A 144,179-nucleotide genomic window follows, 5' to 3' on the forward strand; every position below is an offset into this window, starting at 1 on the left:
CGAATATGTATGTTTGTAAATCATTTGCATTTCTGGTGTCCTCAGTGGCCAGAAGAGGGTGCCAAATCACCTAGAATAGGAATTACAAATTTTGTGAGCTGCCATGTGGGTGCTAAGAATCCAACCTGGGTCCTCTAGAAGAGCAGGCAGTTCTCTGAACTGCTGAACCACTTCTCCAGACCTAAGGATTATTTTTATGTTTGTCATATTGCTGAAGTGTAGCTGAAGTGTAGTCACAACATGGGTGCTGGGAACCTAACTCAGGGCCTCTGGAAAAACAGCAAGTACTTTTTTTTTTTTTTTTTTTTAACTTCTAAGCCATCTTTCCAGCCTTTATTTTATTGTGTGCAGAGGTCAGACGGTGTCCATTCTCACCTACTATGTAGGCCCTATGGATTGAGTTCACGTTATCAGGCTAGCCCTCTTTGTTGCAATTTTTTAAAATTATTTTATTTTTATATATTTTTGTCTGCATTTAAGTCTTGGGGCTCGGTGCTCACGGAGGCCAGAAGAGGAACTGGAATTATTCCTGGAACTGGAATTACAGACGGTTTGAGGCCTCATGTGGGTGTTGGGAGTTGAACCCAGGACTTTCACAAGAACAGTTAGTGCTCTTCACACCAGCCCCATTTTGCTTTTTTCGCCCTGGAGACAAGGTCTTGTGTAACTTAAGCTGGCCTTAAATTTAAGCTCCTCAGTGTCAAGATTACAGATTTCTGGCACCCTGCACCTGGCCTGAATTGTTTCTTAGTTTATCAAGAAGCTCCATGTGGCCTGTCCCCTGACCTCCTGTAACAGAGTGGCAGAATAAATGAATGGACTTGGTAGGAGTGGTGGATGAACTGACCAATTGCGACAGAATGACGGTAGTTATCCCCCCCTTCTCAGTTGCCACGAGAGACACTTTGATTCTAAGGCCCAGTTTTCAGAACAAGTCTCTTCCAATCCCACCCCCAACCCCGCCCTGCCTTCTCCAGCCCCAGGGTGCTTTCTTCAGAAACTCCCCAACCTCAACTTTAGTATTCCTTCATGCAGAACGGCAGGGCGATGTTCTGCTGACCCCTGGTGGCCATGTGGAACAAGGCAGTGCATTCTCTCTGCAGGTGTTGGATTGATGCAATCCGGCATGTCTAGCACTGGTTCACACAGGTGCATGCAACATTCAAATGACTGTTGTCTGGACTTCTAAGCTGTGCAACACCCCCCTCTTCCCATGTTTACATTCCCACAGTGTGCTAACCCAACTGACTTTCAGCTCAGCACCCAGAGTGGAATTCACTCAAATCTTTTCTGGCTTTGACTGACCTCCCCGCCCCCCTGATGTTTTTAGTGATTTTGAGATGAGGTCTCAAAGTGTCTGTCCCTTAAACTCATAATTCTCCTGCCTCAGCTTTTTCTTTATTTCTTTCCTTCTTTCTCTCTCTCTCTCTCTCTCTCTCTCTTCCTTCCTTCCTTCCTTTTTCCGGAGCTGGGGACCAAACCCAGGGCCTTGCGCTTGCTAGGCAAGCGCTCTACCACTGAGCTAAACCCCCAACCCTGCTGCCTCAGCTTTTAAAGAATGTTATGTGTGCTCATTTTATGGCATTGGTGTTTTGCCTGCATGCATGCTTCTGTGTGATGGTGTCAGATCTTGGGCGTTAACAGTTTTGAGCTGCCGTATGTGTGGTTGCTGGGATTTGAACTCAGGACCTCTGGAAGAACAGTCAGTGCTCTTAACTGCCGAGCCATCTCTCCACCCTGGTTTTGATTGTGGGGACTATAGGCATGAGCTTCCATACTTGGCTATTTTGCCACTTCTTGCCCTGGCTGAGGATTGAACCCATAGCTCTGCCTTGTGTACGCTAGGCAAACTCTACCACTGATCCACACCCACCTACTTTTACTTTTTGTGAGATAAGTCTTGTTAAGCCTTTAGTTCCTCTGTCGCCCAAGCAGGTCTGAAAAGGGCAATTCTCCTGCCTTAGCCTGAGTAACTACTAGGATAGGCCTGTAACACCAGGTTTGGCTGCTTTTTATGGACTTAATATTGGGTGTGTGTACATGCAACTACAGGGGTTGATAGAGGACAGTAGAGCTATGATCAGTAGTTAGTTTGTGTAGGTGCTGGTAACTGAACTCAGATCCTCTGCAAGAGCAGTCAATTCGGGGTTGGGGATTTAGCTCAGTGGTAGAACTGGGTTTGGTCCCCAGCTCCGAAAAAAAAAAAAAAAAAAAAAAAAAAGAAAAAGAAAGAGCAATCAATGCTCTTAACTGAGTCATCTCTCTAGCCTGTGATTTTGTGTGTGCTCTTCTGGTCACTTCCTCAGGGAGGCCTTAATGAGCGACCACTGGTCACAGTAGACACACACACAACTATAGCTGTAAATGACATGAAGGCATCTCTGATGAGCCCACTGAGAAGAGGGTTCTGGGCAGGCAAAGCTGTGGCTGTGCTCCCTGGGCCCTGGCACAGAGCACATGCTCTGGGATTCTGAATTAAATGAGTGGAGACAATTAATACCAAGTCAAGTACATTTAGAGACGCTCCCAGTCAGGGGTGATGGGAGTAGCCTATCTGCAATCCTATTACTCAGGAAGTTGGAGGCAAGAGAATCAGTTCAAGGGTAGCCTCAGCTACATATTGAGGGCTCTACCAGACTAAACAATAAAAATGAAAGGACAACTGTGAAGGTCCCAAGGATGAAGTCCTCAGTACTTGGTGCTAAGTGCTTTTACCCAACGTGCCACCATACCAGCCTAGAATCAAGTGATGACATTCTGGCTGGGCATAGGAGAGCCACAGATGTGCCCACCGTAATTCTAGACTTAGGTGAGTGGCAGTTTACAGCTGTAATCTCAGCACTCAGGAGGCTGATTCAGGATTGCACTGAATACAGGAAGTCTGAGCTACATATTAATATCTTGGGGCTGGAGATCGCTTGGTGTTTATAGAGGCCCAGAATCCTCTTCCCAGCTCACAACTAGTAACTCCAATTCCAGGAGTTCCTATGCCCTCTTCTGGCATCTACAGGAACTGCACTTACCCACAAAAACACATTCATAGAAAACTTTTCATACTGTTTCCAAACAAACAAACAAACAAACAAACAAACAAACAAACACCAAAAAAAAAAAAACCCCAAAAAACCGGGGTTGGGGATTTGGCTCAGTGGTAAAGCACTTGCCTAGCAAGCGCAAGGCCCTGGGTTTGGTCCCCAGCTCCGGGGGGAAAAAAAACCCCCAAAAAACTGAAAATAGGGGATGGAGAGATGACTCAGAGGTTGAGAGAGCTTGCTGCTATTGCAGAGGGCCCAAGTTTGGTTCATTGGGTGGCTCACAACTGCCTGTAACTCACATGTAGGTAGCCCAGCAGTGGTAGTGCACACCCTTAATCCCAACACTCAAGAGGCAGAGGCAGGTGATCTCTAAGTTCAACTCTACAGAGTGAGTTCCAGGACAGCCAGGGTTATATGGAGAAACCTTCTGAAACAAACAAACAAACAAACAAACAAACAAACAAACAAACAAAAACAAAAAACTTGAGGAGGAAGAGGAGGAGGAGGAGGAGGAGGAGGAGGAAGATGGGCTTGTTTTAAGTTTGAGGCTGCCTGGAGTTTTTTTCCCCATCCATTTAGTGGTGCTGTGGAAGACATCTTGTATGAAGAACTTCTAAGCCCCTGTCGTAGGGAAGGGTCAAGGGAGGTCAGGTAAAAGGTGCACGTGGGTTCTATCAGAGTCCCAGCAAGCGTGAGCACTAGAATAGAGGTAGAGGGACCCACAGGGTGGTAGGAGCCTTGCCACCATCTGGGACCCAGATGATGGGATCCTACTTCACCAAGGTGTTCTCTGATGGGCCTCCATGATGGCCCATGTGCCCCCACATACATCCACTCAAACTTCCTCACACAGAGATGTCTAAAACCAACTGCCTCAGTACACCCGGTCCTAAGACTTCAGGTGCGCACCACGCGTAATTCCTTCAACATTTCCAGGGATGGTAGGAATGTTTTTGGTAGTGGCTGCTTCGGGAGGCTGGCCTTCTCACTGAGGACTTTCCCAAAGCTTGGGCCATCTGTGGCTCCCAGACTTCTGTCCTGTGGAACACCGCCGTGGGGGAAGAGGGAGTAGGGTCACCCCCACTCGGCCCCAGGCTGCTTTGGAGACTGCAGCCCTTCATTTCTCTCAGGCCTGTTTTTATTTATGTTTTTTACAAGATTGATTTATTAACTATGGTACATATCACATAAGGCCTTTTCTTTTCTTTTTTTTTATACCATTCCCATTGAGACAAGTACAATACTTTGTAGCAAATACATGATCTTAAAAACCAAAACCAAACAAAAACACCTCACTCAGAGATGCTTGGCTGCCGTGATGGCTGCATGCACTAAACAGGCTGGAGCCTCAGAAACCCATGATGTGTTTTTTAAAAAAGCCTGGAAACGAAGCAGACATTGCTAACAGCAACTAGAGAGGCCCTGGTTTGAGCCACGATACAGGAAATCATTACACTCGCTGTACAGACAGGTTTCCACTTTTGCTGCAAAACAGAAGTTTGGGCACACGGCCAGACTACTAACACACTTCAATACCATTAATGTTTCTGTTTGTTCTCAGAAAACTCAAAATACTTGTTAATCCAACACATATAAAGATCATTTAACATGTGAAAATACAAGTACCAGAAAAATAAGCCGACAACAGCACTATTCCAAATTTTCAAACAAGTTTTATTCCCATACAATCCCAAGACTTTTCTTTGCTTAAAATGTACACAGGGAACATGATTCTTTAATGTGAACAATAACTTATGTCCTGGCTCCACTACTTGGGTGGCTTCATGGCTGGGTAATAGGGCTAGAGCCTTAGCCTCTCTAGTGTCCCTGGATTGACCTAGTTCATCCCCATTCCCTCCCCATGCACACTGGTAGTGGGTGTGGAATGGAGAACCTCCCTCTTCCACCTGCCATCTGTAGATGACTTTGGGGGATGAGGATCGTTGTTGGCCCAATGTTAAGTCAGGGTCTGGGAGCAGAGCATAAGGTACCCTGTAGGGTCCTCACTTAGGTGATGCAGGTCTTCAAGGATTCCTCCCGCTAGACCAGGGGTGGAGGTACAGACCACAGGAGGGCTCACCCCACCCCTCTGGCCTACAAGTTGCTCTTTTGTCACCCTATGTAGTGGTAGATACAGTGTGAAGGTTCTAAGAAGTCTGTTACTGCTGCTGCCTGCATTGGCTGGAGAAAATGGAGAGCGTGGGGGAAGACAGAGCACCAGACCTTTCCATATCCCTTAAAAGGTTGAGGTGAGAAGGATGGGACAGTGCAGAAGGAATGCATACTACCCAGTGTGAAACTCGAAACCCAGCCCTGGGCCCCGTGGTAATGTTGGGTGGTGCCAGGTTGTGGTCACCTCCAGGGCTACTTTCTGGGTAGGGCAGCAGCTGACCTGCCATCTACTGAAGCCCTGAGTGCTCTGTCGTCTGTAGTTCCCCAGTTGGCTTGTCATGAGTGGGAAGGTCACTTAGAGTGCCTGAAGCAGAAGTGAGCTCCAAGCAGGGCTCTACTAGCCATGTGCCTACCTCTGTCTGCCACCCACTGCCCTGTCGACATAATAGGCAGCAGCCTCATAGATGGGTTCATAACTCTGTTCACAGCAGGATGGCTCCAATTCCATCTCTGCAAAGACCCAACACAGAAGCTACTGAATGGAAGCCATTTCAATAGCTGAGGCTTGGGGCATGAAGTCAGGGCAGAGGACGGACTGCAACCTTAGTGGGCACTACACACATTATGCTCCTATTGATTCCAGGCCACAGCACCCGACACAGACCCCCAGGAAGGGAGACACTTACGTATAACACATTTGTACCTTGCGTTTGGTTTTGTCTTGGAGATTACTTTGCAGGGGGCAGCCTTAGTGTTTGCAAGCACCTTATGTTGCCAAGTACTAGAGATAGGGAGACAGCCAGCTTCTCTAGGGCAGGACCCTAGGCCAGAGGCCAGGCATCCTTCTCTTGTCCTACAGAGGTAAAGGCAGGGTGGCAGGCCACCTGAGGCCCTTGGGAACACTCCCACATGCTATTTCTAAAGTGCAATGGTGCGACCCATGCCCCTCCTATGCTCAGGGTACCTTAGTGTCAGATTTCATGGCCCAGTGCTTAGATTAAAGTGGGGGCAAAGGCAAGAGCCCACAAGGGCTGCCATATCAGGAGGAGTATGGGGAGGCTGCTGGGGGAAGTGTCAGGGCTGGTCAGTGTGACAACAAGCCAGGCATGGGTACCTGTGCCTAAGAACAGGATCCCTCATTCCATAGCCAGTTCATCATTTCTGGAAGGTGCTATGCCTGCTCATATCCCAGACACCTTTTTCTGGTTCATTCACAGCATGGGATGAAATGACCCCACTTCAAACCAAACACGCCAACCTGGGTGCTGTGTGCACACGCCTGCAGTGTTTCTATAGTAGTGTATGTATGTATGTATGTAGTGTGTTGGTTGGCAGCAGGGGCAGGGGCCGTGCTAATAATCTTTCCAAGGGCTCTGTCTTCTCTGGGGGTAGGGGTTGGGGTCTGTGTTTGTAGTAACTGCCCAGGTGTCCTTACTTTGCTGTCACACATAGACAAAGGGGATTGTTACCCAGTGGCCACCTGGCAGGTGGGAGTGGAAACTTGAGGTCTGTTTTCTTTCCGTGATTTCGGTCTTTCTGTCTCTGTGGAGGAGTCCATCTTTCTTCCAGTGTTCCTTTGCGGCAGGGAATGGATCAGAAGCCTGGGAAGGGGTTGGAGGAAAGCCACACACTGGGTCTAGGCACAAAGCTCTCCTCTTGCTGTGCTGTTGGGCCATGCCAGTGCCCCAGTGTGTCCCATGGGGTAGCAGAGCCATAGCCCACATGTCCCCAAGACCCCGTTGCAGGTATGTGTGTGGATGATGAGAGAGGACAAACTGGGAAACGTCCTCTGTAGAGGGGCCAGCCCTGCTGGGGTTACCTCTGCCCCTGGCAGAGGCTGGGGTGATGTCCTGACGGTGGGGCCTGACGCTGGTGCAGGCAAACGGGTTGGGCCAAGGGGTCCAAGGAGCAGTAAGGGTGATGGGGCCGCCATCTGGTCAGTTCAGTTCTCAGATTGGCCCAGACCAAGGCGGGGCCTAAGAGCTTGCCACAGCCATAGCCAGGGCAGGTAAACGAACAGCAGGGCTCAACTGCCCAGCAGTGGTGGACACTGGCTGGTGCTGCCACTGAAGTCTTAAAAAGGCGCTTGGCTGTGAGCTCCACCCCAGGAGACCTGATTTTGTTCAAGGCCAAATGCCACCCTGTCAAGAAGACAACTGATTTTCCTGCTTCCTGGGCTGTGGTGGCTCACAGCGTGTGTTCGGCTTGGAGCTGAGAGGAGAGCAATGGCTGCATTGGGGACTGAGGGGTTGGAGGAGGTGACTGGGGAGGTGATGGCTGACTGGTAGCAGGTGTAGAGGTGAGGAAGGGGACAGTGGGTGCCATGGCTGAAGGGGAGCCAGGCGCAGCCCCCGGTGGCTCACTGATCGGCCGGTTGTAGAAGAAGAAGGGGCACTGCTGGATGAAGAGCTCGATGATGGTCTGGTAGGATCGAGTGGCTGTGAGTGCGTCCATGCTGCTGAAGTCAGGCCGCATCAACGTGGGCCAGAAGCAGATGGACAGGTTCTCACTGGTCATAAGATTCACCTTGTTGTTGTGGCTGACTCTGCAGATGACAGCAAAGCCAGGTGAAATCTGCACAGGGCCTCAGGGGGGTCCTCCCTACCCGCCCAGCTTCAGCCCGAACCTGCCACCAGCTTCAAGGAGCTGCAGGGCCCAGACCATCAACCAAATTGGTGATGATGCCTGGGATGGGCAGGAAGTTAGTGCATGGCTGCAAAAACCACCCCTCTGGGGCTGGGGATTTAGCTCAGCGGTAGAGCGCTTACCTAGGAAGCGCAAGGCCCTGGGTTCGGTCCCCAGCTCCAAAAAAAAGAACCAAAAAAAAAAAAAAAAAAACCAAAAACCACCCCTCTGCCAACAGGCCCACCATGAGTGGCTAAACCTGAGTATTGGTTAAGTGCTTTGCTCACAGGACAGGCTGCTCTGTCCCAAGGCACCCCTCCTGATGCGTGATCTGCCTCACAGCAGCTCTGAGACAAGGACGAGGAGCAGCTGTGAGAAGCTCTTGGCATTTTCATTCCGTGAAGTTTCGGAAGGCACTAGCTAGCACCTGCCAGAGTCTACTCCGCCACCCCCCACAGGCTTGAAGCCAGAGTCAGAATGGAAAGCAAGGATGCCACAGGCCTAGCTATGCCGCTTGCTGCTGTCCGAGGGTGGGTCCTGCTGGCCTTGTCCTCAGGTAACTAACCTGACATGCCGCTCAGGCAGGAAGAGAAACAGACAGCGTCTACTGAGCCTACCTGTTCAGGTGGGAGATGACATATTTGAAGACTTCATGGTTCTCCTTAGGGAACTTCTTCAGCACTTCCTTCAGAGCATGCAGCTTCTGCTCCCTGTCGTTGATCTCTGAAAGAGAAAACGAAGGGCTTTCAGGGACGAGTTGGTGGGTATTCTGAGGACAGCAGGAGGGTACAGAGCAGCTGGTAGGACAGGTGGCTGGTGGCCAGCCCAGGTGTGCTCTGGAAATCCTCTGGGAGGGCAGCCTCATCCTACTCTCATGCCCAGAGCCTGCACCCATGGCCGCACACCTGGACTGGGGTCCAGACGACGTCTATGTCCCAGGCCCCTGCTGAAGGGCAGTACTGTGTGCCTGGGCTTCCTGCCTCCCCCCAACCCCCAAGACGAACCATCACAGACTCTACCATAAAGAACACCATTCTTTGCTCATTGGTTGCCCCTGGAGACAGGCACCCCAATGTATTAAGACTGTTTGCTTCCTGGCCAGACGGAGGGTGCTGCCACCCACCCACACTGACAGACCATGGAAGGAGGGAGGGGTCTGCCACAAGACCAGGGCTCTGTCCTTCCCTGCACATGGTTCTGTCGGAGGGGCTGATACAGTGGGTGATTCTTATGCAGCTCAAAGGGACCACATGCCCCTGCTCTTACTGTCGCCAACTGTGCCCACTGAGAGTTCTAACGTGCTGTGACAGGAAGCATGTCATCCATGCCATGCCAGGTCAGCCTCTCCACAATGTGCCCTGTTTTGAGTATGGGAAAGAAGGAATCAGACAGAATGGCCATGGAGCAGGGATTTGAACTAACCACCTGCAGAGCTGAGCTGAGTTTGGTTCGTTCTGGCCAGGAGGCAAAAAAAAAAAAAAAAAAAAAAAAAAAAGTTCAAACTCCAAATAGAGCAGCACCAGTCAGCTCTGACTCCTCTGCACAGGGAAAGGCGTTTCTGTGGCCACTGCAGTGTGGGCCTGCAGCATGCTAGTGAAATGGTCCACGGGTCTGACAACCTAAGCTTGATCCTTGGGACACATAGGGTACAAAATACTGCCTCCTGTAAGTTGTCCGCTAACTTCCACATGTGTGCACCCCCCCACCCCCCCACAAAACAAAAACCAAACTGCAGTGGCTTTTGTCTGTCCCCTGAGTTTGTTCTTTGGCTCTTTTCTCCTGTTAGCTTGCTGGTTTTGTCCTATTCTAGCTTGTTTTTATTTTATCTTATTTTTTTTAGATGCCTGTTTGTTTTCTATATAGTGAGACCCTGTCACAAGACAAATCTATTTTTAATAATTAAAAAATAAAAAAAGGTAAGACCACAGCTTCCTAGTTGGGAATCTACAGTAGAGGACATGCTAGAAGGCCACAAACCGGGTGAGCCTGAAGGAGTGTTATGTTATATAAGGGCTGCAATTCAGAGCCCAAACCCAGTCAGGTGCTCTGGTTAACCATCCTGTCTGCAGTGCCCTGAAGCTGTGAACCTGGGCAAGTGACACCCAAGGGTCGCTCAGCCTCCTGTCTGTGAGAGTCTACAGGTTGCACCTCTAGAACTGGAGCGTCAAGGTGAGCTCACAGTTGGGCACATGCTGAGGGCCTGGAGCTGCTCTGACTGGCAGGGAACCTAAACAATGGGAGTTGTCTGCCTGTCAGAAGATGATTGAAGCCACAGGAATTGAGGTGTGGGGGCTGGAGAGATGGCTCAGAGGTTAAGAGCATCGACTGCTCTTCCAGAGGTCCTGAGTTCAATTCCCAGCAACCACATGGTGGCTCACAACCATCTGTAATGGGATCCAATGCCCTCTTCTGGTGTGTCTGAAGAGGGATATAGTGTACTCATATACATAAAAATAAATCTTAAAAAAAAAAAAAGGAATTGAGGTGTGAACTAGTCCAGCTTCAGTTTCTTTTTCTTTTTTTTTTTTAAAAGATTTATTCATTTATTATATATAAGTACACTGTAGCTGTCTTCAGACACACCAGAAGAGGGCATCAGATCTCTTTTCAGATGGTTGTGAGCCACCAGGTGGTTGCTGGGAATTGAACTCAGGACCTCTGGAAGAGTAGTCGGGTGCTCTTAACCACTGAGCCATCTCTCCAGCCCCCCAGCTTCAGTTTCTAACCAGAGTCACTTCAATGGTTCAGTCTTCATGGCTGACCTGTAGCCCAGTAGTCTGTTCTTGTGTTTCAGTAAGAATTCTGTTTAGTGGGGTTGGGGATTTAGCTCAGTGGTAGAGCACTTGCCTAGCAAATGCAAGGCCCTGGGTTCAGTCCCCAGCTCCGAAAAAAAAAAAAGAAAAAAAAAAAAGAATTCTGTTTAGCAGAAGGAAGCCCCAGGAAGGAGGATGCTGATCGATTATACAAGCACACATAAGAGCCATGAGCAGGGCTCACTTTCACTCACTAGAACAAGTGAGCCCCTTTTAGATGCAAGCACGCACAGGTCCCTGTAGGTCCCCAATGATTGGAACGTGGCCATGCCTCTTTTCAGCAGGCACTGTGTGGCAGCATGTCACGGACAGCAGCTTCACTCAGCATCAGACCTGCACTTCCCACCTGAGGAACAGCAGTGATGGGTGCTTTTTCTCTGAGGTGATGCTGCTGTTCTGATACCGGTTCATGCCCTTCGTGGGAAAGCGCACACTCCTCCTGGCGGTCTCTTGGGTCAGAAGCCCAAGAAAGACCTACGTGGTTCCTGTCCTGTACTCCCTCCCTCTCTCTTCCAACCTATTTGATTCCCTGCCAGGTCCCTGTACTCATGAGCACTGAGGAGCACCAAGTGACTGGAGGAAGGACCACCAGGAGAGAGACAGGATCTTCCTTGCAGTTTGGTCCTAGGTCTATAACGCTAAGGCAAGGCTGGTTTCTCTATTTAAGGTGCTGGGGATGGAACCTAGAACCCTCACATACTAGGCACACAGTGTACCAGTAATCCAGGTCCTACTCTACCTCATCATTGCCTTTTTTTACTTTGCCCATGATCTCCTCAGTCATGGGCTATTGAATATATTTACAGTATCTGATACGAAATTTCTCTTGGGGAGAAGGCTCAGACCTAACCATATCCAATCAGGAAGAAGTTGGTTTGAACTGTACCTGTCATGCCACCACTGTAACAATGGACACACCTTGCCAGGTACTGTAATATGCTGGGTTGAGCTCTGGGTAAGACTATTAATGTCTTTTCTCTCACAGCAGCCCACATGGCACCTTCTGGCAATATGTAGGTTAGCCAATAGTGAGTTTTCTGCTCAGTTGAGATAGAAATCTGTATCCTACATACAAAAGTGAGTGACGTCTTCAGCAACAGGATCTTCTCACTGAGCTATGGTGGGCAACCAAGCGTCATGGTAATATCCTATGCTCTGGGTATCTCTCTGACCAACACAGGAGAGAGGCATTCCATTCCTGACACTGAGATTTCACTTGTATCCTCTGTCCTCTAGGAGATAGAAGGGTCTTACATCTTCAGTGTTACAGTACCCTGAGAGACAGTTTCCGGCGGCTCTTGCTATCCAATCCTTAGCAGGCATCCAGGCAGAAAGTGGGGCTGGACTTCAGCTCCGCCCTCTGCTCCAGACCCCCTGCCATGCCTTAGAGCCTGTGAAAGGAATGGAGTCAGGTTGTGGGCAGGACTTCAGGGGCTGGAAGAACCAAGGTGCAGTCTATATACACATGCTGCAGCTGGTAACATCCTTAAGAAGCCCCAAGGAAGAGAAAGTCATGACTAGCAGGGACCTTATGAACATCCTCAGAGTATATAGGACTCTAAAAAGTATAAAGAGCCAGCTGTAGTATATACACCTGAAAATCCAGCACTAGACACACCAGGACGGGAAGATCAACCCAGAGTTTGAGGGCAGCTTGTACTACAGAGTGAGAGCTTGTCTCAAAAAAATCAAAAACAAAAAAATCCAACCAATGAAAAGACCCAAACTAAAAATAAAACAAACAAACAAAAAAGGTTTAAGAACTGGCCCTGGCCAAAACACCTTGTGGCAAGGACCCTGATCCTACTGTCGCCACCCTGACTGTTTACTGTCAGCTGAGTTCCAGGCTGTGAACCATGCATATTTATAGTAAAAGAACAGGAGAGAGCTGGGCAGAGGCTTGAGAAATATAGGCAGGCCCAGGCGTAACCTGGTCTTCCATGTGGCAAACAAGATTATGGCTAAGGCTGGGCAGGGAGTACCCTTTGTTTGGCTCAAAAGAGAAAATTCAGACTATTCTGGAGGCATGGTCATGCAGCAAGTGGGGCAGTGTCTCTTGTCCACCAGACTGCAGTTGGAACCATATATTATCTGTCACAGCCATGACTCTCTGTCCATACAAGCCGTAACACATGTACTTGTAGTGAGGGACACAGGGTCCCTGAACAACTATCTGGACAGATAAGAGAACGCAACACCCTGAGGTAGTATGGGAACAGTAGCCCATAAAGGAGTGAGGGCCCTCCATCTATGCCACAGTCTGGCTGTCAGTCATATAATATCTAGCATAAGCTGTCTCATTTGCCTAGTGGGAAGGGGCGATGATAAGCCTGCATTGAGAATAATTTCTCTTGGACGATCAAGCACCAAGAGACTACAGGTTTAGTGTCCCTAACTGGACCTACCTCTAGGACTTGTCAGCACATAAGCCATAAGGCAGCTTGTTGGGACCAGACAGACTGGAGGGACTCTAGACAAGGAAGGGATTGGTTGTGTTGGTGGTAGACAACCAGAAAGAAAAAGGCCATCAGGTTGGAAGCATGTCCTGGTCGGGATGAGGTGTTAGGGAAGAGAGGGTAACAGAAGGCTCCCACCTGCTGCCTATGACTCTAGCCCTGCTAGAGCTTCCATAGCTCAGGACCCCTCCTCCTCACCTCTCCTTGCCTTTCCCCTCACCACGGAGCTTTGTGCACTTGCAGCTCAGCTTGCTTGAGTCTACAGAGAGCATCGGCTTCCAGCCAGGAAAAGCAGGAATTCAAGTTCCAGCTTGCTAAGTCCCCAGTCTCCAGTCAAGTTGTGTCACTCTCAGAGCCTTGGGCTCCTCTGTACCATGGAGAAACCATCCTCTACCTCACTGGTGATGAAGAACATGCTTCAGTAATCCAGCAGTGCCTGCTGCACAACAGCAAGTAACAATCTGTGAGCTCTGGTGGTGCCTGAGTCTCCATGTCACCTTGGCTAAGCTGGGAAGACAAGCGGCAGATAAGCACACAGATTCCACTTGGTGAGCACCCCTCAGTAGTGTTGAATAATGTGGAATTCTGATGCATACACAACAATCAAATAGTGACCTTGGTATCTGTTGTGATGGGATGTGGAACCAAATGCAAGCCTGAACACACACAGCTACTCTGAGGCAATAAGTGAATAGAGCTGGTCAAGGTGCTATTGCCATGGAAATCTGTGTAACTTTAGGGCACGCAATCTTCCCTTTACACAAACTTTTCACTGCCTGGCTTCTCACTCGGTTAAGTCCACTTTGATCCATAGAGCCCTGTGCTTCATTTGCTGCTTCTGCTTTAGGTACCATGTCAGTGAGATCCCCTCGTCCTTACTCACTCCTGTCAGATAGTCAAGAAAGGGCAGACAAAGATGACTAGCGGGGGTCCAAAAAGTGTGTAATGGAGAGGAAGTTATGAGACTCCAACCTTCCTAGGCTGCTGTGCAGTTCCTTCTGAACCGTAGAAACCTAGAGACTAGGTGTCAGAAGCAACTGGAGGAAGGGAAATGGACCTTCTGTGATGGTTTGTATATGCTTTGTCTAGGGAGTGGCCCTATTAGAAGATGTGGCTTTGTTGGAGTGAGTGTGTCCCTGTGGGTGTGGGTTTTAAGGCCCTCATCCTAGCTGCCTAGAATCCAGTCTTCTCCTAGCAGCCTTCAGATGAAGATGTGGAACTCTTAGCTCCTCCTGTACCATGTCTGCCTGGATACTGCCATGCTCCCACCTTGATGATAATGGACTGAACCTCTGAACTTGTAAGCCAACCCCAATTAAATCCTGTCCTTATAAGAGTTGCCTTGGTCATGGTGTCTGTTCACAGCAGTAAAACCCTAACTAAGACAGAAGTTGGCACCAGGAGTGGGTATTGCTGTAACAGGCCTGACCATGTTTTGGGGAAGATTGTGGAAGGACTTTGGAACTTTGGGCTAGAAAAGCCATTCAGTGTTGAGAACTCAGTGGGAAGTTCTTTAGGAGGTTGGAAGACAAGACTGTTGAGAGCAGTGCAGAAGATGGAGGCTTGGCTTGTGAAGTTTCAGAGGGAAGATTAAAGACTCTATCAGGGCCATTTGCTATTTTCAATTAAGACTTTGTGGTTCTGATTAGATGTAATTAACAAGAGACCAGAACTACTGAAGTGAAATCTTTACATTACTAGGACAACCGATGCTGGTTAGCTGGAGCTAAGAAATTAGCAGTGATTAAGAAGGGGCCAGCATTATTGAGGTGAAATCCTTTCGGAAGTGTTTCTTGAGAGTCAGCACATAGAAACATATGTTTCAGAGGTGACCACAGTTGTACCTCATGTTGGCAGCTGGACTTGGTAGTGTGCAAGAGTCACCCAGGTTTTGAAGGCATGGAGAACAGCTGAGGCTTGGCACTGTGAGAGGCCTGGAGAGGCCATTGGTGAAAGGTTCAGCTTCAGTAGCAGGACTGAAGGGGTCATGCAGAGAAGTTGAGGCTTGGCACCATGAAAAGAGCCTATGAACCAATAGGTGAAAGTGCAGGCCAGTCGCAGCAAGGGACCCCAGCCATTTTTTTTTCTTTTTTTTTTTTTTTCGGAGCTGGGGACCGAACCCAGGGCCTTGCGCTTCCTAGGTAAGCACTCTACCACTGAGCTAAATCCCCAGCCCCGACCCCAGCCATTTTTGAAGATGCCAGTACCATGAAATGACCACCAAGAATAGCAGCAGCAGCGGAGTGGAGCCAGGCAGATCCTAGAAGACAAGCTGTGTGCTGCAGAGGGCAGAGCTGGAGACGTGACTCAACCTCTTCGGGGAAGTCAAAAAGATTGTGAGTGGATCCCAGACCTTGGATCCCAGAGTTTGATTTTGCTTTGATTTGATTGTGACTGTACCTTTGTTTCCCCTCTTGAAGTAAGAAAGTATTTGGTTTTTATTTTTATTGGCACCCATAATTGCAAGATCTTGAATGTTAACAGACTTAATTTTAAAAGAGATTGGATATTTTAAAGGGAATGAAGTTTTAATGTGTTTGGGTTGTAAAGACTGAGGGACTTTTAAAGCTGTTTTTAATGTGAGATCTTGGGGATGAATAAGAAAGGTTATTCATAAGAAAGGGATGAATAAGGTTGTGGTTTAACAGTGATGTTTGTATGTCAAGTTGACAAGGGGTCAGTTGTACTGGCTTGTTTTGTGTGTCAACTTGACACAAGCTAGTCATCAGAGAGAAAAGAGCCTCACTTGAGGAAATGCCTCCATGAGATCCAGCTGTAAGGCACTTTGTCAACTAGTGATCAATGAGGGAGGGTCAAGTTCACTGTGGGTGGAGTCACTAAGACATCAGGCTGAACAAGCCATGAGGAGGAAGCCAGTAAGCAGTACTCTCCATGTCCTCTGAATCAGCTTGTGCTTTAGGTTTCTTTCTGACCTGACTTCCTTTGGTGATGAACAGCGGTATGGAAGTGTAAGGAGAATAAACCCTTCTCTCCCCAACTTGCTTTTTAGTTATGATATCTTTGTTGTAGCAATAGAAACCCTAAGACAGCCTTCTATCAACAACTTCTTTTGCCCCTCCCCAAACAAAAAGGTGCCATGTCAGTTGTTTTAAGAAACAATGGCATTAGGGGTTGGGGATTTAGCTCAGTGGTAGAGCGCTTGCCTAGGAAGCGCAAGGCCCTGGGTTCGGTCCCTAGCTCCGGAAAAAAAAAAAAAAAAAAAAAAAAAAAAGAAACAATGGCATTCTGTTGGGTGCCAGCATTCAACATGCCTCTAGATGGCGCCAGGTCAAGGCAAAGCAAATTCGAGAACTGGTTGTCCAGCAGCTGGGTACTAACCAGTGCAAGGCCTCCTGAACCTCTTTCTAACTTCCCTTAGAGAGACAGCATGAGTCTAAGATGATCCTCCCCCACATAAGTGCTCCCTCCCAGCCTTGACAGGTGGGTAAAAAGGAGAGGCTAGCAAATGTGAAAACAGAGCATGTATAGATAACCTGAGTCCTACACCCTCCCCTCCACAGCTGGGCTGGCTTCATTAGAGGAGAGGGGACTCAGGACTGGAAGCCACTTGACCTATAACATCAGCACAGTCTTGAGAGTAAGCTTGAGCCAGGCAGTGATGAGTTAGCCAGGACCATACATCTTTTCTTGCCTGACCTCTTTCTCGATGCCTGGAAAGGGAATTCTTTTTTTTTTTTTTCTTTTTGAGATGGGATTATACTATGTAGTTCTGTCTGTCTGTCCTGGAACTCACTAGATAGATCAGGCTGTGTGCAAACTCCTTCAGTAGTCGTAGAGGAATTGCTGTTTCTGGGTCTTCCCTTTTTTCCCCTGCAAGAGCCAGGGCTTTCTTTGGCAAAAAAATAGAGTAAGTGCCTTATGGTGGGCAGCCTTAAGAGATTAAGAGATGTCAAGGCATATGACATTCTCCTAAAGGCCAGACAATGGGAAAAAATCCCACACAATGGTCACCCTAAAGCAGTGGGTCTCAACCTTCCTAATACAGTTCCTCATATTGTAGTGACTCTCAACCACAAAATTATTTTCATTGCTACTTCATTACTGTAATTTTGTCACTGTTATGAGTTGTATTGTAAATATCTGATATATAGAATATTTAATATGTGACCCCTTTCAAAGGGGTCACATTCCACAGGTTAAGAATTGCTGTCCTCAATTGCTGTCATTAAAACTAGAGGCTCTAAGTCAGACATGGTGGCACATGCCATAATGCCAACCATGCGAAGTTAGAGGAGAGCAAGATAAGGTGTCTGAGGGCACCCTGGGATATCTGAGACACTACCTCAAATAAACAACAAAAGATCCCAGAGTACTTATGTGCTACAGAGCCTTGAGCCTGTGATCTTCTGGCCAAAGCCACCGGGCATCCTCCTTCCCCACACATGCACACAGGTAATTTTATTCTTTAAGAAACAAACAAAAAAAGTTTTTAGATATATTAATTTTAGTTTGTGTACTCTGCCTGCATTCACGTCTGTACATCACACATGTGGCTGGTACCTTCAGAAGTCAGAAGAGGATATTAGAACCTTTGGAACAGGAGTTTTGGACAGCTATGTCCTCTGCAAAAGCAGTCTTATAACCACTGAGCCATTTCTCCAGTTCCAGAGGTAACTTTCTAATGGTTTGTTTGGCCTCAGGTCACAGTCTTGCTGCCTTAAACGAGGCAGCTGAGAGGTGAAGAAAAGATCCAGGACAATGTGCTTCAGAACTAGAAGTTCCAGCTTCGGGTTGGGGATTTAGCTCAGCGGTAGAGCGCTTGCCTAGGAAGAGCAAGGCCCTGGGTTCAGTCCCCAGCTCCGAAAAAAAAGAACCGGAAAAAAAAAAAAAAAAAAAAAGAAGTTCCAGCTTCACCTCAAGGAGTAAGCTCAGCGGAGATATGGGGAGGCCAGTCATAGAAGAGAGACAGGGATCACCCCTCACCCCCAAGTTAGAGGCTAGACTTAGAGACCTACAAGTTGCCCTGGTGGAACACTCAGAGAAGTGCCTCTGTAAAAAGGGCAGGGCTACCTGGAGCCTCTCTCAGGCTGTCAGTACTTACTGTGAGCTTCCACCAAGTCAATCTGCATGCTGTATGGTACCAGGGGGTCTGGTAGCTCCGAGAAAAAACTCTTCATGGCCCCTGCCACAGTGTTCACAGTGAAGTCTTTCTCTGCCAGGTCCAGATTGTGATCTGAAAGAAAGCCAACAAAGTGAGGCCAGACCCATCTAAGTTAGCAGAAACCACAGAAAGCTCCCAGAAAAGGCTTATAGATGTAGCCCAGGGCGGGGGCTTGGGATTAGCATAGGAGTGCTGAGGAGCTGGTTCACAGACATGGCCTGACAGGTCACTTCTGGCCTGTGGGGAGGAGAAGAGTGACTGGGGACCATGGTCTCCTAGGCCACCTGCCATCCAACTTGGTTCTGACGAGCTTCAGCTTTTTCCTTATTTCCCTTCCTGCCAGCCATACAGTCATACCCTCATCTAGATTCTGATGGAGAGAAGAAGAATCCCTCTTTCTCCCCAGCCCACCGCTCCATTGAGCCTTCTTCCTTCCTCTCTTTTTCTGCCTCTCTCTAGGTCTCACTGCATGATTGATTCTGTAGACTTGTCTACAGATGGGCATGAAGTTTTCCTCTCTGGATTACAGCTGTTTGGATTCTTACAGTTATACACCTCTAAGATAAAACTCCATCGTGGCTTAGCATAAGTGTATTATCTGACATGTGCACAACGAAATGTGTTTTACCAGGACATATTCTTGATGTTGGAACAGTGGTACATGATTACAAGATGTCACTGTCAGTTGGCCCATGACAGCAGATGAGCTGGTTGCTCCAGAAGTTGGCCCCTGTTCCCTCTGCTTCCCTACTCTCTGGTTGCTGATAGCTAAGAGTACTTCACTGTTCTGCCCTGGCACTGATGGCCTGGCTTAGATTTCATTGTGGGCATTTTTCACATTAAGAGCCTTGGAGCCTCTCATAGACTAATGCTCATAGGAGCAGGGCCGCCCACGAGTTCAGCTTGGAAGTGGGAGCTGCAGCTCAGTGCCTCAGGTACCATGAAATGTTCCCCCACTTTCTCTTCTACAGGTTTACTTGAGATGTAGATATTTCTGACCTGCTCATTAATTCAAATGCTACCACCCTGGTCCCAGGCCAGGGAGGCAAGGCCCTTCCAGAGAAGTGAGGCAGGGTCAGGGAAACTTATAGTGGTAGCTGTGGACAGCAATGGGAGCCAATACCTCTGGGCTCAGCTCAGGTTTACAGGGTGAAGGCACTCACGCCCTGCTGATGATCCAGCCACAGTATCTGCTCGGGACCAGTGACATGGCCAGACTGTGCCATACTTACCTTGATCAAACTGTCTTTGCAAACTTTCCATTTCTGACTTGTTTCCGCTGACCCGGTAGATGCCTTCTGTGCTTAGTCCTGTGGAAAAAGAATAAACAGGTCCTATGAACCAGAGCTGGAGAGCAGATAGGGTTTGTGCATGGGGACAGGGACTGTCTGCAGAGTCTACAAGGTCTCACCATGAGGGGAAGAGCAGGACTAACAGTACTTTCTTGTTTGATGCTTCAGCTCTTTCTCTTTTTACTTAAAAATATCACAGGACTGGGCCCAACCTTCCTTTACTCTAAAGATAAGATCTTATGTAGTTCAGTCTGGCCTTGAACACCTGATCTTCCAGTCTCTACTGCATTTGGTTTAGCACTTGCTAGATGTGATATGTGGACCAGGCAGGCCTCAAAGTCGGAGATTGTGTGCTCCCGTTTCTGGAGTGCTAGAATTGGAGGCATGCCTTACTATACCCTGTCAATATTACTCACATGTTAATGTACAGTCTTAAGTATTATAGTAAAAAACATCACGCGATGAGAGTTTTACCTGAGTGTATGTCTGTCCACCACACTTATATGCCTGGTGCCAATGAAGGCCTGACAACAGTGCTGGAAAACTGACCTGGGTCCTCTGGAAAAGCTCTTAACTGCTGAGTCATCTCCCCAGTCTTTACCTTTGTCTATGTGTGTACACCACAGGAGTGCAGTGGCTGCAGTATACAGAAGAAGGCAATAGATGCTTTGAAGCTGAGTTACAGGGAGTTGTGAGCTACCTGATCTCAGGCCCTCTGACCTCTTTCTCCCACCTGAGTGTTTTCCTATTAAAAATAAAAACAAAAAGCCAGTGGTACACACCTGTAATTCTAGAAGGTAGGAAGCAGGTGTCAAAACAAGCCCAGTCCTGGCAACATATGAGTGCCACGTTTTACAAGAGTGACAGAGAGCAACCATGTCTCAGAAGGCCAAAAAAGAGCTTGGTGAGACAGCTCAGCAGACAAAGGCACTGGCAAGGCTGATAGCCTCAGCTTAATCTCTGGAACCCAGGGAAGAAGTGACACCTCTACCAGCAACAAAATAAAAACCAAGCACTCACAAAAAGTAAAAGGAAGATAAAGGGCTAGAAATGTGGTTCAGTGCTAGAGCACTTGCCGGCTACGAGCAGGATCTCCATTCCAGTACCAGAGGCACAGATAGCAGAAAGAAAGGCCCAGTGTGTCCCACCTCAGCTGTTCCCTTGCTGGACATTCAATAAGCTTTTTTTTGACCCCAAATAGATGAAGAATTGACACAGTCTCTTCTTTCACATACGGAGCATCCCATGACACTTTCCTCTATAATTCAGTGTGCTCATGTTTTTATAACACAGCTCTTAGGACTGAACTCTCAGTGCAGTTTCAGTGGTAGGCCACCTGCCTTGGTTTGATCTTTAGCAATATAAAAACCAAAGCACAAATCAAGAACATCACACACCATGTTTCTAAAGATCCCAGCATACACAATGATTCCAGAAACAGTTTTATCCTCGTCTAGGTTCTCCCAATCTTTCACCGGTAGAAAGCTCTAAGTAGCTTTTTGTGTTCCAGCAGTGCTAGGAAGGAATCTGCCCAGCAAGTGCTCCACCACGAAACACCCCAGACCCCAGCTTAGGTCTATTTCTCACTAATGCTGCTGATTTCCCTTGGCGGTGCTTCTCACTTTGTACTTAAAAGGTCTTTGAATATTAAATACTGTTTGTTTTCCTCCCCCCATTACCTTTTTTAAAGAAAATATTTATTTCCCACGTATCTTCCCTTCTTTTGCTCAAGTGTTTGCAGAACGGCTCCCTAGTAGCTCTAACCCTTCACTGGCCTGGGCCATAGGAGCAGCAGACCAGTCCTCAATGGCTGGAACTATTAGACAGGTACAGAGGCCCCTCTACAGCATCAGATCATCGTGCCACCTCTGAGCAGCAATGAGCTGAGGAACCAGTGTGCTCCATTCGCTCTGACAGTTCTCCCTGGTCATAGCTTTTTCAGCTATGTTTGTTTTTCTTTTTTTCTTCAGGATCTCTGCAGAGGGAGAGATCAGGCATGATCTCCCATGGATGCTCATGGGAGATGGTGCCACACATGTGCAGAACTTCCTGGGCTAGCAACATCATCAGATTCACTGAGTGAGCTCCCTTGTTGTTGCATAGAATGGCAATGTCCACACAGCACAGAGGAAAATTTGTGTCACAGAGAGCAATGGCAGGCAGACGGCAGACATCTCAGTAGGGGTTGGTAGTCAGTCCTGGGATCTGTAACTACCAGAAAATGAAGCTTCCTGAAGGCTGCTTAGATCCAGTAAATCAAGGCCCTAGGAGCAAAGAGGCCAGTGCTCTTAGAGATGATGCTGACACCAGAGCTTCTCCCAGGTCCTCTTCAGATTTATGATGCAGATGTCACTACTCTTTGTAGGTGTACTGTTTCACCTGAGAGCCAAGGTTGGTGCCACCTGTTTGGGGTCCAGCTGTAAGGATCATAAGGAAAGGCTCTACTGCCATTTGCAGGACATCAAGGATTCTGAACATGGGGGTTGGGGATTTAGCTCAGTGGTAGAGCGCTTGCCTAGCAACCGCAAGGCCCTGGGTTCGGTCCCCAGCTCCGGGAAAAAAAAAAAAAAAGACCAGAAAAGGATTCTGAACACGGTGTGAGTTTTTTTAAAGTAAAGACGTGAATCAAGAATGGAACACTGAATGGATAGAATGTAAATTACCTTTTTTGGGGTGGGGTGGGATGTTGTCTTGCCTTATTGCCAGGTTGCCCTTGAATTCCTGGGCTCAAGAAATCCAATTGCTGCCAGGAGGTGGTGGCATACGCCTTTAATCCCAGCCCTCAGGATTAGCCATCAGGCATATGCACACCTTTAATTCCAGCACTCACTTGGGAAGCAGAGGCAAGCAGATCTCTTCAGTTTTAAGGCCAGCCTGGTCTACACAGTAAGTTACAGAATAGTCACGGCTACACAGAAATCCTATCTCAAAAAACACAACACAATAAAACAGAATTCTAGTTATCTTAGTACTACACTAGCCCGACTTTTTTTTTTCTTAAAGATTTATTCATTTATTATATATAAGTGCACTGTAGCTGTCTTCAGACAGACAGAAGAGGGCATCTCTTTACAGATGGTTGTGAGCCACCATGTGGTTGCTGGGAATTGAACTCAGGCCCTCTGAAAGAGTAATCGGGTGCTCTTAACTGCTGAACCATCTCTTCAGCCCACTAGCACGACTTCTTATTTTATCAAAATTATTTCTTTGTTTTGAGACAAGGTATTGCTATGTAGTCTTGGTTCGTTTTCAACTCACAGATACTTGCCTTACCTTTGACTCCTGAGTGCTGGGAATAAAGGCATGCACCACAGGCCTGGCTCTTTATTACTTTTTTTAAAAATGGTTTTTTATTTTATGTGCATTGATGTTTTACTTGCATGTGTGTTGATGCAAAGTGCTGAAAAATTGAACTCAGTGGTAATTGCTGAGCCATCCTTCAGCCCCTCTTTATTGCTTTTTCTCAAGCATGCTAATTAAAAATTAAAAAAAAAAATTGCTGGGCACTGTGGATATACCTTTAATCCCAACACTCAAGAAGCAGAAGACAGGTGGATCTCTGTAAGTTTGAGGCCAAGCTGTTCTACACAATGAGTTCCAGGTCAGTTAGGGCTCCACAGTTAAGACCCTGTCTGAGGGGTTGGGGATTTGGCTCAGAGGTAGAGCGCTTGCCTAGCAACCGCAAGGCCCTGGGTTCGGTCCCCAGCTCCGGAAAAAAAAAAAAAAAAAAAAAAAAAAAGACCCTGTCTGAAACCCAAACCCAAACCAAACAACAACAAAATTAACCATAAGCATTTTTTTCAAGACTAATCATTAAAAAAAAAAAAAAATCAAATCACAAAAACATAATGTCATAGCTGGAGCAATGGCTAAGCAGTTAAGAACATTTGCTGCTTTTATATAGGACTCAGGTTTGGCTCCCAGTTTCCACATGGTGACTGTCACTAACTCTGTTCTAGGGGAATCTGATGCCCTCTTCCTTTAGCATTAGGCACGTATACACATGCAGGCCAAAACACTTACACATATAAAAAGTAAATATTAAAACAAAACAAACAAAACCTCAGGATAATTTGTCTTTACATGTGAAAAGGCTTTCCTGGGAGCTCACTCTAGAGTCCATTTTCCAGCTGCCAAGGAAAGAAGTCCACTGCCTCATGAGTACACATCTAATCTAGCACTGCAACCTCACTGTGAAAACTGAGATGGGTTCTGTGGTCAAAGAAACAACGTCCCTTCTGAAAGCCATGGTCTTAAGCAATGCTGGTTAGCAGAAAGGTACTGAGGATGCAGTATGGCTGCGACGGGGAGGGCTTGGGGAGGAGAAACATGCACATCCCAGGCAACGGGCTTCTGAGAGCCAGGCATTTCAACCTGGTCAGCACTGTGACTGCTGCCTCTGGAGAGGCCATCGGGTGAATAAGATCCCTTGACCTATGTGTTCCAGGGTCCTGGACTAGCAGATGGACTCTGACAAACATGTATCAGAAGTCACCAGTTCCCCTTCTAAAAAACTAAATGCCCATAGACCTTTGACCCCACAGAATTAAGTAGCACCAAACTCAACAGCAGCATCTGGTTGTAGAGGAGCCATCATGCCTCTGGCCATGCTATCCTCTGCCTGCTGGGATCCCAGTGTCTATCTACCCCACACCCCATTCACCTGCCAATCAATGGAGCAGGATGGTGTATGTTTAGTCCTCCACATGGACAGTGGGTAGGGTAGTCTGGGTGTTTGGTGGCACAGCTCTTCCCTGGCAGCTACCACATTGGACTTAATGCTGCTCTAAGTTCATGTACAACTTGGGTCCAGGTGTAGTCTCCTCAGAAAAATGGATGGTCTGTTTTGTTTTTCTTTAAATAAAGCAAAACCCCAAACTTAAATTTGCTGGGTGGTAGTGGCGCACACCTTTAATTCCAGTACATACTTGGGAAGCAGAGGCAGGCAGATCTCTCCATTTAAGGCCAGCTCTATCTACAGAGCAAGTTCTAGAGACAGTTAGGGATACACAAAGAAACTCTGTCTTAAAAAAAATAAACCCACCTAGCCATACCCCGCATCCCCTCCCCCCCAAAACAACACCAAAACCTTAATTTAAAATTTAAATGATGTATATGAACCAGGTTGGGGACACATATGTTTAATCCCAACTACTGGATGGCAGAGGCAGGTGGATTTTTGTGAGTTTGAGGCTAGCCTGATCTGTACAGTGAGCCCAGCTGGGGCTACATAGCAACCCTGTCACAAAACAAAAAACTAAATAAAAATTTGCATGTCTGTGTATATGCTGTGCATGTAAGTACGTTGCCCTCACAGGCCAGAGGGACCTGAAGGTAGGAGTTTCAGGTGATTGTGAGCCACAGGATGTGAGTGCTCAGAATCAAACTTCGGTTCAAGGTTTCTCTGTAGCCCTGGCTACTCCTGATACTGTACAAAAGCCAACAGCCAGCTTGAGAGCTAGCCATCACTACCCTCTGCACAAGAGGGCAGAAAAGAAACTACATGTTGGCTATCTGGAAATAAAGTAGGGTGTGGGCTGCAGCCTCACTACAGGGTCATCACGGGAACAGCACATCTGAGAACAAGAGGCCAGCTCCAGAACATCAATTAATCATCAGCTCAGCATTTCCTGTAAGCGGCCTGCCTGTTTGCTTTACCAAACCTCATTTTAAAATAGCAATCCTGTTGCTGTTGTATCCAACACCATGGCATAATTTAGGAAAGGTATCATTAGCCTAGCAAGCACAATTTATTACAACTACCACTTAAAATCAATTAAAAACAAACAGCACCAAGAGCTGACTGTGCCTATCGTGCTGGCTAAAAGTGACCAGTGGCTGGCAAATGGGTGGAGACCAGGATACTCTAAGTATTCTTATTGAAGCACACTTCAACCAGCAAGCCTTCCATTTTGAAAATGGCCCCTTCTGGTTTCAAATATCTTCTCTGGGGGCTGTAGAGAGGTAGATCTTAGGGACTGGCTAAGTAACCAATCTAGCTAAAAGAGCAAGTTCCAGATTCAGTGAAATCTGGTCTTAAAAAGTAAGAACAGCCAATGAGAGAAAGATGCCTGATTATTATTAACCTCTGGTCTCTGCATGTACACACACACACACACACACACACACACACACACACAGAAAAAAGAAAAAAGAAAGTAGTCAACATGACTATTTCAAACATCTGAACAAGTGCTATCTAGAATCATTTTGTTCCAATGGCTCTAGGGAGCAGAGCATGACTGAGACTGGAAATTACAGGATGGCAAATGCTCTCTCAATGTATAAAATAACTATTAATACCCACGGATGTCATTTAAAGAATGGTCCAGAACTTTTCATTCCCTTCTTAGTGGATAACCATCTGTATAGGATGCTGTTTGAGATTAGTATCTGTCCCAGGGAGGTAGCGCCCAACAATAATCACGATAATGAGCCGTGTGCCAAGCGCTCACTCAGAAAGAGGCGCAGGTGCACAGTGCTGGCTGTGCTTCTGTACAGAGGCCTTCACAGTAGCTCCGTAAGGCAGGCTGCCTCCAGTTCCACTGCAGTGATGACAATGCTGGAGTTAACTGACAAAGTAGCACATGCAAGGTGGAGGGAGAGCTTCCAGACACGATCTTCCTTAACCCTGCTAGATTTTACCATTTAAATTGGTTATTTTACTAACAATCTCCAGTTTTTTTTTTTTTTAAATGAAGCCAGCATCAAAGGGCAGGGGAGAGGGCTGGAGAGATGGCTCAGTGGTTAAGAGCACTGACTGCTCTTCCTGAGGTCCTGAGTTCAATTCCCAGCAACTACATGGTGGCTCACAACCATCTGTAAAGAGATCCAATGCCCTCTGCTGGTGTGTCTGAAGACAGCTACAGTGTACTCACATACCTAAAAAAAATAAAATAAAAAAATAAAGCAGGGGATGGAGCTTATACAGAACACAGGCTACAGCATGCTATAGTTTACTTTGGCGAGAAACGATACATTCCCAAAAATGGCTCTAGAAATTGGCCTCTCTACTATCCAAAGTTAGGTCTCTCTTCTACCTAAATTTCATGAGTATTAATAAAACCCATGTAATACACTCAAAACAAAAAGATGCTTTTAGGAAGAAATGTTGTCCAGGAATGTTGTAACTGCTCTAAAATAAAATTAAATTGTGTGCATGCAAATAAGGGTAGATGACCTGAGACCAAGTGTTGGATCTCCTGGAGCTGGAGTTATGAACAGGTCTGAGCCACCAATGTGGGTGCTGGAAACAAACTAGGTCCTTTAGAAAAAGAATGCATACTCCAAACCATCACGTAGGCAATCTCTCTGGTCACCCACAATTGCTTTTTCTATGTAAACAAGCCCTTAGGTACCACTGAATTTTTAATCGCGGTCACATATGATATTGATTAAAAAAAAAGAAAAGAAAAGGAAGGAAGGAGAGAAAAATCGAGCAAACAAACTGGGTATGGTAATCTACATAGTGAGACCTGTCTCAACCACTGCTCACCCTCCAAAACAGACAAAAGCAAGATCCTCCTCTGCTTGGAATTTACTATTGTTTTTTGTCCTTTTGGTTACGGCCAAGTGTGACATCATGAGCTTACTAAGTGTGCATATGGCAGGAAGTTACATTGCAGAGCCTTTACTATTGGTCAAAACTAGTTAGGCTAGGAATGGCCCATTTTTACTCTTCTTCTCATTCATTCATTCATTCATTCATTCATTCATTCATTCTTCCATTTTTACTCTTCAACCAACCAGATCCCAGGAGAGGCTGGGGGCACAATGTCTCACAGGAGCCTGAAAACTGAGCAGGAGAATTGGCTCTTGGACATTTTCCCCACCCCCAGAGACATCTTCTTTTTCTACATAGTCTTGGCTAGCACAGAACTCTCAGGGATCCACATACCTCTGCCTCCTGAGTACTGTAATTAAGGGCGAGTGCCACCAAACCCAGCTTTCTGAGTAAATGTTAATATCCAAATGAGCTTTTCTCCTCACACTGGCAGCCTTCTTGACCAGAAGTCCTTCTGTAAGGCCCGTAGGCTGTACCAATGTTCCTGCATAACCACCTCTCTGTTCTTCTGATTTTCTTTTTAGCATGAATCAATACTTCCTCCAAGGCAAACCTGGAGCTGTTATGCTTTTCTTTCTATATTTAGATATTAAAAAAATCAGCAGTTTAGCTTTTTTTTTTTTTTTTTAAAGTAACTGGTGCTGTTAGCATGTTAAAACACTCTACCCTGGGATGGAGAGATGGCTCAGAGGTTAAGAGCACTGACTGCTTTTCCAGAGAGGTCCTGAATTCAATTCCCAGCACCCACATGGTGGCTAGGAACCATCTGTAATGGGATCTGATGTCCTCTTCTGTGTGTCTGAAGACAGCTACAGTATATTCATATATAATAAATGAATCTTTAAAACCAACCAACCAACCAACCAACCAACCACTCTACCCAGATAGGATGGACAGCAAGCAATTCAGTGGACTTCCCAGAGGCAAAAAAGTGTGGCATAACCCATACACATCCTCTATGATGTATCTGGGCACCACAGCAGCTCTTCCTTCAGGACACATGCTCACAGTCTACCATGGCTGCAACTTTGCAGAGTGTAGCTGTGCAGCTATGCAGTGCCATCACCACCAAACAGGGTTGTGAGGATTGAGCCAAAAGCAAGAGCTACTGTGCTGAATCCCATTCTGTGGGTATGGAAGGTCCAGGCCCTATCCTAGCAGAGTGGTTTGTGTTTGGCCCTGTGTTTAGAGCAGCTATTAACCTAATGTAGCACTGTAGGTGCTCACTGCTGGGAGACTATGCCTTCGTCCAGCTGTTCCCATAGTGTGCATTCTTCTTTGTGTCTGGGATATCCCACAAGTGGCAGAGGCAGTGCTTTTGGAGCTTACCCAAGTTCTTGGCCTCTTGGATACACTCACCCTTCCTCGCTAACCTATGTGGGTCTTAGACATTTTTCTTTTCTTTTCTTTTTTTTTTTTTTTCTATTTTTCGGAGCTGGGGACCGAACCCAGGGCCTTGCGTTTGCTAGGCAAGCGCTCTACCACTGAGCTAAATCCCCAACCCTAGACATTTTTTATAACTAGCTCTAAAGGGTGGACCAGGGCTTGTTGAAGATAAGGTTTCTTGGTTTGGTCAGTGATGCTGAGTGACCTACCGGCCCTCCCAATTGCCCATAGCCTCACCTCAGATCTGTATCTGAAAAGTGGAGAAACCACAGGAACTCCATGTTGGGGCTGTTTTGCCTGTACTGTCTACAAGAACATCAGCATCAAGCCTTGCTTCTAAGAATGGCACACTCAGGAATGTAGGGTGGCAGCACCTGCTAACACCACCCCCCTACTACTACCAGGACTGGCAGGACACCAACCCCTAAGTTTCTGGAAACCTCAAGTGGGAAGTCGGGAGTGTGGTGATCCACTATTGTAAGATGGAGGGGAGAGTGAAGGACAAACAGATACGACCAGGCCTTAGGCTAGAGAAGGGGACAGGCAGCCAGGCCGCTGCTGCCATGATCCTGCTTTTCTTGCATGACCAAAGATCCCTTATCTGCTCACTCAGGACAAGACACGTGTGTCCCCAACACAGAGGGCCAGGGCAGCCAAGACAACTAGGTAGAACAGGCCTGCTTTTGGAACTATGCTGGGGACTTGGGCTGACACCCAGAATATTTCTGTCTCAGACGGGAGGCAGGGTTACTTGGTGAAACATGCCTGACTTCTCTTTGGCTGCTGGGCTCTCTAGGCAGCATGCCAGGGCACGCTGATCTGATCATGCAGGGCACCTGGTCCCAAGGAAGTCCTTTAGCATGGCAAAGTCACGAGCTAAATGAATTCTACTTCTCTGGATCACGAAAGAGCTGGCAAGAAGACCACCTTTTTGGAATGCACGTGACTTGTGCTTGCTTCACTTACAAGGAAGCAGGAGGGTGTTAAGGCACAAAGGTGAACAAAAAAAGCACTTCAGAACTGGAGGTGATTTAAGTCACACAGATCCCTCCAACTACAGCTTATGAAACCACGTACCTTATATTCTAGTATCTTAACAGCAATGGAAAGGGCACAAGGGAGGTGATCACTTGCAGTGGGTCTGTTGGTTGTGTCCAGCCTTGCACTCGCCTACTCTGGCCATAGTACATGGGGAGGCAAGGAGGCCCACGAGAAGCAACTCCACAGCACAAGCCCAAAGGCTTCAAGCAGCTCATGTTGAGGCTCTCCCAAACAGCTGTTACACCCAGTGAAGTATGGAGCCTTCCTGGGTTAGAACGAGCTCTGTCTAGCCCAAGACTGTAAATCACAGCACAGAAGGAAGGTCTCCAATGATGCTGTGAGCAGCTAGTGTCCAAAGAACTCTGGGATTTTTGTTTTCCATTGTAAAAAGGGATTAGTGTGGCTTTGAGGTCCAGCTCATGGGAGATTAGCTAATGTATTATGAAGCCAGTCTTTAAGGAAAAAGCTCTATGAGGAAAAAGGCTATGTTGATGAGGATCAGGTTCCTCTCAGTACACCTTTCAGATGAGGTTATGGCCTCTAGCCTCCTTGTGGGTCCCCTCAGGGGTTGGAAGAAGCCCAACTAATAGGTGGAACTAGGCAGGGTACTCTAACAGGTGCCTGATATACAACTTCTAAAAGCTCTGGAAATTCCCTGCTAACTCTGAGAGGTAGAGTCAGAACTGGAAGTGCATGGTGGATGATGTCATGCTGTTATAGTGGTGCTGACACTTGCAGGAGGCAGGCCCTCAAGCACAGAGGGGCTGGCATGCGGGGAACAAACTTCAATGCTATCTGGCCTAATTCCACTTTCCTGTAAGGCTCCAGGGCTCTATCTGATGTGTCTCTTCTGGCTGAATAATACAAATCATTTGGATGCTAGGAAGATTATCACTCTGGATTTGAGTCCTAGGCCTAGTCTCTTTCTGGATCTGGTTTTCCTACCACAGCAGTGGAAGTCACAGCTCCCAGGGATGGGAGGAAGTCAGAGTGAGAATTAGGAAACCCAGAGCCTGGCAGGTGAGCTCCAAATCAGCACCTGGCTATGTTGTCTCTTGAACACCCACAGGAGCTATTTTTGTCTCATGCAACCCTTAAGGAAATGGGCACCCGAAGAGTGGAGGAACTTGTTCAGAGCAACTCTGGCCATGTTGCCTGCAGACGCTGCACTGGCACTTTGTTCACCAAAGACACTGTTCTGTGTTGTGTGCTAGGTCCAAATAAAGTGCTTTTCACAACTGGATTGGGCAATCTGGGAGTTCACCAACAGCTGGGAGAAGTCAGTTCAGGCATTAGTTGGCCTTTTGTCCTGCTGTCCCCCATCAGGGTGACACTGCAGTTTGCTTGGTTAGTTATAGAGCTGAAAGTATTTGCATGTCCAAACTCTTAGCAGCTATTTTCCATTTAACAGCTTGGTGGAATTTTTTGGAGATTAGTTCCAGGAAAAACTGGGTTGGTCTTTTCAGAATAGTGCATCACATTCTCAAGTGTTCCCTAATACTGGTCAGCTATTTCCCCATGATCATATGAAACCCAGTGCAGAAGTGTGCTACTGAGAGGGAGATAAAATGAAGCTAGCCCAGACTCCAACACTGACAGATGAGAGGTACAGATACTTGTTTTGATTCTTTTATATAGAGATGAGCTGTGGGATGCAAAGCCAAGGGTGGATTTGGTACTCTGCTCAAATAGCTACTGGTCCCCATTACCCATGCTTGTTGTCAGAATACTTGGTCACTGACTATATGTTTAGAAGGATGGAGCTGTAGGGATGGGACTCAGCACCGCCAGAGGCTGGCTGTAGCAACTCAGGGCCCACATCAGGTGATTGGACTCCACTAGGCCTCTCAGAGCTGTGAAGAGCAAACTACAATTCACAGGCTCAGTCACCGTGTGGGGGCCTCTCCTCTGAAGGCTTTCCTGATCTCGTCTATAACACTATGCCCTTTCACCTTTGAAGGAAGGATCTTTGGTGGGTATGTCGGAAACACTTTGGACAGACAGTATGACTGTTCACTTTCTTTGCCAGCTTGACTGGTTTACTATTACCTAGAAGACGGGTCTCAGGGTACATCTGTGAAGATGTTTCCAGACAGGCTTAACTGAGGTTGAGAAGAATCACTGTCAATGTGGATAGCACCATGTCAGAGAAAAATGGAAAAGGCAGGCCAACTGGACACGATGTAAGCAGCCACCTGACATTCTTCACCATGCCTTCAAACTGGGAGCCAAAATAAACCCTCTCCTGCTTAAATTGTTTTTGTTGCAGCAATGAGAAAAGTAACTAATACAGACATGCCCCTGGAAGGGAAACACCCTATAAAGGATATAAACAAGTGGTAAGTGCATACAGCATGACATCTCCACTGTGACTTTCAGGTTCAGATCTCCAGACATTCACCCAACACACATGACTGAAAACATCATCTTCCAAATGAAAGGTGGCAGAGGTCTGAAAGTCTGTCATCCCCTAATCTTGCTCTGCATTGCCCTGGGGCCTCCATACACCAAATGCTTAAGCAAACTCCAAAGAAAGGACCACAGCAGCAACACCTTGTAGCAATCAAAGATGGAACGAGGAACAAAACTTGTATGAAACACAAATGGAACACTGTGTGGGGACAAACCTAACACCAAGGATGAAGGAAGGAGTTTGTGCTGGACAACTCCAGCCAATCAGAGGCCCCCAAGCAGTCAGTGCCCAGGATCTCATCTTGTATTGTATCTGTGAATTGGTTTCCTTGTTCACTTTACTCTTCCTACCCTAAGCTGTTTCTGAAAAGTATTTGGTCACAATAAAAAAAAAAAAATAATAACTAGCATAGACCAAGGCTGTCTTCTTCCCATCCTCCAGGTGCTCCAAGAAGTGAACAACACCTTGAGGAGGCCTCTTCTTTAAGGATTCACCTTAAATCAGAGCAAGTTACTGTGGACTCTGAAAAATTGACCGATCCCAGGGGAAAGTTATCTATTTATCCTCTATTTACTGATATTTTACAACTGTTGATTACCACTCAAGAGTTTTCCTTTCCTCCCCTAGTATAGCTAAAAAAATCAACCATTAATTTTACGACCCTGTGCCAGCCCATAATAAAGAAGCTGTTCCCATGAGCTGACACTCCAAATTCCTGCCTCCTTCACTGCTACCCTATTTCCTGTTGCCTGTTTTGGATATTTGGTGTAAATGGAACATAAATCCTAGTCTTTGTAACTGGTCTACTTCAATGACTGTAGCACCATTCAAGAATTTTAGCTATCCCATCCCCTCTGTGGCTAAGTGACAGGCTAGTGTATAGATGGATGCTACTGTATTTCTGTTGGCAAGGCATGGGTTTGCTATCTGAGTGTCTACCCCTCAGGCTATTATGAATAATAATAAGAGCCCCCACAGTATTTTGTTGCTTTCTTTTTTTCAGTGTGGGTTAGATGTACTGGAATTTCTGTTGTTAGCTTCTACATCAGGACATCAATTTTCCCACCAGTCTTTCTAGGCTGACTCCTGCCTTTCATTCTGCTGGCTACAGCTACAAGTCACATGCACCCATCTCTTAACCCCATACTAAAGACATGGGACATTTGTTCCTACCCAGATACTGAAAGCTTGTTTAGGACCTTAGTATTATATGCATCTCTCCTTTTCTGTGTACCCATTACACATTTCCATGGCTAAATGGAGCTTTTGAGGGATGGGGTCTTTTGAGTGTTTTACACTATTCATTCATTCACCATTTAGTAGAGTCTTGTGCACTTGGCTTGAAAGAAACAATGTGAAGACCCAATGTCTTCTCCTGAGGAACTTAGGGTCTATTGAGGAAGCAAACAATCAGGGGCTAGTGCATAGAGTACTTGTAGAGAAAGGTACAGGGCACACAGACAGATGGTTCAGTTGGGCTCTGGCTTGGAGGACAGGCCAGAGAAGGGTTCCAGGGAAAAAAAAATTTTTTTTCCCCCGAAGCTGGGGACCGAACCCAGGGCCTTGCGCGTGCTAGGCAAGCGCTCTACCGCTGAGCTAAATCCCCAACCCGTCCAGGGAAAATTTTTGAGGAATGGTAGTAGCAGTTCTGATCATGACCTGAAGTTTGGAGTGAATGAAGAAAACATCAAGTGGCAAGGCTAGATGTGGGACAACACCAGATTCTCACAGTTTTCACCTCTGTCCAGGATGATGGAGAGCACTGACAAGGGAAGTTGATATAGGTAGGCTCCACTGACTTCTCAATAGAAATAACGATGAGAAAGTGTGTGTGTGTGTGTGTGTGTGTGTGTGTGTGTGTGTGTTTAGAGAGAGAGAGGGAGGGAGGGAGGGAGAGAGAGACAGAGAAACAATCTCTTTCCCAAGGAAATCTTTTTTTTTTTTTAAGATTTATTCATTTATTATATATAAGTACACTGTAGCTGTCTTCAGATACACCAGAAGAGGGCATTGGATCTCTTTACAGATGGTTTTGAGCCACCATGTGGTTGCTGGGGATTGAACTCAGGACCTCTGGAAGAGTAGTCGGGTGCTCTTAACCGCTGAGCCATCTCTCCAGCCCCCCAAGGAAGTCTTTAATAGACCTTTAAGAGTGCAAATCCCAGAATCCTGGTGCATGACCTTTCTTAGAGTCCAAGCAACCTAAGGAAGAGTCTGCTAAGCCCTGAGCAACCCCAGGTGCTGCAGGCTGACCTTCAAAGGATAAGAGCAGTACATCTCCTGCTTTGTACCAGTCCACCTTGCTCTCCTACATGATGTTCCCACCCTCTGCAGAGAATGGGACTCTCTCAGGCAAGCCTCCACTACCACATGCCTACTTTCTTCCTGACATTCCTACCATGGAAGGTCTGCTGCTGCTTGGACACTGGGTAAAACATGCAACACCAGCTCCTCTCTAATGCTCTCAATAGTCACCTCTTTATTGAGGGCTAGCCTTAGGATATTCTCTGCATTGAAAATGCCTTGTTTAAACTCAATAAGATGTATTTTCCGATGGACTCAACTTGCTGTTAAACTCATTACCTTTACAAAGAAAAGTAAGATAATAACTAAAAACACGTGAGACAAGGAAAATAGCACAAAGACAACAAGAGCACACTGAGAGATGCTAGCGTTTTCCTGTAATCTCAGCACTCAGGGGGCCAAGTTGGGAGACCTTGAGTTTGCAGCCTACCTGGCTGCAGAGCTAAGGCCCTATTAAAAATCAGAAGGAAGAACATACCTTCATGTAATGTTTAAAATACACTAAACAAACCAAGTCCCAGATTGCATAGATGCTTTGTGAAAAAATGGAAAACACACATTAAAGTGCTGCTTGAAGATGTAATAGGAGGTCTGGGGACACTGTTCAGCTGGTACTGAATTCACCTAAGATGCATGAGACCCCAAGGCCAATCCTTGGCTCCATATAAATGGTGGCAGAAGATCATTCTCCAGAGCCTGTCATTCTCAAGGACAGCCTGGGTTATGTGAGAACCCATCTCAAAGGAAGATTCAAGCATACTTTTGACTTAAGGTTTTCCTAGGTGGACTGACTGCCTCAGGGTGTTATGGGTCACCCTATTATTTTTTATCCTCCAGCACCAAATAGAAACTAGTGAACAACAGGTTCTTAGTTGCTATTTAAAACTGTAAGAATGAAACACCATGAAGATACAAAACATTCTGGGGGGTAGCGTGGGGTGGAATAAGAGAATGGAAATTGAGTTGAAAGTAATTTTATAGCACATTTTAAAATAAGAATTTAGGAGCTATGATTTTGAAATAGAAAGAAAGTAAAACCAGTAAGATAAGGCAAATTTTAAAAAATACTTATTTTACTTTATAACCTTTATCAAGTTTGTGCACACATGACACGCATGTACATGGCATGATACATATGTGGTGGAGTTGGCTCTCTCCTTTTACCATGTGGGTCTTGAAGATGGAACTATGGGAGTCAGCCTTGGCAGCAAGTGTCTTTATCTGCCGAGTGATCTCATGGGCTAGAAAAGACTCAATATTAAAGATTTACTACTTGTGCCAAAAGTGGTACATGCCTCTAACTCCATTCAGGAGGTGGACACAGCTGGATCCCTGTGAGTTCCAGACCAACCAGGGGTTTCATGGAGACTCTGTATCAAAACAAACACACACACACACACCCCCCACAACACCACAATAAACAAAATAGAACCAAGTTTTAATATTCAAAGAAGCTGGTGAGATAGCTGAAGGATTGGGTGTGCTGGATGTTTTTAGAGGTCTTAAGATTCAATTCCTAGCACCTTGCAAAGGTCTGTAATTCCAGTTCCAGGTGACCTGATACCCTCTCTGGCAACTGTGGGCACCAGGAATACAAATAGTATACAGATATACATGTATGCAAAACACCCATACACAAATATTAAAAAATAAAAGTAGAGATTTAACATTATATATAGTAATTGTTAAAAAATGTACTGGAAGGCTATCTAGAAGTAATATATGACAGCTAAAAGTATATACGAAGGAGAATGAAGTATATTTGATTTATGTTTTGTATTTTGAGAAGCTACACCAGAACTTGTCACAATGTTCTCTTGGAGTATTGGGATCACAGATGTGTACACTCATGCCTAGCTAAGGTTGTTGTCTCCTCCAAGTCTCTGTGGCTCCGGTTTGTACCCGGTACATGTTGGCACATGTTCATTTCTGTTTTCTGAAGGGACTGTCACACTGGTTGAAACAGAACCAAACACAACTGGGTAGAGCCTCCTTCTCTAACAATGGTTGTTCCATTGAGCACAACTACACTACCACAGAGGGTCAGTGGGAGCTTGAAACCACTGCTGCATACTCAGTTTATTTGGGTTACCTGGGAGTCTCTGCCATAGTCACGGTTCTACAAAACAAACTAAAAATTAAAAACATAATAATCTCCCCTGATGGTGATACAGTAGGATACACAATGTCATTTAATAAGTAGAGTATCAGGACTGATGAAAGTGCTCAGTGCATAAAGGTGCCTGCTATATGAATTGGTAACTTGAGTTTGACCCCTGGGACCCACATAGTACAAGTAGAGACTGGATCCTCAAAAAGTTTCTGTCCTCATCCCTCCACATACACACTGTGGTATATATATGTGTCCATACATACAACTGTTGTGGTTTGCCTTGGAGTTCTCTCTGAATTTGTAAATAAAGGCAAGAGCTCGAGATTTGGGCAGAGGGAGGAGTCGGGAGCGAGAGGGGAGGAGTCAGGAGAGGGGAGGAGTCAGGAGGGGAGGGGCCAGAAAGGGGAGGGGTCAGGGGGAGGAGAAAGGAAAGAAGTGAGGAGAAGGAGAAGCTGGAGACCTGGCAAATAAAAAGTGCAAGGGATGAGGGATTTGGGAGCTAGGAATAGGACAGTGTAGGGTGGGTCTGCCCAATCTAGCCGCTAGATTGTTTTCATATTAATTGAGTTGCGTTTTCTTTGTACGGGCCGATTCGGGTTGGAGAGGAAACTGCAACATACAACTAAATTAATGTAAGTAAAAAAAAAAAAAAAAAACAAACCATATTCTTTCCTCAGGACCCTTCCCACACTTGAGAGTTCTTTCTTTCACTTAGCCTAATGGTTGTCAACCTTTCTAATCCTGCAACTCCTCTTTATACAGTTCCTCATGTTGTGGTGACCCCAAACATAACATTATTTCATTGCTACTTCCTAACTGTAGGAAGTTGCTGCTGTTATGAATTATAATATAAATAATTGATATCTGGGTATCTAATATGTGACCCCTGTGAAAGGGTTGGTCAACTCCAAACACACAGGCTGAGAAGCACTGCCTTAGTCTATGCTGGGTTTTTGTTTTTCCTTTTTTAAAGATTTATTTACTTTATTTATAGATGGTTGTGAGCTACCATGTGGTTGTTGGGAATTGAACTCAAGGACCTCTAGAAGAGCAGTCAGTTCTTTTAAAACCACAGAGCCATCTCTCCAGCCCCCTATGTTGGGCTTTTAAAAATCTATGTATACACATATTTACACATATACATATCAAAACAAAAGTGAGATAGCTCAGTTGATAAAGAAACTTGCCACCAAACCTGATAACTCAAAACCCTTATGGTGGAAGGAGCAAATGGATTCTTGCAAGCTATCCTCTGACTTCCCATGTGAAAGTACACTCACATATACTTAAGTAAATGTAGGGGAAAGTGGGCTGGGGATTTAGCTCAGTGGTAGAGCGCTTACCTAGGAAGCGCAAGGCCCTGGGTTCGGTCCCCAGCTCCGGGGGGAAAAAAAAAATGTAGGGGAAAGTAACTTAATAGGATGCTCTGGCTTACCTAGGAGGCAAAGGAAAGGTGGGAAGGACACCTCATTGAAAGACAAATGATGCAAGCCTGCAGTGTGACCTGTAATAACACGAGACGAACGCACACCTTTCGGCAGCCAGCTGATTAAATAACCTGAGACACGCAAAGGAGGAATATGCAGAGGAAGGGAGGTAGGGGGAAGGATGGCGTGGCTTGTAGAAGATGGGCTCAGAGGAAGAGGCCTACAGTCCTAACACCAGAAGACGGAGAACTTGAGATATTAATGAGACATTGCCTCAAAAACTGCAAAGCACACAAAACTCGTCATAAAATGTATGTCATTTCTATTCTTTCTTTCTTTCTTTTTTTTTTCCGGAGCTGGGGACTGAACCCAGGGCCTTGCACTTGCTAGGCAAGTGCTCTACCACTGAGCTAAATCCCCAACCCAAATGCATGTCATTTCAATTTGTTTCTTTTAAACAATAACAAAAACAAGAATATGTGCATATGCAGAAATTTCCGAAATGGGTGGCTGGAGAGATGGGCCAGCAGTTAAAGAGTGCATATTGCTCTCAGCATTCACAATGGGTGGCTCACAGCCCTTGTCCAGGGTTCCAACACCCTTTTGTGGATTCTAACAGCACTAAGACTAACATATATCACAAGATTAATATATATATATATATGTATATATATATATATATATATATATATATATATAGAGAGAGAGAGAGAGACAGACAGACAGACAGACAGACAGACAGACAGACGGGGGGATCTGCAGTCAGGCTCTAGCAGAGAACCTGGGGTTAGATTCCCAGCACAGGCACAACCCACACCTACCTACCCACACCCACAAATAATAAATTAAGTAATATTTTTTTTAGACAGAACTCCAGTTCTAAAGGATCTGACACCCTCTTCTGACCTCCATGGGCATCAGGCACACATGAGGGGAATAGATATACATGAATGCAGAATGCTCATATAAATAAAATAAATCTTTAAAAAAAAGGTAGGTGTGATGGCAGAAGCATTTATTTATTTATTTATTTATTTATTTATTTATTTATTTAATGTATACGAGTATACTGTGCAGCTGCCTTCAGATACACACCAGAAGAGTACATCAGATCCTATTACAGGTGGCTGTGAACCACCATGTGGTTGCTAGGATTTGAACTCAGGACCTCTGGAAGAGCAGGCAATGCTCTTAACCACTGAGTCATCTATCCAGCCCAGAAGCTTTTAATCTTAAGACCTGGAAAACAGAGGCAGGCAGATCTCTCTGAGTTCAAGGGCAGAGCTCTAGATAATGAGCTCTAGGTCAGTCAGGGCTACACAGTGAGATCCTGCTTTTTAAAATCAAAAAAGCAACCTTGTTTAACAAGGACAACAAAATCTGTGTACTGTTCTCCTTACAATTTAAGGTCATGAAGGCTGGCGAGGTGCCTCAGTCAGTATATTATCTGCCTCACAGAACCATGAGAACCTGAGTTTAAGTCCCCATCACCCAGAAACTGGATGTGGGTTATTCCTGTCAATGGGGGTAAGGAGGGAAGGCAGAGACCAGTGGGTTCCTGGTGCTTATTGGGAGGCCAGCCTAGCTTTTGGTTCAATGAGAGACCCTTTCTCAAAAGATAAAGTCAAGAGTGTTTGAAGGAGATGCCTGGCATCTACCTCTGGCCTTCACAAGTATGTTGCACACTCATTCACATGCCCACTCAGAAACATACACACCCTATACCCTGTTCTCAAAGCATAGGTCACTGTTACTTGTTTTTTTGAGACAAGGTTTCACTGTTTACCCCTGTATGGCCTTGAACTCAGAGATCCACCTGCCTCTGCCTCCCCAGAGCTGGGATCAAAGATATGTGCTCAAACCACAGTCCATAAGTCACCTTTAAGTGAGGACCACTTATTAAATAAATCTTCTAGAAGAAAGAGCCTATCTCCTCACCTGAAGAGGAAGGCTGCTAATGGCCTCTATCTAATTTTGCTTGTTTTTGCTGCTCAGATAAGTGCTGTCATGGAGAGGCATCCACAGCCTCACGCTCAATCTCTGTAAAGGTTTATGTCCACGTCAAAAGTCAGCCTCTCAGGGCTGTTGCAAAGATCAGGATAGCGCTCATATAAGGTCCTAGCCAAGCGGTGGAAGACATGGTCTCAGACAAAAAAAAAGTTGTGAAGTTTTATAACTTACAAAATATCTTTTCAATATCACCTTTCTTGGAGTCTAGGTAGAGAAGACACCTCCAATGCACACACAGGCTAAGGACAAGAAAGACGACCATTAACAGTGCCCTCCCTCACCTCCTCAGGGTTCTGTCTTTATGATAATGGGGATACAACCCAGAGCCTTGAGTACATGCTTTACCACTAGACTCTAGCCCCTTCACAGCCATTTGAACACAGACAATCTCTCCCATTTCTGTTTTCTAATGGCTAGGGACTACCAACTGTGCCCTAGTCACTGTCCTCTTTGATAGAGACTCACTATATCCTCACACAGAAACAAAAGAATGATTGAGAAATCCAGAGCTAAACTTGGATGTACTCGGACACTGGCCATAATCATATTGTCGCCATTCACAATGGTCACAGAGAAAGCCTATTGGAATGAACACATCATATATTCTAAACCATTACTTTAATAATTCAAATCACATCCCCCACCCCCCAAGATAAAAAGGAGTACTATTGGTGTGACAAGTGCCTATAGTTTCAGTTACTTGAGAAAATGAGGTAGGAGGACTTGTTTTGTTTTGTTTTTCCAGACAGGTGTTCTGTGTATGTAACCCTGGCTGTCCTGGAACTCACTCTGCAGACTAGGCTGGCTTCCAACTCAGAGCTCTGCCTGCTTCTGCCTCCCAAGGCAAGAAGCCTTGCTAGTTGCTAGGATTAAAGGCATGTGCCAACACCTACAGCTCTGGTAGGAGGATCCTTAAGTCCACAGGTTTAAGCCTAGTCTTGACACCCTAGTGAAATCATCTTGCCTCAGAAACAAACCAAAAACACCCTCAAGACAATGAATGTTGCATATATTTGAGTTAATGAGATCTCAGCAGATAAAGGTGTTTGCCAAACTTGATGACTCGAATTCCATCCCTGGGACCTACACAACTGAAGAAGAGAACCGACTTCTTCGGAGGTCCTACATGTATGTTGTGGTACTTGTGTAGAGCCTGACCATGTGTGGAATGGATGCCTCCACCTAGCTGCTCCACATTAGCACCTTTCCAGTTATATGACGCTTAAGAGCTGTGTGCCAGGCTTGCTTTTTCCTTCACGTATTTCAGAAGAAAAGGCATGGACTTGGCATGGAGAACTGTGGTATTACAGCTTAGCCAGCACAGGTTTGTGCTTTGTGCCCAGTACCACAAAGGGAGGGAGGGGAGATCGCACAGCATTCATACAGCAATTTAAATTTTGTTTAGAAAAAACCAACAACTTATAGTCCTTTCCTTCAAAGATTACTCTAAAGAATCAGTGCCCCCTGCCCCTAAAACAGGAAGTATAAAACAGTACTGGTCATATTAGGAGATACAGGACTGCCATCAAGAAGTCTGCTGAAATGTAAATGTGAGATAGAAAGATGCTTTTAAAACAGTCAATATTCCAACCATTCTTGTCATTAAAGTATTATCACATTCTTATTTGGCCTATGCCCATTTTAATGTTTTCCAAACAGGGCCAACTAAATGTTAGTGCCTAAGCCCACCACTAAGCGCCCATCCCTATGGAGGGGCAGCTTGGAATCAACTGTGTTCAGGGGCTGGGAAACGGCTTAGCAGGTAAAAGCGCTTGCTGTGCAAGCCTGATGACCGAGTTCAATGCCATGAGACCCATGTAAAACAGCCAGATACTGCAACATGTGTCTCTAAGTCCACAGCTACTTTGAGATGGGATGTGCAGAATGCCTTGGTACCTCCCAGTCTTCCCAGCCTAGAGTACAGAGCACAGCTATAGAAACAGAGTCCCTACTTCAATGCAGTAGGTGAGAGTAGACACGTGAAATCTGTTCTCTAACCGTCATATGGGTGTAACAGTGCATATGCATGCTGTACACAGCATACATAGAAAAATTATGCTGAGGCTGAACACAGTGAGACAAGTCTGTATGTAATCTCAGCACTTAGAAGAGAGTTTGTGGAAGGAGGATTGAAAAGTCTTGCTGCTGTACCCACCCATGGTCAGAAGACAGCCTGCGTTCTATATTAATAGCAAGACCATGTCTGTCAGAATCAATGAATGAAATCCTACTCTGTCGAGTCCAGGGCAGGCATCTCTACTTTGGTTTTTCTTACTCTATTACCACACACCTTGTTCTATCGTGATAGGCTAGCTCCAGGCTGAAAATCATCTCAGAAGACTTGTGGACTTGGGGTCCTGCAGCACCTTCTAGTTAGAACAGAGCAGGAGCCAGAAGTGAGCACCTCTTCATAAACTGTTGTACAACACTGTGTTGCTGTCACAGCCCAAATGTTGGCTCCTGACAACCACAACAGAGAACTCTTTCTTCTGTTGTGGCTTTTGAAACCCACAAAATAGATCACCAAGTATAGAAACCAATTGTAGTTTCACTTATCAGGAGCTCTGGGACACACTCTAGAAAGGTCTCATTTCAACAAAGTGCAGCTGACGTGAAAAGATGAACTGTGTTTTGTTTTGTTTTGTTTTGTTTTGTCTTAAAGCTGTTGGGAGGCCAATGAACTTAAGCAGCTGAAGGATTCCAGCCAAAAGTAAAAGGACCTAAACCAGAGTGAAATCACAAGGTCTTACGCCATCTCTGTTTGTAAAAGTGGGGTTCCATTATCCGATTCTCAAGTCATCTTCTGTTTCAAACCAGTTCAGCAGTTGAGAGCCAGGCACTATACAAAAGAGTACCTTTATCTTTTCTGTCTGAGGTTCTCGAATGTACACCTCACATCTTCACCCGCCTTGTTCTGACTCTGTTCCCGTTCTGTTGACCTAGTTCTTTGTTGTGGCCCTATAGGCCCAAAGGTCTCTGAGGCCCTGAGGAACTAGGGAGCTGGGGCTGAGGAGAGGCTTATAGTGTTCTGAAGCCAGTAGCAATTTTTTGCTTCTGGGTTCACTGACACTCTGACCCTAAAACAATACTCAAGGTGCTGGGAAACAGCACAACATTTATGTCCTGACACTTGTGAAGCTATAAAGTTGAAGATCAAAGTGACAACTTAAGTCTGTGGTGAGTCCCTCCTGACCTGCAGAAGGCCTCCTTCCTGCTGTACCCACCCATGGTCAGAAGACAACAGTTTTTTCATGTGGCTCCTTATGAATGGCAACAGACAAACAGACACATAACCCACCTACAAAGAGAGATGTGCTATAGTAGCCTGCTAGAATGGAAGGAGGGGAAGGGCATGCATGGTCCACCATACAGGAGGCAGTGATGAATAGTAACGTGGAGACAGGGCACTGAAGAGTGCCTAGGTAAAACCAGGGCACACGCGATCCATCTGTGCTGTGTTTTCCCAGTGAGGGCTCCCATTCAGGCCACTTCCAGGTTAAGCTGCAGCACTCCAGCTGGTACTGCAGATCTGGGGGATGTCAGTGAGCAACAAGGGGGACCAGGGCCTGGGTGCCTTCTCTCCTTCCAGAAAAAGAGTAGAGTGAGACTTGTATAAAGGCAGCTACAGCAAGAGCCCGTGAGCCCTCTAAGGCTCAGGTACTCCACACAGTGGCAGAGTTGCTTTTCTAGAAGGAAGCTAAATCTCATCCCTCCTCAAAGCCCTCAACCAATGGTGTTAATCCTCAGAGTAGCCATGGCTCTGTCTGCAACATTCCAGTCTCAGGACATCCCACTTACAGTCTCTCTGTCTGAAGGCGCTTCTCTAGGACACAGAATGGCTCCAGTTCTTACTAACTTTTACCTCCTCAAAAGCAACTGAGCCTAATGTGGTAGCACATATCTGAAATCCCAGCACTTGAAGAAGAGGCAGAGAAAGGAAGATCCTGAGTTTAGGGTCATCCTGGCTTATACAGTGAGTGTCAGACCAAACCGAGCTACATAGCAAGACCCTGTTTCGACAAAACAATCACCCAACAAACCAATCCACCCAAAAGCCTATCTCCCCAAACCTTACTGCAACGAAATATATATGATTAATTCGGAGAGTTCATATTCCAGAGGGAGATACTTCATTTCTTTTCTTTGGAGCATTAATCACTAATATCCTTCATAGTTTGCCCCCCCTTTGCCCAACTGTTCCATAGGCTACATAGGGGCAAGGACTTAGGTACTGTGCAGCAGTAAATGCTTAGCATCCTCAAAAGCACATGGTGAGGACACACAATTTCTACTTTCAGAGCCTCAACAGCACATGGTGAGGACGCACAATTTCTACTTTCAGAGCCTCAACAGCACATGGTGAGGACGCACAATTTCTACTTTCAGAGCCTTCAATGCAATGGGCCAACTACTCTGACTCACTGGAGCAGGCAGAGATGTAAACACGCAAGAATGAAATGAAGTTGAGACATGAGCTCTCTGGGGGAAGCCAATCCTAAGTTGCATGGCAGACTTGGGCAGCAGGAAGTGCTATGAACAGGATACTGGGATCTCAAGTATAATAGAGAGTAATAAGAGGTTAAAAGTGGGGATGGAGAGATGGCTCGGTGGTTAAGAGCACTGGCTGCTCTTCCAGAGGTCCTGAGTTCAATTCCCAGCAATCACATGGTGGCTCACAACCGTCTGTAATGAGATCTGACGCTCCCCTCTGGTGTGTCTGAAGACGGTGAGTGTACTCATATAAATAAAATAAATAAATCTTAAAAAAAAAAAAAAGGTTAAATGTGAACTCTCATTCAACATGAGAGTCCCCTAATCCCTGTTCTGAGGTTGTCTGAGCTAGGTAAGCACCTCACGCCACTCACAGATTTTCTTAGGTTCAGTCCTAAAAAGGTGGGTAAGGTCATTGGTTGTGGAGACAGGAAGCAGTTTAGCCTGCATCAATGGTAAAACTGGGATTTTAAAGCGATTACATGGGTTACAGAGTCCATGCTGATCCACCCTGCTACAGCCTTTAGTAATTCATAAAGGAATGTCCTTCAGGGAAGTTATTCTTTGTGGGGAGTAGCCAGTCTGGACCCTGAGAGCTGACACCTCTGTGTAGGGCAGATAAGGGTGCAATATCCTGGACAACATCAACAGTCGCAGCAGAGGCAATGACAACAGGCATATTAGTTATGGCCACTAGCTACTGTTACAAGGTCTGTAACACATTGAATCATCCCAGTGACTCAAAGTGCTTTTATTAGTCCCATTTTACAGTACAGGGAGTGAAGGCAAAGCGAGGTTAAACATTTGCTAGTGAGCAGCAAAGTCAAGGTTTGGCCTGAGGGTCATCCTGTACAGACTTCACTAGTGAGAAAGAAACACAACCAAAATGCGCTGCATGTACAGCAGGGGTTTATGCTGAAGGCAGCAGACCCACTGCTAACAATGACAGTGGCATTCTGTGACCTGCCCCCACAGGGATGCTCAGTTGGCCCTGAGAATGTTTGCTAAGAGGCCATCTCCCAAAGGCCTTTGATCTAATGGCAGGAGCTGTTCCCTGAAGATGCTCCCATCAATCAGTGGTGAAACCTAAATCTGCCATGCAAAAAGCAGCACCCACATTTACCTGGGCAAACGAAGCGGAATCGTTCTTCTTATGGAGGGTTTCACTTGTGCTGAGGAGCTGGGGGTTGCCTCTGAGTAGAGACATAACACTGAACCACATACACAAGTACAAAAAGAATGACAGAAGTGTGGCTGCAGGCCACTGGGCTTACTTCCTACCTAACCTAATTTGTCTTCTCATATTACCTGAGAGCCGACCCTTGTGTTCTGCAGCTTGGGTGAGACCTATGCACCACCATCAAGTGCGAGGGTGAGTGTTGCGAGGGTGAGCGTTATTCCACCCCCAACATTAAGCAGAGAATAATGGCTAGGCAAGCAGAACTCTGGGATCATCAAGATTGTGTAAACCAATCTGAATTAAAAAACTACAGAGAGCCACAGTAAAGAGAGGAACTGCAGGGCACAGGCAACCAAGTGCCCCCTATAGGTAGAAATATTTGGCTACTACAGGAAATGTGTGTCACTGTGCTCTCCCCATCCTGATCCCTAACCCTAAGAAATACCAAACCACAGAGCCATCGTATCATGTTCAGCACGCTAAACTGAATTACTCAAACCTCCCTCGTAGGCACATGCTTACTACAGGACTGACTGTTCATAACTGCCCCACAGATACAATGCTGAATGAGGGAAGCCAGGTACAAAAGGATTATCTGGTACCACTTCACTGTTAAGACCATTTTACCTTGTCAGAAGTCAGGACATGTTTATGCTTCCTGAGGGAAAGAAAGAACTAGGGCACAGCCTGGAGATTGCTCACCTTCTACTACTCCTCTGTCTTGGCTACAGCAGCATGGATGTGCTCCATCATGCACATCTGTATTGTGCACACGAATGGTGTACTTCTCTTCATGTACAATCAACTTCAGGGACAAGTTTTAAGAGATCTATTATGGGCCTAGTCTAGTGTTACTCAGCCTGCTGCTCTGAGACCGCTATTTTGATATCTAACCCACACAGGTCACTGGTAGGTGCTACTGAAACAATGGCTAACATCAAGCAAGCCATCCCAGGCCTTCTAGAATATAGACAACATCTGGGTTCTTGGAATCTGCTGACTGACAGCCTGGGGACACAGGCAGATCTGGTAAGATGTCTGTCACGGCCAGTGGACTCAATACTGGCCTACGCAGGGAAAGGGCTTCACTGGCAGAGGCGTCTTAGCAGGTTCCCAAACTCTTCTTCACAGCGACTGTTTTGTTGAGTTTGAGGCAGTTGTCTTGGAAATATAACAAATCTGATTTATCTAGTCATTGTCTCCTGATAAAGATTCAGATGAAATATTTGGCAAGGAAGTTTATAAGGTTAGGGTACACTGCTAGTGGGCAGGGTACATTCAATCACTTTGTTAGCTTAGTAAGCTTGGCCCTCTCCAGCACAAGGTACTTCAATTACTAACTCATGTGTTTGGTGATTTTTTTTCCTCTTTCTTTTTGAGGAAACAGATCTCATTGTGTAGCTCTGTCTGGCCTCAACATAGATCCAGCTATCTTTGCTTCCAGAGTGCTAAGATTAAAGAAATGTGCTACCACGAACAGTTATTTATATCTAACCACGTATATTTATATAATTTATTGTTGAAACAGCACCTAAGGAAATGAGAGGCATGAACTATCACAGCAGGCTTAGGCTATAAGATTGTAAAACAAAAAGTTTTCCGAACCATTCAGCCAGCAACTCTTGAGTATCTAAGATCAACTTCACTAAGATGTGATTTACTGCGGTATCCATTTAAAGTGCCAATTAAGAAACGTGTATTATGAGCAAAATTACCACAATCAAGACACTGAATGCTGGTCCCTGCCCCCAAGTTTTTTTGGGTTCCTTTGTAGAAAATCATTCCTGGGTCAGCTATTAGGCTACACTGACCTGCCTGCCACCAGAGAATGGCCTTACTCCCAGAATTCTGCAGTTATTTCTGTGGTTTTGTGACTAGCTTCTGTCACTCTTGGCAGAATGGCAGCTGTAGTCTATCATGTTAGTGGGTGTGGCAGAACTAGCACCTTTAGGTTCCAAGTTATACTCCATGGAGTGGATGCACCATAGTTTGTTCTTTTACCTGTTGAGGGACATCTGGGTTCTTTCCAACTTGGGGATCTTCTGAACAAAGGTATTACAAACTATGGTATAAGTCTGGGTGAACATGTTTTTATTTCTCTTGGGCAAATAAATACCTAGAAGTGGATGGCAAGTGTATATTTAACTTTTTCATAATGTGCCAAAGAGCTCTGCAAAGCCACCCCTCTTTCCTACACCCCTCTGTGGTGTCTTTGAGGACGCTAACTGCTCCACCCCCTCACTAACACGTGATCTTGCTAGTCACTTTATTCCCTATTATGTAAAAACCCTATCATGTTCTATGCTGATTAATTATGGATGTATGATTATGTCTGTCTCTGTAGATATAATCTCCTAATGGTCAATAAGCTGAGGCAGGATTAGAAGGCAGAACTTCCTGTTGGGAAAGAGTAAGGTAGGAGGAGGATTTTTTTCCTGCCACCTGGACTCTGAGGAGATGGACAAATGAAACTGAGGAAAGGTAACCAGACATGTGGTGCACACAGAATAGAATAGTTAGATAAGTTATGAGCTAGTTGGGGAACAAGCCAAAGCTTATGGACTAGGCATTTATTCATAAATAATTAAATCTTAGAGTAGTTATTTAGGGAATTGAGTGTGGGTGGAAAACCCCAAGCTTACTTATCTCTCCCATCCTGGACATCATGAGGGCAACTCAAGTTCAACACAGTGCTTAGCATATAGGAGGTGCTTAACAAATAGATACATCTGCTACCCCTACCAGCAGATGATTTTCAGACCTACTTATGAGGAAGTTCCTGTCTCCCTACAAGCATGTAGTCCTGTGTGTGAGACTTTCCCACTCAGGCAAGCCTGATCAGTAGTGCTGTCTAACAAGGTCCAGTGTCCCAGAAGGGTAGATGGGACAGCACCACTTGCTTCACAGAACCATTAGTTGACCATACACTACATCATAACCAAGGTAAGGTAGTGTAACTTCATTCTAGGACTTCCCACAAAACTTTTTAGTTTTGGGGGTTTTTTTGGAAACAGACTTTCACTATGTAGACCAGGCTGGCCTTAAACTCACAGAGCACATCTGCCTGTCTCCTTGAGTGCTTAAGTGTCACCACCACACCTGGCCCACAAAGAACTTTTACAAATGAATGGGCTTCAGTTACAACACTGCACCCAACTAGCAGCAGCCCCTTAGGGGTGCCAGGCTTTCTCAAGATTTATGCTGTACTGATTCTGAGATTAGTGGATGGGAACACACATCCTGCCATCTTCTTACCAGTGACACTAACCCTGTACTGTAATGCTACCAAGGTCCTCCCAGAAGAAGATTAGGATGTCCCTACTCTGTCCCAGGGGCTTGCTTTCCACTATACCTGTTCTTTTTTTTTTTTTTTTTCAAACAAAACAAGCTATTATGAAAGGCAAACTCACACATACATACCCTAAAACAATGACTGCTTACAACGTCCATGAACATACAGATAGGAGTGAGCTGCTGGGATGACAGCAAGTCATTTTTGGCATTATTTAGCAGCTACCAGGCTTGCTTGACTTTGGGAACTTTCTTAATCCATAAGAACTAAAACTAAAATGTACCAAGAGGAGGCTGGAGAGATGGCTCAGTGGTTAAGTGCAGCAGCCACTCCTCTAGATGTTCAATTCCCAGCACCCACATGGTGGTTTGCAACTGTACAGTTCTAGGATTCTGGCCTCCACAGGCCCTGTACACACACAGTGCAGACATACACACAAGCAAAACAGCCAAATAAAAAAAGTTTTTTTAAAATGTACCATCAGATTTGAGCCCTACCAGTTAGGTATACAGAATGATCTGAATATTATAATTTGGGACATCAAACAGGTATCTTCTGCCCATGAAACCACTTCATTACTTCCCATCGTGGTCACCTGTCATGCTTGCTTGAGGGGCCCTTGAAAGTTCCCTCATAGGTTCCTGTGATATTAGAGCATGGTCATATCTCGAACCATAGGAATCCTTGATTCAAATCTGGTTGGAGACCTAGGCTTTGAAATTTATTTAGTTACCAGGCCAATTCCAAATCAGACCTTATTCTGAACAGGTATTCTTAGAACAGCGAAGTTCTAAAAGTGACCCCTCACCATGTTCCAGGCAAATACTCTGTGCAGAATTGAAGACTTCTACTTCCTGCCATGAAGCAGGAACTCCATTAACTTGGCCAGCATTCTCTGTTACTTAGGAGTCACGCTATTCCACAAGGGAGCAGTGACTCTATAGTCTCAAGCAATTTTCCACATAAATGAAAACCAAGGGCCAGGGAGAACATATGACAGAGAGCCAGCCCTCAGCCTCCTTAGCGCATAGTGACTCTCATGGAGGTCCCAGAGCAGCTGTGGCAACATGCTCCCTTCCAGCTTTTCCATGTAACTGGAGCTGAGAGGATGAAAATCTAAAGGGCTATTAGCATAGCAAGCACAGAGGCTGACCCCACAGCTGCCTAACAGCATCTGCAAATCAATCTGGGAGCTCTTCTAACCACTGGCCACCGCCTGCCTCGGCACAATGCAATTTTGTGCAACATTTAACAAAGGTAAAAGAACTGGTCATTGAAAAAGTAAGAACAAGAATCAATCTACATCTATGATGTTCCAACATTCACCTAAGGTGGAAAATGTACTCAGGAAGAGCTTCAACTGAAGCCAGGTTATAAATAAAGCATTGGGAATGGCAGTTTTCACATGAGAAAGCCATGAGAAAAGAAGGCAGAAGTATGGAGAATTTACATGTTCATCCTCACTGAAGTAGCAAGGTTAGCCTGGGCTCCATAAGACTGCTTCAAAAACAAACAAGCAAGCAAGCAAGCAAACAGACAACAAATGCCCCCAAACCCACAGTTTTTAAAGGTGCCAGGATAGCTTAAGTTGTCTGAATTACAGAGTATTAAGTTACTCTCTCACCCCAAGTTCCACTCTGCTGTCTATGCTCCTGCTAGTTGTGCTGTTAAGGTTGAGAACTGGGTGGGTGGAAGCATCATGGGTGTTGAGGCTGGGGTCTGATTGAGCTCTCAAGCCCACTCTGAAATGCAAGGTGCAGTGCATTGTTTTGTCTGCCAGAGCCATGTGTCAATGTGCCAAGATTAAGGGGCATGTAGAAACTGGGGTACAAGTTCTTTTGAGATTGGTCTGCTCTGACAAGGTTTGGTGGGATGCTGGTTCTGTTGGTCTGGGAGGGCTTGGCTGGACACCCATGTGAAACTGTGCAGTTACAGGGCTATTCCTCCCATGAGCAAAGAGCAAGAGACGACAGGCTAGTGAGAGTACTCACTTTCCTGAAGGGAAGTTCAAGCTGGGAAAACAGTTCATCCAATTATTCAACACAAGCTTACAGAGATCTCAGAATTCACACCAAAGACATGGCCTGCTTGAGGAGGAAGCAGTGGCCCTGTGTCCACGACACACTGAGGACTAGCCAGGACCATGCTCTGAGAGGTTGTGGGTAGAGCTGAAGTGGGCTGAGTACGACTGAGATGCCTCTAGGGCTATTCTATAAAGAAGCTGTCTAGACCCTTCAGAAAAAGTCATAGTAGCAGTAGGGGTGGTGGTGTGGGGGTGGGGTTAAGTACAGAAGGGGCAGTTCTAGTAGACAAATGTAATATATAACTGTTTGTATCCTGGAATAAAAAAACCACAACAGTAACAGTTTAAAATTAGCTGAGCAAATTCAAACATAGATTACTGTTTAAAATGACACTATTAATAATACTATCAAGGGTAATGATGTTTTTCTTTCAGGTGCTGGATGTGGAACCCAGTACTTCTGTTGAGCAGGTGACTGAGCACGGAGATATGGCCTAGCCCTTGGCAAATACTGCTTTCTTTCCAAAGTTATTATTATCACCAGTGTGTCTGCATATGCCCATACATACTGTGGGATATGTGTGGAGGTCATGGGCTTTCAGGAAGTGGTTCTCACTTTACACCACGGGTTACAGGTTTGTTATCAAAGGCTTTTTATCTATTGAACATTTTGGCAGGCCCCTGGTGAATATTCTTATATTCACAGTTGACAATGCCAGTGTAGTATGAAGACCCTTTCAACTTTTCAATAGCTTTTGCTACCTTCAAGTTGGTAACTAAGAGAAAGGGGGTGGGGGTGGGGGTGAGCCATGGGTCTGGTGACACATATATACCTATGATCCTTGCAAAGAGACAGTAGACCAAGGAGGCCAGCCTGATTTATAGATTGGAACTCAAGACTTTTTTTTTTTCCAGAGGTGAGGGATGGGGGCAGTGGCACAGGAGCAGAGATAATACAGTGCCTCTGGAGGCAGGAATGAGACATAAACACAGAGCCACCGGGGCCCGTGGTTAAAATTTAGGATTCTTGGAGCATGTCTATGGCCAGGCACCATGATCTATGCCACTCATGGGGGTCTCTTTGAGCCCAGTGGCTTTTCCATGAGGCAGGACAGTTATCAGTGGTTATTGATCTACTGATGAACACATGACAGAGCAGAGACTCTGACCCAAGCAGGGCTAAAGAGTTGAAGGATTCAACAGGACCCAGAAGACCGTCAGCTATTCTGACTCTTCTTCTGACACAGGGTCTCACTGTTTGACCTGGAACGCAGAGATCTGGCTGCCTCTGTATCCCAACTGCTAAGATTTAAGGTGTGAACCAGGCCCCTGCTTCTTAAGCACACAGGGAGATGACGCTTCTCGATCAGCAACAGAGGTATGGTGCTCACTGATGACTGATGTTTATGCAACACTGCTGTAAGATACAATGCAGTAAGGCACTCTATATTTCAAACAAGTTGTACAAAATGTGTACTTTTTGTCAAAGTAAATAGCTGCTTTAAAAAATAGGTATGCTTTCAGAGAGTTTAGGGGTCGAGGAACATGCATATAAAACAATGTCTTATTTAAACATAAAACCAAACAGGCTTGCATATGGGCAGGAAGGGTCAGCAGTACAATGAAGAAGAGGACAAGGAGAATGAAGAAGCAGTACAAGGAGAGGCTTTTTTGCAGCAAGATCACATCAGCAGGATAAACTGAGAAAGAGAGAAGGCAGAAACAAGAGATAATGTACACTTGAGAGAATGGAAAACGATCAGACAAGTCAGTATTTGGGGGACAGAGATGCAATCTGGTAGAGTTCATAGAGTAGCAGCTTGGCTTGGCAGTGCTGAGGGTAGGTAAAGGTCAGGGTGAAATGACTAAGAGGACATAGATTCCTGTGTTTGTGTGAGGAATCACACTCAGGTCCTTGCACATGCCAGGTAAGTGCTCTAGCACTGAGCTACACATCCAGCCCAGGCCCCTGTATTTTCCACATAGATTCTGCTATGTGGGTGCTGGGTAATAAACCCCAGTCTTCTGCAATAACTTACAGTGCTCCTAAATGCTGAAATTCTCTCCAGCCTCCCAAGTCTATAGTTTTTTTGTTTTTCCTATGTGGTGTGTGGTGGGCTGAGGGGTTTGAGTCAGTGTCTCACTGTTTACCTGGCTGGCCTGGAACTTGTTATATAGAGCAGATTGGCCTCAAACTCACAGAGACAGGCATGTCTTTGTCCTCTTTAGTGCTGAGACTAAAGGTGTGTACTGGCTCCCAAGCCTACATTTCTAAGTTTAGCTAATAAAGCTTGGGAATCCACAGTAATAGGCACCTGCTTCAGAACATCCTCAAAGATCCCTGAAAGCAGCTAGGAGAAAGTAGAGAGAATCAGTGGTATGACATTAGAAGTCAAAGAGCCACGTGTCTCACATTCTCTTGTGTGCAAAAACCTAGCTATATGATCACAAGATATTCAAGCAATATGACTGTTTTCTTACCTCTTTAGAGCAGAGACCCTGAGACCCTAAGTCTGTATGAGTCTCAGATGCCTGATCAGAATGCCAGAAATGCTAACAGTCTCAAATACTTGTTTCCACTATTAAATGTAATAATATGCATCTCATATAAAGCCCTTTTTTCCCACATGCAATTTACAGACCTACAAGGGAACCCAGACAACCAGGCAACTATCAACAACTAGTCACATGCTAAAGATGTCTCTGGTCTGAGGACAGAACTGCTGCCACATGTTAGCCTCCTGACAGACTCAGCTGCCAGATCATCCAAGTCCTTCTCTGTAGTTACATCTCTCATTTCCAACAAGCTCACAGATCTCAGCTCTCTTGGATGCTCCCTGCAGGGAGTGGGAGGTACTATCTGCTTCAGACTCTTACCTGTGGCTTCAATGTACTCAATGCATCTTTCAATGAAAATGGGTATCGGCTTCTCTGGAGTCACCACTGTTGTTAAAGGCACCCCAAAATAGTTACTCTCCCAGGTTGCCTTTGTGATGGATGGTCGGGGTTTGGGCTTTGGTTTCTGTCCAGGAAAGAAAAAGAAAAAGAAAAAGAAAAGAAAAGAAAAAAAAAAAAAAAAAAAAAAGAAGCACAAAAAGTGAGTAAGTATCTTTGTTGAAAAGATTTCAAGCAAGACAAACAGACCCAAATTTGCTCATCTCCCTAATATTATTTTCTGGTCTCCAAATATTGTACAAGATACTGGAAAGTTGTCACATAGTCACACCGTTAGTGTGAGAGTGCATTATTAAAACAAAGATGTTTATAAGAGCCAGGCCAAGTTTACTTAACAAGTAACATCATAATGGCATCCATATCCTCCAATGGGGACACGCTGGAGTAAACAGGAAGTTTTCCAAACAATCTGCTCGGATGATAGATGGTATATACTCAGAGATGGCTGATGCTTTGGGAAGATCAAACACAAGTACAAAAAACTAGTAATTTCCTCTCTCCAGAAAAAAAATATAGTGATTTATCAGCCTAGGGTTAATTCCTGGTGTTTTCCACACTAGGAAATGGTAGTGCTTACTAATGAAACAATACAAAGACATGATCCAGGCCCATGACTGAATCTCAGGCTCTAGGAGGCTGAGGCAGGAATATCAAGAGTTCTAGGACAGCCTGGGCTATATCATCGTGAGACCATGTTTCTACCCACTTACCCACCAAACAGCAGGGGCAGTGACAAACACTGAGATTTTACTATTACCAAACAAGTCCCATATGTACTTGCTTTAAAACCTCACAACCATTCACTTTTTCAAGAAATCTCTCTCTCTCTTTTTTTTTTTTTTTTTTTTTTTTTGGAGCTGGGGACCGAACCCAGGGCCTTGTGCTTGCTAGGCAAGTGCTCTACAACTGAGCTAAATCCCCAACCCAAGAAAAAGAAATCTCAAAGGTCTAAATGACTCAACTAGTAAAAGTGCTTGATCACTAAAACCCATACTGTTTAATCCTATAACTGATGCCTCAAACTCACTCAAACCACCTTTTCCTGCTTAAATTTATTTATTTTGAATCTCATATGGGAAAAACCCAAAAAAACAAAGAAACATATTTTATACCAATGTAAACTCTCTAAAGCCAAGGAAGCAGGCATAGAATGTCCACCTTTGTTAAAGTATCTACTAAAAGATGAGGGCAACAGGACGGGGTCCAGGTAAATTAGAACGCTGTGTCTCTGCCATCCAGGTTTCATTTCCAAGTGGCTCAGCCCAATGCAGCAGGGCTACAGCTCCCCTCAACAATGTGTAAGGGCTGTAAGCCTATTTCAGGACCTTTCCGAAACCCTCGGAAGAAGACGTTCAACTGCCAGGTCATAGATCAACCTTTCCCTTTTCTTCTGCTCATTTCCTTTTATTTTAATATTCCTTTTAAGGGAACAAGATAGGTCCTGTTTAGTCTCCCCCCCCCCCCCCCCCCCGAGCTGGGAACCGAACCCAGGGCCTTGCGCTTCCTAGGCAAGCGCTCTACCACTGAGCTAAATCCCCAACCCTAGTCTGAGCTTCTTTAAGAACTTCTGGTGCAAATTCGGGGAAGGGGGAATGGGAGTACGAGTTGGGATTAGAGAGGGCTAAGGCGAATTAAAAAGTATTCTGGGCTGCCAACTGGTAATACCTCAGAAAACAATCAAAAGGTAAAGAGAGCCCAACCATCAGCCTGCTAAATAATTCAATGTGAAGATCCATGTATCCCACGTGGTTTGGTCCTACCAAACACAAGCCACAGCTCTTCAGGTAAGCAAGCACCGACTTTAGGGAAAAACAAACTGGTGACTTATGATCTTTCTTTATGGACAAATCTAGACTGCTCAACAGTGCGGAATGCACGCCTGTAATCTATACTTGTATAAATCTCAACATAAATAATTTATGTACCAGCAAGCACAGCAGTGGCATGACTGTTAGAGGAGTAACTGATTACGCTGACTGGACCTGGGGCCTGCTCCACAGGAGGGAGTTCTGGAAGAGTAAACCTGGTGAAAATCCAGCACGGATGGAGGAAGGGTTCACAGGCTCTATCTAGCTGAGGAGCTGTTGATAACTGATGGTTACCGAGAAAGAGGGAGTCATTTTACTTCTGGGATGTAGGCACTGGTATGTTGCCCATGGTGTGCATATAGGTAACATCAATTGTACTCAGTGTATTACTTTAAAAAAGAAAAGAAGAAAAAAAAAAGACATGGGAAATAAGGGTTGGAGAAGGTAGATATGATCAAGATTGTGTGTGTGTGTTTGTGTGTGTGTGTGTAAGTGTAAAATTGTCAAAGGTGGCCCACCCCTTTAATCTCAGCACTTGGAAGGCAAAAGCAGGTAGATCTCCATGAATTTGAGGCTAGCCTAGTCTACATACAGAGTACAAAACAGCCAGGGCTAGAGAGAACTTGTCTCAAAACCAAACCAAACCAACAGCAAAACAACTCCTCCCCCACAAAAAAACAAAAAGATAACACACTGAGATAACCCCCATAGCTTCCAAAAGAACCTGCTGATGATATAACTCAATTGGTAAGATACTTGTCTAGCATGCATAAAACTTCAGGTTTGATGCCCAGCACCACATAAAACTGGATTGGGGGGGGGGGGCGGCGGCGGCGGCACATGCCTTCCTTTAATTACAGCACTTGGAGGTGGAGTTAGAGGACCAGAAGTTCAAGGTCATCCTTGACAAGATAGCAAGTTTGAAGCCAGAGTGGGTTAAAGACCCTATCTTACAAAAGAAAAACAGACTTCAAGGTTTTCAATCTGACTGTGGCTTGGGTCAAGTACCATATCATCTCTATCTACCTTCCTGAGAGCTCCCTGATCACAGGATGTTATGGGTGGGACCTTTCAGCAGATGCACAATATTGCAGCCTTGAGTCAAGCAATGTTCTCCCTGTAAATGTCCCTGCCATTTAAAAGGTCAGTTCTGGAATGTGAATAACCAGTGACTGACCATCTGAATTAAAACAACACTTCCATCAATCCTGACAAATTTCTCTGTCAAAATGAAGATAAATTATTTCTCAGTAAAACTCAAGCTTCCAAATAAAGTGCTGCTAAGGCAAAGAGGAGAACCAAAAGGCAGGAGATGGCCCCATTCGCCCAGTCATCGCCAGGATACCTCCTTCTAGCCTTAACTGTAGCCTCTAATCAAATTGAAACAACATACTCCTCAGACTGATACTCAGGATATACTATCAAGTTACTGGTTAGAGAGATTTGTTTCACCCAAGTACTTCGTATACACTAGATGCCCAGTTTCTTTCTCTTTCTCCCACTCCCCTCTCTGGTGGTACTAGAGATCTGGAACCATGGGGAGAGATTCTGATTGGCAAGCACTTTACTGTTCAGTGCCCAGTCCCTTCTAGTGGACTGTATGATAGCATGCCACTGCTATCCATGCCCCTAGAATACCACCACACTCCCATACAAAAACAAAACAAAACCCACTCAACAACAAAACATGCATACAGAACCTTGGGGCCACTGAGCTGGCTCAGCACCTGCTACTAAAGCCGAGGATCTTTTTCTATACCGAGGACCCACCCAGGGAAAGGAGAAAACTTGTGCCTCAAAGTTGTCCTCTGACCTCTACAGACACAAGATATGCCTGGGTTTACACAGAAAATAATGGAGGAGGAGCAGCAAGAGAAAGAAGGAGAAATGAAGAAAGGAAGTGAGGGAGGGAGGCAGTGAGGAAGGGAGGGAAGGAGGGAGGTGTGAGACCCTGGAGATGAATGCAAGAAAACCCCACCTAGGTGGGTCTTCTGTGTGACTGCAGAACTTGTGCTTATAGCACTACGGTTTTAAGTAAACTTCCTGGGGGAAAATTCTTGGAGTAGGTAGAATGAGTAAATGGATGCTGGAAAACGAATAAACGCACATCGACCATCTAGATGTGTAAAGGGTTGTAAAGGTAATATACTCAAAGGCTTTATTTGTGTATGTGTTAGCTTGCTTTTTATTGCTGTGGTAAGACCACAGGCAACCTGGAGAGGAAAGAGTTTTTACTTCATTTACAACATCCATATTATAATCCTTCATTCAAGGAAGTCAGGACAGGACCTCAAGGCAAAAACCTAGATATAAGAACTGAAAGACCACAGGGGAATGATCTTCCTGTCTTGTTTACTTAACGTTTTCTAAGTTTGGTTTTTAAGACAGGATCTCACTATGTAAAGCGGGCTGGTCTCAAACTTGAGATCTGCCTGCCTCTGCTTCCAGAGTGCTAGGATTAAAGGTGTGTGCCACCGTGCCTAAACTAGCTCACTTCCTTATGGACAATCTACCCAGGGATGGTAGTAATCACAGTGATCTGGGCCCTTCTACAACAATCATCAGTCAAAAAAAAAATGCTCTGTATGTAGGCAAATGTGATAGAGACATTTTCTCAGTTGATATTCTCTCTTCTCAAATGACTCTAGCTTATATCAGGTTGATTTAAAAAACAAACAAACAAACAAACAAACAAACAAACCAACCAAACAACCAACCAACCAACCTAAAACTAATCAAGACAGTGTCTGCACATGTATGCCCACTGAGCCAGAAAGGGGTGGTAGTGGTGTCTGATCCCTTGAGCCAAAGTTATAGGCATCTGCAAGCCATCTGATGGGAGTGCTGGGATCTGAACTTCAATCTTCTGATAGAGCATTAAGAGCTCTTGACCTCTGGGTCATCTTTCTGGTCACAGATTATTACTATTACTGTAACAACAATAACGACGACAACAACAACAACTACTACTACTTTAAAGAATAGTATCTCATATACCACCACCACCACCACCACCACCACCACCACCACCACCACCACCACCATCATTTTTAAAAAATAGTATCTCATATAAACCAGGCTGGTCTTTTTTTTTTTTTTTCGGAGCTGGGAACCGAACCCAGGGCCTTGCGGTTGCTAGGCAAGCGCTCTACCTCTGAGCCAAATCCCCAACCCCCAGGCTGGTCTTAAGGTCTTGAATCGTTTTGCCTCTGTCTTCTCTGTACTGGGATTATAAGCATGGGCAACTATGCTCAGACAATTTCAAGCAGAAAAAAGAAGGGCCCTAAAACAGTTATGCTAGGTTGTAGGGGCCACCTACTGCTACTAAGGAGCAGGCTTATTCTGTATAGTTGTACTGCAGAGATGAGAGCAGGATAAAATATAAATTAGACTGCTTTGTATCTCTTTCACCTCAGAGAGTCCAAGATCTAGTTTAACCCTTCAATTTATTAAGATAGTATTTAGACAGTTATCAGTCCCCCTTGCTGAATGACATGAATTCCATTCCATCTCTTCACATGCGCTCTCTTAAGATTTAAACTCTGGATTATAGAATGTCAAAAACATCCTTTAGATATCTAAAGGTTTCCCAAAGCATCACAAAATTAGAAAGGAACTCTTGAACAACTACTCTAAACTTTCCCCATTGCAAAGTCAGTATATGGAATGCTATGCCAAGAGCTGGGCTGGCTTCTGATATTACCCACACTTCTGACATCTGAAGGGTTACTGTGTACATCTTAGTTAGAAATGTCATTCTCCCAAGTGGCATGCCAGATGTCTCATGTCCCCAGTCAGGCACATGTCCCTCTTTAGGGAATCACAGGGAGCACTCTCACAGAAGGTGTTCTTAACATCCATCTTCTTTTGGGGTACTCACTTAGCAGGCCTAACTGGAAAAGGCTAGAAGAGGCCAAGGCCTAGAATGACCCACACATCTGTGCCTCGAATGGATCAAACAATGCAAAAGCAATTCCCTAGGAAGCTAGCTAGGTGTTGAAACATCAAAGCCACCCTGCAAGGCAAAAGTGTATTAGCCCCTTTCACAGCAGAGATCAGAGACCCTGTAAAAGGCTGTGAGCAACTGTAGCCAAAGCCTACACTACTTCCTCCAGGATGAAACATTAATGCCCCAGATGAAGGCAGGCCCAGCTTAAATCACCTCCTCCTATCCTTTTAGATAGGATGGAATGCTGATGGAATGAATAATGGCTCCACTGTTCCAGACCTCTTTGTTTCCTTTAAACAAGCTTAAAGCTGTGTGTATTAGCTCACACCTGCAATTTGGGAGACAGAGGCAGGAAGATTGCCCAAATCTGAAGCCAGCTTGTACAGTATAGTGAAAGCTTGTCTCGAAAAACAAAAGAAGACATCACTCAGGCTTCCTCCACCCCATCTTGCATTCATAGTCAACACTGTGATTTTCTAGTTAACAATCATTCTCTCATGTTTCCTACAGAGCTTCAAAGGGGCCCTTTCAATTAAGTTCTCATGCTCCTGGCACTCATCAGCTTAGAACACCTTGATTTAGGGCAAACAGGAAGGCAGTTGTGTCAGTCCACTGCAGAGTGATAGAGTCTAGCAAGCCTGGCAAACCTGCGTCCTGGCAAGTTGAGAATCTCAAGACTGAATTCCTGGACAGTGCAGCTGTAGGCAAAGTAGAAGAGGCCACTGGACCCAGGCACAACTATGTAATCCCTGCCAGAAATCTCAAGCACAGTGACCCTGACTTTGCCAGACTTGTGGGCCTGGCCTTTGGGAAGAGGGGTGGTTCTGGAATGCAGCTGACCTCACCTGGGCCCTGCAGTTAGTTTGGTCTAACCAGGTCGTGGAGCAGAGACAGCTGGCTTAGGGAAGCATCACAGAATTCTTTGTCCTTTGAAATAAAGATCTGGGCTCCATATTTTATTTAAGGCACAGGTGTGTGCAAGCTAAAGCAGATAGTTAAAAACATTGTCTACTTTTAATAGCAAAACAAGCAAACAAACAAACAAAAGCCAAAAACACACTACAGAAGTTCTTTAGGTTTAAAATAACAGAGAAACCAGGCATGATGGTACACATAATCCTAGCACTCAGGAGTCTCAGACAGGATCACTGAGCTTGAGGCCAGCCTAGGCTACATAGAGACTGCCTCAAAAAAAAACAAAAAAAAAACAAACAAAAAAAAAAAAACAAAAAAAAACACAATAAAATAAACTGAAAATCCTCTGGCATGAGTTTAAAACAACTTCTTAAAGTTCCAATGGCTAATTCAGTCCCTCCATGCCTATTTTGGCCCTACTTGACTAGCCTTTGAAGACAGAAACAACAGTAACATGTCCTTAGGAGAACAGCATAAAGAAATGGACTTACCAACATAGACTCTGTTTGAATGAACACAGTGAATGGGCTCCTTGGTCTAAACATGTGCACATGAACAGTGAATACTAGCAACTTTTTTGCAGCAGAATGGCAGCTAGAAGACTGGCCTCAAAAACTCATCCATTCTTTGCATAGTGGTAAACCAGACAAGGTAAGGTATTTACTTCTTTTTGAGACAGTGTCTCATGTAGCCAGACTGGCCTCAAAGTCAGTGTGGAGCTGAGACTAGCCTTGAACTCATGGTTCTCCCAAGGGCTGGAATTACAGGCAAGTACCACCATTCCCTGCTGGGGTAGTGTTTAATCTCTCTGAGACTTAGTCACCTCATCTCTAAGATATAAATCAGCTCTGCTTCCTGGTCCAGCCAGCTGTGAAAAGTAAGAACTTCTTTTCCCACTGAGACCACATCTGTTCCCATGCCTTCCCCACAACAGACCACACCTCAAAATGTGCTCCAAAATATACTCATCTATAAAATAAAGGATGGGATTAAAAAATTGCACAGGTGAAAGCACACACCTACCAGTATGCGTTCTATAATTTGGCATTCTTTTTCTGTTTCTGTGGCAGCCACACTACAAACTGTACCCATATAAAAAGATTCTGGTCTCCCCTCCCCACTCTGAATTTCACACTGTACCCCCATGAATCCTCCATTTTTAATTGCCTGCCTGGTGCTGTGTCAATGTTAGTTTTAAATTACCAATTCCTTTGGGAACTTTCCTAGATGTCTCAGTTGAGCAGAAATTTTGTTAAAGAACTCTTCCATATCTAGTACCTCTCTGTCTGGTAACAAAGTACATTCTGGTTCAGAAGCTATCACCGAGGAACACTAACTAGCACATTTGGACACCCTAACAGCAGGCTAAGACAAGTGCCTGCTGATGCCCTCGCACCAAACAGAATGCTGGCTTTTTAAAGGGCAAAGCTGCTTGTACATGGTAGCCAAAATACTTTCTTTAGTTTCTTTAAAAACGAAAAATTTTAAAGATTTTTCTTTTTGTTTTATGTGCATGAGCATTTTGCCTGCATGTGCCTCTTCTTATCCACTGAGTCATCTCTCCAGCCCCAATAAATCTCTTTTTAGAAGTCAGAAAGGCCATGTTAGTCCTGTTTTTAAAAAAGCAGTTTCATGTAGCCCATGTTGGCCTCAAATTCACTATGTACCAAAGGTGACCCTGAGCTCCCAATCCTCCTGCTTCTACCTCGAAGTACGAGCTAGGATCATAGCATTCGGGTATCTGGTCTTATGCTCACTCAGGAGGACTAAGCTCAGAAGCAAACACTGAGGTTTTTCTGAGCAAGTTACAAAGAGCTCTTATCACATTCCACTTGTCTGTCAAAACCAATATCCCTCTCAGGGATGTGGGCAGCCCAACTCCCCAGCTGGTTTTCATTCACACTAGAAACTTTAACTCCGTTCTAGGCCTCACAAAACGAGAGCTGTGTCCGCACAAAGCCACAACAACCAGCCAATTCACTAAATCCAATGAAATAAGCCAATTCACTGGGGGGGACACAAACTGTCAAACTGGTTACTTGGTGCCTTATAGACCAAACAATGTGTGATTCAAACAGTTCACTTTTCAATAGGTTGTCCTGTCATGTGGCAGCCACAGTAAGTGAAAGATTTTCTTTATCACTATTGTATCTTTTTATTAAACACAGGAGTAAGAACATTTCTGACAGAAGGGTAAACAGCCAATAATGTCTAGTCTTTAAATCGTGGTCAAACACACCAAATTTCAGCATACTAAATGAGCCCCAAGGGTACAATTGTGAAGCAAGGCTTTGCGGGCTTGCTTTTTGGCTTTAAAATAAGAGCTGCTGGTCCCGATCTCGTCTTTGCAAACACATAGCCTTGGGAGACAGAGACATGAACAGCGGCAGCTTTAGACAAAGCTCTATTCACAGCCGCCCAAGTGCAATCTTGGAGTTTCAATTTCATTCAGTTGAGTGCGGAAGGCTCCCACTGAGGGTGGGCTACTGAATGGTTCCGTTGGGAAAAGGACCCAAGAAGGAGCATTGGCTTTACAGTCTGCACTTTCATTAGAAGAGATGAAAGCGTTCCTCTCTCTGACTATAGTTCTATAGTAAGGTATTAATCTAGCAAATTAGCAGGAGTATTGAAGAGTTTTTTTTTCTTTTTTCCCCATCACATTGGTACCCAGAGCAGAGCTTCTCTTCATTAGGGTGGTTGTCAGGGTGAGCACAGAACAAGTAGCTGAATCACTGTGGGTTAAACCTTGTACCAAAGAGGAAGTGGTGTGGTTAGGAGGGCTGCAGCAGTCCCCTCCCTGGGTACAGTGTCATGTTCTACCTGCTGCTGGGGCATGTCACCCTATGCACTGCGTGTGCTTCAGCCTCATCCCTCTTCCAGGTTGAGTTTCACGGTGACTCGAACCCAAACTTCTGGCCCACAATAATCAGCCCTCAGAAGACCAGAGGACCTCAGAGCCAGAGGAGGGACATTATGTGCTCATGGTCCAAATAAGAAAGCAGGGAGTTGGGATCTGACCTGGGGACTTTGTTCTTGGCCTCAGCAGCTAATAGTGACCCCCAATCTACCTGAGCTATCCTAACATGAGCTCTGTCTACAGGTTTTAACTGGGCAGACAGATAATCCATTCACAGCAACCACATAGATCTAACTGCATTATCTGAGTGTTATGGCTTGGTCCAGTAGGAGGGGAGGGGCACTTCCCCAGTAGTATGGCCTACAGGAGGGTCTGAGTTGTTTTTTATGACCAGCGAAATTCCAGAATGTTTTCCCCTCACTTGAAATAAACGTCGTACTGCTTCGTCATACCAATAAAAATCAAAAGATAAATCCCTTATGGAGGGTGGCTTGTACTCTCTGCCCTGATGGTATCTTGCTCTTCCAGTAAAACAAGTGTCAGTCTGCATTCCCAATGGCAGCAGTCTTAACAGGAGGCATGCTCTGTAGCAAAGGCTTTCCTCCTCTCCACATGCTCGCTTGAAAGCACCACTCTCCATGTCAGGGAAACACAACGCCAGCTTCTACCCACTCTTCCGTAAGGATACTCCTAAGCTGACTGTTGGCATGCCATGGTTGTTGGGCCAGAGGAATCATTTCAATCTGATTCACAGAGGTGTGGCCTGTATAACTCAAGACAGGGCCGGAAGGTGGTACTTCATGCCTGCTGATCCAGCAGCTGGGGTCATGTCGCCAGCAGGTACACAGCTTAGGATGCAGAGACTAGCTGTTTCTATGGAGTTAAGCCTTCACCACAGAGTCTGAATTGTCAAACAGGGCTTGTTTGACAATTTTTAAAAAAACAATTTTTTTATTTTTTTGAGAAAGGTTCCAGGCTGGCCTTAGATCTGGTAGGATCCTCCTGTCTTTACCTCTTGAATATGGGGATTACAGATGTGCACCACCATACTTGGTTTTAGGTAGTGCTGGAACTAGAACCCAGTGCTTCTCAAAGGCTTGGTGCATTCTCTACCAACTGAGCTACATCCCCTGTCTGAGAATATGTTTTCAAAGCAATGTTTGCAGTATTAAAAATATTGCCATAAGTCAGAAAAAGACTTGTAATTCAGTGTGCTATTATGCCATCTTCCTAATTCCCAGGTGTGCCAAACACCCCCACAAATCAGAAGGCTGTCAGCATTTGCATAAGCTGTTCCAGCAATAGTTTTTACCAGGAGTGGAGAAGGAAGAAAGCCAAAACATTTAAAACACTCAGATTCAGTATCATTTAGCAGGGGACCTTTGGGGAAAACACAGGGAGGTTGGTTAGATTCCTAAATAAAAACCACTTTCACTGGGTCTTCCCTCCAAGTCTTGAAGAACAAAATCCAAAAGGCAGCATGGACCCCAAGTAGACACATTAAGTTGTGGAATAACCAAATGGGAAGAAAAGTAGTAGCCAGAGATAGGGGCCCAGAACCTATACAACACTGTTCTGCCCTTTCTGACACTTCACAGACAGGTAGGCCATGGAAGCCCTGGCCAGTAGTGACTGAGAGCACTCTGCATGTCCTGGGTCAAAATGGTATCATACTCCTACATCTCCCAGGGTCATGGGCTACCACAATGGCCTTTATGCTATCTCTTAGGACTCCAAATTATACGATATTTTGATATGGTGTGTCATATAGTATTCATTTATGGCAACTGCACCCTTCAAGGCCCTTGTAAAGTCTTACAGAAGTAGCTGATGTCTGCTGTTTACTGACAGGGAGGAGGGGAGTGAGCATGGTCCTGTGTTGATGACGGTCACAGGTTATTATATCTGTGTCAGAGTCTCACCAAGAGGTCATCCTCTGAACAGAACTGCCTACAATAAATGGCAGGGTGAGTTGGGTGATACTTTGTCTCAAAGTTCAAGCCCTTTAAGAGGACAGGGCACTACCTTCAGCTCTCTGCCTCACAAACACCAACCTGTAGTCTTCGGCAAGAAGACACTTCATCTGCCTGCTGCATTAGGGACAAGCCTGACATGTAAACTACTAGAGTAACTTCTTCCTTCCCTTGTCGGTCCCTCTACACCTGGTGTTCCTTAAGTTTAGAGACTCACTGACTGAAGCGATGACTGCAGAGGAAGGAAGCAGTGAGAAACATGTAAAAGCTGCACTTTTTAAATAGGGATAAACTTCATTTTGAGACTTTTTGCCATTTCAGCACTTTTATAGATTTGTGTGTGCAGAGAACCATTTATTCCTCACTAATGTAAAGTCCCTCATCCTTTGTGATCAGCATAGGAAAGAAGGACCATGTGAAAGTAATACAGATACAAGATGGATGTTCAGACAAAGGGTGCAAATCTACAATCTTTAAGACAGCAAAGAGAGGGGCTGGGGATTTAGCTCAGTGGTAGAGCGCTTACCTAGGAAGCGCAAGGCCCTGGGTTCGGTCCCCAGCTCCGAAAAAAAGAACAAAAAAAAAAAAAAAAAAAAAAAAGACAGCAAAGAGAATCCATAATGTCACTGGCTTGGCAACTTGTCAGGACACTGAAGGGCTCTACACCACCTGCTCTTTTGGGTAATTACTGCTTTAGGTAGAGGCAAACCCATGAGAACTGCCAGTAGTAGATACCTAATGCACAGGCTGACTCTTAACACCAGGCCAAAGAATGAATGTACTCTCATGGGTATGTGCTCTCACATCCAGTATTTTTTTTTAAAAACCAAGTTGTCCTTGAATAGTTTTCATCACCAATCAGATCTCAGAGATGCTGTGCAAACCCCTACTAACTCACTGTAAGTCAGGTCTTACCTTGGTGTTCCTCCTTAGACTTCGAAGGATATTCCTCCTCCTGGGGTCCTCATCTGTTTCATAAGGAATGACAGCATTGTCCCCTTTATAACCTTGGGATGCCTGGTCCTCCTCTTTCTTTCGGATGGGTCCCAGCTCATCATCACTCCCAACACTGAAGCTGGTGCGGTAACTAGCAAACCGCCCCAGGCGGGTGCATCTCGTCCTGTACAGCACAGGCTTACTCACTGCAGATACTTTGCGGCCTCGCTCTAGAGAGCTTGTGTCCATCTCACTGTCAGAACCATTGCCACTGCCATTGGACTGGGCTTTGTTGATGTTCCGAATGGTAATGATCTTGCCCTGGGTGCTGTCGTGGGGCACTGAGTATATGTTTTCTTCCTCATTCCTTGGCTTGACCACAGCATCCATGGGCTCTGCGTAGTCAGAAGGATCAAATCCATCCTGAGGCATCCAGGGGCTAGAAGACATAGACTTCCTCTGTCCCTCCCGATGACCTTGGTCTAAGTAAGAAAGATCTTTTGTGATCTCAAAATGCACAGGAGGCTTTGGTTTGACTGGTGGAGGTACTTTGTTGTTCAGTTTACTCTCAAAGTTGCTCATTATGAAAGACAGCCCGTCGTTTCCCTCCAGCTCCATTGAGAACTTGGAATGATCTTTGGACAGGGAGGGCAATGTCGCATCTTCCCGAAAAAGGTGGTACGATGGAGGCTCCACATCTTCTTCTGAGTCCTGTAAGTTTGAATTGCAGAGGGGTGACCCAGCCCTGGGGGAGTTGAATACCTCCTCAGTGGTGCTGCAGGCCTCAGCCACATTATCGTACATGTGTGTGGCCTCGATTATGTTCTTTTTCTCCACCACATCTTTAAAAAAGGGATGGAAGAGCTCGAGTTTATGCTGGGGCTGGCTACAAGGGATGCTTGTGAATCTCCCATCAATTTCTTGTGCAATTTCCTCTCCCTCTGTTAGCTGCTCTCGACTTAAGTCATTGTCCAGGACATCTATAGCGCCATCAGTGAGTGCGACAAGCTGGATGGGGATAATATCCTGCACTTCACAAAGAAAGGCACGTAACATTGCCAAGGAGGCCTTACGTTTGGCTGAATAAAAAACAATGTACCCATGAACCAACCGGCTCTTTCGGATGCTAAATGAGGAATGGTATGAAAGAACAGACAGCTCAATGCGCTTCTTGTGTACTCCAATTGGAAGTTCAAGTAAAACAGAGTTGCTGCTCCCACAGTGGGAAGATTTACAAGTTTGGGACTGCAGGACAGGAGAGAGAATGTCATCTGCACTAAAAGGATCACCACACATGAGACACATGACAATTCGAAGGTCCACATCAGCCAAATCTTTGATACTAGCAGTAGAACTAACCAGGTTTAAGTTGCGCTTAGAGTCCAGGAGTCCCTTCAGAACTTGACTGATCTGCTTCTCGTTAATGTTGCGTCCATAACCAATGCCAGCAGACGCAGGATCAAGAAAGACACACTGAAGTTTGCTAGCAATCTGCTGGCCTTGCTGTATTAAGCTGTGCAGAGTCTCTCCACTTGTGTCCCCTCTCTTGTTAACTAAAATTAAAGTCAAGGGGAGGTGGACTAAGTGATTATCCCGCCTGCCCAGTGTAGATTCTCTGCTCTTCTCTATACTCTCCACCACATAGGACAGCGACTCCTTTGAATTGTAAAGGCAGAGACAGCCATGGGGTTGGAAGGTTGGTGTCTGGAAAGAGTTCACAGGAAGCCGAACATTCCCCTCTATTGGCCTCAGAGAAAGCTCATACATTTTACCATCTATTACATACTTGTCATCATTTGTACAAAGAGCTCGAATTTCATTGGCTAACTCTCGGGCAAGGCCATCTTTGCCTAAAATAACCAAATTGATCCTATCAATATTGGGGTCAGACAAAGAGTTCTTCTGATTCCTATCAGATGGTCGGATAAAGCGAGAACTGATCAAATGTTCAATCTTAGCATCTACGCAAGCTGGACAGCTTGGGCATGTCTCCTTTGTTGGGTGGTACACAAAATGAATGTGCTTCAGAATGAGGGCATCACGCTCTGCTTGGAGTTTCTGCAATGCTTTAAATCGTTGCTCTTCACCCAGAACATCCTGGATAACACCCATCTTTTCCTTACTGGGTTTAGCATCCAGCTCCAGCTCATAAAACAATTCTGAATACTCCAAAAGCAACTCTTGGAACTCTTCCTTTGCCCGGTCTATAATCTGCTTTTGGTGCTTGCCATAGATGTCCATGTACACAGATTCTTCCAGCCACTGGTAGAAGTCTTCATTCATAATAAAACTACGAGCTTCTTCCCAAGGTTTCCCAGGAGTTATGAAAGGAGAGGTCTCCAGGTTTTCTTTGAAAGCCCTTCGCATCTCAGCTCTCTTCCTCTCATTCCTCAGCTTCTCCAAGTGGGTCTCATACAACTGCTCAGCAGGGACAGTATCCATCAAGTCAAAGGGAATCCGCTCATTTTCCATGTTGTCAATGTGGCTGGTTTCATCCCATGGTGTCTCTTCAAGTACAACAAACCACTTTAAGAACTCTGGCTTAGTCTCTAACAGCTTTTTTGCTTTAATGCAGCTCAGGTGGTCTACTTCATCTAGATTAGGTATGAGGGCTTCAAAAGCCAATGGCAGGGCTGCCAGGTACAGCTTTCTCCGGCGCTCAATATGCTCATGCTTGAGGCGGTGAATGTGCTGCAGGAAGAGCTTCTTGGCTTTCTGTGTCCCTTCCAGATAGACATAGTCCTGGTACTCAGGGGAGGCCTGCATCTTTCGGCTGACACTCAGCCAGTTCTCATTGTGACTTTTCACAATGCGGCTCACCAACCACTCATACTTGTCCTTTGCTGTAGCTATCTGCTGACTCTGCTGCTTGAGAGCTTCAAAGTAAGGGATGATTTTCGTCTTCCCTCGACTCTTATCAATGAGTTGCACTAAGGTGCTGAAAGCCAAGTCCACATTCACATTGGACCTTGCAGAGGTCTCTACAACCTGGAGGTTCTTTTTGCTTAAGGCAAAAGTATGTGCATCTCTAATGTACCGCTCAACACCCTCATCACACTTGGTCAGGACTATTACTATGGGCTTTTTTGTTTTTGCAAGCTGATTGTAGAGATTGGAGACAAACTTGAGCTGGTCATCGAAGTTCCTGTTCATGCCCCTGCTAACATCGATGCCCAGAAGGAAACCGTCAACCAGCAGCTTCCCATCTGGCATCTGTTTCTGCTCAAAGTCTTGCTCCAGCCCTAGCTGGTCAGTGCAAAAATACATGAGTTTTTCAGCTGAAGCAAGCTTGGTGGCTGCGGCTCTCTTGATGTAGGGCTGCAGTGCCGTGCTTCGATGAGGTTGAAAAGTCTGATCGTCAATAAACTCAGTCTGCTCCACAATGTGCATCTTACATTCCACACAGTCCTCCAGGGAGCGGCTAACTTCTCCCCAGTACAGAAAATGGTCATTATTGACCACCCGCCCACCAAAGTCACTGGTGCTGAGGACAGAAGTGTGGTCCAGGTGAAACTCATCAGCACTTGGGCGCACAAAGCGGTTACATAGACAAGACTTCCCAATGCCGCACTGGCCTTTCTCCTTCTCAGTGCCGGACAATCCCACCACACTGATGTTGTAGGTGGGGATTCGGACATCTTGCTTTCTTGCCATCATCATCTTCGAAACATCCTGCCACAAACAGCCACTTCCAAGATCAGATTAGTGTTCTGCAGTAGAGTGAGGGCTTCTTAGCAGTGCCAGTGGACACTGGCTGCCCAAGCAGCGCAAATGTTAGGTCCCATAGTGTTCTAAACCAGTATGTCAGTTCTTCCTACTTCTCATCGACAAATAGCCAACATGTCTGCCTAGACAGAGGGAAAAAAGAAAAACCATCAGTATTCAAACTATTTTAACCACTGAATTACAATAAAAGTATTTTTTAATCCAAAAACATTTAGTAAACCTAATGTACCAGGCCTTGTGGTAAGGCTGACATCAAAGTTGCTGAAATGGCTCTGAGGGTAAAGGTATTTGCTGACAACCCAAGTTTAATTTCTGGATCCCATGGAGAAAGAAAAGAACCAATTGTTCAAAGTTGGCCTCTAACTCCCACACATATGCTGTGGCATGTACATGCCTATACAGGAGGGTATGCACATATACATTATTACACAAAATGATAATAGTAAAAAGGCTTGTATCAATGTGTTTTCAAACAGGTATAGTACAGACAAGAACAGGTGGATATAAAGTAAGGAGAATGTAAAATGACAAGTAATGAATGTAGAGTGACAAGTGAATCTGGAGGAAATGCGGCTAACTCTAAGGTAGGGTGGATACAAGATGGGCAAGAAACATCTTTTTTGTTTTGTTTTTTGAGGTAGGGTTTCTCTGTGTAGCTCTGGCTGTCTTGGAACTGATCTGTAGACCAGGCTGGCCTTGGACTCAGAAATCAACCTCTGCCCGTGTCTCCTGAGTGCTGGGATAAAAGGTGTGTGCCACAAACAAACAAAATGATGATGGTGGGACATTTTCACAAGGACAATAGCGTCATCTTTTATGGTGTCATCTTGAAGGGGCTCCCATGAGTCAGTTCCAGGATAATCTGAGAAGCAAAGAAATTGTACAGTAATGAATTACACCCCACTGCAAAAAATATGAACTAAAGTCTAACTATTGGATCAAATATAAGTCACAAAAGAAGGTTAAATATAGGGGAAATGTTGAGAGACAGGACACTGACAGCTAAGTCAAGTGCCTTCCTAAGCCTTATTGATAACCAGGAGAAAGCTCTTAACAGTAATTACACTTTCTTTTTTTTTTTTTTTTTGGTTCTTTTTTTCGGAGCTGGGGACCGAACCCAGGGCCTTGCGCTTCCTAGGTAAGCACTCTAACCACTGAGCTAAATCCCCAGCCCCTTAACAGTAATTACAATGGAGAAAGCAGACAACACCTTTACTCTGAAATCAAAATCTACATCATCAGTGTGGTGTGGAAGCACTTAGGAGACTGAGGCAGGACAAACAGTAGGTCAAGAGTAGTCTGGACCACAGAGAGGGAGTGGGGAGGATAGAAGAGAAAGGAGTAAGGAAAGAACAAACCTGGAAGACTCATAATATTGCTTTCAAATTTATTACAAAGCTACAACAAAACAGTCCTGCAGTGACACAAAGACAGACCAATGGAAAAGAAATTGAAAGTTTACAGCTAAATCATCATATATATCATTAGTGACTTTTTAAAAAAAACAGGCTGGCCTCAGACTCACAGAGTGACTGTCTCTGCCACCATGCCTGGCTAGTTAAATGACTTTTGACAAGGATGTTGAGATCATTCACTGGGAAAAGGACAGACTCCCCCCCCCCCCCCAAGCTGGGGACCGAACCCAGGGCCTTGTGCTTGTTAGGCAAGCGCTCTATCACTGAGCTAAATCCCCAACCCCGAGGACAGACTTTTTACCATTTGGTGGAAAAAGTGGATCTTCACACAGGAAATGACAGAGAGAGGTAGGTCTTTATCTATACCACGTACAGAAGCTAACTAACTTTAGGCAGGGGATGTAACTTGGATGTACGAATATTTGTATAGCATTTGCAAGGTACTGAGTGGTGGGGCATGCTTTTAATCTCAGCACTGGGGAAATCTCTGAATTTAAGGCCAGCCTGGTCCACATAGCAAGTTCTATGTGTGTCTCCAAGACTACACATTACAACTCTGTCTGAAAAAACAAGAACAAAAAACCTAAACAAACAGAAAACAATTGTGAATGGATCAAAGACCTAAAAGAAAAATTAGAGCAACAGAGATGCCCCACCTCCCCCACAGAGCACTGGTGGGTGGTAATGCTGGCCACTAAGCCTGTCAAAGAAGATGTAACCCCATCAAGCTGACCTCCTGACTGCACAGGAACACAGTAGCATGCATTCACATACACACATCTACATGGGCACACACACTTAAATCTGAAAGGGATTTAACAGTAGACAATATATTTTCTATCTTAAGAGGTGTAAAAATCAGAAAGTGTAGTGATGCTGGTTTCAATGGATGAGAGAAGTAGTGAATGGGGACCCTGCATTCACATGTGGAATGACGTCACAGGGATGGACTGTTGTAATGACTACATATCATGAATAGGTTGAACACTAATGAAATATGTACTAAAAATGGCTAAGATTTTAACTTTGTGTTACACATCTTTTACACATTAAAATCAACGCAGGTGAAAGGATGAAGCTCAGTGATAGAACACTTGAGTAAGAAGAATAAATCAGAAAAAATAATACTAGTATATATAAAATGGATGGCTATACTGAGATAAAGTATCCCTACTTTTAGAGAAAAGTATTTGGGGCAGGGGGAGGCAAAATGAATGTAAATGTTCAGGAAAAAAAAAATCTGTTTTAGAGAGAGTAAAAATGCCAACAAGGGACTAGGGCTATGGCTCAGTTAGTACAATGCTGACCTAGTATAAATGAAATCCCGGTCTTGATCCTTACCCTACACAACATGGAAGTGGTAGTGCTTGCCTGTAACCAAGTATAAACACTTGAGAGATGCGGGCAGAAGACCTGGCTATGCAAGATCCTAACTAAAGCCAGTCTCAGGCCAACGTGGGGCACATGGGAACCTTTCAAAACATACTCATTGCAGAGGAATAAAATGTAAATAGGTAAATCTGGATTAAGTGTGTGTGCTGGCTAATTAAATGTCAACTTGACATCTGAAAGAAGGAAACTTCAAGTGAGAAAATACATCTGTAAGATCTTGCTGTAAGCAATTTTCTTGATTAGTGATTGACGTGAGAGGGCCCAGTCTATTGTGAGTGGCACCATTCTTGGGTTGGTGGTCCTGGGTTCTAAAAGAAAGCAGGCTAAGCAAATCATAATCAGCAAGCCAGTAATTGTAACCCCTCCATGGCCTGTGCATCAGCTCCTGCTTCCAGGTTCTTGGCTTGCTTGAGTTCCTGCCCTCACTGATGACAGACTGTTCATGTGTGACAGTCCCCAAGTTGCTTTTCGTCATGGTATTTCATCACAGTGATAAGAAGTCTAACTATGACAGAGTATATGATATTCTTCTGTGTTGTTTTTACTGTTACCAATGACAAATTCTCAGGAGTTCCTGATGAGAGCTGGCTTGTAAAGTTTTCCAGCTGGCTCCTGTGTCCTCCCTGTATCTGTAAAACTTCTAGAGAAATGAGTACTAAGGTGGCTATAAAGCCTGAAAAGCTAGCTCTCTAGACTTAGGCAGCTACATCACATGTGATCCCTGTTGAACATTTTAAACAAAGGAACTCATCAAAGACTGCTCCCTCAGTAGGAAAAAAAAAAAGAACAAGAAAAGGTGAGGCTAGTTGGGAGGAACCATCAAGAGACTGGGCTGAGCAACTTAAAATAATGCATTCTTTCTTTAGCTTTTTTTTTCTTCTTCTTCTTCCTCTCTCTCTCTCTAGCTGCTGCTGCTTCTTCTTCTTCTTCTTCTTCTTCTTCTTCTTCTTCTTCTTCTTCTTCTTCTTCTTCTTCTTCTTCTTCTTCTTCTTCTTCTTCTTCCCCCTCTCTCCTCTTTCTTCCTTCCTTTCTTTCCCTTTCTCTTTCTTTCTTTCTTTCCTTCTTTCTTCCTTCCTTCCTTCCTTTCTTTCTTTCTTTCTTTCTTTCTTTCTTTCTTTCTTTCTTTTTGTTTTTCTAGACAAGGTTTCTCTACGTAGCCCTGGCTACCCTGGAACTCAGTCTGTAGACCAGGTTGGCCTCAAAGTCACAGAGATCTGCCCGCCTCTGCCTCCCAGGTGCTGGGATTAAAGGCGTGCACCACCATTGGCTGGCTAATGCAGAGTCTTTCCATGGTCATGATCCAAGGAGGCAAGAATGGAGCAGAGGAGCGGCACTTTAAGGAATCCAAATTGTTAAAAAGTTTTTGTTAAAACCAAAAAGTTCTAACACTTTCAGTCAGTAGCAAACTGTTATTATGGTGTCAAAGTCTTTAGCATCCTTTCAACTGAAGTAAATAAAATAAACCACCTCTGGCTACTTCTGCACACATGGGCCTCTGGAATCCACTATTCTGTGGTACTTGCACACTCAAGTGTAACTCTGCGACTGCCAAGCCTACAGTCAAGCAGTCTCCTGAGACTATCTAAAATAGCAAGCAGACCAATCTTCTTGGGAATATCATTTGCACCTGGTAGGAAGCATTTCTATAAACATCATGCTTTGGTGTGCTTCACAGAAATGTCAAAACAAAACAAAACAAAACAAAACAAACAAACAAACAAAAAACAACCCAAAAAACAGATCTTTTCTTTAAGCCTTTTAAAATTATTCATTTTATGTGTGCAAGTGTTTTATATATGCAAGTATGTGCACCCTGTGCATGCCTGATGCTCATGGAGATCAGAAGGGGGTGTTGGATTTCCCAGGAACGGAGTTGTAGATGGTTGTGAGGCACCATATGGGTACTGGGTAAAAAAAACTTAGGTTCTCTGCAAGAGCAACAAGTGCTTTTAACTGTTGAGCTATCTCTCTAGACCAGTGTTTTTCAATCTGTGGGTTGTGACCCCTTTAGATCAACCCTTTCACAGTGGTTGTTGCCTAAGACCACTGGAAAACACAGATACTTACTTTACTATTCACAGCAGCACCAAAATTACCCCTTATACAACAATAATGTTACAGCTGAGGGTCACTACAACATGAGGAACTGTAGCGAAGTCAAAGCATTAGAAAGGTTGAGAACCACTGCTTTAGAAATCATTTTTTTTTTTTGTTATTGTTGTTTTGCTTTTGTGTAGTGCTAGGGGTGGTACCAAAGACTTTGGACACGATGAGCAAATGATCTACTGCTGAACCATCCCTTTCCCAGCCCCTTCACTGGTGTATTCGAAGCAAGCTCTCTCTCTTCCTCCTCCCCTTTATTGTCCCAAAATGCTATAATCCTACTGCCTCTGCTTTTTACTTTGATTCAGGGTCTCACAGGCAAGCCTTGAACTCTATAGTCCCCATCTCAGACTCTGAGAGGCATGAGCCACTGGACTTAGTAACACCACATTTTATTCTAGGAGACAAAAGAGAGAACACCATTGTCTGCTGAGATGGCACCCTCAAGTGGTCATGGGTCACTTCTAAACATTTTTCATGACAATTTGAAAAATCAAAACTTCTAAAGAAACCTAAGGTGTTATATGTAAAAACTACTTCATGACAAGCTTCAAGGAAGGCTGCAGAAGTCAGCAGGAACAAGCAGGGCACCTAAGAGAAAACTTCCGCCTCCACTTCCCTGAACGGCTGCCATACAAACTAACTGAAGAGCTGCTTGTAAAAATCTTAATTGTATTTACCTCCCTCTAACACCACAGGGCAGGAAAGAGCTATCTATGCAAAGATCAGCAAGCTTGGCACTGGGATCTCTAGTACACACAGTTTACAGTTTGTTTTAATTGGTGACAGAGTCGGGAAGTACTACTGATGAAGTCCCAAAAGACTAGGGTGCTCTCCCCAAGGGACAGGGGTCACAAGATCTCAAACTTACCTATCTTGAAACATACTTAGCAACAGGGTTCTCCTTGAAGTGACCGTAGTATGCAACTGGCAATCTATGACTCAGCATTCTGTACTGTACAATGGATCTAATAACACATTCCTTCCCAGAAACCTTAGAGGACAACGAAGCAACAAAAGACTGCATAAAATTTGAAGTAAAAATGCACCATCATCTGTTCAATCCTTGCTTAGTCATAATTTTCAAATGGCAGGATGGTCTTAGCTGCAGAAAGCTGAAATGAAAAGAACAGCCAACCTTGAAGGGAACAGCCACTAATATGTATGTAGTTTTGCTGTCATTTTGAGACAAGGTCTCACTATGTAACCCAGGCTGGCCTTGAACTCCAACTCCTGCTTAGCCTTCTGAATGTTATATGCCACTATGTCTGAATGCTCCTGCTTTTTTTTTTTTTCCTTCCTTCAAGGGACAAGGAATGTTCCCCCTACATATATATGTTTTTAAATTCCAAATTATGTTCACAGCCAAAAATGTTACCAAAACACGAGAATCAGGTGGCACGGAAATAGTTAATTTTTTTTCACGAAATAGTTAATTTTTGAACACCTGCTAACTTCCACTTATTAGAAACCTAATAAGTTCCTTAGTGTAACTGCACTCTCAGCTTTGATGTCTGGATAGTGCAGTTTTACTAGTTCCTCAATTGGACTGAATTACACAGTAAACAAAGCTGGTTATAAATCTAAAGATGTCTCAAACACTTAGTTTAGAGGAAGTAACTTTAAGTGCCTGCCCACATACACGTTCAACTTTTCAAAGAGGTGGCAAAAAAAAAAATTTAGCTGAGCCATTAAACTTAATGATCACAAGATCATAAAGAGAGCAGAGAGAACAAGGAAGGTGTGTCCAAGACTTCATGATGTCCAGTGTCCTCAAACAAATCCTTAATGGACAACTAAGGGACAAGATTGAATGTCTATCCTAGTGTTTTCTATACTAGTCCTTTCAACAATGGAGAGTGACAACAGGGGAAAGACAAACCTCTAAAACTAACCCAGGGGCTCGAAAGATGACTCAGCAGATAAAATGCTTTCTGTTCTTGCAGAGGACCTGTGTTCAATTCTTAACATCCACACGATGGCTCACAACCACCAGTAACTCCCTAGCATGCATATAGTGCACTTTCATACAAATAAACTAAATGTAAGAGTAAATAAAATTAACCCGACCTGCTGTGATGGCTCATTCTTGAAACCTCAGTATCCAGGAGGCTGAGGCAGTAGACTGCTGCGAATTCCTGGTTACCCTTAGCCACATAACCCATTTCAAACAATAAAAACAAATAAACACAAGATGTATTTAAAAAACAGGTTAAAAACAGTAACTCCTTGTATCACTGAATTCTGTAGAACTACTGAGACTAGGAAAACCAACAAAATACAAAGCCTAAAAGCTTAACATCTTGTGAGGAGTCAAGTCAACTACCTTGGAGAGGAGGACCCTTCAGGAGTATGTTCAACTCTTTATCACAGGTGTTGTGCTGCTGTAAAAATCATGCAAACACATGTGTGCTCTACAGACCTTGTTATAGAATGTCTAGAATTGTGTCTGGTATGTGTAGCACTGACTCTGAACTAAAGCATCTTCTCCACAAGGACATTTTTACCCATCACCCAGAGTAGGAAGCTGCACCATTTCCAAGGCAGCACCAGAAATGCCACTGTGACCCAAAAATACATGGACTTCTTACTACTGCCCAGGGGCTGTACCTGGAGGTGTATTCCCTGACAAATAGTCCCCTCCACACACATCACCCATAGTAACATATGCTTCTGAGCTCTGGTCTCCAATGATCCACAAGACACAGAATTCTAACCTCTAGGCATAATCAAAATTATAATGTCCAAATAAGAGAATATGTAACAACGGGGTTGGGGATTTAGCTCAATGGCCTGGGTTTGGTCCCCATTTCCGAAGGGGAAAAAAAAAAAAAAAAGAAAAGGAAAATATGTAACAACCTCCAAATGCCACAAACTACGGCTGGGAACAAATCATTTCATGGGCTGTTACTCAATACACAATACTTGCTACTGTTGTTTTCCTTCATCCCAGTCAGGTAAAGAATGAAAACACATGTAAGCAGCACAATGGAAAGGCATCTCCCTAAACCTCTTCAACCTCGGTTTCTGAGTGTTTCAAAGGTGTCAATCATGATCAGCCAGTAAAATATCTGTAATTCAGCTGCAGAGAAGCCAACAGAAGAAAGATATATATACAGGGGGAACATTCCTTGTCCCTTGAAGGAAGAAAAAAAAAAAAAAAGCAGAGAGCACAAACCAGGTGTCACAGTGCACATCTATGACCCCAGTACTCAGGAGACTAAGCAGAAACACGAGTTCAGGGATTGCTTGGGCAACTTAGACCCTGGCTCCAAAAAAATAAAAAAATAAAAAAAGTGGGCTACATCTCAGGGCTAGAGTATTTGCCTAGCATGAAAGGCCATGGGTTCGAACTGCAATACCATTAAAACAACAGCCCTCAATGGCAGTCAGTAATCCTAACCCCCAGAAGGTAGAGTCAGGAGGACTGTTGGTATTCAAGACCCAGGCTGGGCTGCAAAGCAAGTTCAGGCAGCAGGGTTATAGAAGGCACTATCTTAAACAAATAACATCCCCAAAACCTTGGGGCTGGAGAGATGGCTGTGATTAAGAGCATCTGCTGTTCTAAAGGACCTGGGTTCTATTTTTAGAACCCATAGAGCAACTCAAAATGGTCTGTAACTCTTTCAGGGGATCTGACACTTTCTTCTGGTCTCCAAAGAAACCAGGCACACATGCACATGGTACACATACGTGCAGGTAAAACACACAATAACTAAAAACAAAAAATCAGAAGGGGCAGATACCACCCTTCTCTGAGGAACTATTAGCAGTTATTGGTTGGTGGGATAGAATCAGTTTCTTCAGTAGTGTATGGCATGCTCCAGTAAATAATTTCCAACCCATGGTCATGCAAACAACCCTAAGTAAACAAAAAATAGGAAAGGGGTTAGGGGTTTCAAACAGGAGTTGGAGAGAAATGAAAGTAGACAATGGGGTAAAAATGATCAAAGTATAATATGGAATGTATTGAAATTGACAAATAATGTAATAAATTTTTTAAAAAAGTCATTGAAAAGAAAACAAAAAGAACACTATTCTCTGCTCTACTGAACTGCTGAATTTAACTCAAGAAAAACTTTTTAAAAGCCCAAATGCTTTCATTTTCACAGCATTAGGCAGTAAGGTAAGATCTGTAGTTTTTGCTTTTCATTTGGAATAGAGGGAAACTAGAGATGAAAAAACAGGAGTACCAGTCCAAGGTCGTCATGCACACACGAAACCTACTGACTTAAAGGCAGAGCAGGCAGGCATACTAAGTAGATGTGATAATCTTTTGAACCTGAAAGAGATAAGGAGGGTGCCTTGTTTCTGGGAATCAGAATTATAAGGGGATTTTAAGTAATACCTTTAATTCTACTCACTTGCTTACTATGAGTGCCTTACCAAATGACTTGTCAAAAAAAAAAAAAATCAATATGCCAACAGCCCCCAGGACTGTACAAAACAAAGGTCCCACTGGGTGGCCTCTGTTACACTAACTTCTCCCTTTTCTGCAGAGTCCCAGAAACAATTTTTATGACACTCTAATCTTCAGAATTGAGAAATGATCTATCCATCAGCCCAATCTAACACTTAGCTACAATGTAAAGTCAATGTCCTGAATAAGGAAATGCGGTGACTGGACAGAGGCTCAGCAGTTAAGAGCACTTAATGGTCTTGCAGAGAGGACTTGGGTTCAGTTTCCAGCACCCACGTGGCAGCTCACAACCATCTATCTCTAACCCCGATTTTAGGGATCTCCTCTCTCTGACCTCTGCAGGCACCAGGCACAAACACACATGGTGCACAGACATACATGTATGCAAAACACTCATAGGTGCAAAATAAAATTTTTTGAAAAAAGAAAAAACTAAAATAAAAAATTTAAATGACGTCTGCCTCCCTTGTTGATTTACTTTTTGAGACAGGGTCTCAAACTGGACTCAAAGTGGCAATGTAACTGAGAATGGCCTTGAAATAATCCAGAATTACTGACTGCTATTATAAGCATATGTCGCCTCAGTCAATGGATGGAGTGCTAATCAAGGGCTCATTTTTAGTAGGCCTTACCTTTTGTCTCATATTGCTCTTGGTAATATTGCCACCTAAACTCTTTACCCAACAAATTACCATATTCTAATGAATTAATCAACTCAGGTAAAAGAAAATCCTACTTGAGCATGGCAACTATAATTCTACCTTTCAACCCAATACAAACTGAAATAATAGTATCTGGGTGTGTTGTGTGGAAACCATGGGTTTACAAAAGAAGAAAAGAGTCTGGTAGGCAGCAGAGAGCCCTGTTGGCTGCTGCCTCTCATACAGGCTACAGATCTGACTCCTCCCTCCTGTGGGATGGAAAGGTTCTCACAGCTAGGGAACCTATACAGGGCTTATGATTCAGAGAATCTTTGAAATGGATCCTCTGGATCTGTAGGAAGACTAAGCTAAGTGTTACTTGTCTGGCCTGGAAACAGGCTTGTCAGACAGGCTGGTTTTGGTCATTGTGCATGAATACTCTAAGCCATGCTATTCCCTCTGCAAACTTCAGAAAGCCCAACCAGCAAAGCATCAGGGATGGCAAGGCTTTCAATCAAGAACTGGAAAGTCAGATGTCTGGTTTTGAAAATACTCTGGCCTGAAGTTAGTTTTTTAAAGAGCACTTACCAAAGATCTGATGCTCTGTTCACAATATGTGCCAACAGCCCCTCTCCATTTGCTTTCCTGAGTCCTGGTAAAAAGACCCTGAGTTCCAGGGTTGGTGACAAGACTACAATGATGCTCTTACCTTCCCAGTCAGCCCACACCTAACATGATCCTCAAGTTCTGAGGCCAGCCAAACTCTACAAACTGGTCGTAAAGCAACATGTTGAAGCCAAATTACTCAGAGGACAGAATCAGATTCCCATGATCAATGAAGGGGGCTGTTTCAGCAAAAGCAATTCCTTAAACTTTATCCTCAGCAGCTGGAACCAGGCAGCTTCAGAATTCTAGCCAGCTTAACTGATCAAAGTATAAGACAAAAGTAAAGACAAAATCAGAAGTTGGTTCACTATCTCTCTCTGGATTACCTGCCTACTATGTTATAAAATACGTATCTGATTTTATTCCTGTCTCCTGGCTCACTTCTAAAATCTTTGGAATCGTCACTGTAGTTATATGCTGATGACTTTGAAAGGGAGGCAGCTCATGGGGGATGTGAGGCAGGGCAGGATTAGAGTGGTCTTGAAGCTGCAGCTCTACAGAGTTGAACACAAACAGCCAATGATCTAATTAACTGTGGCTACCCACTGAAGCTCCATAAAACCAAAGAGGGTTCAGCTAGCTTTATATAGCTGACAACACTGAAGCTCAAGAAGGGTAAGCATGTGGCCACTCTGCATCCCTTCCAATTCACCCTGCCCTCTCCACACCTCATCTGTATGCTTTGTGGACCACACTAGCAAATGAACAAAGAAAGAGGCTGTGGGTAGACTGGTGTACAATCAGAGTACAGTAAAATAGAACACCAGGACTTACATGAGAAGTGGGGGGAAGAATCTTGATAGACTGAGCCCTAAACCTGAGAGGTGACATGATCCCTGAGGACATAATATTAGAGCTGCATTGAGTCTGAGGGACCCACTGGTGTCTGCTGAAGAACAAACTGTTTGCTTGATGGGGGTGGGGGTGGAACAGGGAGGTGGGAAGATCTACATTTCTGATGTTAGAATTGAGGTGTCAGAGTATAGTGAGAAAAAAGTTTATATTTATTCCTGTATTCTCAGAATTGATGTCATAAAAGGGATTTGCTGAGTTGGAAATGGAGTCACATGGCAGCTCTTGCACAGTGGACACGGGTCAAGAGTTCAGTCATCCTGGGCTATATATTGAGGCCAGCCCTGATACATAACATCCTATCTCAAACCACAGAAAAAAGAGTATTCTTCCCCTGGTGCCCCTTTCCTTCTCAGAAGTTTATTTGCCCCTCACTTTTCCCTAGTAAAGCTATTTGCTCTGCTTAAAGAGGGTGGGGTGGGGAGGGTACCTGAGAGATTGTCTCAGTAAGAGCATGTCTTGCTTTTGCAGAGTAATGGTTCCTAGCACCCACGAGGTGTCTCACAATGATACCTTTCTCTACTTCTAAGGAATCTGATGACCTCTTCTGACTCCCTCTGTGGGTACACATGCTCATGGGTGTGTGTGTGTGTGTGTGTGTGTGTGTGTGTGTGTGTGTGTACAGGTACATGTAGGCAAAACACTTATATACAGAAAGAAAGAAAGAAAGAAAGAAAGAAAGAAAGAAAGAAAGAAAGAAAGAAAGAAAGGAAGGAAGGAAGGAAGGAAGGAAGGTAGGGCGAGTGACTGACTCCTAGGATGCTAGTTCACAGAAATGTGGACTGGGAAGGAAAATCAAGAGTAGGAAGTAAGGAAGTTTGACTTTTGGGTAGGCACACAGTCTCCCAAGATATGGATTCAGATGTGCTTACTGTGCTCGATTACTAAAGTTTGTAAAGTTAGCAAAATTATTCAGAGACATGTTTACATTGCCAGAAAGCTGCTCTGCTGGATGTATTAAAAAATGCAGACACAGCTCTAATCCTAGGCCCCAGGAGGCAGCAAGTTTCTTCGAGGACAGCCTTGTCTACACATTTTAAGAGCCAGTCAGAGTTACACAGTGAGACCCTCCCCCTAAATAGATTAATTAATAAAAAGTTGTTGAAGAAAAATTCTCGGGATGCTTTATGGTAGTACCAAGATATATCAGTGAAGTCCCAAGGAAGCTATAATTAGACTGAGAGAATATAAGACTGTAAAAGGGTCGACAGGCTGCAAGCAGTATCTAGCAGTGGCGCTAGAGAGGGAACAAAGGGCATGCCTTGCACTAAGCTACATTGGCCCTGCATCTTTCACCTGACTATATTATGGGACATACAGCGTATCTCACTAGGCACGTCTGTATCCCTGCCCCCATCCCCCTACACCAATTGTAGAGTCCACTTTCAGGCAGGATTAAGTAGACATGTAAAACTGAAATTAGGCATGCTGCCCAAGCAGCAGCCCCAGGTACTGTCTTGACAGGGGCTTAGAGCAAGAACTCTGGGCCACACAAGTTCAATGTGGGGGCTTTCTCTACCTTGCTATGGGACACTGATCAAAGCTGTTGTGCATAAGGACATAACAGAGAATCCATGACTCCTAAGTGTCTGTCTATACAGAGTGGGGCTACCCGAGTAAGAAGAAGAGCCCTTAGGAACAAGAGGTACTCTTCTCCCTAGGACTGACTCTAAGGAACTGCTGGTTCTAGTGATGCTTGGACAGCATCCTATAACAGTCCCAGAAGCTGTAGCGTGTTCAGCTACCCACTTGGGAGGATGCTGCTCCTAAGGAAGCAGGGCTGGGTGAATGGCACGAGGCACTGCCCAGTACTGAAGGCCCTTGTGGACACATGTGCAAGGACCCAAAGACTGTAGATTCTCATATTCCTCAGACATATTGTAAGAAAAACAAAACTAGTATTTAGGACATATTGTACAAGCACTACACATGAAAGGTAATGCAAACTTAAGTAAATTCAAACTTGAATGTATTTCAATAAGTCAGGCATCACAGAGCTTATCTAGACATTGGCACGGTGCACTTGGGTATTCTTACCAAATTAAAAACAAACAAAACAAGTGAACCTTATCCTCACATTAAGACCAATTTTATCCAGAGTGTGAAACAAAAAATACTTTGTATAACATTTTTTGGGGGAGGGGCCACATATATACCATGATGCATATGTGCTGTTGAGAAAGTAATTTGTGGGCGTGAGACATCTCCTTCCACCATGTGGATCTCAGGCTGGAAGTCAGGCCGTCAAGCTTGGCGGCAGCACCTTTAGTTACCGTGTCAGCCTCATCATTCGCTTTTAAACACTTAAAAATCTAGTAAGGTTTTTGTTTGTTGGTTTTTTAATTTCTTGGAAGGACAACGCTCTTTTTAGGAAAAGATTCTTTACTCCAGCATTTGGGAGTCGAGGCAAAATGATCTCAAGCTGACTCCAGGAGAGAGACCCTGTCTGACAAAAAATGCAATGAGTATTCTTCATGTTTCTGAAAATGCAAGAAGATTATGCACAGTGCAGAAGACATACACATTGCTGTTGCCTGTGAAGAACACGCTAGCCTCATTTAAAGTCTAGCAATAAACCTTACTATTCCCCTGAAAGCATTTCAACCTGACAATTAGGATTTCAGCCCATTATCTCTAATTATTCCTCACTGTTCGTTTGCATTATTCCATAATTTGCCAGTCCTAAAATGGGCTATTGTGCAAGTAAGGTAACTTATATCAAATGCATAACATTTGGGGGTGGGGGTGGGGGTGGCTTTTACTTTATCTAAGATGCCTGAACTGAAGGGGTAAAGACAAAAATCACAAGTTAGAGCAAAGTTTACTTCTACACCCAGCACTTTAACAGGGAACAGTTGGACTTATGAACTAATTTAAGTTTATACAGTCAAAACCAATGCTCATATTCATCTTGGCTATTTTCTGGTCCCCAAAATTATGTACATGCCTGTCTTGTTTAAAATGAAGTTAAAAACAGCATCATGAATTAAATGAAACAAAACAAAACAAAACCCACACAACTGTGGTAAAAGAGATGAACAAATGACTGGAATCTGCACAAACTGTGCCTTAGGCTTAATCTTATCTCAAAATCTGCTAAACTGGGGCTTTGCTCTTTGTTCTTCTGCAGAAAATTGCATCTAAAAAGCCATTTTTTTTTCCTCATTTAAGTAAGGCAAGGTCTCATACTGTGGTGGCCAACAGGAGGCTGGGGATGAAACAGCTGATCCTCCTGAGTTCTGGGGTTTACAAGTATATTCAACTGTGCCTTTATTGATGCTAGGACCCAAAATCATAGCCTTGTGCATGCTAGACACACACTGTACAATCCAAGCTGCAATCCCAGCCCCAAATAAACTGGGCTGTCTGAGAAAAAGAAGCTGGTTTATTATTGGCAAGAACAGAAAAACACCGGGCCAGCTAGATTGACACCTACTGCTATGCCTAGGCCTGGCAGTATGAGTGCCATTCCTAGAACTCACACGATGGAAACAGCCAACTCTGTCACACATGCACCAAGGAATGTGCATCACACACACACACACACACACACACACACACACACACAAGCACGCACTCTGGGGTAGGGGACAATGGACGGACAGATGGACAGACGGACAGGATGGGATGAGTCAGGACACGGCGCTAGGACTTAAGTATTATCTTTCATAACATAAAAAGTCCATTTTGGGTTCCCTCTCTGAGCCAGACCGTAGAGGCATACATACTTTCAGACTTCACGTGTAAGCTTTATACACTTTTATATAATTTTCTAGGAGACATGCAAACGAAGTTTACACAGCTAGCAAGCACATCTGGGACTCTAATAGGCCACTTTATCATATTCTTGACCCTTGTCCTCCTGCTAGGGTCATGGCAAACAGGTGACACTAATCTTCACTGCTGCAAGTGCAGAAGTCGTGCTTTGGGAGTCAAGGATGTAACTGGAAGTTCTTCAGGCTCGAGAGGTGGCACAACAGGACTCTCAGCCTCAAGAGAACATTCTAGCTTAGTCTGCTTTTATATGCTGGGATTCCACATTTAAAAAAATGTTGCCAGTTGTGGTGTACACCTTTAATCCTAGCACTCTGGAGATGGGGGAGGTAGAACTATGTGTTTTCCAGGTCAACCTGGCTTAGATATCAAGATCCAGGCACTGTGGTACATATCTGTAACTCTAACACTTAGCGCTTGGGAGGCCTAGGCTACATAGCCAGATGGATGAATGAGTGGGAAGGAAGGAGGGAGGAAGAGGGTTGGGGACATAGTTCAGTTGGCAGAGTGCTTGGCTAGTATGCACTAAACCCTAGATTCAACCCCCAAATAAACTGTCTGGACATAGTAGCACACACCTATAATCCTAGATTCCAGGAGGAAAAGAAGCTCAAGGCCATGCTTCAGCATATAACCCCAGAGGTCAGGCTAGGCTCCTGGAGACCTGCCTCAGAACACATGCACACTCGCTCTTAAGGTTCTATGATTTTCCTTTTTTGAAACAAAACACTAAATATTCAGACATCTAGCAGCCTAATTCCCAAGACTCTGCCTAAAGGTAAAGTCAAACAAGTTGCCATGATTCCCTCAAATTCTTTCCCCTCTTTCTTCTCCTAGAAGTTTATCCAGACAAGTAAAACTGAGACAGAGGAAGAAGTATCAGTTTAGCCAGAGCCCTGGTGCACAAGGGTGCCAGCCTTCACTCTCTAAGGAGCCAAGGCTCTGAGCGTGCTTGCACAAACACAGCAGGGCAGCTCTGGAGTGAAGAAGGGCACCTTCCTGCTCCCTCTCTCCCTTGTTCTCACCCTCATGGGAATCCGCTTCCCATGTAAAGACCAAGTCCAACCTGCTTTTAACAAGTGCTGTGTACAAACAACTGCCTTCGATGGAATCACTGACACGGTGGCGGTGGCGGTGTGGGTCGCTCCTTTGAAAAGCCTTGTCAGGCCTTGGCTATGTAATTTAGTGGTGGCTCACAGGAAGTGCTGGGAGCCAGATTCTTTCTGCCTGTGCTCAAGGCCGTAATTTCCTTCCCATACTTAAATCAATGACCCTATGGCTCTCTGTCAAGGGAGTGGGCTGAGGGTAAAGGGCAGAAAAATAAGAAGCAAAATCTGAAGAAATGGGGTTGATCTGAAAAGATTCCTAAGATTCTTCTCAAGATTAACTAAAGAGGACTGCTGAAGAACAAGTCTGCAGTCTCTAACTGAAAACCCCCACATGGCAGAGGGCTGGCAGCCAGTAAGGTCCGGAAGTTGACCAAGAGAAGAGGCAGTCCCAGAAGTCACTTCAGTTCTGGGGCCATACTGTGCCTAGCCAGAGTGGGAGAGGTCAACCAAAATCCTAGAAGCAGTATGATTTGGAAGTGAAGGGTGAGGTGGAGGGGAGGAAATAGTTCAGGGAAGGCTTGGTGGTGCACTCTTGCTGAAGTTGAGGGAGGCTAAAGCGGATCCTGAGTTGGAGGCCGGCCAGCACCGCTGATTTACAGCAACAAGCTCTGTCTCTACCACAGGCAGATACTGTTTCATACAGTACCTGTTCGCCCTCCAACACTTCAAGAGCAACTTTAAACTGTAAAATATGTCTTGTTGGAAAGTCCAAACATAAGAAAACAGTTGTGTTCCTGTGAGGAATTTAGTAAAGAGACTATATAGTGCTAGCTTCCTGATTTCCTTTGGATAACAGACCAGAATAGTAACTAATTCCTCCTTATCAGCTACCATTCCTTAGAAAGTGCTTGGCCTGTAATTTTTTTGAAGATCAGTGAGTCACGTCTTATCACTGCTGCAGCCCTCAGACTAAGAAGGAAAACAGACCCAGCCCACTCTTCTGCAACAACAGCTGACCTATCTGCAGGAAGAAATCACCTTGATCCCATGCATTTGGCTGCCTTTCAGAATACCTCTTCTCCTGGTCCAAATTATCGAGAACATGCATAACTTTCTGAGCTGCATGCAAGAAACTGAACTGCAACTGTCAACAAATCCAGAGCTTCCCTTTTGACCTTATGTCTTGCCCTGTGACATAGGATCCTAAAGAACAAAGTCAGGCACTGCAGCTGTGATGTTAAGATTATGAGAAAACAGGTAGCATGGCTAATGTGATTTTCTACAGTCCATGCCACTCAAGGAAGATTTGGGGCCCACAGCTCCTGACCACTTGTATCTTCCTTCTCAGACCTCAACTCTGCCCTATTGCCTCTTAGGAAAGCCTCCATGCAAGCCTGTCTGGGGCTTAAAATGCCACTTATAACTTGACAAACCTCTCTGCTGTTAACCCTCACTAGCAAGGTGTGGGATACAACTTGTCTATACCAAGATGCCGCATCAGATACATTAACCTTTTTGCAGGATATCCTTCCCTTTATGAATGATAGATTACATTCAGCTAAACAGAAGAAAAACAGAAGACACTTTTCTGCCCAGAGAAGAATCACATACAGAACAAGATGACTCTGTGTCTGCTTGTTGAGGGGAAGGGTTATTTGACAATAATTCGTCAGTCTGTAGGCTTATAGACTCTTCAGATGTATTTAAAATATAAAAAGCAAACCACTTCAGGATGGGGAGATGGCTCAGTGGGTAAAAAGACTTAGTACCCGATTCAGCTCCCCAGCACCCACATAAACACAGCCAGGCTCCGGCAGTACATGCCTTTAATCCCAGCACTCGGGAGGCAGAGGCAGGCAGATCTCTGTGAGTTTGAAGCCAGCCTAGTCTTCAGAGGGAGTTCCAGGAAAGCCAGGACTACACAGAAAACCCTGTCTCAAAGACCAACCAATCAAACAAAACAAGCAACTTCCACCTCTAAAACAAACCTAGCCAGGGGCGATCTCACATACCTGTACCTCCAGTGTGCTGTGCACTAGTAGGGGTTTGTGTTTTGGGGATGCGACAGAGAATAAAGCAGAGAGCAACACAGGATGGCATCTAATCTTCTCTGTCCTCCAAACCCAGGCACACACTTAGTGGATCATTTCAAAACTGGGGACAAAGCACTCCACCAAGATTATGAGTTCAAAACACTTGAGCAACTCAACTCTTATGAACTCGACTCAGTTGAATTATGAGAACCAAAAGCTATGTCAGGCCCACACAAAAGTCAACTAGGCTCAGAAGCTGTAGGTGCCCACTCACACTAGACCTACAGGGAACAACAGACAATGGAGAGCAGCTGGCCTGAGAGTGACCCAGCCTTCTTGCACTTCCCGTCATACAGCAGCTCCCTCAGTCTCTCTACAGGTGCAACTTTTGTCTGCAGCAAAGTTTTATATTTGCTAGCTTCTAATTAAAGGTTGTTTGACTTTTAGAACTTCATTTAACATCTATAAACCAGTGCCACTCTGTAAGAATGTCAAGAATGTTAAGTACCAACTAGTACTCTTTCAAAGTGACCTTCACAAAGGATTGCCTCTATTACTTTGCCAACTAACATGTCAGAAGGCAAAATATTCCTATCACAGGCTACCAAACTTGAAAAGTCAAAAGACATTAGAAAAGGCTTCTAAGGGGTTGAGGATTTAGCTCAGTGGTAGAGCGCTTGCCTAGCAAGCTCAAAGCTCTGGGTTCGGTCCCCAGCTCCGAAGAAAAAGAAAAGAAAAGAAAAGAAAAAAAGAAAAAGAAGAGAAGGCTTCTAAAAAAAAAGCAGAATCATGTTGAGTGTGGCTGTATATATCTTTAATGCCAGCACTCAGGAGGAAGAGGCAGGTGGATCTCTCTGAGTCCACATCTGAGCCTGAGTCTAGTCTGTCTGCACAGCCAGACCCTATCTCAAACAAACAATGCAAAAGGTGGACTTTAAAAAGCCATTCAGGGGCCAGATGCTGGTGGCACACACCCTTAAATCCCAGGACTCAGGAGGCAGAGGCAAGGGGATCTCTGAGGCCAGCCTGGTCTACATAGTGAGTTCCAGGACAGCCAGGACCACATAGAGAAAGAAACCCTGTCTTTAGACAAACAAACAAACAAACAAACAAACAAACAAAAACACACACCAAAAAAAAAAAAAAGCCACTCACTGTGAGTGAGCAACAGAGAACTCTGAGCAAGGTAATATTAACATTTTCATGGAAGTGTACTTGGCAAGTAGTCAACAAGGCCTGGACTCTTACTAGCTGGGTCATCAAATCCTGCTGTGGGGAGGGAAAGCACACAGAGATAAAAACCAGTTAAATGGCATTTCATAGCCAAGCTACCTTGCCAGCTCTCCCCTGTCAGCGAGATTTGTGGACAGTGGTAGTTAGAGATCTGTGGCTAACCTAATAAAAACCTAACTGCATGTCATTATAATCAGCCTGATAACCATCAGTCCCTTCCCAGGGATGGACAGATACGTCATGGTCAACATCTAGGAGAGACAACATATTTGCTGTGAGGGAGCTGACCTGAATCCTGTACCCTCACATGTTCCCTCCCATGCCTACTCTATGCTCTTGCTCTCTATATATCGAACTCCCTAAAGCAACAGGTTACTTTTTAAAGAACAAATCTCATCTTGTAAATACCTTGCTCACAGATTAAACTTCCTTCTTATACTTAAACCCAAATCCTAAATTGTTAGCATGGCTCTATGTGGTCTCACATCTACCTTTTCCTTATTAGACTTCAGCTACTGAGGCCTCCCCTTTAGTTCCCAGGATGCACTCATTTACTTATCTTCATTCATCCACCCAACCACTTGATAAAATGACCATAAAGCACACCCAATAGTGCCAACTCGGTATGAGGCACAAACACCAGCAATAAGCTTAGAGTGTCTGCCTTAGGAAGCTCAGAATTTGGCAAAGAAAAGTGAACAATACAAAATAGACATAATTCAGAGAAGTTGTACCAAACAGGGTAAGAGCTTAAGCAAAGGAGAGAAATAGTGCAATGTTAGAAAAGATGGTCATAGGTCAGCAAAAGATCTCATCGATTAAGAGTCCTTGATACCAGGCCAAATGACCTGAGTTCTTCCCCAGGGTCCACATCATGGAGAGAACAAATTTCTACAAAATTTTCTCTGACCTCCACAGGTATTCTGTGACATGCACACAAGTACACAAATGCACATAAAGTCTGAGGGGGAAAATGGTGAGAAAAGGTCTCAGTGTAAATGCTCAGAGTGAAGTCATCAAGCAGACAGAGAGAAAGTAACAATGTAGGAGGACTGCCAGATGAACACTCCAGCAGAAGACAGAGCAACTATAGAGGTCCTAATATCAAGAATTATTTCTCACTTAACTCCAGAAGAGTCATCTAGCTCTCATTTAGCTTCAGCATGGCACACAGTACCTGGCTCAATAAATAATCTGCTAAATGGAGTGAGTTTATATCTTAAAAAACAAAACCAAAACCAAAACAAAACAAAACGGGCCTCTGGGTTTTTAACCCCAGCCCAAAAGACCAAAGCAAAAACAGTATCTTCAGTACTCTGGAGATGGAAGATCAAAAGTTCAAATGCAACCTGGGCTACACAAGACCGTCTCAATTTGTTTTGTTTGAAACAGGGTCTTTCTGTGTAGCCCTGGCTGTCCTCAAACTCAAGAGATCCACCTCCCTCTGCCTCCTGAGTGATGGGATTAAAGGCGGGCTCCACCTTCATAGTTTGTTTGCTTTTGCTTATGGAAAAATTTCTTTAATCAGTTCCAGCTGTCTTGGGACCTTCGGACATGCTATATAGACCAGGCTGCCTCTCAGGTGCTAGCATTAAAGGCCCAACTGTTTTTTGCTTGTCTTACAAAAAACCTTTTTTTCAGCTTGCATAGCAAAACAGGAAGTAAGATTTCATTCTTTTATTATTTATGCTAATCACTTGCCTCATTCCATAAACTCATTCCAAAAACTTCTAATTGGTAATTTTCTTCAGCTCCATTACCAAGCCCTAGTTCTGTCTTTCACTTCAAAGCTCATCCTACTGTGATGCTCCCTCCTGATTTGCCTAGGTCAGGACATTGATGTCCATAACAACCAACCTACTGGCCAGTCCCACAAGTCCCTTCACAACCTTATTCCAACTATCCTTCACTGGCGACTAAGTTGCTCCCTGACTGCTGTGAAGTTCTGCTTCCATCCCCACAGAGTCCGCGTAAATCACTGCAGCTCTGCTCCACAGTTGTAGTGTCCTCAGCATGAGGGACACTTTCCCTTGCCCATCCCCACCACACAACAGTCACTACCACAGCACCTACAGCAGTGCTTCTCACCCTTCCTAAGGCTGAGTCTCTTTAATACAGCTCTTCACGCTGTGGTAACCCCAACCATAAAATTATTTTCGTTGCTACTTCATAACTGTAATTTTGCTACTGGTATGATTCATAATGTAAATATTTGTGAGGTTTGCCAAAGGGGTCACAACCCACAGGTTGAGAACCACCAATCCACAGCATTCATAACCCACACCTGCTTGTATAGTTGAGAATGGAACTGGAAGCCTACAAATTACATTTCCTATATTTCTCTCCCACTTGGCTCCAATTAGGTCTTGCCAATGGTTGATGGAAACTGATGGCAAGGAGATGACTACATAGCTGGTCTGTCTCCAGCAGTAAGGACAGTGAAACAGTGTGGAGGAATGTAGACAAATGCTCAACACAGGCCCCAGCAGCAGCAAAGCGGACTATGACCTTGACAGCAGGCTCCCTACCCTTGTGCTGTTTTTTTAATATTTATATTTATATTTACACACACACACACACACACACACACACACACACACACACACTTTTATGTCCATATTATCTACAGCTGTTTCTACTTTCCTGCTTGGACAGTAATGATGAGAGATGAGAATAGAGAAATAACAGCAGCTACTGGGTGTAATGGTTTATACCTCTCTGAATTCAAGAACACCCTAGTCTACAAAGCCAGTACCAGGGTAGCCAGGGCTACATAGAGAAACTTTGTTTCAAACAAACAAACAAACAAACCAAATAATAAAAATGAAATAAACCCAGAAGTATTAAGTAGTATAATTGAATATAAAAGTACAATATAGAGTTTTCAACAATGATTATTTTGGGTATCCCAGAAGGCAACTGCAGAAAATTTCTCTCTAGGGATATTCCAATGAAGGCCCTGAATGTAACCATTAAGTTGCTAGGTTAGCGATGGTGAGAAGGCTCAGTGGGTGAAGGTGCCCCTTGAAAAGGCTGATGACCTGAGTTCCATCCCTAGGACCAGAGAACTCCAGGAAGTAGTTCTCAGTCCTCCACATATGTGCTGTGGCACTAGCCCAACCCCCACAAACAAAGAAATAAATTAATATTAAAGCCTAGGTTTAGCTGGGTTGTTGGTTTTTTGTTTTTGTTTTTTTTTTGTTATTTTGAGACAGGGCCTCCCTGTAAACTCTCACTCCACCTCCCTTGGCTTCCCAAATATAGCTGAGTACAAGAATGGATGGCAGTTCCAGTTCTTGTTGCCGTTTAAAACAGCAGATGACACAGCGTATCTCCAGGGCTAACTCAGCTGTAGATAAGGAAGAGATTGTTTCCTCACATGTCTTTTTCACATGTCTCACTCAGCACAGACAAGGTGTTGGGTTTTTTTACTTTTTTTTTTTTTCTTACTTCCTAGGTAGCCAAGACTGATCTTTTGATCTTCCTGGCTCCCCTGCCTAAGTGCTGGGATCACAGGTGCACACCTCTATTCACCCTGGCTCTCAGCATTTGTAAGTTGCCTGCCTAGTGACTGCTTTAAAACATTTTGAAGACATCTCATTCACAGCATTCAGTAAAGGATACTCTTCACTCACCAAAATGTGGCTACATTCCAATTGTTTCTTAGAACCAGAGTCACTCTATACTTAGCTACTTACACACTAGTCTGTATGAACTCAAAGTTTGAAAAAACTCCCAACAACTTACCTGTGTTGAGCCCTGTGAGGGAACACAGGGTGGTAGGGGTATCCAGCAAGAGGGTTATACACAGTGTAGGGACTTTCACTCCTTCCTTACTGAAGCCTCCTATGAAGGCTATGTCTTCATCCCTAAGGGCCTGCAACTTCAGCCTGGCTGAAGAGCTAGTCTGAAACTGTATTCTAGAGCAAACTGCCACTGTCTCAGGAAGGACTGAGAACTGTGTGGATCTGAAGCAGATCCTGAAAGTCTGACTCCTGAAAGCCTGTGTTTACAACCTGCTCAGAGATCACACGGTGTCCTTAAGCCTTACTCCAAATTTACTTTCAGGTATTTCCATAAGCCAAGACAAAGCTACTGGAGGTTTTTAAGGAAAAGGCCAAACAGAAACCAGTAGTTTGGGCTAGAGAGACGCTCAATGGTTAAGGGCATCAGCTACTCTTGCAGAGGACCTGAGTTCAGTTCTGAGCACTTACACAATGGCTTACAACCATCTATAATTCCAGTTCTACAGGATCTGATGCCCTCTTCTGGCCTTCAGGGACACGAAGTATACACGTGGTACACAGACATTAAATGTATAAAAATAACCATACACAAAAAATTCAGGGCCCGGCTGTCCTGAGCGCCATGTCGGGTTCTTCTAGCGTCGCCGCCATGAAGAAGGTGGTTCAGCAACTCCGGCTGGAGGCCGGGCTTAACCGTGTGAAGGTTTCCCAGGCAGCTGCAGACTTGAAACAGTTCTGTCTGCAGAATGCTCAACATGACCCTCTGCTGACTGGAGTGTCTTCAAGTACAAATCCCTTCAGACCCCAGAAAGTCTGCTCCTTTTTGTAGTCATATATCTCGAGGTTTCTCAAACTACTTTTCATGAACCAGTGAATATTCACGAGAACTAAGTTCGAAGTCACTAAGTTTGAAGTCTGTACAGAAGCTTCTCTTTAACACGTGCCATACACATAATCTTCTACTCGTCAGTCCTTAACATCTACCTCTCTGGATTTTCATGGATCTCTGTTTCACAAGGTTTAACTGTTTTATATACACTGGCTGTAGCATACAATAAAGCAGCATACAAACAAACAAAAAAAAAATTCAAAACAAAAACCAGAATACCAGCAAACTAGCCACAAATTTTGTAACTACTAACCTCATACTAATGGCCCTTCATCAGACACCTGCAGGCTCCATTTTCCATGAGAAAGAAATGCTTCATGAGATGGACACCTTAGAGAACATGATGCTTGCCTCTTGGTGCTTTCCAGGCTGTCTGAAGTAAGAGGGGGTCAGTTATGGGTGTTGACATAGTTCCTTTGTTCTAACTTTGTTTTCTGAGTCAGAACCTTCCTCTGTAGCTCTGGCTGGCCTGGTAGTTGCTATATAGTCCAGATTTGTTTCAAACTCTCTGCCTCAACCTCCCAGGTACTGAGGGTATAAGAGTACAACGTCACCTGTGCTCTAGCCATTCTTTCAAAACAGAAGCAAATGCAAGTGTCTCTACAACTGAATCAAGTGTCTGTACAGATTGGGAGCCACAGGCATGCACTGCTATGCCCAGTTTCATATTTATACATTGATAATAACTCCCAGTAGACAAACGCTTCAACACTATAGCAGCTCCATCATCACCTCTAACAAAGAACCAGAGGAAACACTACCACAGGTACCAACTTTAAGAACTGGGTAGAGGGCTGGAGAAATGGCTCAGCGGTTAAGAGCCCTGACCGCTCTTCCAGAGGTCCTGAGTTCAAATCCCAGCAACCACATGGTGGCTCGCAACCATCTGTAATGAGATCTGATGCCCTCTTCTGGTGTGTCTGAGGACAGCTACAGTGTATATAATAAATAAATCTTAAAAAACAAAACAAAACTGGATAGAAAGTCCTTTCAGAGAATGTAACTTCTGCCAAAGGGGAAGTTACTGGATGCTTCATTCTGACAATGACATATGACTGCCTCACAGAAAACATCTCTCAATAAATTAAATGTCAGTAATTTAGCCACTCCTTTATAGAAGGGTCACCACTTGCTTGAGATTTGTTAAGGGCCTCTTGGGGACAGAGCAGGAGTCCTGTGCCAATGTGAGGTTTTTTTCACTGCCCAAGAAATGGGCAAGAGAAAGAACACAAGATGTCTCAGAACTGACTTCAACACAATCTGTCTAAATGTTCCCTCCTAAGTCAGGTGTAGCACTAAATAAAAAGGGCCATGCTGTGACGTAGCTCAAGCACCTATGACTTTATAGAATCCTCCACAATAACCAAGAAAAACAGGCATTGCCGTCCTCATCTGACAGAGAACAAAAGTATCTTAAAGGTATTAAGTGCCTCATTCCTGATAACTGAGCCCCAGCTGGAGACCTCTAAAACACATACAAGTAGTTCAACCATACCCTTCCTCTATTCCACAGATGAGTGAATGAGAGCATCATGGCTTTCTGGAAACATAAAAGGCTCCACTACCAGAAGCCCCTTGGTCATTTGGCAAAGCTCTCCACTATGGGGAACAAGGTCTTATCTGCCTAAACCCACAATTTTAATAACCTGTTCCCCACAATGTACTTTATACTGCTCAAAGTATTACTAAGTGCTCCAGGAAGGAAGGGCAGTTATCTCTTCATTCTACATGTGAGAACACTGAGGCCTGGAAGAGGTCATTCAATCCATGTCTTCTTCATTGTACACCTACTGAGTACCTAGCTTCATAAAAGAAACACAATTTCTTTTCCAGTTACCATTCTTCTTGTTTGTTTGCTTGTTTTTGTTTTACTTGAGGCACAATCTCATTGGAAAACCTAGACTGGCCAAGAACTTATGTAACCAAAGCTGCCTCCAATTCCAGGTACTTCACCTGCCTCAGCTGCTTCCTTCTTGAGTACTGGAATTATGGGTGTAAACTCAGAATTTCTTCCACAGTTAACCACAGAGACCCTGTCCTAAGTGAGAATGAAGGGGGAATGGACTTTCTATTTCAGTAGTAAGAATTAACTGAGGGCTGGCAAGATGGCTCTGTGAATACAAGTGATGCTTCCAAGATTGATCTGAGTTTGATCCTCAGAGCCCACACGGTAGGAGGGAAGAAAACTCTGCAGGTTGTCCTCTGAACTCCACATATGTGCTATGAAGCATAGCTCCACCCTTACCCCCTGCGTCCAACAAGCACAATAAAATAAATAAATGTTAAAAAATATTTTAGAGTTAGAATTATTTCAGTTATCTGAGGGTTTCAGCTGTGAAGAAGCCCCATTCTCTACTTTCCAAACCATGAAAGGGGTAGTATCATAATGGTTTTTCCCCTTAATTTATCCTCAGTTTTCCTTATCCTACTGGAGAAAAGTTGGGTTTTATTCACACCTCTTTTTTAAGAGGCAAAGGAATATCTCTTTAAAAACAAAAACAAAAACAAAAACCCAAAAAACAAAAAACAACTAACCCTCTCCAACCTTGATTATATAACAGTACTATTTTAGAGATAACATTGAAAGCTCCAGACAAAGTATGTCTTTACAGTCTTACTATGAGTTTGGCCCCTCAGAGAAGAGTGATACAGTTAAATACTAGAAGAGAACCAGCCTTGAATTTAAAGAAATTGAAAGTAGTATGGTAAAAAGAGAGGAGGAGGTGGAAGTCTCTTTCAATTAGCTTGCTCTGGAAAACAGCTACTCAGGAAACAGCAAAATAAGACACTGAACAGGGGACAGCAGGAGTAAGGGCCTGGGCTTCACTGCTGGCCTAAGAGGTCCTTGTTAGAATAGGACCAGACTGTGAGTAAAGGCCATTTCATTTCAAGGTTCAAAGGGGAAAGTAAAACCATTCAGAGCATATAAATCAAATGAGCCATTTTAACTCATAAATCAGAGCTACTTAACAAATCTTGCAGCAGGGCTCCATGTACAAAAGCTGTCCTGGGAATCTCTCTTTATAGGAAGCCATGGGGGTTAGGGATGCAACTTAATTGGCAGAATGCCAGCCTAGCACACAAGCAAGAAGCCTTAGGTTTCACCCCCAATGCCAGAGAAACTGGGCTTGGTGGTACATGCCTGCATTTCAACATTTGAGAGATAGAGAAGGGAGGATGATCAAGGTCATCTTTAGATACAAGGCCTAAAACTAGAGAAAGAAGGAAGGAAGGTGACTGCATCTTCCAGCTTTCATGTTGTATGTCCATGAAGTTTCCCTTAAAATCCACACGCAACAGACTGCACCCTGACTGCATCACTTGACCTGTTTTCAGAACTAGAAGGAGTAGGCTTAAGGATAACTCATCCTTGGCTGAAGAGTGTCACCTACCATGCATGCCCAAGCCCTGGATTCTATCCCCAGCACTAACAAAAATCAATCATTTTTCAGCTAATTAAAAAAAAAAAAAATCAGGGCTGGAGATATGCTCAGCGGTTAAGAGCAATGACTGCTCTTCCAGAGATCCTGAGTTCAATTCCCAGCAACCACATGGTGGTTCACAACCATTTATTATGGGAATCAATGTCCTCTTTGGTGGGTCTAAAGAGAGCAGTAGTGTAGTCACATAAATAAAATAAATAAATCTTTTTTAAAAAATCAGTCTAATAAAAACACTGGAACTACTTAGAAGACAACCTGGATATATGGTCCGTCCGTCCCGTCCCCCCCCAAAAAAGCAAAGCTCCAGCATAATAAGTCTGCCTTTCCCCAAGATGCAGTCTTCATCGACTCAAACTATTTAGTAACAAGAGGCAGTCCATTATCTTAAAATAAACAGGAGAAAAATGGAGAAAGAAAAAACCCAGTAAAACCTAGTAAAAAGGCCCTCCAAAATTTTCATAAGTGAACACACTTCTCTCAAATTGCTTATGCATGGTGAATATGGTATTACAATTCTACACCAAATCAGTCAAGGAATTCACTTCCTAGTAAGGATTTAAGTCCTCATCTCTGTCTAAGCCCTGACACCCTCAGTTCATGCTCTATTGGTATTAAGCTTCTATCTAACTTCAAACAATCTTCACCTGATTAAATTATGGACTAAGAAAGGCAAGAAGAGACACATTTGTAACAAGGACGCATACATTTTCATCTTTGTTTCCTCACATGCTCTTTAAAATAACTCAAAGCAGGGCTGAAGTCCCTTCTCCAGTTCACCAAATCCTAACTGCAGAATTTCAGGGCTGGAAAACATGACTTGACCCAAGCTATCCACTGAACAGAAGCCATGCATCCTGGTGGTATAGGAGTAGCCAGTAGCAGCACCTAAGCCCAAATTCTTGAAGATAACCCCAGCCCAGAAGCAACACACTCTAGCCAGGGCCTTTCTAGTATCTACATTCTCTAGTCTTAAGAGGTTTCCTAAGCTCTCTTCAGAGTTCAAATGGGTGCCAGATAATCTTTTGCATTTTCAGTCACTTTGACTCTGAAATTAAGTACTCCCTTCATATGCAACATTCTTTTTCGTTCAATAAAGTTCCAAAATCTTCTATAAGTACCAACTCCAAATCAGGAGAGGAACTCATAAGCTGACACAGTCTAAAAGCACGGTGAATTGAAAGCAAGTGGTCCAGTGTAGCTGGAAAGTTCAGAGGGAATTCCCAGCTGGAGGAGCTAGGGAGGGAAATCTTCGGAAAGTTCCTCATTTCCTCCTGACAGCCTCTCCTTCCCACTTCTCTCACTGACACCTTCCACACACCAAACAAGAAAAGAGCATGTAAAACTTTTCAAGGTTTCTATGCCTTCAATATGTTTTTTTCAACTAGGAAAAGTTCTCTAGTAACACTGTATTAAATACACAACTTCAGGGTAAAAGGTCTATTATAGCTCCACTCTATCCAATAGGCCAAATGAACTAATTCTTAAAGAGTTATGGATGAGGGCTAGAGAGATGGCTCAGTGGTTAAGAGCACTGACTGCTCTTCCAGAGGTCCTGAGTTCAACTCCCAGCAACCACATGGTGGCTCACAATCATCTGTAATGAGATCTGATGCCCTCTTCTGGTGTGTCTGGAGACAGCTACAGTGTACTTATATATCATAAATAAATAAACATTTAAAAAAAAAAGGAGTTATGGATGGATGGCTGTGAGCTGCCGTGTGGCTGCTAGGAATCAAACCCAGGCCTCTGGAAGAACAGGCGTCTTTACTTGCATCATCTCCCCAGATCCATTGTTGTTTGGTTGGTTTTTGTGTTTTGATTTTTCAAGACAGGGTTTCTCTGTGTAGTTGTGACTGTTCCAGAACTCACTCTATAGACCAGGCTGGCCTTGAACTCACAGATTCACTTCCTGAGTGCTGGGACTAAAGGCCTGTGCCACCACTACCTGGCTCTTAACCAATTCTTAATCTTAAGACACCTTGGTACCCGTGTAAACAATCTGATCCAAATCTGTGCATACACAAAAAATTTCAGAAGCCCTGAATCAGAGACCTTCATCCTAGCCACATCATGTAAGAAAAAAGACCCATGTATAAAAATGCTTAAGCCACTGTTTCTAACAATATCTATGTTCCCATTCTCTTTAAGTACATTATTCTTTCCTCCGAATGGCTCAGTAATTTTTTTTTGAGTACATGTGGTCAAGCATGCACATGCTGGTGTGTGCGTGTGCGCGCGTGTGTGCACGCACATGCCGAAGGGCAATAATAAATGTCTATCTCAACTGTTCTCCACTTTTTTTTTTTTCCACTTTATATTTTGAGACAGGGTTTCTCACTGAAGCTGGAGCTCACCAATTTCCCTAGACTGGCCAGCTAGTGAGCACCTGGGATCCTCCAGTCTCTGCTGCCCCAACACTAGAACAACAATCAAAGAAGAGACAAAGGTTTCAGAACCAAATTAACAAACTTTCAAAAAGAACTTACACATTTCCTCTCTTACAATCTCAATAGCAGAGTTCTTTTGCACTAAGGACCTCTCCAAACGAGCATCAGAAAAACACAGCACTCCATTTCAACTGTACAGCAAGAGACAAAACGAGGCCATGAGGCTCAGCATTACTTTGAACCAATGGCTGCAAGCTTTTTGGGTCATCAATTCCTTTGAGGATTTGATGAAAGCTACAGATCCACACTCTGCAGAAAATAGACAAGCCAAATTCAGGATACAGCCCAAGAGCACTCCAGAATTCTCCTTATCACCTTTGCTCTGAATCTGTTTCAGTTTTTGGTTTTTGGGGGTGGGCATTTTTGGTCATATCTAACAAAGACTGAAACTTGAAGACTGGAGTAGAAGGAGCCAGGGTCTTACCATGTAGCCGGGATAGGTGGCCCGGAACTTACTGTATAGCTCAGATTAGCCTCAAATTCAGTCATTTCCCTGCTTCAACCTCTTCAATGCAGGAATTACAGGCATGTGCCACCACACTTGACTACATTCTATTTAGCTATTATTGACTAGTTTACTAAGTAACAGGTTTAAAATAACACACACATTATCTATTATAGTAAAGTGAGCTATAGATTTAAACAGTACAAGAAAAGATCATGCCGCATAACTAAGCAGAGTTTTAAAAACAAAACATTTCTTCAAATAGGAGCCCAGAGAGCTTGAAATTCAAGGAAGCCTACACATAAACTATTTCTCCCCTTTACAGAGCCACACTTCCTTCTCTGGCAGAGCTGTGGCTCTCTTCAGCACACATGGATGCAGAGACCACAGCCATCCATATGTCCAGGATATGAAGGAAACTGTGAGCAGAGCCTGAGGTGTGGGCAGGAATCTTGCTTCTGTTGTACAATGTATTTGTTCCACCAGCATTTCCTGATTACTGACGATGCCTAGACTCCTGGGTTATGGTCCTGGAGAAACAATGATGGAAGGCCCTGACCAAAGAGTCTGACATGGAAAAGACAAACAAGCCACTGGAAGACAGAAGAGTAAGTTTAAGTACTGAAGGGCACGCAGCATATGAAATAAGGCACTTCTCTCTGCATGTGAGGGAAGACTTGTTGGAAAAAAAGAAATCTCTAAGCTATGTATCAAGACGTAAACAGACCTAGAGAAGCTATGTTTTTAGGTTGCTTTTGTTAGGTTTTATTCAGTTTGACTGGAGGAGTAGGTTAGAGAGGACAATCTCAAATACAAGGCATATGAAAGGTTGGCGATATAGCTCAGTTGGCAGAGTGTCTAGCATGCATGAGGACCTGAGACCAATTCTCAGAAACCTAAATGCTGGGCATGGTGGGCTATGCCTGAACCCTAGCACACAGGAAGTAGTCAAGATGATCAGGAGCAGCTGAAGGTGATATACCTTTAATACAAACACTGGGGAGGCAAAAGCAGGCACGTCTCTTTGATCTAGTGTACATAGCGAGTCCCTAGATCAAGAAAAAAAAGGGGGAGGTGTGGTGTGTGACTGCACACACCTTTAATTCCAGCACTCAGGAGGCAGAGGCAGGCAGGTCTGAGTTTAAGGCCACCCTGGTCTACATAGCAAGTTGCAGACAGCCAGAATTACATAAGAGAAAACCTGTTTCATCAAAAAGAAAAAAAGAGGGTGAGGTGGGATGAGCTGGAAAGATTGCACTATGAGTCAAAAGCACTTGATGCTGTACCTAAAAACCTAAGTTCAATCCCTGGGACAAACACAGTAGAAGGAGAGAATTTCCAAAAGCTGTTCTCTGACCTCCATGTATGTATGGTCCTTGTCAACTTTCCCTGTTCATGGCCAACAAGATGGCTCAGTGTACATACAGGACTCAATTGACACACAGTATTATGGTCAAAAAAAAAAAAAAAAAAAAAAAAAAGCAAGCCAGCCACAGAGACACACATCTGTAGTCTAAGTACTTACTTGGAAGACAGGACAGAGGTAGGACACCTTACATTCCAGGCCAACCTGGGCTACAGAATGAGACCTTCTCTCAAAAAAGTAAAAAATTAACTTTAGGGCAGAAGTTAAACTATAGGCTGTGGAAGTGGGGCTTAGCAGGAGAGCACCTGCCACTGTTGGCCAAGGCCCTGGGCTCTATCCTCAGCACCACAAAAAAAGAAAGATTTCTTTCCTATTTCACCAACCACCCATTAATTAATTCCATTTTCTCTTCCAGGGTCCAAGAAGACCCTACACCCCATTCCATTTAATTCAAAGACTCCCTAAAATGTTCCCCTTTACTTCTGAACACTGCTGTTTGATTCTTTACTGTCACAGTATCTAGGCTTCCTCATCACCCCACAGGCTACAGGAAAGGTAAATTCATTTGACTACAGAACACAAGTAACAAAAACAGATGACTTGAAATAAGAACTAGGGATTCTCAGAAATGTAACAGAACAAGAATTCATATTTACAAAGAGGTCTACATATGTGCTGGAGTGCACACACGCACACACACACTCCTACAAAACAAACTTGACCTAACATGTTGCTTCTCCTATAGAAGAAAAAAGACCAGTTTCTGCTTCTTCAGATCAGGTGCTAAGTCCTTTTTTATCCTTCATAAGGCTCCAATAAAAGTCTGAGGGGACCCCCTCAATTAGCCCTCAGAACAAAATGCTACCAATCCACCTGGGACACTGGGAGGCCAGGAAGAATGACTCATCTTATTCCCCGGTTTTCAGGCCTCTGATTGTTAAGGCAGCAATCTACCGCATGGTAATAATCATCTCTACTTTACCAGCATTAGTCATACCTCGGCTGTACAAACTCACTCTGCCTTCATCTCCCAAAACTCCCAAACCGACAGCCTTAAGCAAAATCCACTTCCTAGGACCAAGGATAAAACCCTGTGGTGTGGCTCAGGTTGAGTGCCTAACAACATGTGGGAGTCCCTGGGTTCCATACTCATCACTGTAAGAAAATAAAAACCCCACTGTGCAGCAGAAATCATTGCAATGCTGGTGAAATGGTCAAATAGGTCCACAGATTTTTTAAAAGAGCTGTTAAGGCAGGGCATGGGAACAAACATCTGTAGTTCCAGCACTCAGTTGAGGCAGAATGATTCAGAGTTCAGTAAGAACTACCCAAAGAGATTTTATCTCAAAACCAAAGGCATAAGAAGGCAGCCCTTGGGGTTGGGGATTTGGCTCAGTGGTAGAGCGCTTGCCTAGGAAGCGCAAGGTCCTGGGTTCAATCCCCAGCCCCGAAAAAAAGAAAAAACAAAAAAAAAGAAGGCAGCCCTTGGGTTGGGGACTTAGCTCAGTGGTAGAGCGCCAGCCTAGCAAGCACAAGGCCCTGGGTTCTGTCCTCAGCTCGGGGAAAAAAAAAAGAAAAAAGAAAAAAAAAAAAAAAAGAAGGCAGCCCTTCTCCAGAGCTGCAACTGGGGAAGAGAGGGAGGGAAAGAAGAGAGGGAAGTAGGAAGAAGAAAAAAAAGAAGGCGAGGGCTGTCTTTTATGCATATATCATCCAGACTCCACCACATTCTCTAGTTCTTTGGTCATTTTAATAGTCGTTAGTCAAAATTAAATAAAATTAAAATCTTGGCTTCTTTGTCCTACTAGTGACATTGCAGAAACTGACAGGTGACAATGCAGAGGACACTATTGCATGGCTTATGTTACAAAAAGCCCTAACTGTCAAGCATGGGCCTGTGATACCAACTACTTAGAAAGCTGAGGCAGGAGGATGAGAAGTTGAAGGCCTGCTTAAGCTACAGAATAAATTCAAGGCCATACCAAACAACTCATAGAAACCCTATTTCAAAACAAAAATCAATCAAACCAATCAATGGGATGAGTCTATAGTCTAATGGCACAGCAATTGCCTAGCTTACGTAAGGTCTTGGGCTCAATCCCTTTGTACATAAAACAAGTCCAGGTGCTAATTCAAACTTGAAAATGCAGGTGGAGGTAGGGGAATAAGGAGACAGGCATAAGAATATACATTCCAGAGTATGCTGATAACACAAGCCACTGGCATTGTAGCATCACAAATACCATAGCTTTCGAAAACCCAACAAACAAACATTTCAAGGAGGTATTAGAGAAATGAATAAGCAACAGACTCTAACTTGGCTGAGGTATGCTGAGATTAAATGTGAAAAACAAACCAAAACCAAAGCCTAACAGCCAGGCATAGCTAGCTATACCTGTAAGTCCAACACTTAATAGGCAAAGGCAAAAGATTGGGAATTCAAGTGTAGTCTCAGCTACAGAGTGAGTTTGAGGCCAGCCTGGGTTATATAAAATGCTGGTTAAACACACGTATACACCCCCACACAAATGAAATTACATTAAAAAGTCCAATTAGGCCCCCACAACAAAATAGGAGGGAAGAGAGAACTGAAATTAGCTGGTTATTCTGGAGATCTTTAACAAGTAGCTCTGCTACAAATCAAGGTAACACACCAAAAGGCCATACTCTTACCACCTGAGCACCTTTAGTGCAGATCAAATTGTCACCTCATAATAATAAAACAAGTCTTTACCTGCCCCTGAACCCTTCAGCTATGCCACCTATTCACATTGCCTCAGCTTCCTCATCTGAGAAATGGGAGCAAACACAGTATCAAGTTCACAAGGATATGTGTTGCATGCACTGTGCCTGGCAGACAGAGAGGGCATAGAGCTGTCTGTTATTATTATAGTCATCTATGTAGCTTGGAGGATCTAGTTTCTTTGGATGAAACCTCAAAGGGTTTCTTTCCCTAAGGGTGAGCTCCCAGGGAAGAGGGATGTTGTGCAGACTGCTGTATTAGGAGGGGATTTTGTGAAGTCTCCTTCTGTCTAACAGACCCCTTCCAACATGTCCTGTGGGCTCTAAGCCGGTAGTCAAGAGTGCACCTGCAGATGTGCTGCAAGCTGGAGGTTTACTGCAGGCCTTGGGTACCCAGGTAGTTAGTTTCTGGTGCCAGTTTCCTCAGCCAAAATACTTTATCCTTCATTCAGGCCTCAAGAGACACCCTAGCACACATGATATGCTAGGTTCAATCCCCAATACTGACAAGGAAACAACAACAAAAGGAACCAGTCCCAATTAAGCACTCACATGCCAGGCACTTTACTAAATAAAATAACACTAACAACAAGAACAAAGAAACCTACCTCCAGAAGGGAAAGTCAGGCCAGACGAAGTATATATGCCTTTAGTCTCAGCACTTGGGAGGCAGAAACTGAGGCAGGTAGATCTCTTTGAGTTTGAGGGCTACCTGATCTAAATAGTGAGTTCCAGGACAGCCAAGACTACACAGAGACCCTAAAAAGAGAGAAGACGGTGTGTGGTTATCAAACAAAGGAGAGCCAGGTATGGTGGCTCACAACTTTAGCACTTGGGAGGACAGACAAGGATTACTTTGAGTTTCAAGCCAACCTGCACTGTAGGGTAAGACTATCCATAGACTATAAAAGGAACTGGGAGTGCAGTGTTTGCCTAGCATGCAGGAAGCCCTGCATTTGGTTTCCAGCAGTGTAGATCTTAGTACAATACACACTTATACTCTCCTTCTAAGGTAGCGGAAGGAATATCAGAGGTTATCCACTATATAGCCAGTTCAAAACCATCCTAGACTATGTGAGACCCTGTTTCAAAGCAAGCAAGCAAGCAAGCAAGCAAGCAAGCAAGCAAGCAAGCGAGCGAGCGAGCGAGCGAACATTCCTCAGAGTTCTAGTGGATAGCAAATGACACATTCAAGTTTTCTCCCTAGCACTAACTGGGAGCGCACTAGTAATGTACTTGTCTAATGGAATAGCAGGAAGCTGTAAAAAACAAACACTCCTCTGGGGACAGTGGCAAGGGAATAATAGCACAGGGTGCTTTTTGACTACTGACATGGAACCCCATGAACATGTCACTGAATTGAAACAAGTAATATATGCTGAACCACCACTAGAATTCATGAACAGGGCTGAGAAAATCCAAACATTAGAGATCTCAAAACATGGACCCCTGAGCTGCTAAAGGACAAGCAGGGAACTCACCAAGCAGGACTAAGAAGGCACTTTAGAAAGAAGAGCCAGCTCACCAGACACTAGCAGAGAAAGAACACTGCTCTTGAGCCCTGGTGGCTCTCCTTAGATGAGAACAGGGATCTAGCTGGGAAAGTATAAGTTAGGGAGGGCAGGACAGACCAGGGCAGGGCAAACTGCTAAGGGTTCTGCAGATCACGTAGAAGCCCTTGAGGGTTCTTCTGGTGTTTTAAGACTTATTTTTATTGTATATACACCATGTGCATGCAGTGCCAATAGATGCCACAAGAGAGCAACAAAACCTCTGGAACTTGCAAGGCCATTTGGGGCCCCTGGAAAAGCAGCAAGTACTCTTTACCACTTTCCCATCTCTCCAGCCCCAAGCCCTGAGAAATTTAAACCATGGGAAAACAACCATCAAAGTGTTTTCCTGTGACCCCAATGGCTTACAGTGAGACTAAAAGTGGAAAAGACACAGGATACAAGATTCCTTGGACTTCTGCAAGCAAGCACAGTACATTTCACATATGACATCCAGCCAATACTCCTGGAAACAGTAATTCCTCTTAAGTGATTGCTTCTATATGCAATTACTTTTCATCCACTGCCTACACTCCTCATAAATACCCTGTTAGTTATTGATAGTAATAATATATTTTAAGGTAACATAGAGGGACACTGTCAAGAATCCTAAGTATTTCACTGCATATTTTTGCTGCTGTCATGTAAAGCAAGACTTAAAAACACACACCTCCGGGACTGGAGAGATGGCTCAGTGGTTAAGAGCACTGACTGCTCTTCCTGAGGTCCTGAGTTCAATTCCCAGCAACCACATGGTGGCTCGCAACCATCTGTAATGGGATCCGATGCCCTCCTCTGGTGTGTCTGAAGACAGCTACAGTGTACTCATATACTTTAAGTAAATAAATCTTTTAAAACAAACAAACAAAAAAACATACACCTCCATATGTCCATGCAAGTCCCTCAACTTTCTTAGGAAATACTCTTTTTTTTTTTTTTTTTGGTTCTTTTTTTTCGGAGCTGGGGACCAAACCCAGGGCCTTGCGCTTCCTAGGCAAGCGCTCTACCACTGAGTTAAATCCCCAACCCCGGAAATACTATTTCTAGTCTGACCCTTGAGCCTACTTTCTCCCCCAGCCCCTTCCTGAACAAATTACAGGGACTTGTGTTTGGTAAACTTTCCCACCACCAACCTCTCAGTTGGTCCTTAAGAGGCAACTCCAGGCATCATACAATTAACAAAGGCATTTGGTGAACACGGACCATGACCTAGGCAGGCATTCACTCTTCCACGCTTCCCAAACCCACCATTAGAGCTTGAATTTGCACTGAGACCCTATTAATAGTCACTTGGGCATTATGATCTGCTCCGCTCTGCTCTGCTCTTCCCAGGAGGTAGCTGAGTCACGAGAAGTTTGTCGTGCCTAAGAGGATTCAGCTTTAGGTGAGAGGGAACGGACAGGGCCTTGTGCAGGCTACAGCCTGCTGAGAGAGAAAGTGGCTGAGGCCCAGCCTAAGGCTGGAAGGTCTGGACACACAGTTACAACTGATACTTGGCCTGTGACCTGGAGTTAACATCTCCAAATATAAGATACTTGCTGATAAGACCCCAAAAGTCGCTGCCACCTGGGGGCAGAGACAGCTGTTGCAAAGACTAAGAGATAACAAGCTCAGCAGCAGGTCTGCTCCACTTACAGCAGCAAATCCAGCCTGGGGCAACCTAATCCTTATCTGGACATTCCTACAGTGCCTTTCCTCTCCACAAGCTCAAGGGTTTCCCATCTTTACAGAGTCCATGAGGGTGAAAGATTAAGTAGGCAGTCAGTATTGAGCCTGGTTTTTTTTGTTGTTGTTGTTGTTTGTTTGTTTTTGGTTTTTTTTCCCCCTTTCTTTCTTTTCGGAGCTCAGGACCAAACCCAGGGCCTTGCACTTTCTAGGCAAGCGCTCTACCACTGAGCTAAATTCCCAACCCCGAGCCCGTTTTATATACAACTCACAATAAAAATAACCAGTCCCATGTAAGAAGCAACTGAAGACAGCAGAGAAAATGTTCCTGAACAGTTTGAGGAAGCCCAATACTCTAATAAAAGAACCAAAGTACTCAAGACTGCATCCTCTCTAGGTCTTAGCTCAAGACCTTAAAAGGAAAAGGGGATGGCATAACAACAATGACAGGGTCTCTTGTAGCCCAGGCTGGCCTCAAACTCAAATGCCTGATTTTTATGCATTAGAACCTAGGTTTTGTATGTGTTAGGTGAACACTCTATTAAGTGAGTTAATTCTCCAGATCGTATCCAACACCTTTTTTTTGAGACAGGATCTCATGCAAACAAGGCTGATCTTGAATTCTAATTCTCCTACCTCTACCTGCCACATGTTGAGATTTAGAGGTGGACATCATCATGTCCAACACTCACCATTTTTAGTCAACAAACACTAAACTCAAGATTATTCATTAGGCCTGCTCTAGAAATAAAAATAATGCAGTGAGCTGCAGGTATGAATCTTGAGGCCCTAGGTTCTTGTCTTGGGACCAAAACTAACTGGCAGAGCTGCCCAAAGTCTTTTTGTATTTGTTTTTTATTATTTACTTTATTTTTTAGAAACAGGGTCTCATTCCTTAGTGCTCTGCCTGCCTCTGCCAATAATGAGTAAAGTTATACAACACCACCCAGCCTTTATTATTATTGTTTTAATTTACAGTAGAAAATATATAGTCCAGGCTAACCTCAACTCAAGACCCTTAGCCTTCTGAGTGCAGATTAAAGGTATATATATACCTCCACTCCCAGCCCCAAACTTTGCAGTTTCCTGGTCACACACCCCCTCAACACTGCAAGTGACCATCAATCAGGTCTTCTGGAACTAGCCCTTATGAGCAAAAACTAGTGGCCAATAAACCTGCATTGCTGTGCATATGGTGTTCTGTTAAATAGCTACAATAAAAGCCAATGTGGGAAACATGATTTCCAAATCATTCTTTTTTCCCTGTGGTGCTGGGAATGGAAATCAGACCTGTGCACAGGCAAGTGCTCTACCACTCACCTATACACTGGCCCAAGTTAGTCCTTATTCAAAAGAAACATGAACCCAACCAGCTTCCTAAAAAAATTTTTTTCCTCAGATGAAATCTGTCTTAGCCCCAGTCAATGCATTCTTGCATTGAAATGTTTAGTCACACTTAATTCTTTAAGATAAGATCAGGAAGAAAGAATCAGGCCACTGGTCTCGAAAATCTGTACTTTCTGGTATAGAAACAGTGTGCTCCTTGTGTTACCTGTAAGGGAATAGGGGCCTTTGTTCCTCAGTGGCCCACATACTCAGCAAGAAGGACACTCAATTTGTGTAACTGGTACCCTTAACTTCTCATCACCCAAACAGTGGCTGAATGAGGTAAAAGATTAAATAAAACTTGTTCTCCTACCCATGAGCTACAAAGAACCAGCCTGCTCTCTTCTCCTGTTTAGCAGCTTCTAACCATGTAAATTATTTGAATAGATAGAATTAAAGAGATTAGATATTAAGTACAACTATGTAACATTTTTTTGGAAACAGGATCTCCAGCTCAGGCAGGCCTGAACTCCCGAGCCTGTTGAGGATGAACCTGAACTCAAGATCCATCCATTTCCACCCCCTAGAGCTTTCTGTGTTATTTATTTAAATTACTTAACTCTTTAAACACATTTTTGGCCCACAAAAAAGAGAAGACACAGGTTGGGTAACACATTCTTGTAATCCCAACACTTCAGAGGCTAAGGCAGGAGGATCTCCAGTTCAAAGCCTAGAGCATCTCCTTGTCTCCTCACTGTACTTACTACCATTAAAGCACCCCAAAATATGAAAAAGACAATTAACCTCATGGCTATTCCTGACTTTGACCTGACTCTCCTTGAATCAAGAACATACAGGGGATTTACTGGGCAGAACTATGCTCCAACTGCCAGCAGCCAAAGTGACTCTAGCTCTCTTCATCTCTGGGAGAGATCACTGTGCAGAACATTCTGGAAAGGGAAAGACAGACTAAAGAAGCTTTCCATACAGGATGGTTGACCAGGTAGCCTTAGGCCAGTTCCTCACTCATGTGTCTCAGTTCCCCACCTAGAAGCTGGAAATAACCCCCACTTGCGAGGGTGATTGTGAGGAAGAGAGGAGGACTTACTTAGCAGCCACTGGTACAAAGTAAGCAGTGGCTATTGTTAATAATTAATTTGATTACTCTATGAGAAACAGTGTCTGCCCTGGAGGGACTAGAGTCCAAAAGATCTCCTTAATTTGTTTTTCAGCATAATTTTCCTTTCAATTTTATATAGAAAAACATACGGTACACTGACTTGTTAACTTTTTTTTTTTTTCTAAAATCAGGAATAAAAAAAAAAAAATAGCTGGGCTTGGTGGTACACCAATGTAAACACAGCAATGGGAGGCAGATGCAAGCAGTTCTCTAAGTTCAAGGCCAGCCTGGTCTATAAAATGAGTTCCAGAACAGCGAAACTACACAGAGAAACACTGTCTCAAGTCCCACTCTCCAAGAAAAGAAAAAGTACTCCAAAATGCTGTTCATCAATCACCACACATGCACAGTGGCATGACTGCACAGCACCTCCCCCCCGCAAAAAAACTACTGCCATTGTTAAAATATATATATAATAAAGGGGGGGTTGGGGATTTAGCTCAGCGGTAGAGCACTTGCCTAGCAAGCGCAAGGCCCTGGGTTCGGTCCCTAGCTCCGAAAAAAAGAAAAAAGAAAAAAAAAGGGGGGGGGGCCGGAAAGATGATTTAGTAGCTAAGAGCACTGGCAGTTCTTCTAGAAGATACAGTTTTAGTTCCCAGCACATACATAGCAGTTTATAATCATCTTTAGACCAGGCAGGCATGGGTACACAGACATACTGGCTGAGCTTTAATCCCAGCAGACCTGATGCAGAAGCAGACAGGCAGATCTGTCTGAGTTTGAGGCCAGCCTTATGGACACATCAAGTTCCAGGGTTAAGTGAAGCCTTCCCTTAAGGGAATTTGCTGACCTTGCTCATGACACAGGTTCAGTTCCCAGCACCCACATGTTGGCTCACAACCATCTGTAACTCGAGTTTCAGATTTAATACCCTTTCCTTGGGCATTGGGCATGCATGTGGTGTACAGACATATATGAAGGTAAAACACTCATACACATAATCTTTAAAATACACACACACACACACACACACACACACACACACACACACACACACAATTTACAACGCAGGAAAAACAGTGGTTCCTTACTGCAAATTCTACAACAAAGCTAGCTCAAACAGCACTTCTGCGTGGCTTCTTTCAGTTCTTTCCCACGTATGTTTTAACTAGATTCACCCTGTATATAGCTCTATACCGTGCCCCCAACACACTCTTAATTTTATGTGCACTTTCCCATGTCAAATATTCTTGAAAAACATACTTTTAAAATGACTTCATATTTTTTCATAATAATCCCCGTAAGGTCGAAACATTTAGATTTTCATCTTCTAAATTTATAAACATCACAATACTCAATATGTTCATACAGGATCATAGTTTGTATCTCTGTTTCTCAGCCTAGATTGATAGTGCAAATAACTCAGTGTAGTGGCTAGTAATTCCAAAATTCAAGGGGCTGGTGGGAGGCATCTGGACCAGGAGGCTAGCCAAACTATATATTGAGATCCTTGCCTCAAAATTAATTTTGGTGGTGGTGGCAGCGGTAGTGCACACCTTTAATCCTAGCACTGGGGAGGCAGAGGCAGAGGGATCTCTGAGTTGAATACCAGTCTGGTCTATAGAGTGAGTTCTAGGACAGCCAGGACTACACAGAGAATCTGACTCAAAAAACCATTACTTAGTTAATTAATTAAACAGGTAACTATATATACATCCATGACTGCATAACTCTTAAAATTGTGCCTGAGTGTCTGGCATAGTGACACACACCTTTAACCCCAGCATTTAAGAGGCCAAGACAGAAGGGTCACTGTGTGCTGAAAGCTACCAAATTCTACCAAAGTATGTTTCAGGTTAGCCAGCACTAGTGTGTGTGTGTGTGTGTGTGTGTGTGTGTGTGTGTGTCAATTTATATACCATTTGTTGAGGCTAGTAGTTAAGAGCATTTGCTACTCTTGTAGAGGCTCTGGGTTTAGTTCCCAGTACCCATATTCGAGGCCTATACCCTCTATACCTCTAGTTCTGGAGAACCAACCAAATGTCACTGTCCTCCACAGTCATCAGGCTGTGGAGCACATATACAGAGGTACTCTCAAACCCACCACCCAAAAGAGTAACAATAACAGCAACAACAACTTACAAAGACCTGTGCACAGGAGAGTAAGTATTTCTTATCAACACATCACAAGTCCAAAAACTACAACCCATTTTCCAATCTTAGTGGCTTAATACTGGGCACAGGCCAACAGGTGGGGCTCCTCCCTTTTTCATTTTTCAAAAGATTTTTTATCTGCATTCAACTGATCAATCAGAATTTCTTAGAATCCAGCAATATTAAAAAGACACACTGGGGGGTTGGGGATTTAGCTCAGTGGTAGAGCGCTTGCCTAGGAAGCGCAAGGCCCTGGGTTCGGTCCCCAGCTCCGAAAAAAAAAGAACCAAAAAAAAAAAAAAAAAAAAAGTCACTTTAAAAAAAGACACACTGGGATTTCTTTTTTTTTGGGGGGGGGGGGCTGGGGACCGAACCCAGGGCCTTGCGCTTCCTAGGCAAGCGCTCTACCACTGAGCTAAATCCCCAACCCCTACACTGGGATTTCAAGTCATGGAGAAGGTGATCATCAAGAGCAGAATCCACTGCTCCCTCTGCTACCTTAATAGGCATTTCTGAGAATAAAGGAAGTGGTGTCACTCTCCAGGGTCAGGACCCTGTCCCACTCCCACTCCAGGTGGTCCTCTTGCTCTGACCCATTCTGCTGAAGACACAGCATTCAAAACCCCAATAATCTTGTGTTAATGCAGTACCGACTTTCGTTTATATGCAATCAGTGTGTTACTGAGCAAAGAGTCCTCTTTAATTACCCATGGCATTAACAGAGATCATTTTCTTTTGTCTCACACCCAACACAGGCTCCAAGAGATAACATGATTTTGACCTATTGCTTAAATGCAGATTGGAAAATGTTCAATGCAATTGCACATGTATTTTTTTCCTAAATTTTCATTTTCTGTGTCTGGAAGTTTTGCCTGCATGTATGTTTGTGCACCATGTGTGTCTGGTGCCCACTGAGGCCAGAAGGGGGAATTGGATCCCTGGAACTGAGTTACAGATGGCTGTGTGCTATCATGTGGATGCTACTAATAGAACCCAGGTCCTCTGCAAGAATAAATCAATCTTAAATCAATCTTCTGCATGTGGGAAGGCTATACATTAGCTTCAGCTGACTAACATATTCTAACCCCAACCCTGTTTTCCAATTGCAACTCAGAGTTACTAAATAATTATAGTAACCTGGGCTAGCAAGGTGGCCCAGTGGATGATGGAACTTTCTGCCAAATCTGACAACCTGAGTTTGACTAAGTTCAATCCCTAAGTCCAACATGGTAGAAGATAACTGACTCATAAAGTGTCCCGACTTCCATATGTACCACGGCATGAACAGGTGCAGTATGTACATGCACGCATACTCGTGTGTACACACACAAATAAATGAACAAATGTAGTAATTATAGTCAGCAATGAAACAAAACTAAGGAGCAGTGTTTTCTATCCAAACACCTGCATTTCCATGTACTTTTTAATGTTTTATATTAGCTAACCGCTATGCTAGAAATGGAACTCAGGACCAGACGTATGCCAGACAAAAGACTACCAGTGAGCCTACACACTCACCTCATATTTTTTATTTTTTAGCTGTAAGTCAACAAATGATGGCAATAGTCTCTCTATACATTTCCAGTTGCCTAAAAATATTCTCAAGAGAAAATCTTGGCTGAGGCTCTAAGTCAGCAATGGAGCACATGCCCAATAGCATGTTTTCCTGGGTTCCTCCCCAGCACCAAAAAGACACACTCAAGAGGTACTTTATCTTTTTGTCTCCTAAAAAACTATGGAGTTAAGCAGTCAGTACTTGGCCAAACATTTGTACCTTCTTTCTGTAAGACAAACTTAATTTTACCTAATTTTGTGATATCTGGATTTGAATCTGGAATAGAAATGTCCAAATTTCTCACTATGTTGACAATACGGCAGAGTAGGAGCCAGCAGATACAATTCCTTTATTCTGCAAGAAGGAAAAACAACTTTCCTAAATCACATAGTTGATAAGTCAAAGGGTCAGGATAGGAGTTTCCTTTTCTAGTTGGTTTGGTTTTTTTTTTTTCCTCCTTTTTTTTTTGGGGGGGGGGGTGAGATAGGATTCTTGTAGTAGCCCAGGCTGGCCTTGAACTGTTGAGGTTTCCCTAAACATCATCTCCTACTCCCTCCACATCTCAGGCACCAAGATTACTGGTGTGTGCCACTCTGGTTGGCTTTGTCGATATTTCTTTTTTTTTTTAATTATTCTTTTTTTTTTTTAGATTTATTCATTTATTATATATAAGTACACTATAGCTGTCTTCAGATACACCAGAGGAGGGCATCGGATCTCTTTACAGATGGTTGTGAGCCACCATGTGGTTGCTGGGAATTGAACTCAGGACCTTTGGAAGAGCAGTCAGTGCTCTTAACCGCTGAGCCATCTCTCCAGCCCTCGATATTTCTTTACAGCGTGCAAAGCTTTCTGTCAATGGCTCAATTTCACTACAGTGGTCAGGAAGAGGGCAGGCCCGAGGAGGAGCACAAGCACAAGACACAGCTGCTGCAGAGGCCACAGCACAGCAGCACTGCACTCCTAAGGGAAGGTGCGGAGTTCGGCAGGTTGGCTAGTTCCAGCAAAAGTATGACAATCTTGTGATGGTGTTTCATGGCCAAGTGGACCGAGTTCTCCTCTAAGCTCAGAGGTGTTCAGTATCAGACTGACAGGGGCCCATTTATTTTCAAGAATTCTTTATAGATAAAGTCTGATAAAGTATTGTTTTAAAAGTTAAATAGAGGGGTTGGGGATTTAGCTCAGTGGTAGAGCGTTTGCGCAAGCACAAGGCCCTGGGTTCGGTCCCCAGCTCCGAAAAAAGAAAAGAAAAAAAAAAAAGTTAAATAGAAATAAACTTTTGGGAAGATGAACACGAATGATTTGTTTGCACTTCTTAATACCAGTAATTCAAGTACTATTCAGACCATTGCTATTTGAGAGCCTAGGTCAACAATGACTCAGCTTGAAAAATTCCCTACCATTTTATAAAAGAGGTGTAAGCTGAGTTATGTAGCTAATACAATCTGGAGAACCCCCCACCTCCATGTTATAAACTAATTTCCATATGAATGGCTTAGAAAATGGCAGTATTTATTTTCCATTGAAAAAAAGTATCCACAAAGGTAAGCCCAGGAAAGGCCCTATCTCAATTCTGTTTTAGTACATGACAAAGACAAGAGGGGAATCCTAGCACAGCCCCAGGTACTGAGCACTAACCCCAGCTCTTCCAACACAGTTTGTTCTACTGAATGGAGTCTACCATCGGGGCTGGACTTCGGACTTCAGACAGTGATATCCAGCCCAGTGGAGGAGCAAGCTGTCCCCAATCCTAATTAATTACAATACGGCCTTGACAGAAGGCAGGCCCCCACTCTTCTGTCCAGTGCTCTTGTACTATTGTAGAAACCTACCACATGACCCCAGGCAAGCCTTTTACTTTCCCACCTGCAAAGGCTGCACTGATACTCTAGACAACGGCACAAAACTCCAGGGCCCAAGGCAGCGTTTCTGCTACTCACCTTCCATCTACAGGCAAAATAATCTTTGGGGTTTGTGAAAGGTAGAAAATTTAAGTAAGTTAAGTAAATGACTGATGAAAAGTCACATGGATTTGATAAATTAAACCAGATGTGGTAGTGCATACCTGCAATCCCAGAATTTTGGAGACAGAAGCAGAGAGATGACTTGAAAGCTACCCTCAGATCTATCCAGATACCTACCTCTATCCAGATAGAGGCTTGCCTGGGCTATGTGAGATCCTGTCTCAAAAAAATAAAAGTAAATGAACAAAAGACACTATTTAGATTGCCAGGTGGCAAATGACAACAGTGCTACAAAATCACAAGGAGGGCCTACAAGAGGTTCAACACCTTTCAAGAGACATCAGACCAAGGTTACCTTGCCCACCTCCAGCTATAATGAGCTAATCTGCTGTAGAGTCTCGGGAAGACCAACCTCATACACAGCCATGAGGCTACAACTGTCCACTATGCAACCTGCACCCTTTCCAACTGTCCTTTTCCAAAAGTCACTCACTATTCAGGCCAGACACCTACACCAATCTGTCTAGTATGAAGAAGAATGAGTTTCTGACTTGTTATTTGTCCTGAGGCATCATCAAGCCAATTAAAAAAAGAAAGCAATGAGCAAGAAAAAAAGAGTCATGAGCATAAAGAAAGGTTAGTTTTAAAGAGGGGGAGGGACTAAGAAAGGACTCTCACTGGGCCAGTTCTAAACTCTAGACAGGCTAAGAGCCCTTGAAGACATGCTAGTGCATTGAAAAAAGTTGTCTGCTGCCATCTTGCTTCACGCTCCGCCCCAACTGGCAAAGAACTGTTCCATAAGGCCAAGGCTACCACCTCACATTTCTGTAGCACCCAATTCCATCACGAAAGCAAATGTCAATTCCAGGATTGGAGCTTCCACTACCATCAGAGAAATCTGACAGTCCTGAAACATTAGTTCCCAGCGTAGAAGAAAAAACAGCTCTTTGTTCTTTCTGTCAATCCTCTTCCTATTCTCAGCTTTGATGCAGAACTTTTTAGGCCGCCAGTGTTAGGAGGATTCTGGAAACACATGTTGTGGTGTTGTGCACACAGTTGTTCCTACTCTTAAGTAGGTGTCACCTCCACATTAAGAATGAAAAATAAGACAACTGCTTGAATTGACTCGGAGTACACAAACTCTAAAGTGAATACAGGAGGCTGTGACCTGAGGCCAGAGAAACACCATCAGAAACAAACGAAAGCACACAAGCATCAGAATCCCCACTGTTCTCAAGCTTAAAGTCCTACAGCTCAGCGGCAGAACAAACCTAGCAACAACGTTCAAGACCCCAGCTTCCAACCACACAATACATAACTGACAAGAACAAGAGACAAGACCCAAACCCAAAAAGCCTATAGTTCTATAAAGCTAGGGAAAGCACCCAGATCTATTATGCACCACCCCCATGTTCTTGTATACAAATACCCTAACATTGGATGAGTCAATGATCTAATTCTGTAGATGACAGTGAAGATTTTTTTATTTTGAATGTGTTCACACAGAACTATTTCTAAGCAGGTGCTGAAATAAACAGTCTGATCATAGCTCAGTTAAGAAAGTCCTTCCAGTAAATGTGCCTTCACAGCTGAAGAGCTGAGCTGTCTTAATATGCAATTGCCCTAGGCCACAGGGAAGAAAACAAGGACAACAACAACAACAACAACAACAACAACAACAACAACAGGCTTTTGATTTAGATTTACTCAAGAAATAAATAAACCTACAACACACCAAAGGTCTCACCCTCCCAAGTTAAAGAACAATATAGTCAGATAGCTCTTCTGTAAAAAGCTACCTCTACTTCTGAATCAATTTCCTGAATACCCACCACAAAATCATTGAGGAGCTTGAGGAACACAGGATTAGAAAAGGCAGGAAAGGCACAGTTCACAGACAACAATCCCAAATGCACTTCTATCAGCCAGCAATTGGCAGCCCTCTCCAACTTTACCTAACCAGGTCCCTCATAAGTCTGAGGAAGTCAGAACTCACCACTGGTTCCCTGCACAGGCAGCATGGATCTGCCCAGACACACTGGGCTCCTGTGGCCAGGAGTGCTGGCTATACCAGTGGGCAGAAATCGGAGTGACACTTGGCACTCTTCCTTTCAACAACCACCATGAAATGCTTTTCAAATCCCGCTCACACCATTTTGAAGACCAGAAAGCTAGAGCCTTCCAAGGAGCATAAGTGAAAAAGGAAGAAACCTACTGGGTCTAATCTGACCCCAAGGTCACAGCATTAACCAAAGGTCAGAGGAGAAGGCAAGACTACTGCTTCTGAAGACTAGTCTGTAAACACCAAGTGTGGCCACAGCACCCCCTGGGACCTGCAAAACTTGAGAACTGGCATTTCCCTGGCCTGGAGTAAAACAAGAACATAACTTTTCAGTTTATGAGAAAAACATACTCCCAAATGCTTCTGGGGGGTTGGGTGGGAGTGTGCTGGTGTGCGGTGTGGAGGTGGGAGAGTGTAGAGCATACACCGGTCTACAACTGCTCAGAGGCAAGGAGGGAAGGGAGAAGAATAGTCAGGAGCAGCTGCAATCCCCTTCCCCAAGGGCACAAAGCTGTGAGGCCCAGAGAGGGAGCAAAGAGAACACAAATGGAGCAATAGATAAATCCTACCCACCACCACTAACCTTGATACGAATCAGAGAAATGGGGAGACACTCCCAGACTGCAGAGAGCTGCAACCAATCAATCCCTACCCCTCCCTCCCTCCCTCCCTCCCTCCCTCCCTCCCTCCCTCCCTCCCTCTCTCTTCTCTCTCTCTCTCTCAGATCTCAGGAGGATTTTTGAGGATAAAATTCAAAACACTCAGGACTCCATAGAGAATCTGCAGTCTGGATCTGTGCCTAGAGTACCTCGGCTAAACCTACCCTGGCAAATGCTGAGAGATGCATAACAGGTAAAAGACAGACCTAAGACAGGGGCATGTCCTCAATGGAGAACTGGTTGGCAGTGGATGGGGAACCCTGAGAAGCAGGTGGGATATGAGTTAAGCAAAAGAAGAAAGGAACTGGGATATCAAAAGAAAATGATCATCTATACAAGAACGTGTAGGCTCCAAGAAAGGGGAGACAAGAATAATAAGAAAAGAATGATACCTTCAGGTTAGAACTAAGGAAAAGGACTTGAAAGGAGGCTGAGAGGCAGAGCAAGACAAGGTCATCGAACGAAGAAAAGTCCAGTGAAAGGCTGAATGGGGGTTGGAGGGCTTAGAATTAAGAGGGACCAAAGGTGGGACGAAAGGAGATCAGTGCTGACGACCGTCACTCTGACAGAGACAGCATCAGTAAAGTTTAAAACAGTTCAAAAATATGCAGACAAATGGACAGCTCCAAAAGGGGGCTATAAGGAAAGGGCACCAAATAGAGTAAACAAGGGGAAAGCCTGTAGGAAAAGGGCAAAATAGGCATCAGGGTCAGAGACATCTAAAGTGCAGAGGCACACCAGGAGAAAGGAAGACATAGGCAGCAACTCCTTGGTGTAGAGGAACTTCCTGGAGATGGGCTTGGGGGGAGAGGGAGCAAATGACTGAAGCCGAGGGGCATTGACATAAAAGTGGGAAAGAAGAAACTCAACGAGAATAGAGGAGCAAAGAGAGTACAACGGAGTGGAGTTGGCGTTAGGGCAGAGATCTGCTAAAGGGAATGGCAAAAATTAGACACCCTAAGGGACAGAAAAGGGGGTAAAAGAGGAGGCAAAAAGCCAAGCACCACAGGGGAGTGCATGCAAGATCAGAGCGCCTGCACAGGGGCAGAGTTGGCAGGCAGAAGGGTCTGGAAAAGAGGACAGGGTCTGAATGGCAAAACGGGAGCAAGCACTGAGAAGAGAAGGAAGAGAGCAAGGAGCATCTAAATCTGAGAACGGTAGGAGAGGCAGCCTAGGGGCATTCCCAAGGAGGTGCAGAAGGTTCAGTGTTGCGGCCAGGGCAAAAATTTGGGGCAGTTGGGCTCAAATGGGAGGAGGAATTATGTCCAAAGCAGAGACCAGGAGGGCAGCAGAGCAGTGACTACATCAACAGACATCTAGTATGGATCTCCACGGAGGTGGAACCGCAGGTCCTAAAGGGACAGCTCCTGGGGATGCAAGATGTTCTAAGGCAGGGATAATAACAGTAGATAGGCCAAAGGAGGAGGATGGGGACTTCCCCCCAAAAGTGATGCTAGCAGAAAACAGGTAAGGTAGAAGGGCCACGAATGTCCAAAGTGAGCGTCAGAAGGGATACAGAGGGGTCAATGAGGAGGATGTCCCAGGAGCACAGCGGACTCCAAAAGGTAGTGAAGGGTATGACTAGGGGTCGGGGGGGGGGGGTAGGAAGTGGGAAAGGAGACGGCTCAGAATTGGGAGTCGGATATCTCAAGTGGAGGCTGAGACACCGAGATCCCCCATCGGGTCGTGGTGGGGCGTGTGAGGAGGCAGACGCCGGGATTGCAGGGCTGCGGGGACAGTGGCGAATAGGAAGGGCAAGGCGGGCCGCGCGGGCCGGGCCCGGGCATGCAGCGGCCGGGACGCGGGGACCGCGGGGCGCTGGGGGGGCGCTCCCTCCCCTCCCCCTCCGGCTCCTCCATTGTTCGCGGGCTCCGGGCCCTGCGGTCCCCGCCTTTTCCCCCACCCTTGGATCCCGCATCGGGGCGGCGCCCGGCGCCTCGCCCGTCCCCACATTCCCCTCTGCCAGCGACGAGACACTTACCAGCCTTGGGGGCGCCCTCAGCGCGGCCCCGGCCTCCGCGATCCCGGCCGCTGCGACGGCGGGCCCGGCGCCATGTTCCCCTAGCGACTCGTTCCTGAGGCGGCTGAGGCGGCGGTGGCGGCTCCGGCGGGGGGCCGGGCGGACCCTCCCTCGCGGGCTCCCTCCTCCGCCTCCTCCACCTCCTCCCGCCGCGCCGCGGCTCTCCCTCGGGGCGGGGGGGCGGGGAGGGGAAGGGGGGAGGGGCGGGAACCAGGGGGAGGGCGGACCAGCCTCGCTCGCTCGCTCGCTCCCTCCCTCCCGCGCAATGGCGGCGGCGGCGGCGTTGTCGCCTCCTTCCTGCGGCCGCCGCGGCCGTGCGCGTGCTGGAGACCCTCTCGCAAGTGCGCGTGCGTTTCTGAGGGGCGAAAGGCGCTGGGGCGGGGGATGGAAGGTGGATAACGGCCCACAGGGCCAAGCGCACCTCGAGGACAGTAGCCCAGGAGGACAGGCACGCACGGACACCGGGGGTGCGAGTGCGCGTGCGCGCCTGAGGAAAATGCCGCTACCCCAGCGTCTGCGACGCCAGATTCACACAGCGCGAGGACACCCGCGAACTGGCACAGGAGGGCGCGGGGTGGGTTTAGTGCGCCTGCGCAGAGGCGGCTGCAGTCTGCAAAGCCACCAAAGGGAGGGAGGGGCCTGTAGGGGGCGCGCACAACGTTGCGCGCACCAGGAGCAGATCCCCACTGCCCCTCCCCACACCGCGCCGGCTCCAGGAGAAAGCCAGCTCTGAGAGGCATGGCCTGGATCTTCAGGGCGGGTACTTAGGGCTCCATCCCGCTCGCGCGGGACCTCACTAGCCAATGGGAGGCAGAGGGAGTTGGGTTCGCCTAGTCGAGCCGCAGCCTCGGGATAACGGAGGTGGGGGTGGGAGAGATAGACGTAACGTGGGGTGGCGAGGCGGGGCTGTGAAGAAGGCAGCGTACCCAGCGACGGAGTCGATTGGGCAAGGCAAGGGGGCGTGGTCCCCCGCAGCCCAATCCAAGCTCTACGTTGGCCAGCCCGGAAGAGTGGGCGGGGACAGGGGGCACGTGCTCTTTCCCCGGCGCTGAAGAAAAACCTGTGGGCCAGGCGCGTTGATACAAGTTACCGGTGATTTCACCCAGTGCTTGGTCCCAGGCAGAAGGAGGACAGGCCTTGCATTGCAGCCCTACCCTCCAGGTCAGCATCGGGCAAATGACAGCAAACCACATGTCACTTTGGGTGCTTGCAGGGGAAATGGTGATGTAAGAGGGCTCCCCTCTAACCCTGTATTCCTTTGGGAGCCCTCCGGAAGGATGGATTGTTAAAGACAGGCTTCCCCGGCGCCTTACAGTGTGCGGAATGCATGAAGTAAGCACGTGGTTTCCGATTCAGCATTGCCCTTCTTTCCAGGCTTTTCATCTGTAAAGTGGGATAACAATACTGAACTCAAAAAGTGTTGCATGGAGACTCGAATGAGGTATAATAGTCCCTATGGGTACAATTCACAATGGGACCCTCGAACTACTAGAACCCTGTAAGATGTGGGCGATTTCCCCTATACATGGATATCTATAAGCTGATGAATTACTCTTAGTAAAGAACTAACCACAATAATAGAAAAACTTTGAATATATTACGCTGTAATGAGAGAAATGTGAATGTGATCTCTTATTTATATCTCCCTCCTGGCCACGGGTAACTGATACATCAGAAAGCAACAAGGGAATTAAAGGAGGACTACTGTGTCTCTAAATGAGGGTGGGGTATAGGGGAATAACTTCCACGTATTGAGTACTTAGTAAGCCTTGCTAAATAAAATTACATGTGCTCAAATCTTAAAACATCCCAACAAATGAAGCCTCTCATTAAAGTTTGTTAGGAGGGCAGGTTCCGGTGGTGTAGGCTGAAGAGATTGACAGTTAAAAGTGGGTTCTTCGCCAGCCTGGGGCTGAGGACAGAAGTCATTTGTAGAAGGCGTGCATATATACACAAGGCACTGCATTCCATCCTAAGCACAGAGTGTCTCGAGTAAATTAGTTTTCTTTTTGGTTTTTGAGACAGGGTTTCTCTGTGTAGCCTTGGCTGCTGCCCTGCAACTTGCTTTGTAGACCAGGCTGGCCTTGAACTGACCTAAATCCACCTCTGCCTCCCGAGTGCTGGAATTAAAGGCATGTGCCACCACGTCTGGCTAAAGATAATTTCCATTGACATTTTTTCTCGCTAGCTATCCTTGGCTGCCCTGGAATTTACTGTGTAGCTCAGACTGGAATTCAATGTGTGACAGTCCTCTGCCTCTGCTTCCTGAGTGTTGGAAAAGAATGATGTTGGAGTTGCACAAAAGAACACAACAACAAAGCAAAAATAACTCAGCCAGAGAGTTTATTATTATTACTATTATTTTTGTTTGCAAACGCAGTGCTTGCAGGGAGGTGTAAAGATGGATCAGAGGTTAAGACCCCTGGCAGTTCTTCCAAAGACTCAGCTTTTATTCCAGCTCACAACTGCATGTAACTCCAGTACCCGGGGAACTGATGCCCTCTTCTGGTCTCCCCAGAAACTGCACAGACATGCAAGTAAAAAAATACCCATGTCTTGTAAAGATGAATTTCTATAAAAGCATGTCTGTGTGTGAGCACCAAAATCTAAACTCAACTATTGAACATACGCTGAGATGGCTTTTGTCTTTTATTCTTGATGGAGATGGCGACTTTGTCTTATCCCATTGATGGGAACGAAAGATTCTCAATTTGACATGATTGGCTGACTCATCAACTAGGTAAAGGGAAAGAGGAAGGTTTAGGAAAAGTGGACCTTTGTTGGACTAACTACTTTGGATAGAAAACGAATCCTATTTATCACACGACTGCATGCATTACCACAACAGAGTCCAGAAAACTATAAGATCCTTGCAGGGCAGAGAAATGGTGTGGTGCTTAAGAGCACCGGATGACCTTCCAAAGGACCTGAGTTCAATATCTAGCACCTACGTGGCAGCTCACAGCCATCTGTAACTACAGTTCCAAAGACTCTATGCGCTCGTCTAGCCTCCACTGGCACCAAGCACGAATGTGGTACATCGATATACATGCAAGCAAACCCATCATTCACATAGAATAAAAACAAAACCCTACCAAACCCACTCTTGGGAAATATGTGAAAAGACAGTATCTCACGCTGAACTCAGGTTTTTCCTTTTTGAAGCCTGTCACCTTTTCTTCAAGTCTCGGGTTGACGTCACTCCCTCAGAATAGCCTGATCCTGGAACTTTAATAAATGAGAAGCCTGGTCGAGGGCTGTCATTCAGCTGCTAGAGTGCCTATGTAGCCTGTCCTCGGTTCAGTCCCTAGCACCACATAAATGGAGTGCGATGGCACACACTTGTAATATTGTAATCACAGGCCTTTGGAGGTAGAGGCAGGAGAATCAGAAGTTCAAAGTCTACCTTGGCAACATTGTTAGTTCCAGACCAGCACAGGCTACATGGACTCTAGCTCAACCAATAATAATAATAATAATAATTAATAATAATAGCCAAATATAGACAGATGTTAATGAGTAATTAATTGAATACAAAACAAAAAGAATAGCTGGCATTCAATCTAATGGTAAAAGTCCTTGTCTGATCACTCTTATAGTTTTAGACGTCTCAAAAATTGGATCAGGGAGTTGGCTCCTCTAGTATGTCACACACACACACACACACACACACACACACACACAGAGAGAGAGAGAGAGAGAGAGAGAGAGAGAGAGAGAGAGATTGGCCTGTCTCTGCCTCTAGAATGCTAGAAATAAAGGCGTGTGCCACCACAGCAGCCTGGTTATTCCTATCTCTTAATTCTTTCCTATGCTTAAGAGTGCAGGTCTAGCACTCCCACAATTACCATAGATGTCACCAACACGTCTGACCACAAGGGAGAGGGCTCGGAAGTGTTGTTGTTGGGTGAAGGCACCATCAGGCAGGGCCTTCCCAGCCCTGCAATTCTTTCCAGGGTTTAAGCAGGCTGTGGTAGCTGAGTAAGCCAAGGACAGGAAACAGGCTTCCCTGGGGGCAGCCACCCCCGCGCACCCTCCCCCCTCCACTCCAGGATAAACAAACATCCGACTAAACAATTAGCTGACAGAGACAAGAGCGGGCTGCCGGGCTGGATCTCTATCAAGATTTCCCAAGCATGGCCCTGGAGGCCCGAATAGCTGGAGGTCACTTCCACCAGAATGCTAGGAACCAAACGCAGCTTCAGGTCTGGATGCGAATTGCAGAAATGGATGGTAGCGGAGTGAGTGGGGGAGGCGTTGTCGGACAGACACGACCACAAAAGTTTTGCAGAAAAATTGGCGATGCTGGGGTATAGTCTCTATTCCGGAGAATTAAAGAGAGGGTCGGGGCCAGGGCTGAGCATGAGCAAGAGGTGGATGATCCTACAGCGCCGTCTACCAGCCGAGCCGAGAAAGCCGCTTCTCACTGAAGCTGAGGGAGAATTCTGCAAACGATGGAATCTTCCTCCACTGGCCAGAAAGGCAGCCTACGGCTGGGAAGGAACAAGAAGCCAGGGGTGCTTGCAATCACAGCTCTCCAGGAAGTACTCAAGACATCTAGTGTACAGTACGCCAAATTTTTTTGGAAGGATTCACGGTGAACCTGTTTCTATAAATTTGTAAAATTAGCTGGGCGTGGCATAATCCCAGTACTTAAAGAGTGAGAGGCGAGAGGATTGGGAGAGTTTGTGGCCTGATTGATCTGTGAAGTGAGTTATAGGATAGCCTGGGCTACTTGAAAGCAACACAGAAAAACAGAGAAATCCTGCCTCAGAAAACAAAAGAGAGAAGGAAGGGAGATGAAATAAATTTAAGAAATGTACATTTGAGTACAGCATAGATCTCAGCTTGTTTGTTTGCCCGTTTGCTTTTTGGTGCAGGAGAGGTAAGAGGCAAACTCTCTACCACTGAGAGAACTTTTTCTTTTTTATTTCGAGGCAGAATTTCACCAAGGCTGCTCAGTCCGTATAGTTCTTTCAGGCTTGAATTTTCAGTCTTCCCGCCTCAGCCTCTGCAGACGCTGGAGTTAATAGGCTTTTGCCACCCGGCTTTATTTTGTTTAAGAGGGAGTATTTTGTAGCAAAGGCTACCTCAGACTCACTATGTAGCCAACACTGGCCTTTCACTCCTGATCCTCCTGCCTTAACCTCTCAATTAGTGGGATTACAGGTGTACATGTCCAACTATCCTATCCTATAAGTAAAAGAATAGTGTTAGGCCATCTCTCAGATGCCATTTAACATTGCCTCCTTCCTCTCACTTCTCTCTACAGTCAGAACAGTGACTCTCTACAGTCTCTACAGTGAGAACTCTTACACCAGTCACTATGTCCATGACCCTGCGTTCGTTTTTGCCTGTTTTAGTACTGTGTTAATTAGGGTTTTATTGTTGTGAAGAGACACCATGACCATGGCAACTCTCATAAAGGACAACTTTTTTTGTTTTTTTGTTTTTTTGTTTTTTTGTTTTTTGTTTTTTGTTTGTTTTTTTTTTTTTCCGGAGCTGGGGATCGAACCCAGGGCGGCAAGCACTCTACCACTGAGCTAAATCCCCAACCCCTTTTGGTTTGTTTTTAAGACAAAAGTTTCATTGTGTAGTTCTAGCTATCTAGAACTCATCCCATAGACCAGACTGGCCTTGAATTTAGAAATCCTCCTGCCTTTGCCTGTTCGGATTAAAGTTTTGTGCCACCATCCAATATAGAGAAGAAAAAAAAAAAACATTTATTTGGGGCTAGCTCACAGGTCAGAAGTTTAGTCCATTGTCATCATGGTGGGAAACATGGGGGTCGGGGGCAGGCAAACATGATGCTGGAGAAGTAGCTGAGAGTTCTACATTTGGATCAGCAGGCAACAGGAAGAGAGAAATTCTGGATCTGGCTTGGGCTTTTAGGAACCTCAAAGCCCAGCCCCAGTAACATACCTCCAACCAGGCCACACCTCTTCCAACAAGGCCACACCTCCTAGTAGTGCTACTCCCTTGGGTTTTTGGGGGACATTTCCATTCAAACCACCACAAGTACTGAATGTAAATGAAATCTGCCTGTAAGTACTCACTGTTGTGTAAGTTTCCTCAGAGATTGAAACTTTCCATCATGAATGGAAACAAAATAGCTTCAGGAAGTTCCTGAAACTGACCAGATTCACTAGGCCCCCTCTCTCAGGGAGACCAGCTGTCTGGAAAAGGTTTAGATCAACTTACTGAGCTGCCTGCAGGTTGTGCAGTGTGCTCTAGGGTCCCAGCTTTTGTGACCTGTCACTCATGCCGGGATGGGCTTTGGTGATGTAACATCTTTTAGTAATTTCTGCTCCTGTAAGTAACCCCTCACCTACCATCCTGTAAAATTCATGGTTCACCAAGTTGGACTTTGGTAACCTCTGGACTTTGGTCTGTCGTGGATCCCTGTCTGGGGTGGATAGATTTGTGTGTTTCCTCTCCCCAGGAAATTTTTTGTCATACAAGTTCAGCTTTCTAGGTCTTAGTGTTTGTGAGATGTAGCCCTGAAACTCTGTGTCAGGGTAGAACCTTGGTTCTCATGATCACGCTGCCAGATTCTTCTTAAGAGTGTTCACCTTTGCCAGTTATAAACTAAAAGCCTATAATTCTAGCAGGCAAGAGACTGAGGCAGGATCAAGAGATTCTTAAGGCCAGGAGTTGGAGATATGCCTCCTTGATCTCAGAGCACTTGTTGATTTTGGCAGAGGACCTGAGTTCAATCCCCAGTGTAGGGCTGGATATCTGCATCCCTGCTGGGATGCCTGTGGCACTTCCAGGAGACAGGATGCACGAAATCTGAGGATCTCTAGCCGGGTCAGACTGAAACGTTCCGAGAGGCTCTGAATGGCCAAAGAAGTACAGCTCTCTGAGGGGAAGCCTAGGCAGGGCAGGCAGCCAAACTATTGCAGCCTCTGTGCTGGTGGCAGCCATAGCAAATGAGCTGCCATGGACAGCCAGAAGCTGGAGCCACTGAGCCATTAAAACAGCAAACAGCAGCCGGTGGAGCAAGTATGGCCTGCTGTGTGGAGCTGAGGTCCAGAAATGAATGCTTTGGGAGAGAAACTCTTTTATTTTTTAAGATTTATTTATTTATTGTATATGAGTACAGTGTAGCTGTCTTCAGACACACCAGAAGAGGGCATCGGATCCCCATTACAGATGGTTGTGAGCCACCATGTGGTTGCTGGGAATTGAACTCAGGACCTCAGGAAGAGCAGTCGGTGCTCTTAACCACTGAGCCGTCTCTCCAGCCCTGGGAGAGAAACTCTTACCTAGAGAGTTATAGCTCAATAAAACAGCCACCCTCGGGCGATTCTCGGTGAAATAACTTGTGCACTTTATTCCATGTTGGTAGGGACCTTATAAGAATTTGGGGATAGGGTAGGATCCAGAGGTAGATCCCTTGGCTCAGTCTGAGGTGTTGGGGATGCTTTATTTGCATGGTGAAGGACTTCAGGCGTTGTCCCTATGTGACTGTCATGGCCCTCTTAATGGGGTGTCATGGTTACATGTTCCATTTTTAGAGAACCTGACCTTGGTTTAAACTCAGGCAAACTAACAGGCCTGGCATTAGTTTCCAAGCTAATCCCCAGCAAGACCAGTGACTCCAACAAACCTGCATCCCCAGGTTACAAGCCCACCCCTTGCCTAATGACCACCAATGCAGAGGGGAGCAGAAATTAAGTTTTTTTTCAAAGGTTTATTTATTATATATAAGTACACTGTAGCTGTCTTCAGACACACCAGAAGAGGGCATCAGATCCCATTACAGATGGTTGTGAGCCACCATGTGGTTGCTGGGAATTGAACTCAGGACCTCTGGAAGAGAAGTCGGGTGCTCTTAACCGCTGAGCCATCTCTCCAGCCCAGAAATTAAGTTTTATGATGATTCCCAGCACCAGTCAATGATGTTAAAGGCCATAGTAACTTCCCAATTAGAAGCCTGCACACTTACCTCCCCCCAAACCCCCTCCATGCTTGCTGCTTACTATAAAGCCTTGCCCCCATAGATATTTGGGGCTCCTCATCACCAAAAATATCCTCCATGATGCTGGTGCCCTGAGAGACCCGAGCTAGCTGGAATAAAATAAAAAGCCCCACTGTGATTGTATCAGATTGGCTCCTATCTGTTTTTTTGGGATCACTTATATTTCCCTGGTACTACAGTAGCGCCTAGCCAGTAGCTGGTTCCAACACATGCTGTTCTCAATTATGAGATTTACTGGGGTTTTTGAACCTGCTCCAACCTTACCAGTTCTTCGGTCTGGTGGCACAGACCACTTGCCCCACACCCTAGCACCTACATGGTGGCTTACAGCCATCCCTAACTCCAGTTTCAGGGGATTCAATACCCTCTTCTGACCAGGCATATACACAGTGCACATACATGCAAGCAAAACACTCATGCACTAAAATCCTTGACAGAAGAGAGATCGTATTAGCTCATTCTATTCCACGAGATGCTATTACGAAAACAAAAAAAGAAAACAAAACAAAACATCAGTGACTAAGTGAATGAATGAATTTGCTGCTCAAAGGGTGAGTTGGGTACATCTTCCCAAGATGTTTTACAAAGTGGGTGTTCCAACTGACTTCTTTCAAAGTGTCTGTGTAGGCAAGTGTCATGGCCTGCCTGTGGATGTGAAAGGACATCTTGGAAGTCAGTTGTTTTCCTCGTTGAGGGGGTTCCAGGGGTTGAACTCTGGTCCCTGGGCTAGTGTAGCTACCACTTTTTCTTTTCTTCTTTCTTTCTTTTTTTGATTTACTTTAATTTTATTGAGTGTATAGGGGAAGAGGGAAAATGGGTCAAAAGGGAGGGAGGGAGCAAGGATGGGAGGGAGGGAGGGCGGGCCATCTTTTCCTCCAAATCGGCTGGTATGTAGTCTCCGTGCTTCATGAAAAAGACTGATTCTGGCCTCCGTTCTGATTCCCCCAAGGCAGTCTGGGCACCTAATAGGTTAATGATTAGCAAGGAACAGGCACAATTAGGGAAAGGGAGCATCCAAACACCCAAGTGAGGGGAGGGTGGCGGCGACCTCAGTTCCACACCATTTTGAAATGGCTCACTCATTTTTAAAAACTGCTACCGGGGTTGGGGATTTAGCTCAGTGGTAGAGCGCTTGCCTAGAAAGTGCAAGGCCCTGGGTTCGGTCCTCAGCTCCGGGGGGAGGGGGGGAGAAAAAAACCCCCCGCTACCACGGGGTTGGGGATTTAGCTCAGCGGTAGAGCGCTTGTGAGCTTTCTTACTTGCCCCATTCATCATTTTGTGTTAGGGTCTCGAGACGTGTATAAGGAAGGATGCCTAGAATGGACAGGCTTGAAGTCACCATGGAGTTGAGGGTGACATTGTACTTTGATTCTCTCAACTTCATCTCCCTCATGCTGGAATTACAGGCACATACCACCATGTTCAGCTCTAATTAACACACTGTTACAAAGCCATTGAAGACTTTTAGGACTGGGGACCTAACTTACTGGGTAAGTCCTGGTGGATCACACCTCTAATCTTGACACTTACAAGGTACGGGCAGGAAGGTCCAAAGTTCAAAGTCATACTGAGTTCCAGTCAGCCTGGGATTCAGGAGACCCTGTCAAGAAAAGAAAGGGGTGGGGAAGGGGAAGGAAGGGAGGGAGGGAGGAATTTCACTTGCTCCAGTATTTCTCAAACACTTAGTATTGGCCATTTTTTCCATTTATTTTTATTTTTTGTGTTTGGGTGTTTTGCTTGAAGGTATGTCTGTGTGCTGTGTGGATACCTGCTATCTAGAGAGGCCAGAGGAGTGTGTCAGATCCTCTGAAACTGGAACCGCCACAGGGGTACTGGGAGTTGAACCCTGGGCTCCCTGGAAGAACAGTCAGTGTTCTCAACTACTGAGCATCGTTCCAGTCCCAAAAGTCAATCTGAACAGCCTTGTTACTTTGTTAGACAAGGTCTCTTGCTGGTCTGGAACTCTCACTCAGTAGACAGACTAGACCGGCAGGCCAGCCGTCGATGGCTAATCTTGGTTGTAAACCTCAATTGAGCAATCGCCTCTATCAGATTGACCTGTGGCCATGTCTGGGGGGGGGGGGGTGCTTATCTTGATTGCTAATTGATGTGGGAGGGCCCAGCCACTCTGGGTGGTGCCACTCCCGATAGGGTTGGGATGGGGGGCGGAGACTAAGCTATATAAGGAACCTAGCTTGCTGAGAGCCTGGAAGCAAGCCAGTAGGCTGCATTCTTCACAGGTCTCTGCTTTAGTCCCTCTGTCCAGGTTCTATCCTTGAGGCCTTTTAACAGTGGACCTGTAAGCTGAATTAAAAGCCTTTCCTCCCTAACTGGCTTTTTGCCGGTGATTTTGTTGTTGTTTTTTACACCAACAGAAGCCAATTAGGATAGAAATTGGTATCAGAGGATAGGCATTGCTGTAGGCAGACCTGACCATGTGGTGTTTATGCCTTAGAACGTTTTTCAGGAGGAAGTGGGAGGATTCTCAAGCTCTGCACTGGAAAAGCCACTGCACGCTTAGAGCTCGATGAGCTGTTGTGAGGACTTGGAAGACAGCGCTGAGAGCAGTTCTTAAGAGGCCTGACTTGTAAAGTGCTGGGAAGGGTGATGGGCAGGCAGGAAGTGGGGATCAAAGTCTCTGCCATGACCATTTGTGTGTAATGTGTGTGAATCAGGAATCTGTGTCATTAGGATTTGGAGGTGGTGGCACAGGTCTTTAGTCCCAGCAATAATGAAGCAGAGGCAGGCAGATCCATGAGTTCAAGGCCAGCCTGGTCTACAGAGTGAGTTCTAGGACAGTCAGGGCTACACAGAGAAAACCTGTCTCAAAAGAATAGATAGAGAGATAGACAGACAGATTAGATAGACAGATAGACAGATTAGATAGACAGATAGATAGCCAGCTAAGATAGATAAATAAGTGTCCAGGATGATGGAATTTCCAAGAACAGCTTTTTTCCTTCTAAAAAAATTAAAATGAAAAATTTATTTGTGTGTGCGCATGCATGTGTGTGCGTAGGCATATGCACATGAATACAGGTGCCTACAGAGGCCAGAAGAGGCTGTGAGAGCCCTTGAACCTAGAGTTATAGGCAGTTGTGACTCATTCAACCTGGTTTCCAGGAACCAAACTCTAGGCCCCTGGAAGAGCAACAAGCATTCTTTTTCTTTTTCTTTTTTTAAAAATTTATTTTATGTATATGAATACACTGTAGCTGTCTTCAGACACACCAGAAGAGGGCATCAGATCCCATTACAGATGGTTGTGAGCCACCATGTGGTTGCTGGGAATTGAACTCACGACCTCTGGAAGTGCAATTAGTGCTCTTAACCGCTGAGCCATCTCTCCAGCCCCTCATCTGAATCTTTTGTCTCCTACGTGTAACCTGGGGTTTCCACTTGCACCCCAGTTCCCAAATAACGACTTGGAGGTTTATGTTTTACGAATAAATGCCTAGGCCATAAGCTTTGGCTTGTTTCCCAACTTGTAATTTATATTAAACTGTTTATACTATTCTATGTCTGCCACGTGACTACCTCTCCTCAGTTTCATATGTCCAACTTCCAGAAGAGGGCACCAGATCTCATTATAGATAGCTATGAGCCACCATGTAGTTTCTGGGAATCGAACTTAGGACCTCTAGAAGAGCAGCCAGTGATCTTATCCTCTGAGCCATCTCTCCAGTCCTGACATTTTTTCATGCTTGCTTTTTTACTCCCAAGCTAGCCTCTAACTCCATATATATAGCCCAGTGCCCTAGTTACTTGTCTATTTCTGTGAAGAGACACCATGGCCAAGGCAGCTTAGAAAAGAAAGCATTTGGGGGTTGGAGAGGTGGCTCAGTGGTTAAGAGCACTGACTGTTCTTCCAGAGGCCCTGAGTTCAAATCCCAGCAACCATCTGTAATGGGATCTGATGCCCTCTTCTGGTGCATCTGAAGACAGCTACAGTGTAATTATATATAATAAATAAATAAATCTTAAAAAAAGAAAAGAAAGCATTTAACTGGGGGCTTGCTTACAGTTATAGAGGATGAATCCACCATCATCATGGTGGGGAGCATGGCAGCAGGCAGGTAGGCATGGTGCTGAGAGCTTACATAGACACACACAGAGAGAGAGAGAGAGAGAGAGAGAGAGAGAGAGAGAGAGAGAGAGAGAGAGCGCTAATTGGAGCCTCAAAGTCCACCCCCAGTGACACACCTTCTCCAACAAGACCACACCTCCAAGACTCCTAAACAGTTCTACCAACTGGGGACACTGGGGACTAAGCCTCCAAACACAAGCCTGTGGGGACCGTTCTCATTCAAACCACTACAGTGAGGATGGCCCTGGACTTCTAATCCTCTTGCCTTCTCCTCTCAGGTGCTAAGATTACAAACCTGCACTCCCCCCCATACCACTTTCTGTGGTGCTGGGGATGAAACCCATGGCTTCATGCATGCTAGTCAAGCACTGTACCATTGAATCCCTGTCTTTGGCTTTGTGTTTCTGTTTTTGCAATGTTGGCTATTGAACCTGGAGTTTCACGAATACTAGGTAGGGATTTCTTCCACCAGCTGCCTTTTTAGTGTTATACACACACAGACACACACACACACACACACATGGATCTCCTGGACAGGAGTGTTCCGGATAGTTGTGAACCACAGTGTGGGTGCTAGGAACTGAGCCTGGGTCCTGTGCAAGTGCAATAATTGTGCTTGACTATAAAAGCACAGGGCCTTTGTAAAAGGGCTGTGCCTGCTTTTGCTCTGAATAATGACACAGAGGCCTTTATATTTATTTGCAAAGCTTTTGGCCTTATCTTAAACTTGCTCTCCAACTAACTTATATTAACCTGGTTATACTATTCTATGTCTGCCGTGTGGCTGATTATCTCTCCTCAGTTTCATACATCTGGGTGGTGAATCCCTGGGGGCTCTCTCTTCCCCAGAGTTCCCCTCTCTCTGCCGGATGTCTCGTCTTACTTTCGAACCTTTTGTGATAAGTCATAGGCTTTTAATTTTAACCAATCAGAAGGCGCCTTGGGCAGGCAGAGAAGAACAAAGACACATCTTCACACAGTGTACAAAGACATCACTCCAACACTTAACTGATGAGCCATCTCTCCAGCCTCTGTTCTTGAGACAAAGTATTATGTATCCCAGACTGGCTTCACACTCGCTGTGTAACAAGGAAGACCTGGAGCTCTTTAGATCTTTCTGCCTCCACCCCCCAAGTACTAGAATTACAAGTATGCGGAACCACACCTAGCCTATTCATGCACAACCATACCTAGCCTATTTCTAAATTTTTGGTCATTTTTTAAAAATTACACACACACACAAACACAGGTGGTAGTGTAGGATTATTTCCCCAGCATTCTGGAGGCGGAGGCAGGAAGATCACAAATTATAGAGCCCAGCCTGGTCCACTGACTGAGTATCAGGCCAGCCTGGTCAACAGACACAATGAGTCATGTTAGCAGCTTTATTTTTATAGTTTTTGGTTAGACGGTATCTCTAAGTACGAAGACTGGCTTTGAACTTCTATGCCTCTATGTAATTAGTGCTGGAGTTACAGGTGTACATGGCTGTGCTCTGTTTCAAGCACACAATTTATCACTAATATATTTTATTAATTTATTTGGTTTTGAGACAGGGTCTCTCTACATAGCCCTGGCTAGTCAGAAACTTGCTATGTTTACAAGCTCAGAGGGTGCCCATCTCTGCTTCTGGAGTGACTAAAGCCCAGGGACTTAAAAGGATTCAAGTCCTCTGTCACCTCCTTTGACTATTCCTATTATTTTTGACATGGTCAGGCCGGGCTTTGAACTGAACCTGGAAATCCTCTTGCCTCCTATTGAACATTCGGTCATTTTAGTTCGTCTTGGTGGTGCACTCCTGTAATCACAGCACATGGGACGTTGAGGCAGGAGGATCAGGATTCTAAGGGCATCCTCCATGATCAACCTGGTTCTAGGCCAGTCTCCAGTACTTAGGAACCTGCCTGAAAACAAAAACAAGATAAAGTAAAGCCAAAACAACAACATTGGCCTCAGGGTGAGTGTTGTGGGGCGGGGTAGGTTGCTGCCTGTCCGGTGTCCTGAGGCAGGGAGGTCACAGAAGAGCTGGTCTGGTCTATGAATAAGAAGGAAAGGGAACGCTGTTTCTTTCTATTTCCATATAACATTTCACTGAATGGACGTACCACATCTTTTCACGTCGTGCTTCACATGGGAGTTTTAAAAGAGAATACACCAGCCCGAGCTCATTGTAGGTACCTCTGCTTCCCCCAGGGAGCGAGTACAGGCTCCTGCCTGGTGAACGTAACCAAGAGCTAATTCAGGACCAGCAGTAGCCTGTGGTAAGGATCCAAAATATCTGACGACTAGACCCACTCCAGATCAGTGACCGATGCTGGGATTATCAGCCCGGCCTGATCATTAGCCTGTGAGTAACCACATTCGCCCATAGGTGGCGCTGTTTCTGTTCTCTTTGTAATGCTGCTGAACAAACTTCATCTGTGGAATGAAGGTTTTACCACCCGCCTCCATTCCTAGACCTGTTTTTCTTTGGATGATTATTTCCACATTTTATTCCCCGATTTTTGTTTATGTTCCCTGAAGTAAGGATCCTAATTTCTTAATGTCTGTGCCTTTTCCACGGGGATATAAAACCAGGAGAAGATGCTCGGGGTACCTAGCTTACGTCCTGTATCTCCCGTTCACAGTCTTTGCCCTGCAGGAAGTCACAGGTCGCCTGTGATGAAAGTGTGGATGATTCTGCACTGCAGAGAACGGCAGATCTCACTCTGGTATTGGTTTTGAGGGAAGGTTTAAAATGCACTGTGGGATAGAAGGACAGACAGAGAGTATGGAGATACAGATCTACGAAGAAATTATGCTGTGGATTGGTGGTGATGAAAGTAAGAAATGTTAGTGAGAATAGAAATTTGAACCATTTAACCTGAAGAATCTTGAGTAGGCGAATGGACGACTTTCTGAAAACCTTTTATTTTTAGATTATTTTATTTCATGTGTAGTGAACAGTTTGTCTTTATGCATGTGGTCGTCCCTGATGTCCTTGGGGTCAGAAGAGGATCCCAGATATCCTGAAACTGGAGTTAGGGATGTTTGTGAGCCTTCATGTGGGTGTGGCTTACGACCATCTGACCTCCAGCTCAAAGGGAATCAAAGCCTTTGGCCTCCAGAGACACTGGTACTCTATGCGCATGCTCATGTGTGGTGCGCGCGCGCGCGCATACATACACACACACACACACACACACACACACACACACACACACACACTGAAAAGATATTGTTTAAAAATGAAGTTAGACCGAGTCCACGCCCACCATGTCTTGGGTGGGTCTCTTCCTATGCCTCCCTTCCCTGTAAATTCTTTCTTCCGTGGGCTTGGTTGTGTGTCCCTGTAATACCGTGGTGAGATGGGAGGTGAGACGGCAGGACCCCTGGAGCTTGCTGGCCAACTAGCCTAACTTACTTGGTGAAGTTCCGAGCCAATGGGAGACGGTCTCAGGAAAAGACACCTGAGAAATGTCTCTGGGTTGTTTCGTGGTCTCCACTCTTACCACATAGAAAAACACACATGCACACACATGAAGTAAAATACAATACAGATTTAAACTTCACTTTTGTGAGACATTTATTATCTATTGTGGGGGTGGAGTGCCCACATACCATTTCATGTCAGTGAGAATCAGGAGACAGCTTTTGAGAGTCCTCTTCTTTCACTGTGGGAGTCCTGCACCTCCAACTATGTTCTCAGGATTGGGGCGAGATGGAGGGGTGCCTTTACCACTGAGCCCAATAAACCTAACTTTCAGATGTGAAGTTACTCAGTTTTGGGGCTGGGCTGCCCTGACAGTCCCTTGAAGTTGATGTGCAGAACAGTAATTCATAGTCCCATCTGTGAGTTGGTCGTCACATTCCTGCAGCGCCCCCAGCTCCTGAGTATGGTTAAGTGTAATTACCAAGTGTGGACACCAGATGGCAGCTCAGCACCACCAGTGTTTCCCAAGACCTGCCTGGACTTCACAGGTTAGTAAATTCCATCTGGCTCCCAGTCAAATGACGGGCTTGAGTGTAAATATTTGCATTTAGAGTTGGAAAGTACTTTAGCGTATGAAACTTCAACGTGCTCACAGACCACTCAAGGTTATTAGTTTTAGTTTAAGAGTCTTTTTTGCTTTTTTTTAGTAGTGTGTATGTGCCTTCAGGTGAGTACAGATGTGTGTGTGTGTGTGTGTGTGTGTGTGTGTGTGTGTGTGTGTGTGTGTGTATACATGAGTGCAGGTTCCTGCAGGAGCAGAGGCATTAGATCTTAGCAGAGATGAAGTACACTCTCTCTCTGTAAGGAAGTGGATGCTGAGAATCATACTTAGGTCCTCTGCAAGAGTGGTTCGGGGTTCTAACCAATGAGCCATATCTTGGACCTCAAAGGTTCTTGTTTAAATATAGATTCTAATTCTGGTGGAGACTGAAAGCCTCCCCTCCCCCCTCTCTCCTCCCTCTTCCTCTACAAGTTTCCCTGAGCAGAAGTGAGAGGCATCTGTACCCTGGGCTCCTAACATGCTAAGCGGGAAAGGGGTAGTGCTAGACCTGTGCTATCTGGCTAATGTGTGAACCGCGAGTTAGTCATGCAGAGTGTTAGATGAGCCCGCATTGAAAATTATTTAAAGAAAAAAAAAAGCCAAAAAACTGACTTAATTTTTTTTTAAATGTCAATATCATCCATGAATGGCTGTAGTAGCTGTGTCCTGGCACTGGGGAGCCTGAGTCAGGAGCTCACGTTCCAAGCCATCTTGAGCTGCCTAATGAGACCCCATCTCAAACAAAACAAGAAGACACATTGAGTAGGGCAGAGTAACACAAACCTGTAATCCTAGCACTTGTGAGGGGGAGGAGGTGGAAGAGAAAGAGGAAGAAAAGGAGGAAGAACAAGAAGAGCAGGAAGAGGAGGAAGGAGAGGAGGAAGAAGAGAAAGAGAAAGAAGAAAAGGAAGAGGAAGAGAATGAAGAAGAAGAGGAGGAATAAGAGGAAGAGAAAGGGAGGAGGAGGAAAAGGAGGCAGGATCAAGACCAGCCTGGACTACGTAGCAAATTTAAGGAGAGCCTGGGCTACAGAGTAAGATGGTCTAAGAAAGCAAAACAGCAATAAAAGTCAAGACAAAAGCCCAGCCATTCTAACCCTTACTTCCACAGATACAAGGGAAATCTTACTTGGTTTCTGGAAGCAAAGCATGATGGGAGAGATGGGAAGCTCCAGGTGAGGTACAGGCGTCATGGGTCCAAGTGCCTACCGGGTTCAGTCCTCCTCAATATTTTTGTTGTTGAGATAGGGTTTCCCCATGTATCCCTGGCTGTCCTGGAACTTGCTATGTAGACCAGGCTGGCCTCGAGATCCTGCTGGATTAAAGGAGTGCTTCACCACATCCTCCTCCTTGCTTTTGAACACAGTGGTACAGGTCACTTTTTTTCTCATATTCTAAGTTGGAGGAAGTTTGACATGAGTTACACGTAGATCAGCCCTCCTATCTTGTTAGACATCAGTAATCGATGTGTGTCCCAGGAGAGGTGTACACAAGAGAATCAGATTCCTGTGAGTCTTTAAAAAATGTGAGTGCATTTACAGTTCTTAGACCCAAGAAAGTGGGTCCAGAGAGAAGCTGAGGAGGATCGGATGTGTAGAAAGGGTTTTCAGAGGACAGGGCTGCACTGCTGGGGGAGACTAGAGGTAAAAACAAAAATAGGAAAACCGAAATACCTGTAAGATTCCATTTGCTACCTCTAAATTGGTTTGTTTTGTGCACTTGACAAAGTTCTACGTACACACACACACACACACACACACACACACACACGTAAAGATCACAAATGGCCAGCCTGCTCATAATTTTTTTTAAATATATATATATTTATTTATTTATTTATTTATTTATTTATTTATTTATTGTATGTGAGTACACTGTAGCTGTCTTCAGACACACCAGAAGAGGGCATTGGACCCCATTACAGATGGTTGTGAGCCACCATGTGGTTGCTGGGAATTGAACTCAGGACCTCTGGAAGAGCAGTCAGTGTTCTTAACCACTGAGCCATCTTTCCAATTTCAGTTAGAATTTTAAGAGATTCACAGAAGGCATTATAGGGGATAGAGAGAGCTGGTTCTGTGGTTAAGAACACTTTATTATTGACGAAGAACCAGGTTCAGTTCCCAGCACTCACCTAGTGGCTCACAAGCATCTATAACTCCAGATCTTGGGGCTTTGGCGCCCTCTTCTGGCCTCTGTAGGCACCAGGCACTTACACACTCGGGCAAAGTACTCACAGAAAATAAAAATAAAGACATCCACAAATAAAATTCTAAATTGGTAATTCATAATCATTAATAAGAGTTCTAAGAAACTACACATGAGTTCAAAGCATATACTAAATACAATAAGAAATCTATTTTGAAATCCTTTAGGGGCTATAACAAAAACCAAGATAATTCTAGGAATAACTTTTTTTTTCTTTTCTTTTTTTTCGGAGCTGGGGACCGAACCCAGGGCCTTGCGCTTACTAGGCAAGCGCTCTACCACTGAGCTAAATCCCCAACCCCTAGGAATAACTTTCTACTGAATTCTGTGTCAAGGGAAAATATCATGTCCTGTTTTAGGTAAAGGCAGAGGGAGAAAGATGTTCTGGACTATATTAAAATTTCCTGTTTGTAACCAGGCATGGTGGTGTACACCTTTAGTCCCAGAAGAGGTAAGTGGATCTCTGTGAGACTAGCCTGGTCTGCATAGCAAATTCTAGGACAGCCAGCGATACATATATAGAAAAGGACCATGTCTCAGATCTTCTTTTCTCATGTGTAAAGGCTGTGTTCCCACGGAAAGCCATACTCACTGGGACTATGGCCATCTTTCTTTTTTCCACGTTCACACTTACACCTATATGCAATTGCCTTTACGAGCCAGTCCTAAGATCCCTTTCAGATCTGAAGTCTTGAATCCAGTCTGTCCGGAACTCTGCCTGCTGAGGGTGTCAAGGTAGAGCAGTGCCTCTGTCCCTCGGGGCTAGGATTCCAGAGTGCTCTTACTGAGATCGGTGTTTGATGGATTTTCCTGCCTGCCCCTGCTGATCTCCCCTGCTCAGCACCGCTTGCCTGTTACCTTGGTTTATTTTGTTTGTTTCACTGGCCAGAGACCCACTTAATGCTTGTCGATGACCAGTATAGCACCGAAACTAGAAATTCCTAAACCTGAGATCCTTTAATACAGTTCCTCATAAGAAATATTGTGGTTGTTACTTTAAAAGTCTAATTTTGCTACTGTCATGGAGTGTGGTGTAAATACCCGCGGTTTCTGGTGCTGTTTGGGGGTCGCGACCCACTGGTTGAGAATGGCTGTCTAGATTCAGGCATAGTCTGTTCCTGTGTTATAATAATAGTACATGGCTTTGGGAGGGTGTCATCTGAAGATCTAATACCACACGCATCTGAAGCCAGTCTCTTGCCTCCAGAGAGCAGCCCAGGACTCAAAGGGAACAACTTCCCTGAAGGGACCTGTTCGCGGAATAACTGTGTCTGCAGACTTCCTCCAGACTCGGAGTCTCCGATTTTTGTTGTGTCTTTGCTTATCTACCATCTCTGACAACGTCTGTAAAATTAGCAGTTTCCGGGATGCGTGTAGGGGCAGAGGAGTAGAACAGCTCTGCGGACCGACTTCTTCCCCTGATGGCCTCAGGAAGAGTTCTGGAACGTATATGATGGATACAAATTTAAACCTTGTGTACGCAGCCTTTTTTTTTTTTCTTTTTTTTTTTTCCCCCGGAGCTGGGGACCGCACCCAGGGCCTTGGGCTTGGTAGGCAAGCGCTCTACCACTGAGCTAAATCCCCACCCCACTGAGCTAAATCCCCACCCCGTACTCAGCCTTATATGTAGCTAACAGTATTAAAAGGAACATTGAGGGAAAACATTTTCACCAATAAAGGGACCCTCCCCGCCAAGCTACTTAGCCCTTGAACAAGAGATACATAAACACATAAGGCTGTTTGTTTGTTTGTTTGTTTATTTTGAGATATATCTGCCTGCCTCTGCCTTTCAACTCACTGGGATTAAAGGCGTGCGCCACCACCACCCAGCTGAGGGTTTTTAAAAATCACTACTGCCTCCTTAAAACAAATGAACCAGGCAGGGTACTGCACACCTTTAATCCCAGCACTTGGCAGAGGCAGGCAGATCTTTGTGAGTTTGAGGCCAGCCTGGTCTACAGAGTTCGTTCCGGGTCAGTCAGGGCTACACAGAGAAACCCTGTCTTGAAAAACAAAGACAAAACAGACAGGTTTTTTTCAAAGGTTCGTATCTTAGCCAGACCTACGTGAGATACAGTGAGGGGTCAGAGATAGCTCAGCACCCCTGTAAGTCCAGGGGATCTTATATCTCCCAGCTTTTAGATTCACCAGGTACGCACATGGTACCCAGACACACATCAGGCAAAGTGCCTGTATATGCAGGATTTAAAAAGAAGATACAACTCTAAGTATTTTTTTTCTATTTTTCGGAGCTGAGGACCGAACCCAGGGCCTAGCAAGCGCTCTACCACTGAGCTAAATCCCCAACCCCCTAAGTATTTTTTAAAAGACCTTTAGGGAGGTGGGTGGGATAGGGGGAAATAACATTTGAAATGTAAATTAAAAATATCCAATAAAAAAGACCTTTAAAATGTATTTATTACATGTGTATGAGTGTATACCATGTGTCTAGAAGTTACAGATGGTTGTGAGTCATCCAGTGGGTGTTAGAAATTAAACCTGGGTTCCTTACAAGAGCAACAAATGTTCTCAACCACTGAGCCATTTCTCCAGCCCACTAAATGTTTGTTTAAAGTGGTCGCTTCATTTTACTTAATTAATGTATTTATTTATTTATCACTTTACATCTTGACCAAAGTTTCCCCTCTGTCCTCTCCTCCGAGCCCTTCTCTCCCTACTCTCCAACCTCCTCCACTGTCCCCATCCATTCCTCCCCTATTTCTCTTCGGAAAAGGGCAGGCATGGATATCAATCAGCCTTGGCCTATCAAGTTGCAGAAAGACTAGGGACATCTTCTCCTGTTGAGGCTGAATGAGGCAGCCCAGTTAGGGGGAAGGATCCCAAAGGCAGGCAACAGAGTAGAGACAGGTCCTGCTTCTGCTATTACGAGTCCCATGTGAAGCCCAAGCTGCGTATCTGTTACATATGGGCAGAGTTCCTAGGTCACTCCTATGTAGACTCTATAGTTGTTGGTTCAGTCTCTGTGAGCCCCTAAGGGCAGGTCAGTTGATTCTGTGGGTTTTCTTGTGGTGTCCTCGACCCCTCTGGCTCCTTCAATCCCTCCTCCCCCTCTTCAGCAGGATTTCCCAAGCTCTGCCTCATGTTTGGCTGTGGGTCTCTGCATCAGCTGCTGGGCCAGACCTATCTCAGATGATGCTTATGCGAAGCTCCGATCTGCAAGTATAGCAGGATGTCGTTTAACAGTGTCAGGGGTGGGCTCCCTCTCATGGCATGGGTGTCAAGCTGGACCAGTCAGTTGGTTGGCCAGTCCCTCAATCCCTGCTCCATCTTTAGCTATGAGCACCCTATAGGCAGGACAAATTGTGAATCTAAGGTTTTGTGGCTGGGTTGGTGTCCCATTCCCTCCATTGGAAGTCTTGAATGGTCCCTGGAGGTGGTCGGTTCAATCCACATCCCCCATTGCTAGGAGTCTCAGCTAGGGTCACCCTCATAGATTCCTGGGAGTTCCCACTACTCTGGGTCTCTAGCTCATCCCAGAGATGCCCTAAGGCCCGCCACCAGGCAGAGGATCTCTGAGTTCAAGGGTTGCATGCTCTACAGAGCAAGTTCCAGGACAGCCAGAGCTGCCTCCCAAGTGCTGGGATCAAAGGCATGAGCCACCACTGCCCGACAGTGAATCACTTTCTATAAAAAGAAAGGGAAAGGGGAAAGGAGGGATTCTGGACACTGCGATGCCCTCAAGGCTCTGGGATCTATTCAGAGAAGGAGGCAAAAGATTTTAAGAGCCGGAGGTAGTAGATGACTGTGAAGAAACAGGCATCCAGACATGACAGCATCCGGACATGACTGGACATGAGAGTGCACAGAGACTGGGAGCATGCACAAGACCTGCATAGGTCAAACCAGACAAAACCCCAGCGCAGAGAAGAGGAAGCGGACATCAAGCCCCACCCCTAAGAAGCTATTGGCAATTGATACCTGCTGGGAAAGGGAAACTAGTTCTCTCCTATGGGAGTCACTGTGTGTGTCTACCTCAGTCCAGGGCGGGCCCTGTGCCCAGGGACAGTTATCCGTGTTGGCATGCTTTTTTACTTTTTTTTTTTTAAAGATTTATTTATTTTATGTGAGACACACCGGAAGAGGGCATCGGATCCCATTACAGAAGGTTGTGAGCCACCATGTGGTTGCTGGGAATTGAACTCAGGACCTCTGGGAGAGCAGTCAGTGCTCTTAACCACTGAGCCATCTCGCCAGGTCACATAAATGGCGATCTTTCTCTAGAGAGAAAGATCCCTTCTTTTCCCCACTGTCAGGAGACCTCACGCTTTCCTGCCTTGCCTGGTAACTGCTGCCAGGAATCAGCCTGATCTTGAATTTTAATTAGGCACATGTGTATGTGTACACACACAAACCCCATATTAAAAAAAAAATAGGGCGTTGGGGATTTAACTCGGTGGTAGAGCACTTGCCTAGCAAGTGCAAGGCCCTGGGTTCGGTCCCCAGCGCCGAAAAAAAGAAAAAAAAATCAGTTAAACACTTACATTAGTCACCAAACAGAGAATTTTGTAAATAAAATCTTTGGACACACAAGGCATTCATTTATTCATTCATTCATTCATTCACAGGCATTTGAGTCTTTCCCAGGCACATGGTCTTTCCAAACAGCAGCTCAGTCCCTATCTTCACAAAGCTGTGGTTCTAGTGGACTGGTTGGCAGAGCAGCAAAGGCTTCTAGGAGGTACAGCCAGGGATTGGCTGCAAATACACCAGGGATAGAGAAATACACTGGGAAGGGATGCTCCTGGTCTCTAGAGAAGGTGGCTAGGGGAGGCCTCTCTCACCCCAAATATAAGGGACAGAGACACCTGAGGAAAGAACTCCATGCAGAGGACACTGCTTCAAGGGCACTGTGGGAATTCGGTTCATGTTGCCTTCCTGCACCTAGAAGGATGGACACACCCCCATCTGCAAACCTAGGCTAAACACGACCCTAAGACTAGAGGGCCCAACACAGCTGGGTGTTCTTGCTTTTCCTTTTAGCCTCGCTTTTAACCTGCTGGACTCACCCACTACAGCCGAGCGAACTGTTAAAGAAAAAAAAATGATTCTCTGCTACTAAAGGGGGACAAGGCTTGTGATTTTGCTCATAATCAGAGAATCTTTGAGCCTTGTACTTGCTCAAAGTAGCACACATTCATTTAGGTGTGAGACTGTAAAGGAGGAAATAGCCTCTAATTTACTTAAGTGGGGATCTGAAGAGTTGAGGGGCCCTGTTGCTCTGAAATATCATCCAGGAAAACAGATTCTACATGGAAGAAACCTTGAATGTCTGTGCATTTCTCTGAACACACAGTTAACTCTTTTGATCTCTTTTGATCGAG

At 44.9% G+C, this 144,179-nt stretch overlaps 1 protein-coding gene and 1 pseudogene across 5 annotated transcripts; one reads left to right on the forward strand and one right to left on the reverse strand.

The window, feature by feature from the left end:
- Positions 1-4,160: 4,160 nt before the first annotated feature.
- On the reverse strand, positions 4,161-121,009 carry Arhgap35 (Rho GTPase activating protein 35). 5 transcript variants are annotated; one of them, XM_063288062.1, is made up of 9 exons: positions 120,508-120,645; positions 105,080-105,230; positions 75,600-75,843; positions 66,072-69,940; positions 53,577-53,721; positions 19,396-19,473; positions 18,104-18,235; positions 8,390-8,495; positions 4,689-7,692 (listed from the first exon to the last, which is right to left on the reverse strand). In XM_063288062.1, the coding sequence occupies exons 4-9, from the start codon at positions 69,750-69,752 to the stop codon at positions 7,335-7,337; spliced, it is 4,500 nt and encodes a 1,499-aa protein (XP_063144132.1). In that variant the 5' UTR covers positions 69,753-69,940; positions 75,600-75,843; positions 105,080-105,230; positions 120,508-120,645; the 3' UTR covers positions 4,689-7,334. The 5 variants fall into 5 exon arrangements, with proteins under 5 accessions (NP_001258061.1, XP_063144132.1, XP_063144136.1 ...); XM_063288066.1 differs by lacking the exon at positions 105,080-105,230 and adding an exon at positions 114,091-114,195; XM_008758919.3 differs by lacking the exons at positions 75,600-75,843; positions 105,080-105,230 and adding an exon at positions 94,285-94,404 and having other exon boundaries at positions 120,508-120,646.
- On the forward strand, positions 93,744-94,228 carry Gng5-ps3 (G protein subunit gamma 5, pseudogene 3; annotated as a pseudogene).
- Positions 121,010-144,179: the final 23,170 nt, after the last annotated feature.

The sequence above is a fragment of the Rattus norvegicus genome, chromosome 1 (assembly GCF_036323735.1).
Source record: "Rattus norvegicus strain BN/NHsdMcwi chromosome 1, GRCr8, whole genome shotgun sequence".
Lineage (NCBI taxonomy): Eukaryota > Metazoa > Chordata > Mammalia > Rodentia > Muridae > Rattus > Rattus norvegicus.

Bases quoted from the DNA above. Each gene is read 5' to 3' on its own strand.
- Arhgap35 (NM_001271132.1), bottom strand. From the start codon at position 69,752: ATGATGATGGCAAGAAAGCAAGATGTCCGAATCCCCACCTACAACATC. The intron at 19,474-53,576 runs GTAAGAGTCTGA...CTTTTTCCACAG, and splicing joins TGAGTACATTGAAGCCACAG to GACTAAGCACAGAAGGCATC. The intron at 8,496-18,103 runs GTAAGTACTGAC...TTTCTCTTTCAG, and splicing joins TGACTTGGTGGAAGCTCACA to AGATCAACGACAGGGAGCAG.